Raw genomic sequence first — 141,982 nt, 5'->3', positions numbered from 1 at the left:
TTCTGTATAACCACTTTGTCCTCTCTCTGTGTTTGTTTCTCGTTCGTTGTTGTGTGTGTTTGTGTGCATTTGTCTCTTTCAAACAGGTGCCGGTCCTCACCTCTGCAGTGCTGCCGTCTCCTGTAGCGCTGCATGGTTCTAAGCTAAGTTTCCTTTCCTTTTTCTGTTCTCTCAGATTTGTCCTCAGGTTTGAAGTGTCTGTGTTGTGCAGCTGGTCTGGTCTGTCTCTAGACAGTTCAGGCTTCACCCCCTAGTTAAATGGTGGAGGCTCACAGCGACATACTCAACACACAAGTTTCTGAACTCTGCATGAGGGTTTCTCCGACGAAGTGAGGGCCGTGAGGCACAGCTCCCCGTCCCCCGGTGACCCTGCTAGGTCCACCTTCTTAGGGAAACCCTCTGCAGAGGAGCTGACAGAGCCAGGAACTTGTGAGTTGTGTGTGTCCACTCAGGCATCATTCATGCTCGTTCTGTAGGCAGTTCCTGTCAGAAGGAGGAGGCGCAGCAGGAGCGTCGGGGGGCGGAAGACGGTGCCTCAGTGCCTCTCTCCTTCTGACATTGTTAAAGAAAACACAACAAATTTATAATTATGTAGATAATTACATGTAGATAATGTCCTCAAGTTCTGTATAACCACTTTGTCCTCTCTCTGTGTTTGTTTCTCGTTCGTTGTTGTGTGTGTTTGTGTGCATTTGTCTCTTTCAAACAGGTGCCGGTCCTCACCTCTGCAGTGCTGCCGTCTCCTGTAGCGCTGCATGGTTCTAAGCTAAGTTTCCTTTCCTTTTTCTGTTCTCTCAGATTTGTCCTCAGGTTTGAAGTGTCTGTGTTGTGCAGCTGGTCTGGTCTGTCTCTAGACAGTTCAGGCTTCACCCACTAGTTAAATGGTGGAGGCTCACAGCGACATACTCAACACACAAGTTTCTGAACTCTGCATGAGGGTTTCTCCGACGAAGCGAGGGCCGTGAGGCACAGCTCCCCGTCCCCCGGTGACCCTGCTAGGTCCACCTTCTTAGGGAAACCCTCTGCAGAGGAGCTGACAGAGCCAGGAACTTGTGAGTTGTGTGTGTCCACTCAGGCATCATTCATGCTTGTTCTGTAGGCAGTTCCTGTCAGAAGGAGGAGGCGCAGCAGGAGCGTCGGGGGGCGGAAGACGGTGCCTCAGTGCCTCTCTCCTTCTGACATTGTTAAAGAAAACACAACAAATTTATAATTATGTAGATAATTACATGTAGATAATGTCCTCAAGTTCTGTATAACCACTTTGTCCTCTCTCTGTGTTTGTTTCTCGTTCGTTGTTGTGTGTGTTTGTGTGCATTTGTCTCTTTCAAACAGGTGCCGGTCCTCACCTCTGCAGTGCTGCCGTCTCCTGTAGCGCTGCATGGTTCTAAGCTAAGTTTCCTTTCCTTTTTCTGTTCTCTCAGATTTGTCCTCAGGTTTGAAGTGTCTGTGTTGTGCAGCTGGTCTGGTCTGTCTCTAGACAGTTCAGGCTTCACCCACTAGTTAAATGGTGGAGGCTCACAGCGACATACTCAACACACAAGTTTCTGAACTCTGCATGAGGGTTTCTCCGACGAAGTGAGGGCCGTGAGGCACAGCTCCCCGTCCCCCGGTGACCCTGCTAGGTCCACCTTCTTAGGGAAACCCTCTGCAGAGGAGCTGACAGAGCCAGGAACTTGTGAGTTGTGTGTGTCCACTCAGGCATCATTCATGCTTGTTCTGTAGGCAGTTCCTGTCAGAAGGAGGAGGCGCAGCAGGAGCGTCGGGGGGCGGAAGACGGTGCCTCAGTGCCTCTCTCCTTCTGACATTGTTAAAGAAAACACAACAAATTTATAATTATGTAGATAATTACATGTAGATAATGTCCTCAAGTTCTGTATAACCACTTTGTCCTCTCTCTGTGTTTGTTTCTCGTTCGTTGTTGTGTGTGTTTGTGTGCATTTGTCTCTTTCAAACAGGTGCCGGTCCTCACCTCTGCAGTGCTGCCGTCTCCTGTAGCGCTGCATGGTTCTAAGCTAAGTTTCCTTTCCTTTTTCTGTTCTCTCAGATTTGTCCTCAGGTTTGAAGTGTCTGTGTTGTGCAGCTGGTCTGCTCTGTCTCTAGACAGTTCAGGCTTCACCCACTAGTTAAATGGTGGAGGCTCACAGCGACATACTCAACACACAAGTTTCTGAACTCTGCATGAGGGTTTCTCCGACGAAGCGAGGGCCGTGAGGCACAGCTCCCCGTCCCCCGGTGACCCTGCTAGGTCCACCTTCTTAGGGAAACCCTCTGCAGAGGAGCTGACAGAGCCAGGAACTTGTGAGTTGTGTGTGTCCACTCAGGCATCATTCATGCTTGTTCTGTAGGCAGTTCCTGTCAGAAGGAGGAGGCGCAGCAGGAGCGTCGGGGGGCGGAAGACGGTGCCTCAGTGCCTCTCTCCTTCTGACATTGTTAAAGAAAACACAACAAATTTATAATTATGTAGATAATTACATGTAGATAATGTCCTCAAGTTCTGTATAACCACTTTGTCCTCTCTCTGTGTTTGTTTCTCGTTCGTTGTTGTGTGTGTTTGTGTGCATTTGTCTCTTTCAAACAGGTGCCGGTCCTCACCTCTGCAGTGCTGCCGTCTCCTGTAGCGCTGCATGGTTCTAAGCTAAGTTTCCTTTCCTTTTTCTGTTCTCTCAGATTTGTCCTCAGGTTTGAAGTGTCTGTGTTGTGCAGCTGGTCTGGTCTGTCTCTAGACAGTTCAGGCTTCACCCCCTAGTTAAATGGTGGAGGCTCACAGCGACATACTCAACACACAAGTTTCTGAACTCTGCATGAGGGTTTCTCCGACGAAGTGAGGGCCGTGAGGCACAGCTCCCCGTCCCCCGGTGACCCTGCTAGGTCCACCTTCTTAGGGAAACCCTCTGCAGAGGAGCTGACAGAGCCAGGAACTTGTGAGTTGTGTGTGTCCACTCAGGCATCATTCATGCTCGTTCTGTAGGCAGTTCCTGTCAGAAGGAGGAGGCGCAGCAGGAGCGTCGGGGGGCGGAAGACGGTGCCTCAGTGCCTCTCTCCTTCTGACATTGTTAAAGAAAACACAACAAATTTATAATTATGTAGATAATTACATGTAGATAATGTCCTCAAGTTCTGTATAACCACTTTGTCCTCTCTCTGTGTTTGTTTCTCGTTCGTTGTTGTGTGTGTTTGTGTGCATTTGTCTCTTTCAAACAGGTGCCGGTCCTCACCTCTGCAGTGCTGCCGTCTCCTGTAGCGCTGCATGGTTCTAAGCTAAGTTTCCTTTCCTTTTTCTGTTCTCTCAGATTTGTCCTCAGGTTTGAAGTGTCTGTGTTGTGCAGCTGGTCTGGTCTGTCTCTAGACAGTTCAGGCTTCACCCACTAGTTAAATGGTGGAGGCTCACAGCGACATACTCAACACACAAGTTTCTGAACTCTGCATGAGGGTTTCTCCGACGAAGCGAGGGCCGTGAGGCACAGCTCCCCGTCCCCCGGTGACCCTGCTAGGTCCACCTTCTTAGGGAAACCCTCTGCAGAGGAGCTGACAGAGCCAGGAACTTGTGAGTTGTGTGTGTCCACTCAGGCATCATTCATGCTTGTTCTGTAGGCAGTTCCTGTCAGAAGGAGGAGGCGCAGCAGGAGCGTCGGGGGGCGGAAGACGGTGCCTCAGTGCCTCTCTCCTTCTGACATTGTTAAAGAAAACACAACAAATTTATAATTATGTAGATAATTACATGTAGATAATGTCCTCAAGTTCTGTATAACCACTTTGTCCTCTCTCTGTGTTTGTTTCTCGTTCGTTGTTGTGTGTGTTTGTGTGCATTTGTCTCTTTCAAACAGGTGCCGGTCCTCACCTCTGCAGTGCTGCCGTCTCCTGTAGCGCTGCATGGTTCTAAGCTAAGTTTCCTTTCCTTTTTCTGTTCTCTCAGATTTGTCCTCAGGTTTGAAGTGTCTGTGTTGTGCAGCTGGTCTGGTCTGGTCTGTCTCTAGACAGTTCAGGCTTCACCCCCTAGTTAAATGGTGGAGGCTCACAGCGACATACTCAACACACAAGTTTCTGAACTCTGCATGAGGGTTTCGCCGACGAAGTGAGGGCCGTGAGGCACAGCTCCCCGTCCCCCGGTGACCCTGCTAGGTCCACCTTCTTAGGGAAACCCTCTGCAGAGGAGCTGACAGAGCCAGGAACTTGTGAGTTGTGTGTGTCCACTCAGGCATCATTCATGCTTGTTCTGTAGGCAGTTCCTGTCAGAAGGAGGAGGCGCAGCAGGAGCGTCGGGGGGCGGAAGACGGTGCCTCAGTGCCTCTCTCCTTCTGACATTGTTAAAGAAAACACAACAAATTTATAATTATGTAGATAATTACATGTAGATAATGTCCTCAAGTTCTGTATAACCACTTTGTCCTCTCTCTGTGTTTGTTTCTCGTTCGTTGTTGTGTGTGTTTGTGTGCATTTGTCTCTTTCAAACAGGTGCCGGTCCTCACCTCTGCAGTGCTGCCGTCTCCTGTAGCGCTGCATGGTTCTAAGCTAAGTTTCCTTTCCTTTTTCTGTTCTCTCAGATTTGTCCTCAGGTTTGAAGTGTCTGTGTTGTGCAGCTGGTCTGGTCTGTCTCTAGACAGTTCAGGCTTCACCCACTAGTTAAATGGTGGAGGCTCACAGCGACATACTCAACACACAAGTTTCTGAACTCTGCATGAGGGTTTCTCCGACGAAGTGAGGGCCGTGAGGCACAGCTCCCCATCCCCCGGTGACCCTGCTAGGTCCACCTTCTTAGGGAAACCCTCTGCAGAGGAGCTGACAGAGCCAGGAACTTGTGAGTTGTGTGTGTCCACTCAGGCATCATTCATGCTTGTTCTGTAGGCAGTTCCTGTCAGAAGGAGGAGGCGCAGCAGGAGCGTCGGGGGGCGGAAGACGGTGCCTCAGTGCCTCTCTCCTTCTGACATTGTTAAAGAAAACACAACAAATTTATAATTATGTAGATAATTACATGTAGATAATGTCCTCAAGTTCTGTATAACCACTTTGTCCTCTCTCTGTGTTTGTTTCTCGTTCGTTGTTGTGTGTGTTTGTGTGCATTTGTCTCTTTCAAACAGGTGCCGGTCCTCACCTCTGCAGTGCTGCCGTCTCCTGTAGCGCTGCATGGTTCTAAGCTAAGTTTCCTTTCCTTTTTCTGTTCTCTCAGATTTGTCCTCAGGTTTGAAGTGTCTGTGTTGTGCAGCTGGTCTGGTCTGTCTCTAGACAGTTCAGGCTTCACCCCCTAGTTAAATGGTGGAGGCTCACAGCGACATACTCAACACACAAGTTTCTGAACTCTGCATGAGGGTTTCTCCGACGAAGTGAGGGCCGTGAGGCACAGCTCCCCGTCCCCCGGTGACCCTGCTAGGTCCACCTTCTTAGGGAAACCCTCTGCAGAGGAGCTGACAGAGCCAGGAACTTGTGAGTTGTGTGTGTCCACTCAGGCATCATTCATGCTTGTTCTGTAGGCAGTTCCTGTCAGAAGGAGGAGGCGCAGCAGGAGCGTCGGGGGGCGGAAGACTGTGCCTCAGTGCCTCTCTCCTTCTGACATTGTTAAAGAAAACACAACAAATTTATAATTATGTAGATAATTACATGTAGATAATGTCCTCAAGTTCTGTATAACCACTTTGTCCTCTCTCTGTGTTTGTTTCTCGTTCGTTGTTGTGTGTGTTTGTGTGCATTTGTCTCTTTCAAACAGGTGCCGGTCCTCACCTCTGCAGTGCTGCCGTCTCCTGTAGCGCTGCATGGTTCTAAGCTAAGTTTCCTTTCCTTTTTCTGTTCTCTCAGATTTGTCCTCAGGTTTGAAGTGTCTGTGTTGTGCAGCTGGTCTGGTCTGTCTCTAGACAGTTCAGGCTTCACCCACTAGTTAAATGGTGGAGGCTCACAGCGACATACTCAACACACAAGTTTCTGAACTCTGCATGAGGGTTTCTCCGACGAAGTGAGGGCCGTGAGGCACAGCTCCCCGTCCCCCGGTGACCCTGCTAGGTCCACCTTCTTAGGGAAACCCTCTGCAGAGGAGCTGACAGAGCCAGGAACTTGTGAGTTGTGTGTGTCCACTCAGGCATCATTCATGCTTGTTCTGTAGGCAGTTCCTGTCAGAAGGAGGAGGCGCAGCAGGAGCGTCGGGGGGCGGAAGACGGTGCCTCAGTGCCTCTCTCCTTCTGACATTGTTAAAGAAAACACAACAAATTTATAATTATGTAGATAATTACATGTAGATAATGTCCTCAAGTTCTGTATAACCACTTTGTCCTCTCTCTGTGTTTGTTTCTCGTTCGTTGTTGTGTGTGTTTGTGTGCATTTGTCTCTTTCAAACAGGTGCCGGTCCTCACCTCTGCAGTGCTGCCGTCTCCTGTAGCGCTGCATGGTTCTAAGCTAAGTTTCCTTTCCTTTTTCTGTTCTCTCAGATTTGTCCTCAGGTTTGAAGTGTCTGTGTTGTGCAGCTGGTCTGGTCTGTCTCTAGACAGTTCAGGCTTCACCCCCTAGTTAAATGGTGGAGGCTCACAGCGACATACTCAACACACAAGTTTCTGAACTCTGCATGAGGGTTTCTCCGACGAAGTGAGGGCCGTGAGGCACAGCTCCCCGTCCCCCGGTGACCCTGCTAGGTCCACCTTCTTAGGGAAACCCTCTGCAGAGGAGCTGACAGAGCCAGGAACTTGTGAGTTGTGTGTGTCCACTCAGGCATCATTCATGCTTGTTCTGTAGGCAGTTCCTGTCAGAAGGAGGAGGCGCAGCAGGAGCGTCGGGGGGCGGAAGACGGTGCCTCAGTGCCTCTCTCCTTCTGACATTGTTAAAGAAAACACAACAAATTTATAATTATGTAGATAATTACATGTAGATAATGTCCTCAAGTTCTGTATAACCACTTTGTCCTCTCTCTGTGTTTGTTTCTCGTTCGTTGTTGTGTGTGTTTGTGTGCATTTGTCTCTTTCAAACAGGTGCCGGTCCTCACCTCTGCAGTGCTGCCGTCTCCTGTAGCGCTGCATGGTTCTAAGCTAAGTTTCCTTTCCTTTTTCTGTTCTCTCAGATTTGTCCTCAGGTTTGAAGTGTCTGTGTTGTGCAGCTGGTCTGCTCTGTCTCTAGACAGTTCAGGCTTCACCCACTAGTTAAATGGTGGAGGCTCACAGCGACATACTCAACACACAAGTTTCTGAACTCTGCATGAGGGTTTCTCCGACGAAGCGAGGGCCGTGAGGCACAGCTCCCCGTCCCCCGGTGACCCTGCTAGGTCCACCTTCTTAGGGAAACCCTCTGCAGAGGAGCTGACAGAGCCAGGAACTTGTGAGTTGTGTGTGTCCACTCAGGCATCATTCATGCTTGTTCTGTAGGCAGTTCCTGTCAGAAGGAGGAGGCGCAGCAGGAGCGTCGGGGGGCGGAAGACGGTGCCTCAGTGCCTCTCTCCTTCTGACATTGTTAAAGAAAACACAACAAATTTATAATTATGTAGATAATTACATGTAGATAATGTCCTCAAGTTCTGTATAACCACTTTGTCCTCTCTCTGTGTTTGTTTCTCGTTCGTTGTTGTGTGTGTTTGTGTGCATTTGTCTCTTTCAAACAGGTGCCGGTCCTCACCTCTGCAGTGCTGCCGTCTCCTGTAGCGCTGCATGGTTCTAAGCTAAGTTTCCTTTCCTTTTTCTGTTCTCTCAGATTTGTCCTCAGGTTTGAAGTGTCTGTGTTGTGCAGCTGGTCTGGTCTGTCTCTAGACAGTTCAGGCTTCACCCACTAGTTAAATGGTGGAGGCTCACAGCGACATACTCAACACACAAGTTTCTGAACTCTGCATGAGGGTTTCTCCGACGAAGTGAGGGCCGTGAGGCACAGCTCCCCGTCCCCCGGTGACCCTGCTAGGTCCACCTTCTTAGGGAAACCCTCTGCAGAGGAGCTGACAGAGCCAGGAACTTGTGAGTTGTGTGTGTCCACTCAGGCATCATTCATGCTTGTTCTGTAGGCAGTTCCTGTCAGAAGGAGGAGGCGCAGCAGGAGCGTCGGGGGGCGGAAGACGGTGCCTCAGTGCCTCTCTCCTTCTGACATTGTTAAAGAAAACACAACAAATTTATAATTATGTAGATAATTACATGTAGATAATGTCCTCAAGTTCTGTATAACCACTTTGTCCTCTCTCTGTGTTTGTTTCTCGTTCGTTGTTGTGTGTGTTTGTGTGCATTTGTCTCTTTCAAACAGGTGCCGGTCCTCACCTCTGCAGTGCTGCCGTCTCCTGTAGCGCTGCATGGTTCTAAGCTAAGTTTCCTTTCCTTTTTCTGTTCTCTCAGATTTGTCCTCAGGTTTGAAGTGTCTGTGTTGTGCAGCTGGTCTGCTCTGTCTCTAGACAGTTCAGGCTTCACCCACTAGTTAAATGGTGGAGGCTCACAGCGACATACTCAACACACAAGTTTCTGAACTCTGCATGAGGGTTTCTCCGACGAAGCGAGGGCCGTGAGGCACAGCTCCCCGTCCCCCGGTGACCCTGCTAGGTCCACCTTCTTAGGGAAACCCTCTGCAGAGGAGCTGACAGAGCCAGGAACTTGTGAGTTGTGTGTGTCCACTCAGGCATCATTCATGCTTGTTCTGTAGGCAGTTCCTGTCAGAAGGAGGAGGCGCAGCAGGAGCGTCGGGGGGCGGAAGACGGTGCCTCAGTGCCTCTCTCCTTCTGACATTGTTAAAGAAAACACAACAAATTTATAATTATGTAGATAATTACATGTAGATAATGTCCTCAAGTTCTGTATAACCACTTTGTCCTCTCTCTGTGTTTGTTTCTCGTTCGTTGTTGTGTGTGTTTGTGTGCATTTGTCTCTTTCAAACAGGTGCCGGTCCTCACCTCTGCAGTGCTGCCGTCTCCTGTAGCGCTGCATGGTTCTAAGCTAAGTTTCCTTTCCTTTTTCTGTTCTCTCAGATTTGTCCTCAGGTTTGAAGTGTCTGTGTTGTGCAGCTGGTCTGGTCTGTCTCTAGACAGTTCAGGCTTCACCCCCTAGTTAAATGGTGGAGGCTCACAGCGACATACTCAACACACAAGTTTCTGAACTCTGCATGAGGGTTTCTCCGACGAAGTGAGGGCCGTGAGGCACAGCTCCCCGTCCCCCGGTGACCCTGCTAGGTCCACCTTCTTAGGGAAACCCTCTGCAGAGGAGCTGACAGAGCCAGGAACTTGTGAGTTGTGTGTGTCCACTCAGGCATCATTCATGCTCGTTCTGTAGGCAGTTCCTGTCAGAAGGAGGAGGCGCAGCAGGAGCGTCGGGGGGCGGAAGACGGTGCCTCAGTGCCTCTCTCCTTCTGACATTGTTAAAGAAAACACAACAAATTTATAATTATGTAGATAATTACATGTAGATAATGTCCTCAAGTTCTGTATAACCACTTTGTCCTCTCTCTGTGTTTGTTTCTCGTTCGTTGTTGTGTGTGTTTGTGTGCATTTGTCTCTTTCAAACAGGTGCCGGTCCTCACCTCTGCAGTGCTGCCGTCTCCTGTAGCGCTGCATGGTTCTAAGCTAAGTTTCCTTTCCTTTTTCTGTTCTCTCAGATTTGTCCTCAGGTTTGAAGTGTCTGTGTTGTGCAGCTGGTCTGGTCTGTCTCTAGACAGTTCAGGCTTCACCCACTAGTTAAATGGTGGAGGCTCACAGCGACATACTCAACACACAAGTTTCTGAACTCTGCATGAGGGTTTCTCCGACGAAGCGAGGGCCGTGAGGCACAGCTCCCCGTCCCCCGGTGACCCTGCTAGGTCCACCTTCTTAGGGAAACCCTCTGCAGAGGAGCTGACAGAGCCAGGAACTTGTGAGTTGTGTGTGTCCACTCAGGCATCATTCATGCTTGTTCTGTAGGCAGTTCCTGTCAGAAGGAGGAGGCGCAGCAGGAGCGTCGGGGGGCGGAAGACGGTGCCTCAGTGCCTCTCTCCTTCTGACATTGTTAAAGAAAACACAACAAATTTATAATTATGTAGATAATTACATGTAGATAATGTCCTCAAGTTCTGTATAACCACTTTGTCCTCTCTCTGTGTTTGTTTCTCGTTCGTTGTTGTGTGTGTTTGTGTGCATTTGTCTCTTTCAAACAGGTGCCGGTCCTCACCTCTGCAGTGCTGCCGTCTCCTGTAGCGCTGCATGGTTCTAAGCTAAGTTTCCTTTCCTTTTTCTGTTCTCTCAGATTTGTCCTCAGGTTTGAAGTGTCTGTGTTGTGCAGCTGGTCTGGTCTGGTCTGTCTCTAGACAGTTCAGGCTTCACCCCCTAGTTAAATGGTGGAGGCTCACAGCGACATACTCAACACACAAGTTTCTGAACTCTGCATGAGGGTTTCGCCGACGAAGTGAGGGCCGTGAGGCACAGCTCCCCGTCCCCCGGTGACCCTGCTAGGTCCACCTTCTTAGGGAAACCCTCTGCAGAGGAGCTGACAGAGCCAGGAACTTGTGAGTTGTGTGTGTCCACTCAGGCATCATTCATGCTTGTTCTGTAGGCAGTTCCTGTCAGAAGGAGGAGGCGCAGCAGGAGCGTCGGGGGGCGGAAGACGGTGCCTCAGTGCCTCTCTCCTTCTGACATTGTTAAAGAAAACACAACAAATTTATAATTATGTAGATAATTACATGTAGATAATGTCCTCAAGTTCTGTATAACCACTTTGTCCTCTCTCTGTGTTTGTTTCTCGTTCGTTGTTGTGTGTGTTTGTGTGCATTTGTCTCTTTCAAACAGGTGCCGGTCCTCACCTCTGCAGTGCTGCCGTCTCCTGTAGCGCTGCATGGTTCTAAGCTAAGTTTCCTTTCCTTTTTCTGTTCTCTCAGATTTGTCCTCAGGTTTGAAGTGTCTGTGTTGTGCAGCTGGTCTGGTCTGTCTCTAGACAGTTCAGGCTTCACCCACTAGTTAAATGGTGGAGGCTCACAGCGACATACTCAACACACAAGTTTCTGAACTCTGCATGAGGGTTTCTCCGACGAAGTGAGGGCCGTGAGGCACAGCTCCCCATCCCCCGGTGACCCTGCTAGGTCCACCTTCTTAGGGAAACCCTCTGCAGAGGAGCTGACAGAGCCAGGAACTTGTGAGTTGTGTGTGTCCACTCAGGCATCATTCATGCTTGTTCTGTAGGCAGTTCCTGTCAGAAGGAGGAGGCGCAGCAGGAGCGTCGGGGGGCGGAAGACGGTGCCTCAGTGCCTCTCTCCTTCTGACATTGTTAAAGAAAACACAACAAATTTATAATTATGTAGATAATTACATGTAGATAATGTCCTCAAGTTCTGTATAACCACTTTGTCCTCTCTCTGTGTTTGTTTCTCGTTCGTTGTTGTGTGTGTTTGTGTGCATTTGTCTCTTTCAAACAGGTGCCGGTCCTCACCTCTGCAGTGCTGCCGTCTCCTGTAGCGCTGCATGGTTCTAAGCTAAGTTTCCTTTCCTTTTTCTGTTCTCTCAGATTTGTCCTCAGGTTTGAAGTGTCTGTGTTGTGCAGCTGGTCTGGTCTGTCTCTAGACAGTTCAGGCTTCACCCCCTAGTTAAATGGTGGAGGCTCACAGCGACATACTCAACACACAAGTTTCTGAACTCTGCATGAGGGTTTCTCCGACGAAGTGAGGGCCGTGAGGCACAGCTCCCCGTCCCCCGGTGACCCTGCTAGGTCCACCTTCTTAGGGAAACCCTCTGCAGAGGAGCTGACAGAGCCAGGAACTTGTGAGTTGTGTGTGTCCACTCAGGCATCATTCATGCTTGTTCTGTAGGCAGTTCCTGTCAGAAGGAGGAGGCGCAGCAGGAGCGTCGGGGGGCGGAAGACTGTGCCTCAGTGCCTCTCTCCTTCTGACATTGTTAAAGAAAACACAACAAATTTATAATTATGTAGATAATTACATGTAGATAATGTCCTCAAGTTCTGTATAACCACTTTGTCCTCTCTCTGTGTTTGTTTCTCGTTCGTTGTTGTGTGTGTTTGTGTGCATTTGTCTCTTTCAAACAGGTGCCGGTCCTCACCTCTGCAGTGCTGCCGTCTCCTGTAGCGCTGCATGGTTCTAAGCTAAGTTTCCTTTCCTTTTTCTGTTCTCTCAGATTTGTCCTCAGGTTTGAAGTGTCTGTGTTGTGCAGCTGGTCTGGTCTGTCTCTAGACAGTTCAGGCTTCACCCACTAGTTAAATGGTGGAGGCTCACAGCGACATACTCAACACACAAGTTTCTGAACTCTGCATGAGGGTTTCTCCGACGAAGTGAGGGCCGTGAGGCACAGCTCCCCGTCCCCCGGTGACCCTGCTAGGTCCACCTTCTTAGGGAAACCCTCTGCAGAGGAGCTGACAGAGCCAGGAACTTGTGAGTTGTGTGTGTCCACTCAGGCATCATTCATGCTTGTTCTGTAGGCAGTTCCTGTCAGAAGGAGGAGGCGCAGCAGGAGCGTCGGGGGGCGGAAGACGGTGCCTCAGTGCCTCTCTCCTTCTGACATTGTTAAAGAAAACACAACAAATTTATAATTATGTAGATAATTACATGTAGATAATGTCCTCAAGTTCTGTATAACCACTTTGTCCTCTCTCTGTGTTTGTTTCTCGTTCGTTGTTGTGTGTGTTTGTGTGCATTTGTCTCTTTCAAACAGGTGCCGGTCCTCACCTCTGCAGTGCTGCCGTCTCCTGTAGCGCTGCATGGTTCTAAGCTAAGTTTCCTTTCCTTTTTCTGTTCTCTCAGATTTGTCCTCAGGTTTGAAGTGTCTGTGTTGTGCAGCTGGTCTGGTCTGTCTCTAGACAGTTCAGGCTTCACCCCCTAGTTAAATGGTGGAGGCTCACAGCGACATACTCAACACACAAGTTTCTGAACTCTGCATGAGGGTTTCTCCGACGAAGTGAGGGCCGTGAGGCACAGCTCCCCGTCCCCCGGTGACCCTGCTAGGTCCACCTTCTTAGGGAAACCCTCTGCAGAGGAGCTGACAGAGCCAGGAACTTGTGAGTTGTGTGTGTCCACTCAGGCATCATTCATGCTTGTTCTGTAGGCAGTTCCTGTCAGAAGGAGGAGGCGCAGCAGGAGCGTCGGGGGGCGGAAGACGGTGCCTCAGTGCCTCTCTCCTTCTGACATTGTTAAAGAAAACACAACAAATTTATAATTATGTAGATAATTACATGTAGATAATGTCCTCAAGTTCTGTATAACCACTTTGTCCTCTCTCTGTGTTTGTTTCTCGTTCGTTGTTGTGTGTGTTTGTGTGCATTTGTCTCTTTCAAACAGGTGCCGGTCCTCACCTCTGCAGTGCTGCCGTCTCCTGTAGCGCTGCATGGTTCTAAGCTAAGTTTCCTTTCCTTTTTCTGTTCTCTCAGATTTGTCCTCAGGTTTGAAGTGTCTGTGTTGTGCAGCTGGTCTGCTCTGTCTCTAGACAGTTCAGGCTTCACCCACTAGTTAAATGGTGGAGGCTCACAGCGACATACTCAACACACAAGTTTCTGAACTCTGCATGAGGGTTTCTCCGACGAAGTGAGGGCCGTGAGGCACAGCTCCCCGTCCCCCGGTGACCCTGCTAGGTCCACCTTCTTAGGGAAACCCTCTGCAGAGGAGCTGACAGAGCCAGGAACTTGTGAGTTGTGTGTGTCCACTCAGGCATCATTCATGCTTGTTCTGTAGGCAGTTCCTGTCAGAAGGAGGAGGCGCAGCAGGAGCGTCGGGGGGCGGAAGACGGTGCCTCAGTGCCTCTCTCCTTCTGACATTGTTAAAGAAAACACAACAAATTTATAATTATGTAGATAATTACATGTAGATAATGTCCTCAAGTTCTGTATAACCACTTTGTCCTCTCTCTGTGTTTGTTTCTCGTTCGTTGTTGTGTGTGTTTGTGTGCATTTGTCTCTTTCAAACAGGTGCCGGTCCTCACCTCTGCAGTGCTGCCGTCTCCTGTAGCGCTGCATGGTTCTAAGCTAAGTTTCCTTTCCTTTTTCTGTTCTCTCAGATTTGTCCTCAGGTTTGAAGTGTCTGTGTTGTGCAGCTGGTCTGGTCTGTCTCTAGACAGTTCAGGCTTCACCCACTAGTTAAATGGTGGAGGCTCACAGCGACATACTCAACACACAAGTTTCTGAACTCTGCATGAGGGTTTCTCCGACGAAGTGAGGGCCGTGAGGCACAGCTCCCCGTCCCCCGGTGACCCTGCTAGGTCCACCTTCTTAGGGAAACCCTCTGCAGAGGAGCTGACAGAGCCAGGAACTTGTGAGTTGTGTGTGTCCACTCAGGCATCATTCATGCTTGTTCTGTAGGCAGTTCCTGTCAGAAGGAGGAGGCGCAGCAGGAGCGTCGGGGGGCGGAAGACGGTGCCTCAGTGCCTCTCTCCTTCTGACATTGTTAAAGAAAACACAACAAATTTATAATTATGTAGATAATTACATGTAGATAATGTCCTCAAGTTCTGTATAACCACTTTGTCCTCTCTCTGTGTTTGTTTCTCGTTCGTTGTTGTGTGTGTTTGTGTGCATTTGTCTCTTTCAAACAGGTGCCGGTCCTCACCTCTGCAGTGCTGCCGTCTCCTGTAGCGCTGCATGGTTCTAAGCTAAGTTTCCTTTCCTTTTTCTGTTCTCTCAGATTTGTCCTCAGGTTTGAAGTGTCTGTGTTGTGCAGCTGGTCTGGTCTGTCTCTAGACAGTTCAGGCTTCACCCACTAGTTAAATGGTGGAGGCTCACAGCGACATACTCAACACACAAGTTTCTGAACTCTGCATGAGGGTTTCTCCGACGAAGTGAGGGCCGTGAGGCACAGCTCCCCATCCCCCGGTGACCCTGCTAGGTCCACCTTCTTAGGGAAACCCTCTGCAGAGGAGCTGACAGAGCCAGGAACTTGTGAGTTGTGTGTGTCCACTCAGGCATCATTCATGCTTGTTCTGTAGGCAGTTCCTGTCAGAAGGAGGAGGCGCAGCAGGAGCGTCGGGGGGCGGAAGACGGTGCCTCAGTGCCTCTCTCCTTCTGACATTGTTAAAGAAAACACAACAAATTTATAATTATGTAGATAATTACATGTAGATAATGTCCTCAAGTTCTGTATAACCACTTTGTCCTCTCTCTGTGTTTGTTTCTCGTTCGTTGTTGTGTGTGTTTGTGTGCATTTGTCTCTTTCAAACAGGTGCCGGTCCTCACCTCTGCAGTGCTGCCGTCTCCTGTAGCGCTGCATGGTTCTAAGCTAAGTTTCCTTTCCTTTTTCTGTTCTCTCAGATTTGTCCTCAGGTTTGAAGTGTCTGTGTTGTGCAGCTGGTCTGGTCTGTCTCTAGACAGTTCAGGCTTCACCCCCTAGTTAAATGGTGGAGGCTCACAGCGACATACTCAACACACAAGTTTCTGAACTCTGCATGAGGGTTTCTCCGACGAAGTGAGGGCCGTGAGGCACAGCTCCCCGTCCCCCGGTGACCCTGCTAGGTCCACCTTCTTAGGGAAACCCTCTGCAGAGGAGCTGACAGAGCCAGGAACTTGTGAGTTGTGTGTGTCCACTCAGGCATCATTCATGCTTGTTCTGTAGGCAGTTCCTGTCAGAAGGAGGAGGCGCAGCAGGAGCGTCGGGGGGCGGAAGACTGTGCCTCAGTGCCTCTCTCCTTCTGACATTGTTAAAGAAAACACAACAAATTTATAATTATGTAGATAATTACATGTAGATAATGTCCTCAAGTTCTGTATAACCACTTTGTCCTCTCTCTGTGTTTGTTTCTCGTTCGTTGTTGTGTGTGTTTGTGTGCATTTGTCTCTTTCAAACAGGTGCCGGTCCTCACCTCTGCAGTGCTGCCGTCTCCTGTAGCGCTGCATGGTTCTAAGCTAAGTTTCCTTTCCTTTTTCTGTTCTCTCAGATTTGTCCTCAGGTTTGAAGTGTCTGTGTTGTGCAGCTGGTCTGGTCTGTCTCTAGACAGTTCAGGCTTCACCCACTAGTTAAATGGTGGAGGCTCACAGCGACATACTCAACACACAAGTTTCTGAACTCTGCATGAGGGTTTCTCCGACGAAGTGAGGGCCGTGAGGCACAGCTCCCCGTCCCCCGGTGACCCTGCTAGGTCCACCTTCTTAGGGAAACCCTCTGCAGAGGAGCTGACAGAGCCAGGAACTTGTGAGTTGTGTGTGTCCACTCAGGCATCATTCATGCTTGTTCTGTAGGCAGTTCCTGTCAGAAGGAGGAGGCGCAGCAGGAGCGTCGGGGGGCGGAAGACGGTGCCTCAGTGCCTCTCTCCTTCTGACATTGTTAAAGAAAACACAACAAATTTATAATTATGTAGATAATTACATGTAGATAATGTCCTCAAGTTCTGTATAACCACTTTGTCCTCTCTCTGTGTTTGTTTCTCGTTCGTTGTTGTGTGTGTTTGTGTGCATTTGTCTCTTTCAAACAGGTGCCGGTCCTCACCTCTGCAGTGCTGCCGTCTCCTGTAGCGCTGCATGGTTCTAAGCTAAGTTTCCTTTCCTTTTTCTGTTCTCTCAGATTTGTCCTCAGGTTTGAAGTGTCTGTGTTGTGCAGCTGGTCTGGTCTGTCTCTAGACAGTTCAGGCTTCACCCCCTAGTTAAATGGTGGAGGCTCACAGCGACATACTCAACACACAAGTTTCTGAACTCTGCATGAGGGTTTCTCCGACGAAGTGAGGGCCGTGAGGCACAGCTCCCCGTCCCCCGGTGACCCTGCTAGGTCCACCTTCTTAGGGAAACCCTCTGCAGAGGAGCTGACAGAGCCAGGAACTTGTGAGTTGTGTGTGTCCACTCAGGCATCATTCATGCTCGTTCTGTAGGCAGTTCCTGTCAGAAGGAGGAGGCGCAGCAGGAGCGTCGGGGGGCGGAAGACGGTGCCTCAGTGCCTCTCTCCTTCTGACATTGTTAAAGAAAACACAACAAATTTATAATTATGTAGATAATTACATGTAGATAATGTCCTCAAGTTCTGTATAACCACTTTGTCCTCTCTCTGTGTTTGTTTCTCGTTCGTTGTTGTGTGTGTTTGTGTGCATTTGTCTCTTTCAAACAGGTGCCGGTCCTCACCTCTGCAGTGCTGCCGTCTCCTGTAGCGCTGCATGGTTCTAAGCTAAGTTTCCTTTCCTTTTTCTGTTCTCTCAGATTTGTCCTCAGGTTTGAAGTGTCTGTGTTGTGCAGCTGGTCTGGTCTGTCTCTAGACAGTTCAGGCTTCACCCACTAGTTAAATGGTGGAGGCTCACAGCGACATACTCAACACACAAGTTTCTGAACTCTGCATGAGGGTTTCTCCGACGAAGCGAGGGCCGTGAGGCACAGCTCCCCGTCCCCCGGTGACCCTGCTAGGTCCACCTTCTTAGGGAAACCCTCTGCAGAGGAGCTGACAGAGCCAGGAACTTGTGAGTTGTGTGTGTCCACTCAGGCATCATTCATGCTTGTTCTGTAGGCAGTTCCTGTCAGAAGGAGGAGGCGCAGCAGGAGCGTCGGGGGGCGGAAGACGGTGCCTCAGTGCCTCTCTCCTTCTGACATTGTTAAAGAAAACACAACAAATTTATAATTATGTAGATAATTACATGTAGATAATGTCCTCAAGTTCTGTATAACCACTTTGTCCTCTCTCTGTGTTTGTTTCTCGTTCGTTGTTGTGTGTGTTTGTGTGCATTTGTCTCTTTCAAACAGGTGCCGGTCCTCACCTCTGCAGTGCTGCCGTCTCCTGTAGCGCTGCATGGTTCTAAGCTAAGTTTCCTTTCCTTTTTCTGTTCTCTCAGATTTGTCCTCAGGTTTGAAGTGTCTGTGTTGTGCAGCTGGTCTGGTCTGGTCTGTCTCTAGACAGTTCAGGCTTCACCCCCTAGTTAAATGGTGGAGGCTCACAGCGACATACTCAACACACAAGTTTCTGAACTCTGCATGAGGGTTTCGCCGACGAAGTGAGGGCCGTGAGGCACAGCTCCCCGTCCCCCGGTGACCCTGCTAGGTCCACCTTCTTAGGGAAACCCTCTGCAGAGGAGCTGACAGAGCCAGGAACTTGTGAGTTGTGTGTGTCCACTCAGGCATCATTCATGCTTGTTCTGTAGGCAGTTCCTGTCAGAAGGAGGAGGCGCAGCAGGAGCGTCGGGGGGCGGAAGACGGTGCCTCAGTCCCTCTCTCCTTCTGACATTGTTAAAGAAAACACAACAAATTTATAATTATGTAGATAATTACATGTAGATAATGTCCTCAAGTTCTGTATAACCACTTTGTCCTCTCTCTGTGTTTGTTTCTCGTTCGTTGTTGTGTGTGTTTGTGTGCATTTGTCTCTTTCAAACAGGTGCCGGTCCTCACCTCTGCAGTGCTGCCGTCTCCTGTAGCGCTGCATGGTTCTAAGCTAAGTTTCCTTTCCTTTTTCTGTTCTCTCAGATTTGTCCTCAGGTTTGAAGTGTCTGTGTTGTGCAGCTGGTCTGGTCTGGTCTGTCTCTAGACAGTTCAGGCTTCACCCCCTAGTTAAATGGTGGAGGCTCACAGCGACATACTCAACACACAAGTTTCTGAACTCTGCATGAGGGTTTCTCCGACGAAGTGAGGGCCGTGAGGCACAGCTCCCCGTCCCCCGGTGACCCTGCTAGGTCCACCTTCTTAGGGAAACCCTCTGCAGAGGAGCTGACAGAGCCAGGAACTTGTGAGTTGTGTGTGTCCACTCAGGCATCATTCATGCTTGTTCTGTAGGCAGTTCCTGTCAGAAGGAGAAGGCGCAGCAGGAGCGTCGGGGGGCGGAAGACGGTGCCTCAGTGCCTCTCTCCTTCTGACATTGTTAAAGAAAACACAACAAATTTATAATTATGTAGATAATTACATGTAGATAATGTCCTCAAGTTCTGTATAACCACTTTGTCCTCTCTCTGTGTTTGTTTCTCGTTCGTTGTTGTGTGTGTTTGTGTGCATTTGTCTCTTTCAAACAGGTGCCGGTCCTCACCTCTGCAGTGCTGCCGTCTCCTGTAGCGCTGCATGGTTCTAAGCTAAGTTTCCTTTCCTTTTTCTGTTCTCTCAGATTTGTCCTCAGGTTTGAAGTGTCTGTGTTGTGCAGCTGGTCTGGTCTGTCTCTAGACAGTTCAGGCTTCACCCACTAGTTAAATGGTGGAGGCTCACAGCGACATACTCAACACACAAGTTTCTGAACTCTGCATGAGGGTTTCTCCGACGAAGTGAGGGCCGTGAGGCACAGCTCCCCGTCCCCCGGTGACCCTGCTAGGTCCACCTTCTTAGGGAAACCCTCTGCAGAGGAGCTGACAGAGCCAGGAACTTGTGAGTTGTGTGTGTCCACTCAGGCATCATTCATGCTTGTTCTGTAGGCAGTTCCTGTCAGAAGGAGGAGGCGCAGCAGGAGCGTCGGGGGGCGGAAGACGGTGCCTCAGTGCCTCTCTCCTTCTGACATTGTTAAAGAAAACACAACAAATTTATAATTATGTAGATAATTACATGTAGATAATGTCCTCAAGTTCTGTATAACCACTTTGTCCTCTCTCTGTGTTTGTTTCTCGTTCGTTGTTGTGTGTGTTTGTGTGCATTTGTCTCTTTCAAACAGGTGCCGGTCCTCACCTCTGCAGTGCTGCCGTCTCCTGTAGCGCTGCATGGTTCTAAGCTAAGTTTCCTTTCCTTTTTCTGTTCTCTCAGATTTGTCCTCAGGTTTGAAGTGTCTGTGTTGTGCAGCTGGTCTGGTCTGGTCTGTCTCTAGACAGTTCAGGCTTCACCCCCTAGTTAAATGGTGGAGGCTCACAGCGACATACTCAACACACAAGTTTCTGAACTCTGCATGAGGGTTTCGCCGACGAAGTGAGGGCCGTGAGGCACAGCTCCCCGTCCCCCGGTGACCCTGCTAGGTCCACCTTCTTAGGGAAACCCTCTGCAGAGGAGCTGACAGAGCCAGGAACTTGTGAGTTGTGTGTGTCCACTCAGGCATCATTCATGCTTGTTCTGTAGGCAGTTCCTGTCAGAAGGAGAAGGCGCAGCAGGAGCGTCGGGGGGCGGAAGACGGTGCCTCAGTGCCTCTCTCCTTCTGACATTGTTAAAGAAAACACAACAAATTTATAATTATGTAGATAATTACATGTAGATAATGTCCTCAAGTTCTGTATAACCACTTTGTCCTCTCTCTGTGTTTGTTTCTCGTTCGTTGTTGTGTGTGTTTGTGTGCATTTGTCTCTTTCAAACAGGTGCCGGTCCTCACCTCTGCAGTGCTGCCGTCTCCTGTAGCGCTGCATGGTTCTAAGCTAAGTTTCCTTTCCTTTTTCTGTTCTCTCAGATTTGTCCTCAGGTTTGAAGTGTCTGTGTTGTGCAGCTGGTCTGGTCTGTCTCTAGACAGTTCAGGCTTCACCCACTAGTTAAATGGTGGAGGCTCACAGCGACATACTCAACACACAAGTTTCTGAACTCTGCATGAGGGTTTCTCCGACGAAGTGAGGGCCGTGAGGCACAGCTCCCCGTCCCCCGGTGACCCTGCTAGGTCCACCTTCTTAGGGAAACCCTCTGCAGAGGAGCTGACAGAGCCAGGAACTTGTGAGTTGTGTGTGTCCACTCAGGCATCATTCATGCTTGTTCTGTAGGCAGTTCCTGTCAGAAGGAGGAGGCGCAGCAGGAGCGTCGGGGGGCGGAAGACGGTGCCTCAGTGCCTCTCTCCTTCTGACATTGTTAAAGAAAACACAACAAATTTATAATTATGTAGATAATTACATGTAGATAATGTCCTCAAGTTCTGTATAACCACTTTGTCCTCTCTCTGTGTTTGTTTCTCGTTCGTTGTTGTGTGTGTTTGTGTGCATTTGTCTCTTTCAAACAGGTGCCGGTCCTCACCTCTGCAGTGCTGCCGTCTCCTGTAGCGCTGCATGGTTCTAAGCTAAGTTTCCTTTCCTTTTTCTGTTCTCTCAGATTTGTCCTCAGGTTTGAAGTGTCTGTGTTGTGCAGCTGGTCTGCTCTGTCTCTAGACAGTTCAGGCTTCACCCACTAGTTAAATGGTGGAGGCTCACAGCGACATACTCAACACACAAGTTTCTGAACTCTGCATGAGGGTTTCTCCGACGAAGTGAGGGCCGTGAGGCACAGCTCCCCGTCTCCCGGTGACCCTGCTAGGTCCACCTTCTTAGGGAAACCCTCTGCAGAGGAGCTGACAGAGCCAGGAACTTGTGAGTTGTGTGTGTCCACTCAGGCATCATTCATGCTTGTTCTGTAGGCAGTTCCTGTCAGAAGGAGGAGGCGCAGCAGGAGCGTCGGGGGGCGGAAGACGGTGCCTCAGTGCCTCTCTCCTTCTGACATTGTTAAAGAAAACACAACAAATTTATAATTATGTAGATAATTACATGTAGATAATGTCCTCAAGTTCTGTATAACCACTTTGTCCTCTCTCTGTGTTTGTTTCTCGTTCGTTGTTGTGTGTGTTTGTGTGCATTTGTCTCTTTCAAACAGGTGCCGGTCCTCACCTCTGCAGTGCTGCCGTCTCCTGTAGCGCTGCATGGTTCTAAGCTAAGTTTCCTTTCCTTTTTCTGTTCTCTCAGATTTGTCCTCAGGTTTGAAGTGTCTGTGTTGTGCAGCTGGTCTGGTCTGTCTCTAGACAGTTCAGGCTTCACCCACTAGTTAAATGGTGGAGGCTCACAGCGACATACTCAACACACAAGTTTCTGAACTCTGCATGAGGGTTTCTCCGACGAAGTGAGGGCCGTGAGGCACAGCTCCCCGTCCCCCGGTGACCCTGCTAGGTCCACCTTCTTAGGGAAACCCTCTGCAGAGGAGCTGACAGAGCCAGGAACTTGTGAGTTGTGTGTGTCCACTCAGGCATCATTCATGCTTGTTCTGTAGGCAGTTCCTGTCAGAAGGAGGAGGCGCAGCAGGAGCGTCGGGGGGCGGAAGACGGTGCCTCAGTGCCTCTCTCCTTCTGACATTGTTAAAGAAAACACAACAAATTTATAATTATGTAGATAATTACATGTAGATAATGTCCTCAAGTTCTGTATAACCACTTTGTCCTCTCTCTGTGTTTGTTTCTCGTTCGTTGTTGTGTGTGTTTGTGTGCATTTGTCTCTTTCAAACAGGTGCCGGTCCTCACCTCTGCAGTGCTGCCGTCTCCTGTAGCGCTGCATGGTTCTAAGCTAAGTTTCCTTTCCTTTTTCTGTTCTCTCAGATTTGTCCTCAGGTTTGAAGTGTCTGTGTTGTGCAGCTGGTCTGGTCTGTCTCTAGACAGTTCAGGCTTCACCCACTAGTTAAATGGTGGAGGCTCACAGCGACATACTCAACACACAAGTTTCTGAACTCTGCATGAGGGTTTCTCCGACGAAGTGAGGGCCGTGAGGCACAGCTCCCCATCCCCCGGTGACCCTGCTAGGTCCACCTTCTTAGGGAAACCCTCTGCAGAGGAGCTGACAGAGCCAGGAACTTGTGAGTTGTGTGTGTCCACTCAGGCATCATTCATGCTTGTTCTGTAGGCAGTTCCTGTCAGAAGGAGGAGGCGCAGCAGGAGCGTCGGGGGGCGGAAGACGGTGCCTCAGTGCCTCTCTCCTTCTGACATTGTTAAAGAAAACACAACAAATTTATAATTATGTAGATAATTACATGTAGATAATGTCCTCAAGTTCTGTATAACCACTTTGTCCTCTCTCTGTGTTTGTTTCTCGTTCGTTGTTGTGTGTGTTTGTGTGCATTTGTCTCTTTCAAACAGGTGCCGGTCCTCACCTCTGCAGTGCTGCCGTCTCCTGTAGCGCTGCATGGTTCTAAGCTAAGTTTCCTTTCCTTTTTCTGTTCTCTCAGATTTGTCCTCAGGTTTGAAGTGTCTGTGTTGTGCAGCTGGTCTGGTCTGTCTCTAGACAGTTCAGGCTTCACCCCCTAGTTAAATGGTGGAGGCTCACAGCGACATACTCAACACACAAGTTTCTGAACTCTGCATGAGGGTTTCTCCGACGAAGTGAGGGCCGTGAGGCACAGCTCCCCGTCCCCCGGTGACCCTGCTAGGTCCACCTTCTTAGGGAAACCCTCTGCAGAGGAGCTGACAGAGCCAGGAACTTGTGAGTTGTGTGTGTCCACTCAGGCATCATTCATGCTTGTTCTGTAGGCAGTTCCTGTCAGAAGGAGGAGGCGCAGCAGGAGCGTCGGGGGGCGGAAGACTGTGCCTCAGTGCCTCTCTCCTTCTGACATTGTTAAAGAAAACACAACAAATTTATAATTATGTAGATAATTACATGTAGATAATGTCCTCAAGTTCTGTATAACCACTTTGTCCTCTCTCTGTGTTTGTTTCTCGTTCGTTGTTGTGTGTGTTTGTGTGCATTTGTCTCTTTCAAACAGGTGCCGGTCCTCACCTCTGCAGTGCTGCCGTCTCCTGTAGCGCTGCATGGTTCTAAGCTAAGTTTCCTTTCCTTTTTCTGTTCTCTCAGATTTGTCCTCAGGTTTGAAGTGTCTGTGTTGTGCAGCTGGTCTGGTCTGTCTCTAGACAGTTCAGGCTTCACCCACTAGTTAAATGGTGGAGGCTCACAGCGACATACTCAACACACAAGTTTCTGAACTCTGCATGAGGGTTTCTCCGACGAAGTGAGGGCCGTGAGGCACAGCTCCCCGTCCCCCGGTGACCCTGCTAGGTCCACCTTCTTAGGGAAACCCTCTGCAGAGGAGCTGACAGAGCCAGGAACTTGTGAGTTGTGTGTGTCCACTCAGGCATCATTCATGCTTGTTCTGTAGGCAGTTCCTGTCAGAAGGAGGAGGCGCAGCAGGAGCGTCGGGGGGCGGAAGACGGTGCCTCAGTGCCTCTCTCCTTCTGACATTGTTAAAGAAAACACAACAAATTTATAATTATGTAGATAATTACATGTAGATAATGTCCTCAAGTTCTGTATAACCACTTTGTCCTCTCTCTGTGTTTGTTTCTCATTCGTTGTTGTGTGTGTTTGTGTGCATTTGTCTCTTTCAAACAGGTGCCGGTCCTCACCTCTGCAGTGCTGCCGTCTCCTGTAGCGCTGCATGGTTCTAAGCTAAGTTTCCTTTCCTTTTTCTGTTCTCTCAGATTTGTCCTCAGGTTTGAAGTGTCTGTGTTGTGCAGCTGGTCTGGTCTGTCTCTAGACAGTTCAGGCTTCACCCACTAGTTAAATGGTGGAGGCTCACAGCGACATACTCAACACACAAGTTTCTGAACTCTGCATGAGGGTTTCTCCGACGAAGTGAGGGCCGTGAGGCACAGCTCCCCGTCCCCCGGTGACCCTGCTAGGTCCACCTTCTTAGGGAAACCCTCTGCAGAGGAGCTGACAGAGCCAGGAACTTGTGAGTTGTGTGTGTCCACTCAGGCATCATTCATGCTTGTTCTGTAGGCAGTTCCTGTCAGAAGGAGGAGGCGCAGCAGGAGCGTCGGGGGGCGGAAGACGGTGCCTCAGTGCCTCTCTCCTTCTGACATTGTTAAAGAAAACACAACAAATTTATAATTATGTAGATAATTACATGTAGATAATGTCCTCAAGTTCTGTATAACCACTTTGTCCTCTCTCTGTGTTTGTTTCTCGTTCGTTGTTGTGTGTGTTTGTGTGCATTTGTCTCTTTCAAACAGGTGCCGGTCCTCACCTCTGCAGTGCTGCCGTCTCCTGTAGCGCTGCATGGTTCTAAGCTAAGTTTCCTTTCCTTTTTCTGTTCTCTCAGATTTGTCCTCAGGTTTGAAGTGTCTGTGTTGTGCAGCTGGTCTGGTCTGTCTCTAGACAGTTCAGGCTTCACCCACTAGTTAAATGGTGGAGGCTCACAGCGACATACTCAACACACAAGTTTCTGAACTCTGCATGAGGGTTTCTCCGACGAAGTGAGGGCCGTGAGGCACAGCTCCCCGTCCCCCGGTGACCCTGCTAGGTCCACCTTCTTAGGGAAACCCTCTGCAGAGGAGCTGACAGAGCCAGGAACTTGTGAGTTGTGTGTGTCCACTCAGGCATCATTCATGCTTGTTCTGTAGGCAGTTCCTGTCAGAAGGAGGAGGCGCAGCAGGAGCGTCGGGGGGCGGAAGACGGTGCCTCAGTGCCTCTCTCCTTCTGACATTGTTAAAGAAAACACAACAAATGTATAATTATGTAGATAATTACATGTAGATAATGTCCTCAAGTTCTGTATAACCACTTTGTCCTCTCTCTGTGTTTGTTTCTCGTTCGTTGTTGTGTGTGTTTGTGTGCATTTGTCTCTTTCAAACAGGTGCCGGTCCTCACCTCTGCAGTGCTGCCGTCTCCTGTAGCGCTGCATGGTTCTAAGCTAAGTTTCCTTTCCTTTTTCTGTTCTCTCAGATTTGTCCTCAGGTTTGAAGTGTCTGTGTTGTGCAGCTGGTCTGCTCTGTCTCTAGACAGTTCAGGCTTCACCCACTAGTTAAATGGTGGAGGCTCACAGCGACATACTCAACACACAAGTTTCTGAACTCTGCATGAGGGTTTCTCCGACGAAGTGAGGGCCGTGAGGCACAGCTCCCCGTCCCCCGGTGACCCTGCTAGGTCCACCTTCTTAGGGAAACCCTCTGCAGAGGAGCTGACAGAGCCAGGAACTTGTGAGTTGTGTGTGTCCACTCAGGCATCATTCATGCTTGTTCTGTAGGCAGTTCCTGTCAGAAGGAGGAGGCGCAGCAGGAGCGTCGGGGGGCGGAAGACGGTGCCTCAGTGCCTCTCTCCTTCTGACATTGTTAAAGAAAACACAACAAATTTATAATTATGTAGATAATTACATGTAGATAATGTCCTCAAGTTCTGTATAACCACTTTGTCCTCTCTCTGTGTTTGTTTCTCGTTCGTTGTTGTGTGTGTTTGTGTGCATTTGTCTCTTTCAAACAGGTGCCGGTCCTCACCTCTGCAGTGCTGCCGTCTCCTGTAGCGCTGCATGGTTCTAAGCTAAGTTTCCTTTCCTTTTTCTGTTCTCTCAGATTTGTCCTCAGGTTTGAAGTGTCTGTGTTGTGCAGCTGGTCTGGTCTGTCTCTAGACAGTTCAGGCTTCACCCACTAGTTAAATGGTGGAGGCTCACAGCGACATACTCAACACACAAGTTTCTGAACTCTGCATGAGGGTTTCTCCGACGAAGTGAGGGCCGTGAGGCACAGCTCCCCGTCCCCCGGTGACCCTGCTAGGTCCACCTTCTTAGGGAAACCCTCTGCAGAGGAGCTGACAGAGCCAGGAACTTGTGAGTTGTGTGTGTCCACTCAGGCATCATTCATGCTTGTTCTGTAGGCAGTTCCTGTCAGAAGGAGGAGGCGCAGCAGGAGCGTCGGGGGGCGGAAGACGGTGCCTCAGTGCCTCTCTCCTTCTGACATTGTTAAAGAAAACACAACAAATTTATAATTATGTAGATAATTACATGTAGATAATGTCCTCAAGTTCTGTATAACCACTTTGTCCTCTCTCTGTGTTTGTTTCTCGTTCGTTGTTGTGTGTGTTTGTGTGCATTTGTCTCTTTCAAACAGGTGCCGGTCCTCACCTCTGCAGTGCTGCCGTCTCCTGTAGCGCTGCATGGTTCTAAGCTAAGTTTCCTTTCCTTTTTCTGTTCTCTCAGATTTGTCCTCAGGTTTGAAGTGTCTGTGTTGTGCAGCTGGTCTGGTCTGTCTCTAGACAGTTCAGGCTTCACCCACTAGTTAAATGGTGGAGGCTCACAGCGACATACTCAACACACAAGTTTCTGAACTCTGCATGAGGGTTTCTCCGGCGAAGTGAGGGCCGTGAGGCACAGCTCCCCGTCCCCCGGTGACCCTGCTAGGTCCACCTTCTTAGGGAAACCCTCTGCAGAGGAGCTGACAGAGCCAGGAACTTGTGAGTTGCGTGTGTCCACTCAGGCATCATTCATGCTTGTTCTGTAGGCAGTTCCTGTCAGAAGGAGGAGGCGCAGCAGGAGCGTCGGGGGGCGGAAGACGGTGCCTCAGTGCCTCTCTCCTTCTGACATTGTTAAAGAAAACACAACAAATTTATAATTATGTAGATAATTACATGTAGATAATGTCCTCAAGTTCTGTATAACCACTTTGTCCTCTCTCTGTGTTTGTTTCTCGTTCGTTGTTGTGTGTGTTTGTGTGCATTTGTCTCTTTCAAACAGGTGCCGGTCCTCACCTCTGCAGTGCTGCCGTCTCCTGTAGCGCTGCATGGTTCTAAGCTAAGTTTCCTTTCCTTTTTCTGTTCTCTCAGATTTGTCCTCAGGTTTGAAGTGTCTGCGTTGTGCAGCTGGTCTGGTCTGTCTCTAGACAGTTCAGGCTTCACCCACTAGTTAAATGGTGGAGGCTCACAGCGACATACTCAACACACAAGTTTCTGAACTCTGCATGAGGGTTTCTCCGGCGAAGTGAGGGCCGTGAGGCACAGCTCCCCGTCCCCCGGTGACCCTGCTAGGTCCACCTTCTTAGGGAAACCCTCTGCAGAGGAGCTGACAGAGCCAGGAACTTGTGAGTTGCGTGTGTCCACTCAGGCATCATTCATGCTTGTTCTGTAGGCAGTTCCTGTCAGAAGGAGGAGGCGCAGCAGGAGCGTCGGGGGGCGGAAGACGGTGCCTCAGTGCCTCTCTCCTTCTGACATTGTTAAAGAAAACACAACAAATTTATAATTATGTAGATAATTACATGTAGATAATGTCCTCAAGTTCTGTATAACCACTTTGTCCTCTCTCTGTGTTTGTTTCTCGTTCGTTGTTGTGTGTGTTTGTGTGCATTTGTCTCTTTCAAACAGGTGCCGGTCCTCACCTCTGCAGTGCTGCCGTCTCCTGTAGCGCTGCATGGTTCTAAGCTAAGTTTCCTTTCCTTTTTCTGTTCTCTCAGATTTGTCCTCAGGTTTGAAGTGTCTGTGTTGTGCAGCTGGTCTGGTCTGTCTCTAGACAGTTCAGGCTTCACCCACTAGTTAAATGGTGGAGGCTCACAGCGACATACTCAACACACAAGTTTCTGAACTCTGCATGAGGGTTTCTCCGGCGAAGTGAGGGCCGTGAGGCACAGCTCCCCGTCCCCCGGTGACCCTGCTAGGTCCACCTTCTTAGGGAAACCCTCTGCAGAGGAGCTGACAGAGCCAGGAACTTGTGAGTTGCGTGTGTCCACTCAGGCATCATTCATGCTTGTTCTGTAGGCAGTTCCTGTCAGAAGGAGGAGGCGCAGCAGGAGCGTCGGGGGGCGGAAGACGGTGCCTCAGTGCCTCTCTCCTTCTGACATTGTTAAAGAAAACACAACAAATTTATAATTATGTAGATAATTACATGTAGATAATGTCCTCAAGTTCTGTATAACCACTTTGTCCTCTCTCTGTGTTTGTTTCTCGTTCGTTGTTGTGTGTGTTTGTGTGCATTTGTCTCTTTCAAACAGGTGCCGGTCCTCACCTCTGCAGTGCTGCCGTCTCCTGTAGCGCTGCATGGTTCTAAGCTAAGTTTCCTTTCCTTTTTCTGTTCTCTCAGATTTGTCCTCAGGTTTGAAGTGTCTGTGTTGTGCAGCTGGTCTGGTCTGTCTCTAGACAGTTCAGGCTTCACCCACTAGTTAAATGGTGGAGGCTCACAGCGACATACTCAACACACAAGTTTCTGAACTCTGCATGAGGGTTTCTCCGACGAAGTGAGGGCCGTGAGGCACAGCTCCCCGTCCCCCGGTGACCCTGCTAGGTCCACCTTCTTAGGGAAACCCTCTGCAGAGGAGCTGACAGAGCCAGGAACTTGTGAGTTGTGTGTGTCCACTCAGGCATCATTCATGCTTGTTCTGTAGGCAGTTCCTGTCAGAAGGAGGAGGCGCAGCAGGAGCGTCGGGGGGCGGAAGACGGTGCCTCAGTGCCTCTCTCCTTCTGACATTGTTAAAGAAAACACAACAAATTTATAATTATGTAGATAATTACATGTAGATAATGTCCTCAAGTTCTGTATAACCACTTTGTCCTCTCTCTGTGTTTGTTTCTCGTTCGTTGTTGTGTGTGTTTGTGTGCATTTGTCTCTTTCAAACAGGTGCCGGTCCTCACCTCTGCAGTGCTGCCGTCTCCTGTAGCGCTGCATGGTTCTAAGCTAAGTTTCCTTTCCTTTTTCTGTTCTCTCAGATTTGTCCTCAGGTTTGAAGTGTCTGTGTTGTGCAGCTGGTCTGGTCTGTCTCTAGACAGTTCAGGCTTCACCCACTAGTTAAATGGTGGAGGCTCACAGCGACATACTCAACACACAAGTTTCTGAACTCTGCATGAGGGTTTCTCCGACGAAGTGAGGGCCGTGAGGCACAGCTCCCCGTCCCCCGGTGACCCTGCTAGGTCCACCTTCTTAGGGAAACCCTCTGCAGAGGAGCTGACAGAGCCAGGAACTTGTGAGTTGTGTGTGTCCACTCAGGCATCATTCATGCTTGTTCTGTAGGCAGTTCCTGTCAGAAGGAGGAGGCGCAGCAGGAGCGTCGGGGGGCGGAAGACGGTGCAGTGCCTCTCTCCTTCTGACATTGTTAAAGAAAACACAACAAATTTATAATTATGTAGATAATTACATGTAGATAATGTCCTCAAGTTCTGTATAACCACTTTGTCCTCTCTCTGTGTTTGTTTCTCGTTCGTTGTTGTGTGTGTTTGTGTGCATTTGTCTCTTTCAAACAGGTGCCGGTCCTCACCTCTGCAGTGCTGCCGTCTCCTGTAGCGCTGCATGGTTCTAAGCTAAGTTTCCTTTCCTTTTTCTGTTCTCTCAGATTTGTCCTCAGGTTTGAAGTGTCTGTGTTGTGCAGCTGGTCTGGTCTGTCTCTAGACAGTTCAGGCTTCACCCACTAGTTAAATGGTGGAGGCTCACAGCGACATACTCAACACACAAGTTTCTGAACTCTGCATGAGGGTTTCTCCGACGAAGTGAGGGCCGTGAGGCACAGCTCCCCGTCCCCCGGTGACCCTGCTAGGTCCACCTTCTTAGGGAAACCCTCTGCAGAGGAGCTGACAGAGCCAGGAACTTGTGAGTTGTGTGTGTCCACTCAGGCATCATTCATGCTTGTTCTGTAGGCAGTTCCTGTCAGAAGGAGGAGGCGCAGCAGGAGCGTCGGGGGGCGGAAGACGGTGCCTCAGTGCCTCTCTCCTTCTGACATTGTTAAAGAAAACACAACAAATGTATAATTATGTAGATAATTACATGTAGATAATGTCCTCAAGTTCTGTATAACCACTTTGTCCTCTCTCTGTGTTTGTTTCTCGTTCGTTGTTGTGTGTGTTTGTGTGCATTTGTCTCTTTCAAACAGGTGCCGGTCCTCACCTCTGCAGTGCTGCCGTCTCCTGTAGCGCTGCATGGTTCTAAGCTAAGTTTCCTTTCCTTTTTCTGTTCTCTCAGATTTGTCCTCAGGTTTGAAGTGTCTGTGTTGTGCAGCTGGTCTGGTCTGTCTCTAGACAGTTCAGGCTTCACCCACTAGTTAAATGGTGGAGGCTCACAGCGACATACTCAACACACAAGTTTCTGAACTCTGCATGAGGGTTTCTCCGACGAAGTGAGGGCCGTGAGGCACAGCTCCCCGTCCCCCGGTGACCCTGCTAGGTCCACCTTCTTAGGGAAACCCTCTGCAGAGGAGCTGACAGAGCCAGGAACTTGTGAGTTGTGTGTGTCCACTCAGGCATCATTCATGCTTGTTCTGTAGGCAGTTCCTGTCAGAAGGAGGAGGCGCAGCAGGAGCGTCGGGGGGCGGAAGACGGTGCCTCAGTGCCTCTCTCCTTCTGACATTGTTAAAGAAAACACAACAAATTTATAATTATGTAGATAATTACATGTAGATAATGTCCTCAAGTTCTGTATAACCACTTTTTCCTCTCTCTGTGTTTGTTTCTCGTTCGTTGTTGTGTGTGTTTGTGTGCATTTGTCTCTTTCAAACAGGTGCTGGTCCTCACCTCTGCAGTGCTGCCGTCTCCTGTAGCGCTGCATGGTTCTAAGCTAAGTTTCCTTTCCTTTTTCTGTTCTCTCAGATTTGTCCTCAGGTTTGAAGTGTCTGTGTTGTGCAGCTGGTCTGGTCTGTCTCTAGACAGTTCAGGCTTCACCCACTAGTTAAATGGTGGAGGCTCACAGCGACATACTCAACACACAAGTTTCTGAACTCTGCATGAGGGTTTCTCCGACGAAGTGAGGGCCGTGAGGCACAGCTCCCCGTCCCCCGGTGACCCTGCTAGGTCCACCTTCTTAGGGAAACCCTCTGCAGAGGAGCTGACAGAGCCAGGAACTTGTGAGTTGTGTGTGTCCACTCAGGCATCATTCATGCTTGTTCTGTAGGCAGTTCCTGTCAGAAGGAGGAGGCGCAGCAGGAGCGTCGGGGGGCGGAAGACGGTGCCTCAGTGCCTCTCTCCTTCTGACATTGTTAAAGAAAACACAACAAATTTATAATTATGTAGATAATTACATGTAGATAATGTCCTCAAGTTCTGTATAACCACTTTGTCCTCTCTCTGTGTTTGTTTCTCGTTCGTTGTTGTGTGTGTTTGTGTGCATTTGTCTCTTTCAAACAGGTGCCGGTCCTCACCTCTGCAGTGCTGCCGTCTCCTGTAGCGCTGCATGGTTCTAAGCTAAGTTTCCTTTCCTTTTTCTGTTCTCTCAGATTTGTCCTCAGGTTTGAAGTGTCTGTGTTGTGCAGCTGGTCTGGTCTGTCTCTAGACAGTTCAGGCTTCACCCACTAGTTAAATGGTGGAGGCTCACAGCGACATACTCAACACACAAGTTTCTGAACTCTGCATGAGGGTTTCTCCGACGAAGTGAGGGCCGTGAGGCACAGCTCCCCGTCCCCCGGTGACCCTGCTAGGTCCACCTTCTTAGGGAAACCCTCTGCAGAGGAGCTGACAGAGCCAGGAACTTGTGAGTTGTGTGTGTCCACTCAGGCATCATTCATGCTTGTTCTGTAGGCAGTTCCTGTCAGAAGGAGGAGGCGCAGCAGGAGCGTCGGGGGGCGGAAGACGGTGCCTCAGTGCCTCTCTCCTTCTGACATTGTTAAAGAAAACGCAACAAATTTATAATTATGTAGATAATTACATGTAGATAATGTCCTCAAGTTCTGTATAACCACTTTGTCCTCTCTCTGTGTTTGTTTCTCGTTCGTTGTTGTGTGTGTTTGTGTGCATTTGTCTCTTTCAAACAGGTGCCGGTCCTCACCTCTGCAGTGCTGCCGTCTCCTGTAGCGCTGCATGGTTCTAAGCTAAGTTTCCTTTCCTTTTTCTGTTCTCTCAGATTTGTCCTCAGGTTTGAAGTGTCTGTGTTGTGCAGCTGGTCTGGTCTGTCTCTAGACAGTTCAGGCTTCACCCACTAGTTAAATGGTGGAGGCTCACAGCGACATACTCAACACACAAGTTTCTGAACTCTGCATGAGGGTTTCTCCGACGAAGTGAGGGCCGTGAGGCACAGCTCCCCGTCCCCCGGTGACCCTGCTAGGTCCACCTTCTTAGGGAAACCCTCTGCAGAGGAGCTGACAGAGCCAGGAACTTGTGAGTTGTGTGTGTCCACTCAGGCATCATTCATGCTTGTTCTGTAGGCAGTTCCTGTCAGAAGGAGGAGGCGCAGCAGGAGCGTCGGGGGGCGGAAGACGGTGCCTCAGTGCCTCTCTCCTTCTGACATTGTTAAAGAAAACACAACAAATTTATAATTATGTAGATAATTACATGTAGATAATGTCCTCAAGTTCTGTATAACCACTTTGTCCTCTCTCTGTGTTTGTTTCTCGTTCGTTGTTGTGTGTGTTTGTGTGCATTTGTCTCTTTCAAACAGGTGCCGGTCCTCACCTCTGCAGTGCTGCCGTCTCCTGTAGCGCTGCATGGTTCTAAGCTAAGTTTCCTTTCCTTTTTCTGTTCTCTCAGATTTGTCCTCAGGTTTGAAATACAAGGCAAAAAAAAAGGCTGCAGGGTAGCTTTTGAAAGCAAGAAAGTTTAACAGCTGGCCAAATGGCTGAGTCATCGGCATTGATTCATGACCCTTTCAGCACTCACAGGTACATTATGATCAATTTGTGCTCTGCAGCAGAAACACTTAAAAACAGTCACATCATCCCTTTTGACTAGCCAAAACAGAAGGGCTTCACTGACTCATCCTGAACAGGTAATACAGGTCAAAAAAAAAAAAAAAAAAAATAATTATATATATATGTCACACAGTGGAAATTTGTATTTATCTTGTATATTGTTTTTATCCTGATTTTTAGTGTTTATTTATGAGTGTCGTTTTATTTGCATGGTTTTATTCTGTTTCTATTGCATGGTTTTTAGTGTTTTATGTGACATGGTTTTTATCCACTGTGGACTGGCTGCACATGGGACAAATTAGCTGATAGGGACCACCTGCTGAGGCAGGGGTGTGTCCAGAGGTGGCCTATCAGCTGTGTAAAGATCTTTTAAAAACAGGCTAGCTGAGCACTGAAGGAGAGAGGCCCCAGACTGGAAGGTTAATGCGAGATGGCCAGCGTGATGCGGCGGCCTAGTCCTGACCTCATGGAATGGCAACAGTAAGAGAACGTGTGTGATTGGCAGCAGGGCAGAGGTTGTGAGTAGGGTCTGTACTGTTGTTTACTGGGTGCAGCTGGATTGGGAGAGGGTCGCCATGGCCATGAGCCAGGGCCGCTTCTGGGACCATTGTTCTGGCCCCTATTTGTTATTTTACAGGACACCGATGCAATGGGAGCTGTGGCGGTGGTCGCATGATGGATTTGGGAGCAGAACGCAAGCCGGGCTGGGAAGTGATGGGCCAGCGGAAGGACAAGAAGATGGGAGGCTCTTTCTTGTCTGCCGAAGATGAGGCTGGCGTGGACTCTGCTCTAAAGAAGGAATTCCTGGCCTGCTGATGGACCCATAATGAACATGTGGCATAATTATAGCAGGGTGGGTTTTAGTGAATGTAGAAAATGGTAGTTTTATGGGTTTTAGAATTGTTTTATTTAGTTTTAGTAGATTGACAACCTTTTATTACTTACACTTTAAGGGTGTTTTTATTTGTGCTCCCTGACCTAGTAATAAACTGTTTCTGATCAGACCTGCTTCCTCTCTGTGCCCGTGGTATCTGACTCGCTTGCTCCCCCTTGTATTTTAAAGAATCTTTCTTTTTAGCGTGACATTCTGGCGCGACCGCTTTAGTGTTGCCGTGTTATATCTATCTATCTCACTCATTTGGTTATTCCTGCGATTGTAAAACTGTAGTTTTAATAACACTTTATTAATAATTTTTTATTAATACTTTGTCTCTCAGTATATCTTTCCCTCATCAGTTCTTTTAAAAAAATTTGATTTATTGAAATTTTCTTTATTGATTTAGAGGTCAAATGCTGATAGTAATATGCAATCAATACTTAAGGAAACTCTAATTTTGTTGGCTAAGTTGTGAAAACTAACACATGTCACTGTAACACACAATTCCCACTCAGAAAGGGAAAACACAGCAGATCCAGGGGTGTAGGGTGCTTTGATGACACCCTACATTTGCAGACTTTAACAGCTCTAATACACAGGTGCTGAAAATCGGGCACAAAGATTTTTATTTTTTAAGTTAAAATGTACATATAGCAGTAACAGGTTATGAATTTTTAAAGCTACAAAACCAACATATTGTATAGAAAGTCAAAATCTCCAGGCTTCGTGTTTTCGTCGATTCCTGTATGTGTGAATGGGGCCTGCTGTAGGCTGTCATGATTCACAAACTTCTGGCAACGTACAGTAATTATTCATGACAAATGACACCTACTGTGCGTGGGTGAGAGTACATCGAGTCATGTCGACATGTTTCAGCACGCAAGCCGTCCGCTCGTCTGATTCTTTACACTGCTAATTTCGTGGTTTTTTAGCAGGTTTTTCAGTTATGTTTCCACACATGGATGGAGGTTTCATTTTTTTCTGATCAAACAGTCTTCTACAAAGCAACGCCTACATCAGGTTATGCTTGTACAGACTAACTAGTTGCTTGCAAACAGATGCCTCATACTGGTACTGAGGGCGCAGTGTAAAGGGCGTCAGAGGATTACACCGGAAGTTGGTTTTTGCTTTCAAAGTAAAGCTTCATTATAAACTATGATCAGATATAATAGTGTAAGATAAAAGTTGAGTCTTAAAAAGAACATTTAACAGTCTGGTTTATCGAGTAGATTGCTTGTATCACAATTAGCAGCCCTGCTGAATTCTTTCTGTTTTTTTTAATGAGCTCTATATAATATATTCAGTCCAGCTGCCTGTTTTATTCTTGCATCCCTCCCACGCAGCGACGGTTGGAAATTATTTTGAAAACTGTTAACGGAAGTGGGATGTGAGGCGTAATAGCTGGTACTTGAACAGTGAGTGTTTTGCTTTACCTTCTGAGCAAGTGACAGGCATACGGGAGGAGGGAGAAGTTTTTTGTAGCTTCGCTTGCTCCTCTTCATCATGGAGACTCGGGCACATTTCACCCGTGAGGAAATTAACAGCACGGTGTGGGAAGTCCAGGAGAAATACACGCACCTGAAACAGATAGGGACCGGGGCTTACGGCTCGGTATGGTGAGTGATTTATCATTTACTGTGCACTGCAAGAAGTGTGTGTCGCATTTGGGGCTCATTCACGTTAGCTACACTGGCTGCACACAGTGTGTAGTGGGCCTGCGTTATATCCTGTACAGTCTAACATAGAGTGGTCGCACAATCAGTCAACTCATGTAGCAAGTAAGCACCTAGTGTCATATTATAGCACGACGACCACACAGCCCGTTATGTGGACCTTACAGTCTTATGTTTACCTGCAGTAGGAGTAGGAGTTATGATTGAAAGTCTGTATTAAAGATGGCCACTTTCCATTTTCATGGCATCATACAGTTACATACAGGACACAGTTAAACACCAGAATAACTGTTTACGTAAAAACGTGCAGCAATTTAAATGTTTTGTTTTCTCTTTTTTTGTTTTGGGTTCTTTTTTTGTTGTTGTTGATTTTTTTTAGCAATACAATTATTTTTGCAGGCTTACATAAAAATGGGGGATCGGGTGTCAAACCATTAAGGAAACTAGATACAGCCAACATCACTTATCATTGCATTTTTACAACCTCCCTGGTTTTTATTTGGCTAACTGGATACATACAATCCCTGATTAGGGTTTCTAAAATAATTTCTGTTTGCACAGTTAGAATGCTTCAAGTTTAGTCATGTAGCTGCCTTCATAAAATGTTAATAACTGTAAAGAACCATTTGAGAAGAGCTATTCAGAAAGCTCTAAAGCCTATTATTATATTAATATGTCATGAGGGATAAAATGGCAAATGCTGGAACAGTGGCAGCTGTCAAACACACAAGGCCATTGCTACGTTTCATATTGCTGTCACGTAAGTGCTCTTAAGAATAACCAAAGGTCAATATATTTGAAGAAAAAAGCCAGCCTTTTGCCTTTTATCCATTATTGTGTACATTAACCCTTACATTATTGTTGAAATCACTGATTTTCTTCACTGTCAAATGTGCCTTCCTAATGAACTTTACCACACAGTTGTTCTAACTTATTTTGACTAAAAATATAAACTCATAAATTATGACAGCACTTAGTTTAAATTAGACTAAATTTAAAGGGCCTTGAGGTGACAGTTGTTGTGATTTGGCACTATATACATACAATTGAAATGAACTGAATTAACGGATAAAGCTTAGTAGGTAAAATTTTGAGAACCTAGATAAACGGCGAAAAAACTCTTTACTGACCTCAAAGCTCCTGTTGTCACAGCAGCAGTGTTCAGGCATGCTGACTAGGCTTTAAGCATAATAGTGTGGGAGTTATGATCTGTTAAAAAGCTCAGACTGGTCGACCTTTAAAAGAAGCAGCATCTCATGAACACCGTGAACATTATCTGAACCTACCTGTAAATGGAGGAGGGAAAGGAAATAACAAACAGAAGCACAGCCTGCAGTTTCGTGTTTTTTTAAATTATTTTTTATTGTAGCTATTTGCTTGGCATGCATTAGCTGTTTCATGTAAAGCCGGCTGCAATATTTGACATTACTGCATCAGTGTTGTTCACAGCACACAGTGAAGTGTGCAGTGTGTGTTGGTGGATGCGGCTCCAAATAGCCTAACAAGCCTGTCCTCCTACGATTTGGTGCCCTGTAAACATGCACGTCAAGAGCTGCCAAACATTCACATATTGATAACTCTGTAAACCACAGACCACCACACATTTAGAGAACGAGTCCCACATACAGTATCTCTGTCTCACATCATCTATGCTTTTGCTTTGTGTTTCATGCACAGCCTCTAAGTGTGACTGAAACCCCAAAAATAGACTATTCAGTCGTTTTCAAATGGTGAACATTATAGTGAGACTAAAAGGTCCAAGCAACAGCAGCCAGCTAATGACTTGTTACATTATCATTCCCAACAGCTCAGCACTAAATGAGAAGAATAAAGAAAAGGTGGCCATTAAAAAGCTCCACAGGCCTTTCCAGTCAGAGATCTTTGCTAAGAGGGCCTACCGAGAGCTCCGACTGCTCAAACACATGAAACATGAAAATGTGAGTAGACTATACACTATGCATACTCAGTCGCTTTTAGGAAGTTGTGTTTTTTGCATTGTAACAGCACTGTGATGCAGTAATATTCTGTAAATGAGCCATTGCTTGTATGTTTTAGTATTTGTCACCTGCTTCTTTCATTCCAACTAGGTGATAGGACTTATCGATGTGTTTACACCTGCCCTAAGCCTGGATGACTTCCAGGACTTGTGAGTATTCTTCATCTTATTAGCAAACCGCTCGGGGAAAGGCAGACAACACTTTAAATGATCTGCAGGTTCAAATGGTCTGGTGCTTATACAGCACTTTTCTAGTCTAATTAAGAATTCAAAGTACTTGTTACTACTAAAGCCTCAGTCACACACGCACACGCACACACACACACACACACACACACACACACACACACACACACACACACACACATTTATAAAAGCACTTTTTTCTATCCCTGAGCTCTTTTCTTTTTTATCATCAACAATTTTTATTTATTTCATTTTAAACTTCAATAACAGAACTTAAGGATAAATACATAAATAAATAGTTTAAAAAACAACAACAACAACAAAAACAAAAACCAAAACAAAGGGAAGTTATCCTATTCTTTCTTCACACACCAATCCCCACACCACCACTCTGTCATTACTCCTCTGTTCTTCAAGTTACAGAAAGCCAGCTTGTAAAGGGGGACCAAATACAATCATATTGATGCAATTTGTCTAATAAACCATAAGTCACTTTTTCGTAAGACGCCAACTTAGCCATTGTCATTAGCCACTCTTCATAGGGAGGGGGGGTTCTTTTTCCGCCAATGCCTTAGCAGGACCCGTTTGGCCGTAGTAAGAGCCAAAATAATCCATCTTTTTGTATAACTGCGAAAATCTCCATCAGAAAGTTCTGTGGTTATACCAAGTATGGACAGTTTTGGTGAGATACCAAATCTCCTTACCCTACCAAATTAGTTGTATTAAGATGATAACTGCACCCATGATATTTTATATTTTATCTAATATTCCATTACACATTCCAGATAAGTATTTCAAAGATCTAGACTTTTTGATCTGGCAGTTTCTTTGGGGTAGCTCACTGCATCGTTTAAGTATTAAGAAACTTCAAGCGAGTGCAAAACGAGGTTTTTCATTGCCTAATTTCCAATGGTAATATTGGGTGATGAACGTGAAACAACTTAGAGCTTGGTTACCTACTGCACCAGTTAAACCCATCTGGTCCCACATAGAGACGGAAGTTGATGGCGGTATTTCTCCTTGGATGGAGCTGTTTGATACCAGTCATATTCCTAAGCTCTTTTCTAACATTTCCGCACACACTCAAATTGCAGTGGCTCCATCAGGGGTAATTGGGGGTTCAGTATCTTGCCCAAGGATACATCAACATACAGACTGGAGAAGGCGGGAATCAAAACACCAACCTTCTAATTGGTGGATGCTCTACTCTGCCTCCTGCCACAGTCGCCACATTAACATGGTGCACATGCTGTCAGAGATCTGTTTTTTCTCTTTAAGCACTCGACACTAAAACTCTTGGAGGAATGCAGTACTTGCAGAAAAAATCTGTGGGGTTTTTCTAGTTTAGAGTGATTAGGGAAAGATTTTATAGTCAGGATCATATAAGATTACTCTGTGAGACATGTTGCGACATCTACTTGTAACGTTAAAGAAAAATATGACAACTTAATTTTTCTTTCACTTTCCAGGAAACATGTGAGCATGCCTGTGAAAGAGCCTTTCCCACACTGAAAGCACACTTTCTGTCTACCTTAAAGAGGACATATTGTCCTTTAATTGTCATGTATTATTCAGTGGGGGGTAATAATCATTTGATTCCCTGCTGAATTTGTAAGTTTGCTCATTTACCAAGAAATGAACAACCTATAATTGTTATGGTAGTTTAATTTTAATGGAGACATTTGCTTTCTCACATGCACAGCTAAGATTTAAGCTGCTGCTGCATCACATGAGGAGACTCTAAAAAAGGTGGAAGAATATTTTATTTGGAAGTTATGTAAACATACGCAAGTCCACCAAGCTCCTTGGTCAAAGGGAGACAGGACAGATTACAGCACAGACAGGGTGTGGAAGTTAAGAGTAGGATGACTTGCTAAGGCAGTGTCGTATATCATGTTTGGACTGTTAGGCTGAGGTAATTACTTTACTCTCTGCCTCAGGGTTGTCTCACTGCACCTCTCTTCCTCTTTTTTCCCCCCCAGCTACCTGGTAATGCCTTACATGTTTACTGACCTGTCAAAGGTGCGGGGTCAACTCTCAGAAGACAAAGTCCAGTTTCTTGTCTACCAGATGCTTTGTGGACTCAGGGTGAGCCAAAGATGATCTCTACCAAACTTCAGAAATGAACTATATTTATATTCCAATGTAACTGTTTAACAGAGTCATGTCAGAATAATACTGTTGTATATGTTGTTCCAAAATTTATTGGACAAAGACGCGTTTTTTTTGTAGTTAGCCTATGTACAACACCACTATGGCACCACCACCTCACCTTCATCTTCAGTTGCTAATTGGTTTATGGGGTCTTCCTATTTATATTCAATAACTTTAAAAAAAGCCTGCTGTGTTGGGTTGATATTAGGTGACTGAGTTAGATGTCTACATTCTTTGCCTTAAGAAACTCCCATTTGTCTGATTAGTTCAGCAGAGTTTGGCTGAATCAGAGCAGAGAACATAGCCCTGTACACTTCAGAATTCATCCTGTTGTTTCTATAAACAGCCACATCATCAATAATCACTAATGGTCCAGTTTCAGTGGCAGACAGACAGAAGGACAGACAGATTGATGCATACTCTGTCAATTTCACAAGGGAAATTGCTATGATACAGCTGCAGGATGAAGACTAAAAATATTATATTCTACAATTAAAAAAAAACAACATTGTTAAAAATAAAAGTACCACAGGCCCAGAGTGAATACCCTATAATTTGAGGTAGTGCCAAAAATATATATTTACAACAGTAATTTAAAAAAGGGAAATAAAAAGTTAAGATAAAGCAAAGTTAAATGACAAAAGATTGGGATTGTGCAAAAGTGGAAATGGCATTAATAATTCAGTTCAGTTCATTTTTATTTCAAACATTTCAAACATGTGCCTTCACAATCATTACAAAATATCATTCCATTATTGTTTGAAAAGGAGTAGGCAGAAGTATTTACTTATTTGTCCCTACCCCCTCAAGTTTTACCTCTCATTCATTTAATTTTTTTTATTTTTTTTTATTTTAGTCTTAAATTAAACAGACAACATGTGAAACAAAAGTAAAGCAAAACAAAACAAAACATACATAAATCAAAAACAAGAAAATTAGCAAGCCCCACCACAGTATAGTTTCTTTCATATGAAAAATACAGAATGTGTATATTTGCAGATACACAAGTTATGGAAAAACAAACAAACCAAAACAAAAAAACTAAAAAACAACCACAACACCATTTACCAGCAACATTACCGTCCTGGGTTAACCCCGTTTTCTTCATTCTTATACTTATTTAAAATTAGGTTTTTATATTTTACTTTAAACTGTTTTATGTTTTTACTGTCTTTTATTTCTTCTGTTAGACTGTTCCATAATTTAACTCCTGCAATTGAGATAGACATAGTTCTTAAAGTTGTTCTAGCACTTTGTATTTTTAAATTCCATTTCCCTCTTAAGTTATACCCACCTTCTCTTTCTATGAACAATTTGCAGATTTCTTTTGGAAGCAATTTATTTCTTACTTTATACATTATTTGCGCTGTTTTAAGCTTCACCAAGTCTTGGAATTTAATAGCTTGCATTTTGACAAAGAGTGCATTTGTATGGTCCCTGTACCCCACATTATTTATTAATCTAATGGCCCTTTTCTGTATTATAGTTATTGTTTGTGTGTTACTTTTGTATGTGTTTCCCCAGACCTCTACACAGTAGCTCATATATGGCAGTAGTAAAGCACAGTATAAAATGTGCAGTGCTTTTTGATCCAACATATGCTTTGCTTTCCCCAGGACGGCAATGCCCCGTGCCAATTTCCCCCGAACATAAGTAATGTGTGGCTTCCAACAGAGCTTGTGGTCAATGATCACCCCAAGAAATTTTATTTCATTTAATCTTTCTAAATATACATTGTCAACACATATTTCTACTTTGATGTTTTTCTTTTGGTTTCCAAACAACATAAATTTGGATTTATCTAGATTCAATGATAATTTATTTATATCAAACCACTTCTTTAATATCGTTAATTCCTGTGTGATCATCTCCAAAACCTGTGGCAATTCCACACCTGAACACAGTATATTTGTGTCATCTGCAAATATTACAAACTTTAAAATCTCCGATACTCTGCAGATATCATTTAAGTACATAATAAACATTTTTGGACCCAGTACTGAACCTTGAGGTACTCCACAAGCTATATCCATCAAATTAGATTTATATTCATTTATTTGTACATATTGTTGCCTATTCCCTACATAGCTTTTTAACCAGTCCAAAACCACTCCCCTAAACCTGTACTTTTCCAGTTTTTTTTAATAGAATTTCATGATTAACAGTATCAAATGCCTCTTATTATCCATACATTCCGTTATCTTTTCCATTAAATCTATCAGTGCCAAAGCTGTTGATCGGTTGCTTCTGAACCCATACTGACTATCTGTCATTAATTCATATTTTTCCACAAAACTGTCAAATCTTTTTATGAAGAGTTTTTCCAGTATCTTAGAGAACTGTAGTGTATACAATACAGAAATGTATGAGTGGAATCTGTCCTGATAGGTGTGTCATTCTGACCCAAAAAATGTTTGTCCAGAATTTTTACAGGCTCTAGATGTTTTCTGGCAAAGTCTAACCTGACACACATGTTCTTAAGTCTAGTGGCGTACAATTTGTTGCAAAATCTCTGTATTTCCAATCATGAGGGATTTTCTTGATTATCCACTTTTAAAAAATGATACAGCTGATTTCTCACAAGTTTTCTTGACTTGGCTCAATGTTGTGAAGCTGTTTTCAGCCTCATGTTGGCCTCTGTCACTTGGGCTATCGTGTTTAAAATGAGAGTGAAAAGCTGTGAAATACAAATTCAACTAAATCAATGTCACATGTTATTTCAAGCCTCACCTGGGATAAAGTTGCTTATGATTCAACTGTCAATTTGGTTTGAGCCTCAGAATATGGAGGACTGTGTATAAACAATGCTTTAATTCCTAAACAGTTAATGCAACACTTCTTTCAAACCCTTTGGATTAAAGCTGAAAGACTGCAATCACATGTTTTGCTATTTATTAATAATAAAAGATATAATAACAGATTATTAATAATTATCATAAATATTTCATGATTAGGATTTACATGACTGTATGTATCATGTAGCACATAACTTACAGAGAAATTACAGGAGAGTTAGCCTTTTTTGCTTTAAATGAGTCAATGAAACACACAATGCAATGGATATAATTATTAACAAGCCTAGTTATTATTTAAAAGGTATTTGCTGTGTGGCCAAACAGTTATTCATCAAACTCCTCTAATAAAACTTTACTTTGAATTTAGCCTAACTAGGCCTGGTAAAAACTGACAACGTAAACTAAAGTGTTCCTGCTCTGTTTATTCCTTTGCAGTACATTCATAAGGCTGGGATTATCCACAGGGTAAGTACAACTCATTGTCCCATTACAGGAAGCTGAGCTGTTTTGGGAGTACCTTTTTTCCTGTTTTATGATAAGTTGACTTTTTCAGGTTATTATCAATAATAATAATGATAACTTTATCTATATAGCACTTTTAAAAATCTGTATCACAATGTGCTTCACCAGTGTAACACAATAAACAAAGCACTGCACAAAATAAAAAAATGAAAAATTTCCGATCAATAATCTGTAGCGAGAAATAGGCGACTTCCTCAGGTCGGAGGAAGTGACTCACTTCTCCGACCTGATTTCCTCAGACTCAGACTGTAATCTGTGCAGGATTTTGTACCGCACAATGTTGTGACTCAGATTGCAGATTTGGTATTCCTCATGTTCTTTGGAAATATATTTTGTAATTCATTTGTTAAGCAGTCAGATGAAAGCGTGCCCAAACAAGTAGGATGACTTAACTCCTCTAATGCGTGTGCATGTCTGGAGCTGTTAGGTCACACCCTTTAACTCCAGTTCCAAGACGTCAAAGACCTGTCGGTAAAGTAAGAGCCACTTTTGGCTTCCTTATTCAGACTGGGTTGCTACAGTAAGTAGCTCCCCATGTTTGGTGCGGCAGATTTTTATGTTCTTCGTGACACAGCCCCAGAGGGATGTGTGTCCACTCCTGAGTTCAAACCAGGGATCTTTGGCTTGTTAGACAAATGTGCAAATCACTACACTGTGAAGTGTTACCCTGCTGTTACTCCTATAACGCTTAAAGCAGATAAATTTTTATCAACACCTACTGACAGTGATACACTTCTCACACCTTATGTTGCAGCACTAACTGCAGAGTTGAGGCAGTGTGTCTTATAGTCATCTTGTAGTTGAGTCACGATATTGAAGTCCTTGTTTTAAGTCCCCACAACATTCTTGTGTTTGAGTTCAGCTGAGCCATGTGAGACCACAAGAAGCACGTGCACTAAAGCTCTTACTGGCTCTAGTAAGCGCCTGTGGTCCAATCACTGTAATTTCTTCTTAATTACCATTTGGACTAAGTAACCGTCATTCGACTCATTTTCTCTAACAGGATCTTAAGCCTGGAAACTTGGCTGTTAATCAAGACTGTGAACTAAAGGTATGTACTTTCTGCATTACTGCATATGAGAAGCAGTGAGATGATAGGGCAGCACAGGCAGCAGACACAGTAGGACTCAGCAGTCGATGTAATTAACAATATACAGGAGGTAGAAGAAGAAGTTCATTTACATACAGTTGTGCAAACCTACTCGAAATAATCCTGAAACGATAGAATCATTTGTTATTGTTTATATGAGATTGCCATATATATGTATGCAATATTTTATGTGTTTCATTAAAAGTAAACAGCCTGTGAGACACTAAGTACATGTTTGAGATTGTCATCCGTTTCATTGCTGCTGATACAGATCCTGGACTTTGGGCTGGCTCGCAGTACTGATGCTGAAATGACAGGCTACGTGGTGACCCGTTGGTACCGGGCGCCTGAGGTCATTCTGAACTGGATGCACTACACTCAGACTGGCAAGACAATTGTAGCTGTTACATATTCTTTCCCACCGTTCTCTCTGTCGTCTAGAGTTGGCCTCTTGGTGCTGTGACCATTTGTTGTTTGTTACGTGAAAACGTCTCGACACTCCAGCTTTCATTGTTGCATGTATGGTTCTTCAAGGGTCAGCAACTTTTGTAATCCTGTTCCTAGTTCCTGACAAATATTTGAAGTTGCATGGATGTCATCTTGAGAAAAGAAATGTTTGGGTTTTTTTTTCTCCTCTTAATCTGTTGACACAGATGGTCTGACAGTGCTGAGACTCAATGACAGAACTGTCACTGCAAACCCAGGATTTATGTTCCTTTAGGAGATAGTGGTTTTTCATTTTGTACATAGCATCCACAGAGTGGAGTGTAGCTGCGAAAGCAGCTCTGACAAGTTTAGGATAGTATTACTCACTGAATATTCCCCCTTTCAAAGCACACAACATATTCAGCTCTCTGCTGTGAATAGGAACTGTGCTCTGGCATATAAATGCCACCTTCCTCATTCCTGCTGCACTCAGCTAAACTTATAACCCTCTTGGTGTTATGTATTCTTCATGATTTCTCACTAATGTTACTTTCCTTTGGTGTTTCTTGTAGTGGACATCTGGTCTGTGGGCTGCATAATGGCAGAAATGATCAATGGAAAGACCCTCTTCAAAGGAAAAGATTGTATCTTTTCTTCAGCTTGGTCCATTTACTAAACTTTACCAGCCTGTGTGATAAATAATAAGTTGAATAATGAATGTCAGTATGCAAAGAGAAAGGTATCAAGCACACTTTGTGAAATCCCTTTAAAGCTTTAATATCGCTTTATTAAACCACTGTAATAATATAGGAGATGGAAAGGTGCTTGATGACAAGCTCTATAAAGACACAAAATCAAGCACAAGAGGCAGTTACAGTATATTAATACAGAGCAAAAGCGGCATATTTCCCGAGTCAATTTTTTTCCCCCTACCTTGTTATAAATGCTCCTGCGTTTGTTATATTTCTCTTTTATGTTCTTATTTTGCTTCTGATGCAGCGAACTGATTTATAGATCTGCTAGGAAATAAAGACATCACAGGTCTTTCTGTGATGTCTTTTTCCTTTATTATTCTGTTTTGCATGCCTGCTTCATATCTCTATGTTCTGCTCACTGAACCACGAATGTAAGAGTAAAAATCCTTGATTCTAATCTGTTTGCTATAAGACATGGACCAGCTGACTCAGATCATGAAAGTAACTGGTGTGCCCGGGCCAGAGTTCATCCAAAAGCTGGACACTCCAGAGGTAGGAAGAACAGTCATAAATATGCAGTTATGCACTAGGAGTACTATCTGCACAGAAAATTTTTACAAATGTCCATTGCCTTTAATGTTAAACATTTTTTTATAAGTGATTTCTCTCAGAGTGAGCATTAAAAAAGCATCATATCTCAGAAAGCATTTGAGCTGTGGTGCACTAGATCCTAAACTGAAACCCATGAAATTAGCATACAAAGTGAAAGTTCCACCGACAGCCCTCTGAGGTAGAAATGTACAGCATACTGCAACCTACAGTGACATACGGGAAATTTTGCCAGACTCTCATGTCCTTTTTTTCTTTACCAGATGTGAGTAGTTAAAATCTAGAAATTGTCCTGAGGGTGGCACTAGAGGAACAGTCAGGGCATTAATAAAAGCCTGTAGTAGGATGCATTAATAGGAAGGAAGTTAAGGCTTTTGGAAAGTCCTGTTTTGCAACTCTATAGGATTTTATAAATGGCCTTAGACTTGTTTCAGCACAATGCTAACAAGATGGCTCACATGCACAAGTGACGAATTGAATATACAGTTCCATCTTTGGAAGTCATATTTGCACAAGGACTATGTAGCTGTATATGAGTATGAAATCAAATATAGTTCTATCTTTGGATTTATTTCATTTTTGCAAGGTGAATAACAAACTATTCAGTTTTACAAAATAACAACATGAAACAATCAGCCTGTCTTTGATAAATGAAGACCTTTTTTATTATTTCATTTTGTAATCACAGTTAAACTAAATCATTGTTGCCATACTTAAAGATTGAATAAAAAATATTCTGTGTCTGGGTATTTGTGTTTGATATCTTAAAACAGGCCAGAAATTATGTCAAGGGCCTTCCTCGATATCCCCGAAAAGACTTCTCAATGTTGTTTCCCAGAGCTAGTGCACATGGTGAGATGCACCTTTTTTCCCCCACATTTTTATTCTTTTTTTAAATCACACTTTTTGTTTCTTTCTTTGGTGTTTTTCTTCTTTGTATGGCTATAATTCGAAAAGTCATTCATGATACCCTGTTAATGAAAGCTTTTCCATTTTCTGGCCTGCTAAGTGATAAATATTCACTTACTTTTTCAGTTTCATGGTTTTTGTATCGTAGTAAACTGGTGCATTATTCCACACTGCTGACCTTTTGTAGGCGTTGATCTGCTGGAGAAGATGCTTGTTCTGGATGGAGATGAGAGGCCCACAGCGGAACTAGCTCTAGAGCACCCATATTTTGACAACTTGCGGGACCCCGATGATTTCCCCAAACCACTGCCATATGATGACAGTCATGACAACGACACATTGTCCCTAGATGAATGGAAGCGTAAGTGGAAATCTTACTATGATAATCATGTCTCTATGTCTTCTCCCTAACTCCTCCTACATGTGTTAAACAATCTGAATGAAACTTACTGTGTAGACTGCCTTGGGTACCAGGATTATCAACATCTATATAAAACTTTTGGGAATTATTTTCATAACACTCAAATCTTTACAAATCCGTGTGCTGATCTCAAAACGAATGGTGATATTACGTCTATGTTACGTATGTGTTTTTGTTTGTAACTCATTTTTGCTAACCAATTTTTAATGCAGTGGCTCTTGGGGGCCACAGGAATATAGTGCCTGGCAAAATAGTGCCTGTTGTTGGTTTTTGTCTTATACAATGAATACATGGCTTGCAAAGAATAATAATAATAAATATATGTATACATTATGGATTGGGGTTTTTTTTGTTTTCTAACTATACGCGGTGATAATAAAGATAAAAAGATTAATATTAATAAATGAACATAATGCCATCATATATTTTAAATAATGTACTTGATTTAAGTTGACACCCCGTTCCCTCTTTTTATTTTTCTATTTTTACACAGGATTGTGTTTCAGGGAGGTGAAAAGCTTTGTGCCATTCCCACGGCGGGACTCCAAGAGGAAAAACACTCTGACCATGTCTCCATGATCTGATGAATGTCATGTAATTACTGATGCCCCAAACAACAAGCATACAACCAATTGTGCCCTTGTATATTCTAAGCCTGGATTCATCATATATCTTTTACTCAGTTATATAAATATAAAGCGCTATATAAATCCAATCCATTATTATTATTAGTTAATATCCTGAATCAGTGTTCAAAAGAGTAAAACTGTATCATCCCCTTTTTTTACGTAATGTGCAACTGTTTCCTAAATGTAGCTTGTTCATAGTGTTACACATTTCCTGTCAGTGGATTTTGGTGTGGATTTATTGTAACTAAATGCTACAAGGTTTCTTGTAAGATTTACTGCAATGTTGTTTTCCAATTAAAAAATTCAACATGATGTGGCCTTTCTCATTTGCACAGGAGGCAGCTGAGTTGAATCATCTGTGACATTGCTTGAATATACACTGGACAGGGTTGGTACATTAAGAGACTGTATGTGTATTCATGTATTATGAATATTGTTTCACAATGCAAGATAAATATGTATTTTAATACACATTCTTGACAGTAATTAATGATGGTGCACCTCTGTGCACATGCTTTGTATATCCAAAGTGACTGGACACATGTACGTTAGTAAATCGTCCAAATATTGTTGATACTCGGGTTTAAATGAAAAACTACACTTTTCACTGACCCTGTGATCTCGCGCGCGAAAATCGTGGTCTAGTGACGTCAGGGGGGATGGCTAAACTTGTCTCGTTTGACTGTTGTCAAGGTAGCCCACAGGTTGCTCGAAAAAGGAAGTGAGACAGTTCTCTCTCAAAATAAATGAATGTAATCGCGTTGGAATGCGATATTCCGACTTTTATATCAGACAAGCTCTACAAATGGCATGTGGTACATCTAAATCAGATAACACATAAATAAAGCAATAAGCATTGTAAGTACAAGCATGAGAAAGAGTATCCCAACCCCAGATACTACTATTTTTCCTTAGATTGCAATGCAGTGAAATACTCTTAAAAGGACATGTTAGATGGGGAAAAGGGTAGATGACATAAGTAGGTGTTATTCAGAGTTGTGTTTGTGGCAGAAGAAAATGCACTCGTTCAATCTTGGACATTATTTTGAAATCTAACCGGAAGTCTTATTATGTTGGGTGATGTCGGTTTAGCTTACTCTGGGCTCCAAATTGCTAGCCAACTAGCCGAAGGAGGCTAGTATTCCTCCTTCTCTTAAAATTGGGCCGACAGTAGGGCTTTCTCATATTTTAATGTAGATATATTACTTTTGTTCTCAGTGAGCCGTTGGGATTGACTGCGTGCCTTCCAAGTGCCGTGCTGTGAAGAAACGGAAGCGCTGAAAAATAGCGAAATATACCGGCTATACCAGCAAACTGTGGATTGCTAACGGTAGCTATTAGCTTGGAGAGTATAGCAAGTAAGCCGCCTGGCTAGGCAACCATTACAGCAAAAGCGGCTTCAACCCACCGGGGTTGTCGAGTTACTCCTGTCAGTCAGTTGCCATAATTGGTAAGATGGCATACATTTGCCATTTTACTACCCTTTTGTGATCATTGACAGGCTTAAAAGTTTTAGCTAGTAAGGATTTTTTGTGTCATGCACCTTGTCAATGTTTAAAAATATCAGACAAGCTAACGTTAGTACTACCCAGCTTATAAAGTTAGCAGGCTAGCCTGCTTATAGACTCTCGGCACTTTCATGTTAGTGCCGTTACACTGTTGTTCTTATACCGACACGATGAAATGAAACCCACTGCATCAATCGTACAAAATCAACAACTGTTAAAAATTAAACAGTAGAGAATCTTTGGACAGTGTTTTTAAAACTGTAAATATGGCTGACATTTTTACTCCTGAAATAAGGACACCGCTCTGTTGAGGCTCTAGGATCCTTGAATCTGATTGGCTCTGAGTCGGATCATTTAAGCTTTCCCGAAAGCTGATTGGATTTGACCGCTGTGTTGGGTCAAGCCGTGATAGCAGATGCCAGCAGTTATTAACATATAGTCGAGAATAATCTACACAAGATTTTACTGGCCATGTGTGTTTTGTCAGTAAAGTCTGCTGCTCGGCAGCTAACGTAGTCATTACAGTGGTTTGTTCTGTTAGCTTTTGTTAGCTTTTGTAGGTGACTAAGAGTTTTGAGTTTAGATATGACAGACTGTTTTTACCACAGGTGCTACAGCCTAATATCACCACAGTATTATGTAATGTACGTCGAAGGACTATTTCAATGAGTTAATATGGAAAGAACTTTAGCCACTTGGGCATTAGTGAGGTATTGAGACAGCAGAACATAAGTATAGGTAGAAAATAAATGGGTAATGACAGCTAGTACAGCATAGACTCATAATAATAAGAAATGTTATGATTGGGATTGGCATTGGGAATTGAGCTTATGATATATATTTCTTCTGAGTGAGAACGCTGGTGTCGTATTTGAATGTTGCATCCCTAAATGCTAATAGAAATTTGTTTTTATGTTTATTATATTATTAATATTTTTATTTTATTTCCTTTTCTAACCAACAGGAGGAAAAGTGTGATTGGTGGCCTATGAGGAAGCCACGTCGAAAAGGCCAAGTGGCCGGAGGAGGTGGAGATGTGAGAAAGTCAAATGGGACATTTGGCGGGCGTGGGGGGGCCCGTCAACGATCACCATCCCCCTACAGCCTAAAAGCTTCTCCAAGCAGAGAAACGTTGACATATGCCCAGGCCCAGAAGGTGGTTGAAGTGGAACTAGAAGGTAGGCTTCACCGAATTTCTATTCTGGAGCCTTTGGAAGTCATTACTGAAGATGAGATGATGGCTCAGGACATTAGTGAGTGTAACAGCAACAAGGAGAACAGTGAGCAGTCATCGCCTCCCACCAGCAGTGCCCAAACAGCCCGCAAACCTGTCACACCACGAAGCCGCAGGAAAGACCCCAAATGTTCCTCTAATAAGTCGCCACCATCCTCCAAGAACAGTTGCCCCAATTCTCATCCGCCATCACCGGAAAAGCTAAACAAATCACAGTATCATCACATGACCCTTCCTGAACCTAAGTTTCGAGTGCTGGAAACCTTTACGCCAGTTGAGGCCCCTCCTCTGCCAGCAGCATATTATCGTTATATTGAAACCTCAGCTGAGGAGGAAACTGAGGCAGAATATGACATGGACGAAGAGGACACTGCCTGGCTGGAGATGGTCAACGCTGATCGGACATCAGAGGGTTGCTCAACTGTCTCAGCAGAAACGTTTGAGCGGCTGGTGGACCGATTGGAGGAGGAGGCATATCTGGAAGCCCGAAGCCGAGCGCCTTCTCAAAGCACTATTGATGATGATGCCTTCTGCTGCGTGTGCCTGGATGACGAGTGCCTCAACAGCAACGTCATCCTCTTCTGTGACTCCTGCAACCTGGCTGTGCACCAGGAATGTTACGGAGTGCCCTACATCCCTGAGGGTCAGTGGCTATGCCGCTGCTGCCTTCAGTCCCCTCAGAAACCTGTTGACTGTGTTCTGTGTCCAAACCGTGGCGGCGCATTCAAGCAAACGAGTGATGGCCGCTGGGCACATGTAGTCTGTGCTATATGGATCCCCGAGGTCTGCTTTGCTAACACAGTATTTCTGGAACCAGTGGAAGGAGTTAATAACATTCCCCCAGCACGATGGAAACTGACTTGCTGCCTGTGTAAGCAGAAGGGTCGTGGTGCATCTATTCAGTGTCATAAAGCCAACTGTTACACTGCATTTCATGTTACATGCGCTCAGCGTGCTGGGCTCTTTATGAAGATAGAACCTGTGCGAGAAACAAACATTAACGGGACTATGTTCTCGGTTAAGAAGACTGCTTTCTGTGAGGCCCATTCTCCGCCAGGACAAGAGACTGGGTCAGATGATGAGAGTGAGGGACGAGTGGTGGGCAGCAGAGGGAGGGCGAGCAGAGGACGGAGTGCCTACACTGAGGGTCCGACAACACCGAAAAAAGGCAGAAAGTCTGACGATGATGCCAAGACAGATAAAAAGAAGGGGAAAAAGAATTCAGACTCAACATCCCAACACACAGCATCACCACAAGTGACAGTGCCTCAGATACCCACGAGCAGGTTAGGTTGTTTGTTTTTTTTTGTTGTTGTTTTTTTCCTTTTTTCCCCAAAATAAGATTGTCTTCTGCAGTTAGCTTGAACATCTGATAAAACAAAGTTTATCAAAAGCAGCAAATTGTTGGAGATTTTTTGATCTAGTTGATATTTCAAATAACCATAATTCACACGTTCTACAGTGAGAAGCCTGAATTGATGTTTGCCATATTGATAGTAACATAATACTGCATTTCCTTCTGTTATATAGGCTGAATATCATCTGTAAAGGAATTATTCTGCAGAAGAAAAATCAGTTCATGCAGAGGCTTTATAAATACTGGTTATTAAAGCGACAGTCGAGGAACGGTGTGCCGCTGGTTCGGCGTTTGCACTCTAACATCCAGTCCCAAAGGAATACTGAACAGGTAAGAGCACAGAAATGAAGCCTTAACACTCTGTAGCTGTTTTTCTAAAATCATTGTTTGCCTTTAAATATGTTTTGATGTTTAATATGTTTAACTATAGTTTGTAGAAGCTTTAAAATGAATTGTACTTTATAGCCTGAAGTGGATGAGAAGATTTCTGCAGCAAGAGACGCACTGAGATATTGGCAGAAGCTTCGCCACGACCTTGAAAAAGCCAGACTTCTAGTGGAGCTCATCCGCAAGAGAGAGAAACTCAAACGAGAGCAGGTAACTTACAAAGATGAACCACCCTCACTGGTTTACATGCTTCATATTTAACGCTGTGAGTTCATCGTGTAAATTTTGAATTAAAAAAAAAAATGTTGGCAAAATGAAGATCTGAAGTACCTTCAAAATGCAGTTACCTAAATAGTTCTCCAGTGTAATCTTTAGTTCTGTTATGTTTGGGTAATCTGCTTTTTCTTGGCCTGTCCTATAGCGTGTATATTGTATGTTGGCATGTCTTTGCCACATGATAATAAACAGGTGGCTGCTATAAACTGATAGGGAGGCAGAGCCGGAAGGAAAGCTATTCATATGAGATACTGGTCACCCAGTTTTGTATGGATCATGAATTGATTGTTGGAAGATTTCTGTTTTGAAAAAAGGTTTATAATGTTTTTATATATAAAAACATTTTCTTGGTTGGTTAACATTAAATCAGATCACTCTGTTTGTCTAGCCTAACCTTTTTTAGATTTGCAATTTCTGCGTAAATATCACATACATGTCTTCTGTCAACTGCAGGTCAAAGTTCACCAGGCAGCTCTGGAAATGCAGTTGACCCCAGTGTTGGCTCTGCTACGCTCCACTCTGGACCAACTACAGGAGAAGGACACAGCCCAGATTTTTACACAGCCTGTGGACATCAAGGAGGTCAGACATTAATTATAACAGATGCGCATGCACACAGTTTACATTGTGTCAGAAAGTGAGAGGAAGTGTGTTCCTCATTCCCCATATAGTTCAATTCCTTGTATCATATTGTCTGAGAATTTAGTAGAATTATACAAAACAGTAACAGTACAGTTTACAAGAATTTACATGTTTTTGTTTGTTTGTTTTTTTGCACAGTGCAGATGTTGTTGTAGTTTAAAACATGCATCCATTCTGATGATAACGTTCGTGCTGTCTTGTCCTCAGGTCCCCGATTACCTTGAGTTTATTAGCCACCCTATGGACTTTTCCACTATGCGCTCTAAACTAGAAAGTCATTCCTACCGCTCAGTGGCTGACCTGGAGGCCGACTTCAACCTGATGGTGTCAAACTGCCTTCTTTACAATGCCAAGGACACTGTCTTTCACCGAGCAGCACTACGTCTTCGAGACCTTGGAGGGGCCATACTACGACATGCACAGCGACAAGCCACCAACACTGGGCTAGACCTAGATACTGGCATGCACTTTCCAGAGTCACCCCAGAAAAGAAACTTTTACAGTTGCACCTGGGAGGATGGTGAGTCAGAGGATCATACTGTGTCTGTCTTTAGTGATTTGGAAGCTGTTGTGTGTGTTCAGTCTGTTATTTCTTCTGTGCCAAAGGATTAGGTTGTTTTTTTGTCAGTATATTCAGATTTTCTAGTTTTGTAACATGTTAATGCTTAAATACCAGTAACACCTTACTAAGAGAACACTGTGTAGAGAGTACACACTATTCTGTGTATACAGTGTACACACTGTGGCTGTTAACCATTATATAACAGTAAATGCTACTGCTACAACAGCAATATTAATACGTACTGCATCTAAGTAATGAAGGTGTAGTTGACAACAGAAATGAGGAGTTATCAGGGTTTTAACCAAAGATTTTGTAATGCCCGAGAGCTGAAAACATCCCGGGTACAAATATATCTTTAGAGTCCATTAGTTGTTGTTTTTTCTCCTGCATTTTATAATAGGAAAATAAGTTAGTCAGAAAAGTATCCAATCAAAGTCGACTTTGATCACGTTGAAGATATGAATGGTTCAATCTACTTTAATACATGAAAAGTGGACAGATAACTGGCTAAACAACTGAAAGCAAAAAGGTTCGGTAATTGTTTTTTGTTTATTTTTTTTGTAAACATCTTTATAGTGTTATTAAATCTTGAACTGTTTTTATGTGCTAACTGGAATAGTAGGCTAATAAGATTCATTTGCTAAACTTATTGACTGAACTTTATTTCTTCCTAGGCTTAGTAAGTTGCTGGGCTTAAAATACATTTGCTGAAAACCTGGAAATATATTCGCAAAGCTTCATAGTACTTATAATTGCTGAGTAGTTGATGAAGTTCCAGGAAAATAGAGAGCTCTTGGGCTGAGTTTCTTAGAGAGAAAATGGCAGAAAGATGATTTTTTTATTTTTTATTTTTTATTCCTATTTATTCTATTTATCCCCTTTGTATATTTTATTTATATTTGTTTCTGTATTTATATATGTGTGTGTGTGTGTGTGTGTGTGTGTGTGTGTGTGTGTATATATATATATATATATATATATATATATATATAAAAAAAACAATTCTGTAACTGTAACTTCGGTCGTTGCTGTGCTTTTTTTGGAAATCGAATTTCCCAGAGGAACCCACCCGAGGGATTAATAAAGTTCTATCTTATCTTATCTCTTATCTTAAGTGTAGTGCTGGCAGTGGAAACTGAAACAACTCTTCATAGTAGGATATTTTGTATTTTTTACATTCTGGTTAGTTGGTCTGATTTTTAAGCTTTTGGACGTTTAATAATCCAGTCAATACTAAAATATATGACATGCAAGTGAGCCAAACACAAACTAAATGGTGTGTTTATTAATTTACATTATCAAATAATGGGTTTAGTAACATGCAGGAAAATATTTTCCTTTAAAAGCTGCCGGTACAGTCAGTTTATTCATTTTTTTCAACAGTTTATACATCGACTGATAGAGATGGATATGAGTTTGGAGGAAGAGATGGTTTAATTAGTATTTCTCACATTTTATACTCAGTTGTAGTTGACTCATGTTTAAGCAAATCATAGACCAGGGACTACAGATGAAAAGGAGTTTTGTATTCATTCTATCATGTACAATATATGTGGTGTCCATGCTAAATAATTATTCAGAATAAAATAGAAATAGCACTGCAAAGAGGGGAAATTTTTAACCTTTGAGATCTCTGAGAAAACAAGCCTGGCTGGTCATCTTTGTGAAATGTCAGCATTGAAGTATTATTATCATGTTGTACCTAAGTGTCTGTTTGGGCGCTAACCAAACTCCCTGCTGTGTTCAGTTGACAGCGTGTTGGATCCAGAGAACCGGCTGCATATGACAGTGGAAGAACAACTGAAGGAGCTGCTGGAAAAGCTGGACTTTGTCACATCGATGCGATGCAGCGGTGCTCGAACTCGACGAATCCGCCTGCTTCGTCGCGAAATCAACAGCATCAGGACGGGCAGGCAGGGCCAGTCCCACCGCCACATCCTACACAATGGACATCTCAAAGAAGAGGATGATGATGAGCAAGATGAGGAGGACAACGACAAAGACGCCAAGGCAGATAACGGCCTCACATCTTCAGACAAAGGTGGGCACTGAGAGAGACTTACAGCAATATTAAATTGCCAATTCATGAACCTTTAAAAAGCCACTTTTTTTCAATGAGACCAGTTGTGAACATGAGCTAACGGAACATTGTCCTCAGGTAATTGAGCCAGGGTCCCCCCCACGCACCAACCCCAACCACCCCACTGTCTCCAGTCTAGTAAGTAGGGGCCCACAGAGTCTCGTTAGCCATGGTTGCCTCACAAATCCTCTCTCCCAGTGAACTCTATGTCTGCACCTCTTCTATACATCACTCTCATGGACTCACCACTCTCCATGGCCACATGCAGTCATGCCATATCATCCCACTTTTGACTAAAGGCTAGTCTAGTCAAACAGTCTTGTGTCACCATAGAAGATGGCAGGAGAACTCCTGCTATTTGAGTAAAGAACGAAAGATACTACCATGTTACCATGTTGATGGTGTACAGTTGTGAGAGCAAAGTACTTTTTCACTTGTCTTGATAAGGTCCTCCATATCTAGAGAATCTGTCAATTCCCTCTGGACTGTGGTTAGAGTGTTGGAATGAAGTGTAAATCATTACAGAGTGACACCATTTTCCTGTGTGAATACTGCACCACCGCATCACACTACATACTAAATGGAGATTCATTTAAAACCAATGCTGAGTGAATTGGAATATCATTCGTTTCCTCTCCTTTCAGAGGACCTCAAACCCGCTTCGCCCCCGACACTGGAACCTACAGGGCCGGCTCCTCCTCCACGTCAGGGGGACACACCTCTTGAGCCTCCCACTCTGCGGCCAATCACAGGGGAGCCCCAGTCCCCCAGCTACTCCTGCAAACGCCTTAAGATGGACGGTGACCTCTCAAACGGCACCACAGAGAACATTCATTGCATTAGCGCACAAGAGCGGTCAACTTTGCCACGTCCCAGTTTGCACAGTGAAGGACAGACAGTGACCAACGGTCTGGCAGAGCTAGGCATCACCTCACGGCCCCCGACGGGGGGAGTCGGGCGACGGACCTCCGTGCTGTTTAAGAAGGCAAAAAATGGAGCTAAGTTGTTCAAAGTGCGAGACAATCCTGTGCTGAATGGGAATGGACCACAAGACGAGAATACAAGTAACAACTCTTCAGCACTCAATTCCATAGCCAGCACCCCATCTTCCACACCTTTGACCACTCCAAGCAGAACCCCACAGAAGAGCCCAGGACCCCCCAACCTTAATGAACTATGGACCTCCAGTCGAGACATGTGTTCAGATAGTGAGCCAGAGAAGACACCAAATCACACGCTGGAAAGTGGTGAGAAACTTTGCTTGATTACTGACGTTAAGTTTAAAGTGTTCTGCTCAGAGAGGAGAAGTGAAACCTAAAGACTCGCTTGGAAGGGATCACATTTTCTGGATTGGGCTGACTGTACATTTGTTATTAGCTACTAATGCACTGATCACAGCATAGGAATATGTTTTTTTTCCTAGGTCTACCTGATTGATCAGACAGTTAGCCCTGTATTGTCTAATGGATTTCAATATAACTGAGACAAGAGCAGACATAAGTGCTCCTTATATGTCATCTTTTCTGACTTCCCCTCCTGCTCCTTTGGCTCTTATCTGCTGCTGTTCTGATTGCTCTCGCTCTTACTTTCAGGATTGACCAACGGCTTTAACACGCACAAAGATAGCAGATCCGACTTGGAGTTTAGGTCTTGCCCAGTTCTCCACAAAGAAATGTAAGACATTGTGTGTCTGGTATTCTTTGTGGTTTGTTTTGCTAACAACTGATAATAAAATTACAATATAATGTATTGTATTACAGCAACTCACCACCCAAACGCAGCCTTGGGAAACCGGCTCTTTCTAAAGTCCCCTTTCTGGAGATCATCAACGGAGACTCGGATTACACCGGTACTTTTTTCCCTCCTGTATCCCAAGTTCTCTTGAAGCTAAGTTGCATTTATGTCCTGATTATTTATTTAGTCGCTGAACTAATTTGAGTGTCACTGTTGTTTGACAGGCAATAGTAGTCAAACATCAGAGGATGAGATGGAGCTGGAACCACTGGACCTGGTTTGGGCCAAGTGTCGGGGATATCCCTCATATCCTGCTCTGGTAATTGCTGATCTGACTTAATATCACTATTTAATATGAGCGTTCAGCTCAGGGTGTAGCTTAAATTCCCTGTTGGGCTGTGTTTGTTTCAGATCATTGACCCCGAGATGCCTGAGGAGGGCCTACTGCACAATGGGGTGCCGATCCCCGTCCCACCCAAAGATGTCCTGTGTCTGGGGGAGCAGCGGCAGGAGGAGATGAATGAGAAACTTTACCTGGTGCTTTTTTTTGACAACAAGCGGACATGGTGAGTTTAACATAAACATTGCTGTTATGCAATGCTCCATTTATCACATGGAGGTCAGAAGTGTTTGGTTAGTGAAACCTGATACATTTTCCACAGGTGTATCATGTGATGAAAAGACAAATGGTGGAAAGTTTGTTTGTCTTTACAAATAATTTGAAAATTGTTTGTAGATAATTCTTTAGATTTGAATTTTATTTTTAAGATTAAGATTTAAGATTTTATCACTCTTGATAAAAGGCTGTAATAATAATCCTAACCTCTGTCATGGGTGTTGTAGGCAGTGGCTTCCGCGTGACAAGGTGACACCCTTGGGCGTAGATGACACAGCTGACAAGCTGCGCATTATGGAAGGTCGCAAGTCCAGCATCCGCAAATCTGTCCAAGTGGCATACGACCGCGCCATGATTCACCAGAGCCGGGTGAGCCACAGCCACGGCTTTGTGGCTTCCGGGTACCTGTAGGGGGCCTCTGTGAGCACTGTGTACACCCACAGTTGGCCGATATGCATTTTCTCTTTGGTCTTAAAGCAGCAGGTGGAGCTGTTCCTGTTGCCGGTCGAATTCATATTCACACTGTGGTCCGAAAAGAGGTTGCCGTGGCACCGAGTCCTGGACTGTAGTTTATTACCAAACCACTAGTGTCTGACACACAGAGGACTGGTGTTTGCCTCTGTGTCATTGTTGAGGAGGTGGAACTCCTGACGTGAATGAAGTTACCTTTAGGTCCCGTGTTGCTGCAGTAAATTCCCCATTCAGGGTTGTATTGAGGTGTTGCTTACTCCTCCTGGATGTGCTGATGTAAAAGAATTCCCGTCTATTTTGTATAATGCTACTGCTGCCAAGGAATCAAGTAGTCAGAAGAGATTTGATATATTTATATGAGCTGCAGAAGACTAATGAATGCATCACTGCCATCTTTTATACAATAGCTTTTTACATTTAAATCTTTTACAGAGACAATTGTATATTATAAAGGCACACTTTGTGTACATATGTAAGTGTATTATCAAACTGAATTTAATTTAATGTTGCCGTTTTAAAATGCGTATTTCAATCAACCCACAAGGGACAAAGCCAGGCTGTGTATATTTGTGGAGATTTAATAATTCCTGACTTGCTGCAGTTTATTTAGCTTGTCTTTGATGTAATTTCAACTGTGTTGTGTGCGTGTATGTGTGCGTACGTTCTGGGCATACAACACAATGAGCCGTTGTTCTTTATACTTGTATTCTCTTTTTGATACAGAGAGAAATAATTTATTTATGGAAGACAGAACTATAGAAATAAAGCTATATTGGTTAAAGTTGACAAAAATCTTATTTAATGGCGTGAGGATTTAAAACCATGCAGCCAACATTTTTAAATGGATGACATCACATGTTTAGTTTCAGGATTTTACTTTAGACCAACATTTGCTGTCCCCACCTCCCAGAGGATTCTATTTATTACAGAGTGCCCTATTTTATCAAATGGACAAATACACCTTCATAAGCTTGTACTACCTGCATATTTTACCTGCTCACCAAATATTTTGTCTGTAACCAGTATTTCCTTATTTGGGGAAATAAATTCTATATTAAAAAAAGAAAAAAGCTTTTGGGATACTTACCTGGAGTTTTGTGTTCTTCTTATTTAATACTGATCGATAAAGCATTCATTGTTATGTACACCTGTTCAACTGCTTGTTATTGACACTATCTCATTGACCAATCACATGGCAGCCTGCTGAAGTTCAACCATCTCTAGGGTTTACAAAGAATGGCCCTCCAAAAAAAAGAAATCCTCTAGTTCTCTGCAAAAGAACTATAAATCAGAGGAGAAGGGTCAGATTGCTTCGTGCTGATTAGAAGGCAGCAGTTACTCAGATAACCACTTCTAGTGACCTGATATGCAAAAGAGCATCTCTGAACACACAACACGCCAAACTTTGAAGCCGTACAGCAGTAGAAGACCATACTTGGTCCCACTTGTGTCAGTTAAGTACAGAAAACAGAGGCTACAGTTCTCGCCCGGTGGCGCCAGTGTCCGGCAGCCTCGCCTCTGTCAGTGCGCCCCAGGGCGGCTGTGGCTACACTGTAGCTTGCCATCACCAGTGTGTGGATGTGTGTGTGAATGGGTGGATGATTGTGTATAGTGTAAAGCACTTTGGGGTCCTTAGGGCCAAGTAAAGCGCTATACAAATACAGACCATTTTATTTACCATTTACACAGGCTCACCAAAATTAAGAAAAGACCTGAAAAGCACCCCTTCTGATTTGGTGTAAACCCCACAAAAGCATGGATCCATCCTTTCTCCTCAACATGACAGTGAGGTCACTGTACTCGAATAATCTCCAGAGTCACCAGATCTCAGTCCAATAAGGCACCTTTGGGATGTGGTGGAACAGAAGATTCACATCATGGAATTATAGATAAGAAATCTACATGTATGCTGCTTATCATGTTAATACAGACAAGAAATCTCTGAGGAATGTTTCCAGCACCTTCCTAAATCTTTGATACAAGAAATTAAGGCCGTTCTGAAAGTTGCAGCCTAGTACTAGTAATGTGTGCCTAATAAAGTGACCAGTGAGTGTACGTTCATTACAACTGCATTATCATTACAGCTTTCCTTTTATGCTTTATTTTAACATTGTTCAGCAAAGTGAAAAGTACTGTAAGTGTGAATGTTAAATGTATACAAATATAAAAAAACACCTATAAAAGTTTCTTTGATGAAACAAACTGCAGCAGCTCACAAGTGCATCTCAGTCCTGTTATAGAGGCTAAAATTCCTAAATGACTCAGGACTGGGGAGAAAACAAAGACAGCTGAGTAACTGTCTCCTACACTGTCCCATTTATACCCAATTAGAACCATTCTAAGACAGTGTTTGTACAAATAAGTCTTTGAATTGAAGTGAAGACATAAAAGACTGAAGATTTTCAGAATTTCTTGCACATCTTCACTGTCAGTGTCCAGACTGCTGTCTTGTCAGGAGGAGGTAGTTGTGGCGGAGGGTTCGCAGCTCCGTCAGTCTGCCCAGCAGGCGGCCAAACCTCTGAGCTCCTCCTCGCGCTGCTCCAGCTTGGGCCCCGCACAACCTGGACAGCAGGTCCAGGATCAGTTCCTGCATTTTCTCAACACAGCTGGCTGCCTGCAGGGATGCGCGGTCTGCAGACAGGGACAGAAAGACAGAGACAGCTTTACAACAGCATCCCAGAAGCTTTGCTTTGCCAATTCTTAACTTGACAGCTGATTTTATTCCTGGTCTGACCTGAGCAGAGCAGCGCTGTGGCTGTAAGTAAGGTGTACTCAGCCTCCGTCACCCGCAGCGCAACCATGCTGTGGAAGAAGTTGAGCACTGGTGCAAAGAGATCCTCACTGCTCTCTGTTCACGCCAGCAAATGTGGAAAAAAAACATCTAATTCATTCATTGTCTGAGCAATTTTTCCACAGCTTGTCAGACTAAGGAGTGTATCTCTCTCTCTGTGTGTGTGTGTGTGTGTGTGTGTGTGTGTGTGTGTGTGTGTGTGTGTGTGTGTGTGTGCACCCACCTGAACCAATGAGTCCCCTGCTGTGGATGTTTTCCTTTGATTCTACGTCTCTGAGAAAGCTGTGTGTTGACATACTGAAAAGCTGCAGTGCTGATTAATGGAGAGAAAAAAAGAAAGAATGGTTATTTCATACAGTTATCTACTTGTGTCTCATCATCTTCCTCTCTCCTGGTGTTTTTTCACCTGGACTGGGGCTTGTTGGGTTGTGGGAAAACTGCTGGGCAGAGAGCAGGAACATGACGTCCAATGAAGAGATGGATAGCAGAGAAATCTGGTCTGAGAAATCCAGGAGGTCAAAACCTGTGAGAAGATAATTCTTTGTTGCTATTGTTGTTTTAATTCTTTAAATACAGAATCATTTTATATAACTTTGAACTGATATCAAAGTTCCTCCCTGGAGACACTGGCTATAATAATTCAGTAAAAGGACTAGATGTTGTAGTCCCTGATAATGCATTGCTTTAAATGGCGAGAATCTTGAGGGATGGCTGTTATGAGGAAAGGCAGCCCAGAAACTTTACCAGCAGCACACATCGTTGTGTGCCTCAACTTTCAGTCTTTTACCCAAGCTAATCTGCCATTTTTTGGGATTAGAGATTTGATCTAGATTATCATATTAAGATTTGGGACACATCATCAGTAGTGGACCTTGGATTCATCGGGTGTTTCAGCCATTATCACTAGACACCCTCATCCAAGGAGGCCCTGCCAGGGTTGATCAGGCCCCGGAGTGTGTCACTGGTTTATGCTAAATTGTTATTTCTCTTCTTCTTTCTTCTGTTTAGTTTTCTACAGTTTATTTTCTCCTATCTATTCACTGCAACTGAGAAATAATACTTACCTCTTTAGGTAAGTATTATTTATGGAGCCTAACTTCTTCAAAGGGATAGAAAAGGTGATAGAGAGAAGTAAGACAAAAGGGACAAGATAGGAGAGAGCAGAGAGGAGAGCCGGAAGGGGGGCGCCCGATCTGGCTTCCCACACCTTCCCGCCTGTACGCTCTACCTCCCCACTGCCTCCCAGAAAAGGGAAGAAGAGCAGAGGGGAGAAGAGCGGAATATTTTATTTTCTCTCGCGGTTAGCTGACTGCCTTAGCTGCCCAAGTGATGTCAGCTCTTTTTAACCATAGCCAGTGACTGGTCCTCTCAGCAGTGTTAGCTAGTTCTCTTATAACCTGCTGTTGCGCCTGTCCTCTGATCCCAATCTCTCTAAGTAGTTTTGCTGTTGTACTGGCAACAAAGCCCCTGCACCCCACTTCCACTGACGCATCTTGATCTTCCAGCCTCTGTCCTCTGCCTCAAGTTGGCATACTGCAGCTTCTTACGCTCAAATGCTTCCTCAATTGCTTCCTCCCATGGTACCGTCAGCTCAATGACGTACGCAAGTTTTTGGGAGTTCGACCAAAGGACGAGGTCTGGTCGCAGAGTAGTTGTTACGATCTCTGTGGGAAAAATTAGCCTCTGATCCAAGTCCACTTGCATCTGCCAATCCGTGGCAACCTTTAGTGGGCCCAGGTCCGGGGTTGAGGGGCTTGTCCTCGACTTGGCTCCCGGACAAATGTTGATGACAGCTGACACTCCTCTTGGTTCGTTAAAGGTTGAGCGTTGATGGATTTTCTTTTGCACTCAACTTTCTCGGCTAGACACCTGAGGACCTGGTTGTGTCTCCATGTGTCTGCCCTGAGTAAGGCTAGTCCTAGAACCAACCAAGATGTACTTCAGTGTGGCTGGGACTGTACACAGGGATCAGGATGGGTCCTTTCCAAACCACAGCTGCAGATTTATTGGGGAAGGTAACACATCATATCGGATGATGAAACTTAGTCTATTAGACTCCATTCCCCAGAATTCACTCCATGAGAGTTTCCTCTTTTCCACACTCTACCAATTCATCCAGCGACCCTGCTTGGCCAGCGCTACGGCTGTGGCATGTCTGGCTGTTTCCTCCTGTCGGCGCACCTCTTCCACCACCATTTTTTGATGTTCGGTTACAGATGCCTGTTGCCACCGAGGTGTTACTGCTCTAAGTCCAAATCCTCCTCTGCCCTGTTGGACATGACCCTCCACGTCACGATGCTGAAGAGCAGATTTGGCCTGTAGCACAGATGTGGCTGGGGTCCACTTCCTCCCCTTCGCTAGTGGGAGCAGTGCTTCTCACTATTGGGTCCCGGGAGTCCGTGAGTGACATCATAAGCCTCACTTTTGCACATTTTAACTCCTCTATCAGACTAGGCATAGGCAATGACAGTATCCCGTCGCGTAGAGTCCAACGCTGCTTAGGCATTTGGGAAGTCCGAGCCACTTCTTAACGTAGAAGCTCACTAGCCTCTCTAGTCGATTGGCATGATTGAGTGAGACCTCGTACATTGTCAAGAGCCACAGTAGTCTGGGTAATAACCCAAACTGGGTTCAGAGCTTCAGTTTCCCTGGGAGTGCAGTGTTGTTAATCCGCTTGAGGTCATTAGCCAAGTTCTGCCTTAGTTGTTCTAGTTGCCACGTATCATTGAGGTCTGCGTTATACTACCGTCCCAGGCTCTTTATGGGCTTCTCTAGGATGGTTGGAATTTGTTCTCCACTGATATAGAATTGCTCGGCTGTTTCCCTGGAGCTTCTGTAGCAATCGCCTAGTACATGGTTTTGTTGTTGTAATGATGGTCATGTCATCCATGTAGGCTCTAATGGGAGGAAGACAAAGGCCACTCATGAGTGTCTCACCTCCCACTACCCACTGAGATGCCCGCATGACCAGCTCCATTGCCATGATAAATGCCAGAGGGGAAAAAATGCAGCTTCTGCACTGATGTGTCAATGTAGTTGTTTCTTTGCAGGAAAGTAGATATTTTTGGGGCAAAGACACTGAAGAAGATCTTTCCCTCTACGTTCAGCAGGCTGATCTGGCGAAATTGGCTGATGGATGAGGAGTTCTTCTCCTTAGGGATCAGAATACCTCCTGCTCTTCGCCAAGCCTTTGGAATAACTCCTTTCTGCCACACTACCTTCATCAGCTTCCACAGGTATTTGAGGACTCATGGGGTGTTTTTATAGAGCCTATATGAGATGCAATTAGGTCGTGGAGCAAGCATGTAGATGCAAACAATAATCCCCATCCTTCTTTCAACTGAGCTGTGAGATTAGCGCGCTATGGGTTTCGTTTGGTTGGCGGATGTAGATAGTATAAAGAAAATAGATCCAACACGAAACCACTAACAATAAGCTCTATGGATTTTTATTTATTTATTTTTTTAAGAAACTGGATCATGATTTCTGGAAAGCCATACTGCTGCAAAGCACCAGCAGGAAAGTTTCATTTACTTCTATTATATTCAAGAGAAAGCAGAGATTTCTTCAACCAGTATCTCTTGTGCCAGCAGAAACATACTGATTCAATTTTGAGGACTGAGAAGAGACTGTAGGTAATAAGATTCTGGAAACTTTCTTGAAGCTTGTATTTTTTTTGTCTCATTTGAATGGGAGAACATCTCCCCTCTGATCCTCTTATCCTGCTTCTTTTTCAAGCAAATACATTATAAAGCTGAAACCTTCCCTCTTTCATCTCACCTGGCACTGTCCTGGCAAACTGCAGCAGCCTTTGTAGGCGGGGTGATACTACATCAGACAGGCCTTCCACTTCTTCTGGACACAGCCACTCAAATGCCTGAAGGCACACACAACAAAAGCAAGATGAGAACAAGAAAACTATTTTTGCACTGTATGTTTCTGGACTGGAACCTACCCTAAAATTGTTACTGTCCTGACCTCTGTAGAGCCTATGGGCCTCCACCATCCTGTCCACGATGTATTTCTGTTCTCGGGTTAAACTGGCAGACAAAGCCTGGTGCAGATGGAAATGAGCACAGCACACAGATTTGCAAAGAAGCACTCATGATTACAGAGTGAGAGACTAGACACGGTTTAGATTAATAATGAGGGGAGCCTAAGACTTTTAAAGCTGATACTGAGAGCTGTGTGAATAGCTGGAACACGTTTTATTTCAGTCCGTCTAATGCCTGTTTGAACCTCCTGGTGGCAGCAGAGGAAGAGTCTGTGATATTTCAGCCTTTCTGGGTTTGAAAAAAATATTGAAATAGCAATGCAACCAGAAATCATTGACTAAATAACCGAATAAATACAAGTAAATGCGATTATATTTATTATATCCTATATATACTATTTCAGTATGAACCAAAGTGGTGCGACTGACCATCAGGCTGATGCTTGAACACCAGCAGTTGCCATGGCAACAGTTTGCTATGATTCGTTCATTAGAAGGCCTTCGGCAGCTGCTGGGCTGGTGGTGGTTGAATTTGAGGATCATGTTTTAAGTCACCTAAATATAAAGGCAGCACTTTATAATGTGGCCTGTGACTAAGGGTGTAATTACCAAAGAATTCAGGAGCGTTTCAATGTGTTTTACCTGAAATTACAATGTAACAATGTGTATCTACAAATGCTTCCCAGTAGATACATCAGAATGAGGAGGTAACAATTCAAGTTTTCACAAGAAAGAAGAACATTTTAACTCTCAGGGAACTGCACCCTTAGTCGCTGGCTGTATTATAAAGTGTTACCAATACCAAAAAATCCAGCACTAGTCCCCCCAAAATTATGCTTTGTTAATGAGCACCATGTTAATGCTTTACTGAAAAGGTCCAGCAAATCATCTTTTTCCACTAAGCATAGTGAAATCTGAGCAGGTTTATTTCACTGAGACAGTGCCTCTTTTTTTAGTTTCACATGACCATTTTGCATTGCTGCTTGTTTCAGAAGCTTTAAAAACATCAGGTGGACTTGGAAGTCTTGTCAGAACAGCCAGTAAGATGTTCAACAGGAATCAGAGCAACCTTTTTGTTATTTACAAAAAGGCTGGATGGCCTTTTTGTAAATAGCAACCGGTTCACTCCCATTGGCTCCTTGGCGGGGTCTGGTGCCCTGGGAGCCCCTTCCAGGGGGTTGGGGGCCCTCAGGCCTCTGGCATCTGGGCCTGTGGCTCGGTTAACTCTGGCGCAGCTGGGTGCCGGCAGAGCCCGCAGGCACATCACTGCAGCCCCCTCTGGCTTCTGCTCCGTGGCTGCTTCACCCAATCACACACTTTCTCTAAACTGAGTGCATCCTAACTACATTCATACACATTCACATTCACACTCTTGACATGCAGACTGGAGGAGCCAGGGATGGAGGGACCACTAACCTTCCGATCAGCAGGTGGCCTGCTCTACCTCCTGAGCTACAGCCACCCACTGGCAAAGATGAGTAAACCGTCACTAGGTTTTGGATAAAGTGTACACTCACAAACCTGTCAAACATGCATTTGAAACATTAGCTACCATAGCAGTATAGTATTGCAACATGGCATTTGGGTCTTCTAACTAAAATAGGAAAATAGAAACATAAATAGTGCCATCATTGCCAGACCTGGCCCACATCTGGTTGACATACACCCTGCCATGACACCGGTCAATCAGAAGTGCCAGCTTGATGCCGGATCCAGGGAAGACCTATTTTCTATGGGCCTTTTTTTTTCTTTTTTCTTCTCTCAACAGGTGATCCAGGAGATTTTTTCTTTTTAAGTGCCCTTTCTCACACTCCCTCTTCCCCTCTGTTTTTCTTTCCTTCCCTCTCTTTCTTTCTTTCTCCTTTTCCTATCCCCCATGTCTGTCCCATGTGTAACAACTGAAAATAAAATGAAATAAAATAAATAATAATAATAACAAAAGTCGATCAAATGGACCAATACGGCAAGGCCGTGATGATCCACTTGGTAAAGTAAATCCATTGGGTATTTTTCTTGGCCTTCAGACAATAATTCTGATGGCTAAAGGACAAACGGGACAGGCAGAAAAAAAAAAGGCTAGCAGGTCCTCAGGAGAGCTAATGGCATAGAAAGTTGAGTTAGCATAGAAGGACACCGAAGGATTGCACCACTACACAATCTGAGCCTTAGCAAAATTAACTTATGGTTTAATTCTGGGTTTTCAGGTCTTGTACTACATGCAGGAGGTTAGAATAGCTGGGGAGAATAGTGTCACCCTTCCTGGGTGATCCCTCAGATCTCAGGATGCAGATAGCAAGACATACTATAGATTTAGAGACTGTGCCTGGTGAGCAAAAGTAAGAATTATAGATTCTTAGGAGCAATTTTAGGTTGTTCTTTGTTTTGTTTTGTTTACCACTGGCAGCATGCAATTTCAAGGCAATTTGATGCTTCTATAAGCCTTAATCGAGCAATATATTCCTAGAACAAGTCTCCTTACAGATCTAAATTATGTTTTTAATTTGGTCTGTTTTGTTCTTGGGCACTTAAACAGCATTTAAGACATTTTCCAACGAGCATAAGAGCACCTACTCTGCAATTCATGGGTTTAACAAAATGCTGTAGTTGGAGTCTGAGCTAGTGCCTTAATCAGGAGACAGTTATACTGATAAGTCTATTAAGATTTTGCCAGCTTTCCTTCCAGGCTTTAAATAAACTTTATTATCACTGTGCACTACTCTGGCACTTTCATTTCCTTATGAATTAGCATACCATGTAATCATTTGTATAATTCACCCATATTGGTGCTGTTAAAGTTGTTCCTGTATATTGTGTTTTATGTGAACTCTTGCTGCTATGCTGAATTTGTTTAGCCCATGTGGCACAATAATCTTGAACCTCGAACTCTGAAGTTAGGAAAGTATCCAATCGAGCACAGGTGTGCCGCACCTGTCCGGGTAGCCTGCTGGTAGAGCTGACTCTCCTGGTGTCTGTGTTCTCCTCTTCCTCTTGCCCTCTGCTTTTACCTCCTTTCCTCAGGCGTTTGGATTGGCACTGCACCTCAGTCAACAGACCTGAAGAGAGGGTAAAAAGTATTATTTTCTGCACAACCACAAAGTGACATATTTGTTTTTTGGAATCTCACTAATCATTTCTCTGATTACATTACAACCTCAGTCAATCAGTTTCTTGTATTTGAGCCTTACATTCAGCCAGCATTCCCACAGCTCGGCACTTCCTCAGACGGCAGTCTTGACACTTCCTCCTCATGTACATATCCATCTCACAGCTACCGCCACTCTTACAGTGATACACAGCTTTCTTGGTGACACTGCGTCTGAAGAATCCTGTAGCGAAAGGTAAAACATGACGCGCTGATGCTAAGAAGTAGAAAAATATGAAGATCAGAAAGCAATCAAATAAATACCTTTGCATCCCTCGCAGGTAAGAGCATTGTAGTGGTATCCTGATGCTTTATCACCACACACCACACACAGCTCATCCTGACCTCTGCTCTTTCCACCCGAGCCCATCCGGGACCTCCGCCCCATTGGCAGTCCTACAGATCCGAGGCCCTGAGCAAAGAGGCCCCCACAGTGGGGCTCGGGGCTCGGATCGCAAGGGGCCTCCAGGCAGTGAGGGCTGTAATGGTATGGTGGGTTGCAGAGCTGAGAGGAAGAGGAGGAGGAGGAGGGAGAGGGGGCAGAGGAGGGTGGAGAACCATAGTGGGAGAAGGGCAGGTTGGCAGGACTATACTGTTGTTGGCTGTATGGGAGGAGCTGGAGGTCAGGGTCCTGCAGGGGATAGCCCAGGGGGTCAGCCAGCATATCTGAAATCAAAGTCCAGGGTCAAAAGTTTTAACTGGCTCTGTATGTTGATGAGAGATGACACTGATGTAGGATCACATAAGTCATAGGTCCACGTGTGAACAGAGCAGCTCTGCTTTCTGTTTGTCAAGGTTGGCCAGTTAGAAGAAAGCTGACTGGAGGAAGGGTGGCTTGTTTCAGACAGTATAAGTAAGTATAAGGCAAGTGTGATTCAAAGCTTCTCTAATAGAGTCCAATAACGGAAATATGGAGCTTGAAATGAACACAATGAGGTTTCCTTGAAATACATTACTCGGACAGCTGACTTTTTGATGTGGCCTTGCAGTTTAAACCCACCCTGTCTCCATACATACAAAATTTGTATTCAGATTTTCATTCCCTTGGTTGTGCTAAACTGTGAGAAACGATTCAAGTATAAAACATGACATTTAATGGAAATGGTCACTGGAGTAAAACCTCTATTAATCCACAGTTAAAGAATTATCCACCAGGAGATGAACCATTTATTCCAGTTGGAGTAGCATTTGCTAAAAGCTGCAGTGCTCAGCAGCTGTGACAAATCACTGAACCTTTTGTAAGAATCCCAAATCCAATAAAAGTTGGACACTGTGTAAAATGGAGATAAAAACAGAATGCATTGATCTGCAAAACTCATACACTACTGTTGTATTCACAGCAGAACACAGAAAACATCAAAAGTAAAGAAAAGAATAAAATCTTTTTGAATGGCACCAACACGTCTTAAAACAAGTTGGGACAGAGCCTCATTTACGCCTATGTTGTTGTGTTTTTTTTTTCATTATGCAAATTTCCAGAAAAGGAGTTTTGCTCTTTGCCTCAGTTCACTTTAAACGAGCTTCAACCCAAAGAAGACGGCAGACTCTCTGAATCCCGTTCACATGTTGCTTCTGCTTCGCATCACAGAGCTTTAACCTCCATTTGTGGATGGCACAGTAAGTTTTCTTCACAGGCATTGCGCCTGTTATGGCCGAAGACCATAACCACCCAACGCTGACTGTCCCTTGTGCTCAGAGATTTCTCCAAATTCTGTGAATCCTTTGATGATAACATGTACTGAAGATGATTAGATATTCAGAGTTTTTACCAGTTTTATGTTGCTGGTACATATAGATTTATAGATGCAGTTTTTTGTACAACTCTCCCACTCTGAGATTCACGTTTTATACGCAGTCATGTTACTGACTTGTTGCCAGTTAACCAAATTAGCCTCCAGCCGTTTCATTTTAGTACCACATACTAGGGCTGTTCGATATAACGATATATATCGGATGACGATATAAAAACGTCTATCGTTTCATTTTACGCTATCTTTTGTTTCGTGGTGTCGCAAATTAAACTCTTTACGGCAATATTTTTTCATCGTATTGATGGTCACTGTAGTGCCTACATTAATTTATTAAAGTTCTCTCTTTCTCTTATATTTAATATAACCACGCCGGTTTTTATGCATTTGGTTTTATGCGTTTTGGTTAGCAACAACCACGGTAACACCATCGCGTGTCCGCTTGTTTATGTTCCACATAAACTTTTCACATTAAAGCTCAAGATCCTGTTGTGACTTTTCAAAATAAACTGAATCACGTGAAAGAGCAGATTATTTACGGATGAGAATTAAAAAAGAGCCACCAGGTGCTAAAAAATAAACCTTAGACTCAAACGTTAGAACAGGCTTTTCCTGTATTTATTACACGCCGTGTAATAAATACTCACAAAGAAAACGGCGGCTGTTACAACTTATGTCTAAAAATGTATCGTTTCATGCATCGGTTAAAACACTCGACTCAAGACGAGCTGCCCAAGATTCACAGAATTTACAGAAAATGTTACATTTTTGTGATTTATATCGTTATCGGGACGATACAATTCTTATATCGGGATATGAAATTTTGGTCATATGGCACAGCCCTACCACATACTTTTGTTGACCCAATCCCACTGACACATGTTGCTGCCATCATTTTCAAAATGAGATCATATTTTCCCTAAAATGGTTATTTTTCTCAGTTTAAACTTTGAATATGTTTTCTGTGTTCTACTGTAAATAGAATAACAGTTTATGAGATTTTCAAAGGATTGCATTCCATTTTTATTGATTTCTAACTTTTTTGGAATTGGCGTTATACAAACTGAGCTAACATAGATCACCCATTTTAAAGATCGCTATCTTTAACCAGGAGCAAATGAACTTTTATCTGGAGTCACGATGATAAAATTATGAGAGACAAACAGCTGGTTTTAAGTGAAATACAGGATCATGCTTAAGGTAATCTTATAGTATCACACACCTGTGCTGCAACCTGTCCTCACAATTCATAACACTCCATCATTTTTTTTCCTTCTTCTTCTTCTTTCCTTCCTGCGTCACCACATTGGACCATCCCTAGCATCTCCTTATGTCACTACAGCCTCCTGACTGTATGTAGGATATTGTTATGATTACATCAGGCTGTGATCCACTTAAATAGCGCTCAAGTGCCATGGTGTAAGATTTATGACTTTAGGTGTAGCAAATATTCTTTCCAAATTGAAAATCTTGTCAGTATTGTAAATCTTTCACACACATACAGCATCTAACCTACAGGGAATAAGTGATTACACTAGCGTGACTGAAACATGAATGAACGTTTAAGGAAACTCTGTGACGCTGGTCGAAGTCAAAAAGCGTTCAGAGGAATGTGAATTTACGTGAGTCGTGACTGCTTTAATGGCTCTTATGGGATACAATAAAAAGCTGAGAGTGAGACCCTGTGAACTTGTTCAGACTGCTGAAACAGGATGCAGCTGAGAACTCCCAGTGCCATTTAGGATTTTTCTTTTTATTATTATTTTTCTTTTATTTTTTTATCCCCTTTTTCTGGATTCTTCATTTAGTCCATCATTCATTCAGTTCGTTGTTGGGATGACCTAAAACATGTCAGAGTGTGGGTCAGCTGCTTGTGTTTTGCAAGCACTGACTCCACTGAGAAAACATGTGTGACCACTGGCAGCCTCTTAAAGTACAGCTGGACTGTTCGACTGGGACTGCTGTGGGATCTGTTATGCACTGATTAAACAGAGAGCCCACCCAACCTTCAGGAGTTTCAGGAAATGGGAACTTTCGGGCTAAAACATGTTGGATGAAGATTAGGAAGGACTAGTTCATTGATTTTAATGTGTGTAAACCGTGTATATGTACACATGATAGTAAAATGAGTATATGTATATATAGTAATTTTACTACTATATGAACATATGTCTGTGAAGGTTCTCAGTCATCCAGGTCATCGTAGTCTAAGGAGCTTGGAAAGAAAAGCGTCTGGACTTCTTTAAGTTGCTTGAAGACCATTTTACCTCTCATCTGAGAAGCTTCTTCAGTTCTAAGATCAAATAGTGAAGAGCCCTGTGGGAGTGTCCCCCTAAGAGGGACAATGGACCCCCCTAATGATCCTCTACCTAATCACGTGAGCCAAGGTGTGAAAACAGGTGTAGGTCACATTCAGCCAAAGTTTTGGGTGAACTCATTGTGAAACCTAGCCCCACCCTATCATGTGATTTCCTGAGGTCAGAAGGCCCAGGATGTGAGTGGGCGTTAAGGCGTCTGAAGAAGCTTCTCGGATGAGAGGTGAAACGTCTTCAAGCAACTTAAAGAAGTCCAGACGCTTTTCTTTCCAAGCTCCTTAGACTACGATGACCTAGATGACTGAGAACCTTCACAGACATGTGTATACAGTATATAGTAGTAAAATGTGTATCACTATATACAGTACTGTGCAGAAGTCTTGAGCCACACCTCATTTCTCTACATTTTGCTTGTAATTGTATTAAAGTGGCCTTAGCCAATAGCTCTAAAGGCTTTCTAAGTCTTTCAAAGTGCTTTGGATATTGGCTGCTTTTTCACTCATTTTCAGTCCAGTAACTGCATTGTTTTTTCTTCAATTGCAAAGCCAAATACACTGACTTATAAACCATTCAAGCATAAAAAAGCACCTTCCTCAAGGAATGAACCAGACTTGTTTCTACACATAACAGACAATTTAGCAAATAACCGATTTTTAAGAGCAGCCTTTCACAAAAATCTACAAAATCTACAATAACTGTCCAACAAGGTGATTCCCAAAGAGCTGTTAGCTGAAAAAGTAGCATATTATGGCATGATGCATGCAGGGTGCCCTTAAAAATATGGAACTGGCCAAGTGGAGCAGAAAAAAAAAGAGTATACCTCAGAGGTCAGAAGGGAGGTACAACAGTGAGTATGTACAGCCATCTGTGAAACATGGTGGAGGCTGGGTCATGGTTTGGGGTGGCATTTCAGCCAGTTGTGTTGGATATCTTCTCAAAATGAATGGAATTATGAAAGCAAAAATGATCGTCAGACTTTCGTCCAAATCAAGTAAATGCATATTGGGGATTTTTTTTTTAAACATAAAATGGGACATTATAAGTCACGGTGTCCCCAAAGTCCGGACATCTCTATTATTGAAGCAGTGTGGGAATCACCTTAACAGAGAACAGAACAAAAGGCAGCTAACATCCAACAAAGCACTTTGAACGTCCCCAAAGAAGCTTGGAGAACTATTACTGACGTCTACTTAAAGAAAGCTGCCTAAGAGAGTTCAGGCTGCATCAAAGAACAAAAGATGATCATACTAAATATTAACTTTAGAGGTACGCAAAATTGTACAAACTCTATTTTTGCCTTATATACTGCATTACATACTGTATTTAAATGTGTCTGCAAATGTTTTCTTCCCCTTTTCTGACCAAAATATAAACAAATGAAGAATGGCTTGAGACTTGCACAGTACTGTGCAGAGAGTGAGGTACGTCTTCGAGCTCTGACAGAAAATCGGGCATCCTGCAGTGGTGCTGTAGCACATGCACATAAAGAGGAATTTCCAGGAGACAATATTCAAAAAATAAATAAATAAATCAAAGCAGCAAAGGTCGCCATATCCTGCCTTTTAACACTCAGTGTGGTTTGACAAGTGTTAAACCCTTTCACAATGCATGGAGTGAGCAACAGATTAAGTTAGTTTAGAACAAAGACAGGATGAAAGGAAACAGAGAGTGACTGTAGAGCCGCATGAATGAGAGCCTTTTCTGTGCGTGTCAGATAACAACCGAGCAGTCCCAACCATGCTGGCGACTCCACTTGAGTCACATTTTCAGAGTTGACTTCCCATTTTGAGTAAATTGATCATCACACATAAAATTGTTAGAGCTACCTTTGTTTCAGGAAGTAATTCAACTTATATCTTTGGCAAATAGACAAATCTGAATAGTTATATCATGGTTATGTGAAATCCATTCCTATTCCCAACTCTCTCTTTTAGTAACCTCAAAAATAAGCAACATAAAAACGCCACCCTGCGTGTGGTCAGTTTCTCCTCAGAGACCCCATGCGTGTCATCAATCATCAGTTGTGACTGAGGCTTCCTCAAAAGCATCCCGAGGAGTTCTGAGCCTAAATTACAAGCGTGTTTGATGATAAATGACAGAACATGTTGAGAGCTGCTGCAGCTCACATTTAGTGGACTAATGTCCCTGCTCTGATCAGCTGAAAGCCTACTAATGAACTCTTCTCTGTGCTTAATTTCCCCTCCTCGCTTTCATTCTCCCTGCAGATGTTTCCTGTCTTTACCCGACTAGGCGATGGGTTGGCTTGGTGGGGGGTGGAGGGGGAACTGGGGAGTTGGTGGGGGGGTGGTCCTTGCTTTCTCACTGTGTGACTGAGCTGCTGTTTGCAGTGTTTGTAAACCATTTGAACGCTGTCTAAACACTCCTCAGCCTCCCTTCCATCCCACGCACGCTAGGGAGCCAAACAACACCAGCAAAGCACCTCCCGCAGCTCCCCCTCCTCCTCCCTTTCTCCTCCTTCTTCTCCAAAGGGCAGGAGGGGAGACAACAGGGAGACTTTGTTGATGATACATGTCAGTATAAATAGATCCTCCGATGCACGCTCAGCCTCTCTGCATGTCGCGAACGCGGTGAGCCGGCTGATCCCCCTCAAGAACTGTTTTTTCCATGTCACTGAGTTCTCAAACGCCGTAAATAAAGGCTTAGCGTTCATTCATCAGCTGTCAGAGTGAATGAGGCTGCACTGCACACAGAAGGCAGTCGTATATCAGCGTGTAACAATATAAGCTATTTATGACCCACTTACTTAATGTCAATCTGTGTGACCAGTACACAGTGTCAAATCTGTAGACATAATAAAGCAGCAGAAGAGTCATCAAGTCTCGAGTGTCTTATGCAGCATGGATGCTCATTTTGCTGCCTAGAAATTGTGAAATTCTGCTCTCTCTTTGATTTAAATGTTCATTTCAAGCCAGCGAGGTTTAGATCAGCAGATTGAAAAATGCTAAAGTGTCCAAAACCTTCAAGGAAGTTCAGAACCTCTCAAAGTACAAATGGAAATTTATACAAAGGGGGATTTGGTTAGAGCAGAAGTGACAGCAGAAACCACATTTTCTTTCTTAATACTTGTCGCACTAAATTTTGTACTTTGTTTGGATTTCATCTGCTCAGGTGAGAAGAAAATCCTGTGAACAGTGTCCATAGTAACTGCTTTCTCCTGAAGAAATAATCCCATTTATTCTGTGGATTACAGGTTGATATGGAGACTGGCTCTGAAAAACGATGTCTCCCATTGAGCTCTTTACAGTAGCACTGACTGATCATTTAGAGAGTTTTTTGTAAAGCAAATGTCTGCACACATTCAAGTTGCATAAGGTATTAAATGCTTAAAGTCAGTTTTTCCTTTTTCCAGTGTCAATTTAGATATATTAATGCCCCACGAATGAGATTTAGCTTAGAATAAGAATCAAAAATCCCATCAGGCAGTGTTTAATATTTCAATTTCGTGGTTCTTTTAAGAGAAGCTGGAGAGAAAACAGAAGTAAAAGTAGATGAAGACACCAAAGAGAAAGAAGCAGGAGCACGAGCATGACTGTGGACTCACCGTAGTACTGGAGCTGCTCAGCGGAGCAGTAACCATCTGAGGTGCTGAGAAACCCCCCTGCAGTGAAGCTCATCTCCAGCTCGGTCCACTCTCTCATCTGGACAGAAAATCCTCTCTCTTTAACTAGTAATACAGGATCTATCTTCATACACACACACACACACATACACCCAGAAACACACAGAGACAATTACTCAGAGAATTCTCGCAGATATCAAGGCTCTGGGAAGTGTGGAGACATTCCTCAATCCCCAGGATGCGTCCAGGTCTCTTAGCTGATATCCCAGCCTATTTTTAAAAAGCAGAGAGCAGCAGTGCAGCTGATCCTCTTGGTCGGTGGTGGATGATGTGCTGGAGGAGGGATTACACATCCCAGGGGGATAGACAAAAGGGAAAGTGGGGGGACACCGAGGAGGGACAGGGATGGGACTGTGTGTCCAAACAGCTGGACCTGACTGGGACGTCATAGATCAGAAAACGCTGGGGAAAGATGATGGCTTTATTCCTTGCATGTTGAGGTTTGTGTAACAAGAGTGCAACAGCTGGACTGGGCGAAAGAAACATTTTCCATTAATCTCACGTTTCAAATAAAAGAAATCTTCCTTAAAGTTTCCCTTCAGAATAAACAAACCTTGCTTCTTTTATTTAAGTTGTACCTAACTGTGCGCTGTGAACGTAACTGTCCATATTTGTCCTAAAGGCCTTGGGGAGTGTGTTTACTCTTCCTTTTGTTTACCACTGTTCTGTTTGTGCTGTGGTTAATATTGGACAACAGATTAGATTTAAGGCTCTCGGGGTCCTCCGCCTCCCCACAAATAGTTAACCAGACCAGGGCAGAGCAAAAGAAGTCGAGGCCTGCACCACCCGGAGAAGACGGAAGAGTGACCCCCATTACAGGCCTGTAAATCTCCAAGCAGGGCCGGTTGACACGCAACATGCTTACTGAGGATTAATAGTGTCCTCCCACCCGCCTATCATCTCTTTCGCTGGCTCATTATGGGAATCAGGACTGACTTATGCACAGCAGAGGGCTAAGGGAGAGCCAATCATTCTCAATGAAACTGTAGCCTTCACTGGTGCAATCACGATCAGTCTCACTGACAAATGAAACAGGAATGTAGCTGCTGGCTACACAGTGTGGTTTTTTTGTAAGTGGATGTATAAAGGGTAAATTGATACATATGTGGTCACAACACTGTGGAAAAGTACAAACTAAGGCCTAAAGAAAAAGTACATAAAACAAAAGATGTGTCACACTTTTGAAAACTCTGACTTACCCTGATTAACTATAAATAAGGACAAACCGATTAACCCGCTGTGAGATTTGTCACAAAACTTTCCAGGGGGTCAAAGTGTGTTTCAACAGGGCAAGGGATTTTCATTGGAGCATTTCTAAGCATATTAGTTTTCTTTAGAAAGCAGCCTGGAGATTTTTGTTTAGAAACAAAAATGACCAGGATCAATAAAAAAACTGACCTTTATACCGAGCCATTGCACAAACCGCTGCTGTGCAATGTGTTATAACGCTGTGATGCTCAAAGTTTGTAAAATCAAATTAAAACTGAGGGTTATCTTCTAATTTACACACAGTATAATAACTTCAGCGAGTGCTTGAGCCGTCGCTTGAGAAATCAAGTGCCAAAAACGAAAGAAATCGCTTTAGACTTGAGAAAAAGAATCGCTGTTGCTCACAGAGCAGGAGATGGATATACAAAGTTACCCAAGCATTTCCAAAGTGTCAAGAACTGGAGAGAGAAGTATCATCAAGAAATTCAAAGACAGCCACAAAACACAGAACAAACCTGGGAAGGTAGGAAGAGAAAGAAGGGAAAGACTCTAGAAATAAAACTACCGGGAGATGTTTCTAAAAACTAACAGTAATAATTACATTCAAATTGACTTTTTCCGATAGATTTAAACAAGCAAGTAGCTGTTTAAAGCTGTTGGAGAAGTGTTTACTCACATAAATACACGTGTCAGTGATTCGCTCTTGCTTACAGGAAGTCTTGTTTTTTAACTCTCTGATATCCAGGGTCTGGTGTCATTCAACCAGGATCTAAAGAGCTCTACAAGGGCTTCAGAGTAAAGTTTGTGAATGCCTATGAGGCTGGTAATGGATTTTAAAAACTGTCAAAATATCCTAGAATTCATACTAGTACTTGAAAAAAAAAATCCACAATTTATGTAAAAGATTTGCATGTGTACTTTGTGAAAAGAAAAATCTATAAGGCACCAAATTTCATAACAGGATCTCCGGGTAACTCAACCCCCTGCTGCTATCAAAGTGCAAGAAACAGAGGCTACACAAATCTGACCATGCTTGGCCAAAGGCTTTTCCTATGAAAATGATGATCCGAGCAAACCAGCTTTTCAGGAAAAGAACCTGATACCAGCTGTGAAACTTGGTGGTTGAAATGTTACACTGTGGTTTTGTTGTACCTCTTCTCAAGGACTAGGTAGCCTCATCTATGAATCCCATATCACAGTAGAGAGCGCAAAAAAAGAAAAAGGCCAGTTGAAGAGCCATACCTGAACCTACGCACGTTAGCAAATCCTCGGTGGAATGACTCAGTCAAAGTCTGAGAGATTTGAAATGGACATCATGAAAAGCCACAAACATCTTGCAGTAGAAGAGTGCACGTTGATGTCTAGTGAGTCTGTGGACACTTTTTTCACACTTTCTATTTTTCTTCCTTAAATTTCCTTGTGTTGTTGTTAATGTATATGACTTTTATCGGCATTGTTCCAAATTAAATCCAGTGTGATTTAATCAATATTGTTATTTTGGTTCATTTAAAAATCAGACTTACACAGAGCGCAAAAGGTAGTTCTGTGACCATGCTAGCTGTTCTCTGAAAATGTACTTCACAGTGTGAATATCGTGTCACCAATCGCTGTTTAGAATCAAAGTTTACATGATGCCGATGAGGATTGTTTTGCAGGGTTTCGGCTGTATACAGAAGAAATGTATAAACTAAAAGGTGGAGACGATGAATCATGGAGGGAACATGAATGTCTGCAACCGATGTAACTTGCACATGGTGTTAAAACTATCCATTAAAAAGCCAGACAACTCCCAGGGTCAATGGGCTTCAATTATATCTTGATGTCATACATGCAGTGCTGTGCAAAAGTCTCATTACTTTGGAACTGAGTGGGCTTACATCGATCAGAGAGTTAGAAGTAAAAGGAACTTAGATTAACCTGAAAGGAACTAATACGGGCTAACTGGTAGTCGATACAATTCAGGAATTAAAACCAAAACTGACCTGGGGGAAAAAAAAGAAATATATTTTCGTTTTATTTTTTTATTTGTCTTATTCTTTTTCCTTCAGGGATTTGGATACAACAAGTATAGCATGCATATTATACACAAAAACACACTATTACCCGTTTCTTTTTTTATCATTAAGATGAATTATTCTTGAATGAAGACATTGATCTGACACGTCAAATGTAGCCAATTGTGTTTATTGTTCCACCCCCATCTCTCTACCATGTGTTCTCAAAAGTGAACACAAGGTCAGGAGATGATGGAGGAAATCAAAGGTGGGGGGGAGTTGTAAAGAAGTGATTAAAGGACAGGTAGAAGGGGGAAAAGAAGGAATAGATAGAAAGGAGGAAAGAGACAGGGCAGAGAAAACCCCAGCAATCCCCTCTGAGCAAGCACCAGTGGGAAGGAAGAACTGCCTTTAAACGGGCAAAAACCTGCAGAACCAGGCTCAGGAGGCGGCAGTCAACCGCTGGGACTGGTAGGGGGGTGAGGAAGGGAGAGAGGGGAGAAAGAGGGCAGAGGAGAGGTGAAAATTAAGATGGAACAGAGGTGGAGGAAGAAGGTGTTACGACCTGGCTCAAAGGCCGCAACATAAAAAAGGAGACGAACACCAGGGCCCGTATCCCTAAAGAATCTTTGTGCGAAAAGTGGCTCCTAGCGGCCAAATTCTAAGAAAATTCTCAGAGTCATGACGTTTTCTTAGAATTTCCCCTAAAAGTGACACGACAATCCCAGTTAATATAAAAGCTATTCCTCAAGATTCCTAACGCTTAAAAGGGCTCCTAAGGCGAGATCTGCTAAGAGCAGGGAAGAGGACTTTTAGTGGCTTAGGAGTTCCGCTAAGCAGCTGCACAAAATGGCCAACAGAAGAGGCAGGAGAGATGTCCTGCAAACACTGGATGACAGGGAATTATTGAGATGCTACAGATTGGATCGTGCAGGAATCATGTTTGTGGTGGATCTCCTTAGAGATGCAATTACTTCACCAACTCGACGCCACAACGCTATTACACCGGAGACGAAAGTAATCACAACCCCGAGGTATTTGGCAACCGGGAAAATGCAACAATGCAGCAGTGATGACTTGGGTCTGCAATCACAGACATTGCTAAAAGCTGAGCCGTGTTACCCTCGTTAAGACCACACTGGACTTGTAACGTTGTGATTTCTACTTCATTAAGGACAACCTCTTGAGATAGGCCATCTTGTTTTCAACGGGGTCCATATGGGAGTGAAAGTACAAAATATGCCAGCTAGGATATTAATATGAGCAAATAAGACACGAATCATTATTTGAACAGGGTGTAATGAGTTTAAGTTTTCACATATTTTAGATTCTAATGTTAGGCTATAACCCCTACAGATTACTATTCATTTTCCAGATATTTTCTTGAATGTGAAATATTATTTACAATTACAGTCAGCATAAGATTAGAGTATATAATATGTTTATTGATTTGAGGGTACATCCTTTGCTCATTATCACCAAAAGCTCATTTCCATCAAACTTGTAGGATCAACCAATCACGGCTTTTGAAATGATGACTCATACCTAGCAACGGGGTCAACCACACCTCCTCACTAAGATAGGATTTTCCATCCATTCCTTGCTCAGAGTTCACTGAAAATGTTCTGGAATCACTTCTAAGCTAAAACTCCTGGCAAGGAATTTTTAGGTTAAGTTAGGAGCTCTCTGAGAGGATTCTCAGAATCTTTAGGGATACGGGCCCAGATTGTTAGTGAGAAGAGGTTTTATCTTAAAATGGAATACCAGGTTGGCTAAAATAGCTAGTGCCACCAAGGCAAAGACAAGTGAGCCTCAGGTATGCTTTTATCCACACCTGACTAGGTGTGGCCAATTAGCACCAGCTGAACACATTGAGATGATTAGGGGCTGCAGAGGGACGTAACACAAGGCTACAGCAGGTGGGGAAGCATGCCTTCCAACTGCTCATTTCTTCTCTGGATTTCTTGAAGCGTATGCTGCAGGTCTTCATGTATTTTCTCTTGTTGTTGCTTTTGCGCCTGCATTTCAGTGTTTTCGTGCTTCAAGTTGCTGAAGTTCAACATAATCCCCTTAATGAGCTCTGAGTTGTTTTTCGCCATTCCATTGATCCTATGCTGCATCTCCGAGCTTCGCTTTTCCACTTTTTCCTTTTCTCATTCTAGTTCGGTTGTTTTGTCCTTCAAAGTCACCGTTCCATCCATTCATGATGATGAATGGAGGGAACATGAATGTCTGCTAAAATAAAGAACACACTGTTTCTTTAAGAACAAAAAAGACAGCATAAACCGAATACTGTCAGTGTAGAGCACAGGTGTCCTGCAGGTTTTAGATGTGTCCTTGAACCAACACAGCTGATGTAAATGGCTAAATTACCTCCTCAACATGTCTTGAAGTTCTCCAGAGGCTGGTAATGAACTGATCATTGATTCAGGTGTGTTGACGCCCTCGAGGCCTGGAGTTCGACACCCCTGGTGTAGAGGATCGACATAAAGGACAACTCATGGCCATCTGCTGACATCTTCTTGAATTCAGTTGTGTACATCCACACAGAGCAGCAGGTCAGCTGATCACAGCCTGCACATTAATAAAATCTACTGAGTTCTCAATAGAAATTATTTTTGCGTTGTCATTCTTTTCCCCACGCTGAGCCATTGCAACCCATTTTAGGATTTCCCCACCTGCTCCATCCTACTTTAGCCCCTGACTGTGCACATTTTCCCGTTTAGAGGCAAACTCACTCTATGCAATGTAGGCAACAGAAAATAAAGAGATTGTTTTTCATTTTCATTTTTCTTTAGATTCAAGCTAAGTATAATCAGAATAATAAAATACTATACTAAAGTTTGTATTCCCATCTGCTGATTTTATTTTATCATTAGGTAATATAGCACAAGGTTCAGTTAGCTCTGGACAAAAATAGAAACGTCCTTCAAAGAGCTATTTTCACTTTCTTACTTTAAGTATATTTCACTGTACTTTTTTTTTTTAAATTTGAGTAGAGAAGTAGACTATTACTGGAGTATTTTTTAACAGTAGTATCTGTTCTTGTACCTAAGTACCAAATGTTTGCCATCTCTCTGACCAGAATCAACTTTTTGGGATTTCTTTACCTGGATGATTGAGCATGCATCGGGACAGCGTTTCACAGTGTTTTTCTATCTACAGTGGAACACTGCTGTGGAGGATGCTTTTACTGCATTGGCAGTGTCTTTGCAATCACCCTCATAATGAAAAATAAAGTTGTTGCCAATCAGCTTCTTTCCAGTTGATATGTACGGTGCATCAATTTTAAAATTCTTTTCTACATAAAACATGTTGCTGCTGATTTTTGGTCCAGTTCTTGTGTAACTTGGCATCTTTCATCCTTTGCTCCTTGTTTTCTGTTCTTACGAATGGCTTCTTGACAGCTGTCCTTCCACTGAGACCATTTCCGTAGAGGCTTCAGTGAACAGTGGATGGATCAACTGAAGGCCAGATGCATATCTCAGGTCCTGTATCGGATCTTTCCTGTTTCTTAAGGACACAACTTTAAGATGCTGTTCACTTGCTGTAAATATTTTATGCAGCCCTGTCACTTTTTCCTTTGTCTTCCACTTAGCCAGTTTCCAAACACTTTTGTTACTTTTCATATATTCAGCTAAAGAAATGAGAGTAAGTGATGTTTTTTTCTGCCTTTTCAAAATACTTTTTAGCCAGTTTGCAATTTGCACTAAAACAACTAAAAAGCATCTCAGTGGTGGGTTGCTGATGGATTCTGGCGTGAGAAGAAGTGAGTTACAGCTATTTCATTGTCAAAGGCAGTGTGTCGCATCTCAACATGCTAGTGTATGTCGAAATAAAAACCATGATAACAAACCATCCCTCTGACTCCCTCTGACCCCTGAAGAACGGAAGAGGAACAGGGAGCAGGCAGCGGCACTGAGAGTGACTCTAAATGATGGGGACAATATCTGAGAGCGTGTAAATGTCACCATGGATCTTCTGGAGGTGTCAGACTGTTGAACACAGGCCCCCACGGGAGTATCATAAAAAAATAAAATGAAAATAGGAAAATGGCAGGGTAAGGAGGGAAAGAGTTTTAGGTCACATTCACATCAAGTGTGGTTAGTTCAGTTGGATTCTGGAGTGAACTTTTTTGGGGGGGATTTTGTGCAGCAACATGGCTCCAACCACATGAGAAGGGAGTAAACGGTTGTCTGGCATGTCTAAATAAGCACGAGCACAGCAAACTACAATTAACGCAGCGTTCCCTCCAGACCAACAACTCATTAGTCCTGAATCACTCACACAGTATAAGCCCAGAGATAAATTCAGCACATAATAAATCGTGTTCGGCACGTACTCTCCGTGCGATCGGCTCCCGTCTCTATCAGACAGCTGCTGGCTGGTAGCTGCAGCTCGATAACAGCCCGGACTGTTTACTGATCCTCGCAGGAAGCTGACACTCATACAAGAGTGGCCTCTGGATTTTGTGAGTAAAGTCCATAGCTTACGCCTCAGCATATGTAAGTGAGAGTGGCTGGGGGAGATTTAGCTATCACAAGGAGGAATGTAAATTGTCAAACATTAGTTATGTCTGCTCGGAGCATTTGTTTGAAACCGTATTCTCTACTCTGTGAAAGCTGCTGGTCCTCTAGTGTGTTCTATTTGCATTATTTTTCAATTCAGTTCACTTTTAATTTTTTATGGCGAAAATTCCCAACAGCAGTCGCCTCAAGGTGCTTTATATTGTCAAGTCAAACGACCCCATTTGAGCAAGCATTTGGTGACAGTGGGAAGGAAAAACACAAGGGTCAGGGAGGGGCAGCCATCTGCCTCAACCGGTTAGGGGTCCCCATTATAATTTTTCCTTATGTTCCACCTCTGAAATAAAAAACCACTAAAACAGTCAAAGTTTTCTATCCATCCTCTTCTTCTCTTCGGGGGGTGATGGAGCCGATCCTAGCCACAAACAAAATTTTATTTAAAAAAAGAAAAAAAAAATAGGCCAGTATCCATAAAAGTCAAAAGATCGGGGTACAGACTGCCCGAAATGGTCCGCTTTACATTGTTGTTTTTTCCCTCCTGACTCTGTCTGACGTCAGTGAGAGTAGAAACGAGGCCCCCCTCGCCCACTGCTCAAACCTATTGCCAAACCTGCTTAAAGGGAGAGTGCAGTGAGCTGAAACGTCTTGTTTTAGACAGTGGATGAACTGAGAGGGTACACCCGGGTGCTAACTAAGGTAAATAGCTTAATAGTGAAGCATGCAAAACCATTTTAGCAGAGCCCAAGAATAAAAATGCAGCTAGAATTGCACATGATAGCTCACCTTTTCATGCAGCACTTTAAAATATAGTTGCTGGATACAGGCAATGAGCAATAATCTGTTGCAGCAACTCGTAGCCCTACACTTGGAAAAATGTTTTTCCTTTTGTTTCCAGATTTTTACAAGATCCAAAAGACAATTTAGTGCACGACAGCATCCACATTTGATCACTTATTTCATTGTTCAAGTTTCCTCTTTTACACGAACCCACAAAATCCATATTGGCTCTAATGAAACAATGAGGTATGAAATCTAGATTTGCTACATGAAAACACTGCTGTAGTTGGGAAGCTCTTTGTTAGGGTTTAGTTTGGTTACTTTTGCAGATAGTTAGAGGTTGGGGACTCACCACTGAGTTTTCCTGCTGTGCCAACTGTTTCACCGTCCTGTCACTTTGTCCAGCTTTTCCCATTTGTAATGTTGACAGCAGCCCAGCCTCTCTCTCCCTCACACACAGAGTAAACAGAACCTTTCACGTGAGATGTTTTTTCTGCACATGCTGATCAAAGATCTTTAGTGTCAAGCAGGATTCATAAGCTTTATTTTTTTCTTCGAGGAACACCAGGATAAATAAATGCATTTTTAAAAAGGGGCAACGTTTCAATTTAAACCTAATGTTTTAGTTATTGTAGTGTGACAGATGAAAAAAAACTAACTTTGCTTAATATTTCCCATAAGTGGCCTTTTTTTTGGTTGCACTCGGGACTTGAACTGGAAACAAAAAGCCACAAAGCTCCCTCCCCACTCGTCTCCCCTGCTCATACGAACTGGAATCGTCTCATTAAGAAATTCCCAGTATGTCGTGTTTATAAACAGCCTCTTGTTCGTGTCTGGTGATGGATGGATGCGCCCTATCACTGACTCTTCCTGCTAACTCCCCAACATGTTTAACAATCTCTCTGCCACTGTTTCACAATCGCACACTATTCACCCCCCCCCCACACACACACACACACACTTACTGAACCCTTGATATGTTTTGTTCTGACCTTACTTCCTCTGTGGGTGGGCCCTTAGTGTTTTCAGTGGATTATATATGTTTAATAGTAAGAGAAAATGTGTGGGTACGCGTGGGTGTGCAACTCAGGGGTCAGTGTGAATCTGCTAATGAAGAAAAACAACAAAGCTGTCGAGGCCTCCCAGAAGCAGGTCAAACGCGGTCGCACTGGGGGTTCAGGTCAGCAGAGGCAAAGGCCGAAAGGTCATAATTAAAGCCAAGTGCAGACCTTGCCCTCTACTGGGTGGAAAAAAAAGAAAGAAAAAAGAAAATGTGCGTTGTCAAGAAAGTAAACTGTTAGAGACGGAGAACCCCAGAGAGTTTTTTTTTTCTCCTTTCTCATCCTAAATGACTCAATAAAAAACAGAGACTTTACTCAAAGTGAAAGCAGCAGAGCAAATATGGTCTGGATGAGTTTAATCTTTTCAGTACTCTATCCCAAAGTTACATTTACCAGACCTGCAGGTACATACTTTTGTGCAAAACACTGAAGATGAAAATGTAAAACATGAAGGTACTGAAAATCTGTGCTAAGCGATGTGACTTCATCACCAGTGCAATAAAAACTGATCCAGACAAACAAATAAGCATGGCACTTGGTGCGACCACCAATTAAAACTGACCAAATACAGTGACTCTTTTGTTCAGTTAGACATCACTACAGTCATGTGTACCCTCCCCGGAAAACACCGGATTCAAGTTACAGGAGGTATCAATTACAGAGATCAGGGCTTCATGCAGTGGTTAGCTAGCTGACAAATGGTTTGGCAACTTAAAGCACCAGAATAAAAGAGAAACCTCTCAGTGACATCATCACTCCAGGCAGCAAGTTTATAATATCACATGAGCGTTGGCATCATATTGAGAGCTCAGGGGCCATGTTCACCTAACTTCTTAGTAAACAAGTGGCTCCTGCTGACAAAAGACATCTGGGCTTGTTATAATCCTTAGATTTATCACGTTTTAAAAATTTAAAGTGACTGAAGTTCTTTCCACGGTATCGTTATGAAAGCACCGGGGCACACAAAGGCTCACAAAAGGCCATTAGTAAAACAGGCGTCCCTGCTGTTGTTGGGAAGCCAATTACAGGAAGTTGAAAAATGTCCCCCCCGTTATAATAAAACTGATTAAACAGTAAAATTGTCATAATGGTAATCAAAGCAAATACAGGCTGATCACCTTTTCTGAAAGGATGTGTTATACTTTGCTACAGGTCCACCAAGCCTGCTTGATAGGAGATGGGTTTCAGTCCCTTGCTTGCTCACATGCAGCCGAGATGTTTTTACTAGAAATTTCAAGTCTGAGCTTGGAGACTTCAGTCTCAGGATGACGGGGATATTTTCATCCACGTCTGACACCCGAAACCTTTAACCGTCCCTTTAACGCTAAAAGTAAAACTCACTAAAAGTGAAGAACTTCAATTGCTGCTGTACTAATCACATACAAAACTTGATTGTAAACATTAAAGAGGCTGACAGCATAATAAATACATCTATAACACCAAGTCTCCAGTTCAGATCCTGATGGCGTCAGAAAGATGATTGTAAGGATCCGACTGACAGCGAGCATTCGGTCGATCGCCACCGATGAGCTCTGGCTGTTCTGGTTTAGCTCCTGATAAGAGGTGCTGTCTCATCGTGGTTGACTTCCACCCGTGGCCGAGCGTTACGGTACATCAGGAACTGGACAGAGATCTGGATCACAGCGTTAAAGAACATAAAAATGTTTCGGTTTTGTTTGTTTTTAAATGCAAAAGCAGACAGTACCAGAGGATTTCACTCAGAAGAGTACAGACTCCAGCTGCTTCCTTAATTACTCATTTCAGTGAATATTTGACCGCAAAGTAATGAAAGACAAACACCATAATTCATAGTACAAAAAAATACAGTCTACTATTCAGCAAACACTGACTCCAAACTGGGCTGAAGCGATCAACCAGCGTTCACAGAAACACGTCCACTATACCTTCCCATGTCCCAGTGCCGATTATGGGCTAGCTTTAAATAAGCTGCATAAGACAGTGACAGCAGAGATGTACCCCAAGATAAATATTTACACGCACTACCCACAATTAGGGAACCACACTGATCTGATGTTTGCTAAATGTCAGTCATCATCAGGCTGCTCCCTTCTGCACTGTCACTGTTAACTAAAAACAAAACAGCTTGTGGCTTCATTTCAACGCAGTGCAAAGAAAGAAGTAGCCTACAGGCTTCACTGAGGCAGCTTTAACTGACTTGTTTCTTTCCTAACCATGAACCCGTTTCCCTGCAACTATTAATATGCCATATTGTGTTCAATACACAATCAACTAATCCCCACTAAAGAGCTCTGCTGCCCTTCCGGTCAGAATTTCATAAATATGTGCCACATACATGCAGCAGAGGCATGAGGCCCAGCCTCCCCGTACATGTTTTCGCTTCTCTTAAAAGGATACAATAAGGTCTAAACTGAGGGTGCCGAGGCTGCCGATGAGCCAGGGAACGTGGTGGATCATGTAGCTGCTCTCACCCTGGCCCAGGTCAGGGTTCTTCAAAAGGACGCTTAGACCATATGTAGTGTTTCCCAGGATGACCAGCGCGAACAGGAAGTAAGAAACTCCCTGTGTCGACTTCCTCTTGAACTGCAGGGGAAAACGAGACAGCAGAAAAAGGAAGTGAGGAAAATGTTGTGTTAATTTATTCACTTTTATTTACAAAGGAATGGATGACATTTCAACAGCCAATAAGTACACGGTTAGATGGATAAAGTCGAAACACTTATAGATTTTCTTTTTAGTTTTTGAGCTATCTACCAAAACATGCAAGTTACAGTCTCAGTTTAAGTGGGTGAGCAAGACTATGTGGGTTTACCAACTAAAATGCAACTGAATCAGGCTGACATCAGGTAAGAGACGAAGCAGTAGTAGTATAGCGCTTTTTAGTTTCGTTTTTAGCAAGGGAAACGGGCCGTTTCACTTGCATTTTCTCTTGTTCAGGTACAGCAAATTTCTTCTTTCACTTTAGTAAACATTTGCGAGCATGCTTTAGCTTACATATTGAACTTAACTGGATAATATTCTTTATTTAAAAGATAATTTAAAACTTGGAGCAGTACGTGGTCATGGAAATACTACTCTTGCTTGCCACTAGGACTTAAATAACCTTGAGACAAATTAAAGTAATTTTTCCCTCTTTATAACATTGGATTACTGACTACTGCCTACACTTTGCAGGATGTCGGGCAGAATCCTTTACACATTTATACCAGACCGTACTTTGTCATACTCACATTAGTGTATATCTGTGGACCTCTGGAACAGAGGTAGAGGACTGATGACACTGACCCAATGCAGAAACCAATAATCTCTTTAGTGGTAAAAGGCTGAAGAAACAGAGGGGGAGATGCTACTTTACACACACATACAAAAAAAAGTTTTCTTCAAATCAGTTTAGCAAATAAACAGGACTCACTGTGATAGAGCTAGTGCTAGAGGTTGAGAGCAAGGAGCGACTTCTGAACCCAGAAGAAATGATTTCCTTGTGGGGGCCTACATCTGGGAGTTGGGTGAGGCTTGTGGCAAAGCATAAGAAGCAGGATACGCCAACCACGAGCAAACGTGTCCTGCCTGGTGAAAGGACAACATATAAGTTACTCAATCAATTGACCAGACGACACCTCATCAGATAAATACAGGGTACACAGATTAACCTCTCGTCACGTCGATAGCACACAGGTCTAAAGAGGCTACAACATTCTAGGAGAGGTATTGGTTCTTCTATTGAAAACTGCTGGCAAACCCCCCCCCCAAAAAAAAGCTCACCTTGAGAAGCTTTGTTCTTCAGCTTGTAGTACGTGTACATACTCAGCATGATCAAGTCAGCTGCAACGTAATAAATAGCTGTGTATTGCTGAATGAAAAGAAGAGAGACAAACAAAACGACACAGATCAATGGAAAAAAACGACTTTCTTAACACAGATTTAGCTGTTGTCATGGAATTTGCTTTAAAAAAAACAAAACAACAACAACCAAAAAGCAGTCTACAAATGCTGTATGGATCAGTATTTCTATGCAGCCCATTGCGAAACTAAAACAACATGACACAAATTTTACTGATCAAGAAATAGTTAGCTGACATAAACTTGAAAAGATAAGATAACCTTTATTAGTCCCACACGTGGGAAATTTGTTTTGTCACAGCAGGAAGTGGACAGTGCAAACGTTATGAAGCAAAAATTAGAATACTATAAGAATAAAATACTGTACACAGCTGTACAGAATAGAATAAAATACTATATACAGTAGAATAAACAGAATAAAATATACAATAGGATAAAAATAGAATACAAATGCTTAATACAACTGAGTAAAAGTACAACTTTGTCAGATAAAGAGTATCGCACTTAGTGTTATTGCACATGTGTGGATGTGTGTGTTTGATCAGTTTGAGTCTTTGTTGTGGAGTCTGACAGCAGTGGGGAGGAAAGAACTGCGAAATCTCTCCATCAATGACACAAAAATGACACATTTTCGACATTACACTGCAAACCACACAAAGTTGTTTTTTTTTTTGTTTGTTTTTTTTTTTTGTTTTTTTTGGGGGGGGGGGGGGGGGGGGGATTAAATAAAAGAAAAAACCAGTGACACATAATTTCTGATGTTTTACAAACACCACTGAGCATCCACCACTGCTTTTGATATTTTCTACATTAAACTCCACTTAAGGATCACATCCCTACAACTTACCTGAAGCGGAAGCTGATCTGCCAAAAATGACCCAATCAGATTACAAGAGTCACCTCCCAACCACAACAGCAAAAACCAAATGGAGAGCGCTTGATCCATATTCCCACTTTTCCACGAGTTGTAATACTGCCTGTAATCAGAGGCAGTATTACAATCAGCATTACTGATCTGACTATTCAGAGAGAGATGAGATGGAAATATACAGGTCACTTAGTTCAGTTAAGGTTTGCTCAGAGTCACAGACACCAACATAAAAACTTACGGAAATGAAGACACCAGGAAGCAGAGGATGGACAGGAGGCCCAGGTAGACGCTGGCCATATCTCTGGCATCTTGGGCACATTCCCCAAGGCCCTCCCAAACCCATTTGGACCCATTAGGACACAGAGAAGTGAAGTTTTCTGAAGTAGTCCATCCAAGGGTGGCGCGTGTGAGGACTCCGTCTGTGGACATTGTTCTTCAAGCTGACCGACGCCTCTGTAAAAACAACACCTTCAGCTTATGAAACCAGATCTTCACTACACAGTCACTATGATAGCACAAGCGCGGAGGACACTACCGACAACATCACATAAGGACCTCAAACTACATGCCGTTCGAAACAAAAATGAAAACAGCCGCTTCACTTCCACATTCAGCTAGCATCGCCCTAAAACTATTTTCAGACGTAATACAAAAACAGATAACAAGAAACGGTCTGTTAGCTTAAGCTGCTAAGCGGCAGCTACCTGATAACCGTTTACTGGATCACGTGCGCGGCTTTTACGTGGATAACATCACCAAACGACCCCACTCATAGTAAACAAAGTGCTAAATTTATCTTGCCTGGGAGGTGTCGGCGGAGTCCTCAGAAGAACAAGTCAGAAATGGCAGGTAAAAACGAAGCAAGCGAGAAACAAACAGGTTCAGTGTGAGCTGATTGGTGGAGCGTCAGAGCCGTGAGTCACGAGTCACGTGATTACATACTCGTCATATGACCTGCGGTGCAAATTAAATGAGCTGGTCCTTTAAAAAACAAATTCAGTTTGACCCAGACGCGTTAACGCATTGATTTTAAACCAATATAATTTATCTGTATTTTGGTTATTTATAATGTCGACAAATTATTATATAATAAATAATTTTCTGATTCACACAATTTAGTTGTGAAAAGTGTATTTAGACGAAGGGACATGCTTACAGTACGTTTTCCCGTTATTGTCACATACCTGCAGAAGTGAGGCTCACACATTTCACATACTCCCATCACATATTGCCAAGTCCTGTTAAAGTGGTTCATTTGCTTACATTAGTTATTCTAGCCTTTGTAGTAGACCACGTCACCAATATTTACTGTATTTGAGTAAGCAGCATACACACGATAATTACATCAATACAAGTTAATCCTGCTGTATGTTAGAAAATAAAATAAAAGGAACTTTAAACTTCGACAGGACAACTAAGGCAATTTTATTAGAGGTGGCAAAATAACCTAATATTATAATAAAAATATTTCTGATCATTTGCATATTCCGCAACTAAATCCTACCTGAAAAGCACGATGAACTCCAACGTCAGATGTTGAACGGGAAAGCAGAGAGAGGACTCATTTCCTATTTTTTTTTTTTTTTTTTTTTTTTTTAAACACTCCACGATAGCGTCAGCTGACTGTCAGATTGGCGACTCAGCATCTAAAGTCTCTGTTGTCAGCTCGCGTGGCTTTTATTAACAGGCTTCCTAAGTTTCCGATGTCACGTGGTCCTCGGAGACCAGTTTAAGCCATGAGGAGACGCTCAAGTTTTATGTGTCAGAGTCATTACAACACGAAGAAACGCTGAGGTCGGTGTCGGACTTCCTCTAAAGGAACAGTGCATCAACTCAAAAGAATCTATGAGGAAATTATTCCTTTTTACTGACTGAAGTCTGTTTAATGCCTTTCAGATACTTTAATGTAGACCTGGAATGATGAAGGTTTTAGGTTAATAGAATAGTTACTCACTCCTTTAGTTAATGAGCCTGCAGCTTTAGTAAGCCTGATGATGTGCCAGAGTAAATTATTGACTGCTGATGTTACAAATGTATCAAATATTGTCTGTATAGTCGCTATTGTTGCCGGTAAACGTCAGGCTTTCCTTGTGACAGGTGTGTAACTGGACTGGAGGCTTTCTATAAAGAAATGTAGCCGTGACTGCTGTGAGCGGCACCATTCTGGACAAAGGAATATCCTGAAATCCAACCCGTAACAGGTCTAAACTAGAATTATCCGTCATCATAATGACAATACAGCAAACTCTGATAACCTCAAATCTATTCCACACAACACATTCTCTTTGTTATATTTCAAGAACAGGTTTTATTGATGACGCACCCAAACATTAATACGGCAGGAACACCTTCAGTGAGCTAGATTCTCTTATTTACACAACGTTTCCACAAAGTCATACAAATACTTGGTAGGCTTCTTGTCAAAGTATATATTTAATACATTAAACAGAACAGGGGGTTTCTTTGTTTTTATAAAGCAATTGTCACAACAAATCTACATATGAAAACGGATGATAGAAAAGAAACAACCTTTTCCTAACTACTGCAAAACAAGTTCTACTTCAAAAGCTTTCCAAGCGAATCTGAATGTCCATGAAATAATAAGGGAATGCAGCTCTTCCATCTTTCAGTCCGTAAAGAGTTCTCAGAAAAGCAGATCTCTAGTGTAGTTGAGAGTAATTCTTTCAAAAGCCAAGGATGAAATAAACCAAGCTTCTTTTACAGAATCTCTCATCTGTTTTTTGTGTTTCCTTTCTCCAAAGAGAAGTGTGGGATATGAGGAAGGCAGTTTTTCACTTCTCTCATTTCCTTCGTGATGAGGGTCTCACTTGATGTGGACCACTTTCTCATCCGTTTTCAACCGTTTGCGTCGGGGCTGTATGAAGTCATCCTCGGAGTCGTCTGTATTGTCGTCCTCCTTTTCTTTTTCTTGCGGAGATTCGGGTTCAGCTGTTTCAGGAAAGCTTTGGCCTGGGAAGATCTCCTGCAACTTCTCCTCAAAGTACAGGCTCACTGCCTTGCCGGATATCGCCATCTCTGATCCCACCTGTCAGAGGAGGAAGAGGAGGAGGTGGGAAAAGGAGTGACATGAAGGAAGATTGTGTGAGAATGCCATTGGGCAGAAAGAATGAATAGGTTGAAGCGGGAAGGGGAAGAGGAGAATGAGGAGACAAATTAGATCTGGTTAAGACTCCTGATGGCGGGGTAACCCCGGCTCAACCTTGATGTACAGAGCAAGGATTTCCTGCCTCCCTGTCCCACTGTGGCTCCCTGAAGCATTTCCACAATAAATGGAAGTTGCAAAGTTTTAGTGATCTAATCAGCCAGTAGGGTCAAATATAGTATCTGACTATTTAAAGGTTGTTGAAATCCTCAGACGCTCACTATATGCACAAGGCACACACGTGCATGTCAAATAGAAACAAAAAAGCCGAAATGTAACAGCCTCCACCCTTTCCAAACAAACAAACAAACAATAAAAAAAAGTAGTAGATAGGCACTGGATGCTCTATGGCTTACACGATAAAACTAAACAGACTTAAAGCCATCAACAGTCAAACAGAAACACTTTTAAACAGATTTATTTTGATTCTCCAAACACCCTCTCATCGGACATACTTTTCTAAACAGTGCGCAGTCAAAATGACACTTTAATCTTCATACATCATCTAAGGAAATTCTCTTCTCTTTAATAAAGGGGTACAACTTTTCTTGGAGCCTCAGTGGGAGGGGGCAGGAGATCTGCACTCCATTTGAAACGGCTTACCTGTGTATTAATCTGTTTCTCCTCATCATAAACCTGGATTATTCGAGACATCTAAAAAGGGGCAATAACATTACAACAAAGACAGTGAAGCAGCAGGGGGAAAGAAAAGAGTTCACAGCATAGGCAGGTAACATAATAACAGATCAGAAATCTGTTCGGGCCTTCTGTGCTCGAATACAAAAGTGCGTATCCCCATTACTGCAGAAATTAACAGCAGGTAAAGATCGCACAGGATACAGGAAGCCACACGCAGCTAGTGATAACTTTAGTGAATACAAGTTTAGCTCTCTGGCATCTTTTTTCCTGTATCAACAACAGTCACATTTCTTGTTTTAAAGCCCCAATTTCAATGTAAGTTTACATTAAAATGTAAATCGTACAGAATGCAATGAGAGTTATTTGTAAATCTCATAAACACAAACAGTGAAACACAGAAAACATCAAATGTTCAAACTGAGGCATTTTACTGTTCCACAAAACAATATTAGCTCAATTTGAATTTGATGGTAGCAACACATCTTTTTTTTTTTTTTAAAAAGAAAAAAGAAAAAAAGAAAGTTAGGACAGGACCATGTTTACCACTGTCTAGCATCCCCTCGTGTTTCAACAATAATCTGCAAACATATGAGAACTGAGGAGAGCTGCTGCTGGATGTTGGGGAGAGGAATAAGCAGTCCCATTCTTATCTCACGGAGGACTGTAGCCTGCTCAACAGTTCTCGAATTTCATTGTCATTTTCATTTCCACTTTGTCTCACTCCATTTTAAATGAGCGTTGGCCCTGAGGAGACAGAGTTTCTGGATCACGTTCATATGATTTTTTTTTCCATATGTGTCAATTTCAATGTCATCACCATTTTTAGTACCACTTTCTCTTCCAGACCTTTATTGGCCCCATCCAAGCTGTTTTGAGACCTGTTGCTGACACCAAATTGAAAATGAGAAAATAAGTCCCAGTTTAAACATTTTATGTTTTCTATGTTCCATTGTGAATGAAACATGGGTTTATGAGATTTACAAATAAATGCATTTTGTTTTGGTTTTTTTGTTACACAGCATCCCATACATTTTTTAAACTGGTGTTCTTTCTCTAACAGAAGCGCATCTCTGATGTCTCAACCACTGGTATGTAATAAATGTATCTTTGGAAGCGACCACAGCATTTAACATGGGCACATATGCCATCAAGCAGCAGTGAATTCCTAGCTGGTCACACCTTTACCATTTTCCTCTTTCCTGACTCTCCCCGTTTCCCAGCTATACTCACTTCTATCCAAATGAAGACAAAAAAAAATGCCAAAAACGATAAACTATAAATGAATGACCTAACTTTATATTTTGCGACTATCATAATCACTGGAATGACTCACTGATATTTGGCAACTCTCACTGAAAACCAGAAAGTATTACATTCCAGCTAATCACATGATGTTTTGACCAACATCCTTCACAGATGAGAACCATACTTGCTGTTAATTTCAGTCACATTATATTACACTGCATCTATATAGTGAAGCCATGCTACAAGGCTCAGTGTTCACAGTCAATATTAGCCAGAACTGTAGTCCAGACTTCCTGATAAACCACCAGCATTTCAGTGCCACGAAACAACAAAAATAAATACATCCATGTGTAAAAATGCATTATTTCTCCTAAGGAGAATGTAGATGAACATTATGTGAACTGTATTAAAAATAAACAGGTAATCACAGCCATCCATTAAAAAACAAAAATGTGGGGTTTCATTATAACGCAGACGGTGTTAACAGTCACACGGTGTTCTTGCAGCCAGTGTAAAAAGAGCACAGTGACACTCACTCCATCCTTCAACAGCCAGTGTAAAAAGAGCACAGTGACACTCACTCCATCCTTCAACAGCCAGTGTTAGTGTACGAAACTGAACACACTCTACCTAAACACCCAATTTCCCCTCGAAATACCAGGCAGTGTTCATAATCAGGTTAGACAAATATGACGGTTTGCCTTTTATTGTTTGACCATGAAAATGGTCAAATAATTCAATTTTTTGAATCGGCAGGCAATTCAAATATCAAACCATATCAGTCTAACCCACGTCTGCATGCACACACAAGCAGATGCCATTCCCTGAAGCAGTCTCAAGACTCATGCTGCTCACCTCGTTGTATTTCGCACAGTTTTTGAAGACCAGGCGCATATTGGACACAAACTCCTGGACAGACTGGTAGTACTGGGAATTCCGCAGCTGCAGCTTCTTCTTCACCTTCTTTAGGTCCATGGGCTGCTTGATTATCTTGTAATAGTTGGGTACCTAAAAAAGCAGGTCAGATAACATCTCAAATTATTTCACATGACTCCAAATATTTTTCTTTTGGTGAGACGTAAACAACGTTTTTAGATTGTAAAGATTTTAGAATTTAGAGATTTCCCCAAACCCCAACAGCAGATCAGACGTTTAGAAACAAAGATGCATTTAAACACTGTCATAACCCACAACTGTGGTAGCAGTAAATTGCAGCCATGCTATAGTGCAGTCCAATATAAATGGGCATACAGCAAAATGAAACCCATTATTAGCACAGCATGTTTGAGTAACTTATACCGAATACATGCCAAAGAACTAGGGCTGAACGATATATCGCATTTGCGATAATATCGCGACATGATCAAGTGCAATTTTCTAACCGCAAAGGCTGCGATTATACTCTGGACATGTCCAAATTCATGGGCTGCATCCTCCTGAGGCCGCATTTGTAGACCGATTACGTCACAGCGACGCGCCGAAGGCTGTCCAAATTACTACCATATCCCAGAATTCATAGCGCGGCCCAGCCAAACTCCAGTTTCCAGCAATGGCGGCCGCTACTAAGTTTTAAAATTACTCATACTAATCTTTCTGGGTCACAAAATAAACTTTTAACATATTTTCAGGCGAGAAAGTAGTTGTGTAAACATCAAATATCTGCTCGGTTTATCAAGATATCCCATATTTGCAAAAGTGCTTCGACGTTTTCAGAGGCGTCTGCTACCCACCAGCTCGACAGCTAGCCGGGAGCTCGAGGGTTACTGATGCGGCCGAGAACGGCACAACTCCCGGCACATCATTTTCAGATCACCGCGGAGTTTCGCTGCTCGGGTTAAACGTAATATATAAGTCACTTAGACAACCTAAAAATGTTATTGTTGGGCTTTTTTCAGTGTTTTGTTTGTTCGTGAGTAAATCGGTTTGGCTGAGATTAAAGTTATTAGATTAGATAAAATAAAACTTTATTAATCCCCCGGGTGGGTTCCTCCTTGGTTTTCACACAGCTGACTAAACGTCAAACAGAAAACTTATTAAACAGAAGTATGAGACAGTCGAGAATTTACACCAGTGTCTGGTTATATTTTAGATAGCAAGAAGCAGACGGCCGAGTTTATTAAACTCCACCGAGACAGCGGTGACGCTAATCAGAACTAGCCTTCTGATTCAGAAGGCTAGACCGTCCAATTTCACGCCTTTAAACTTTAAAGGCGTGTTTGTGTGTGTGTTTATACAATTGCTATTATGTTTGCACTTTATGTGTAATGTTACTGACTGCAGAGATCAGTAAGATGTGTGTATTTTTTATTTATTAGTTTTATTTATTTAATATTATTTTTTAATTGAATGACTGTCTAGTAGTTCACAGATGTCGAAAAACTGAGTGTGGTAAAGCCACTGATTTTGTTTATGTATATTTCTGCAATCTGCACATTGTACTGACTTTCATTTTAATGTTTACACCAGGGTTCCTTGTCAGCACTTTATGCTCAGATGTTTGTAAGCTAAAAATAAACTATTGTGTATGTTCAAATATACTGTTGTGATTGAAGAAGTTAAATAAAAATGTCAGTCATCAATTCATGCATCACCTCATGTCATCATAACAGAGGTCTGTCTTCCATGAAAGAACAGTTTAAAATTAATGTAATATAGTATTGGCCATACTATATGATGTATTGCTTGTCTTTGTTTAATAATACAGAAGACAAAGACCTTAAAAAATAATCGCATATCGCATCGCAATCGCAATATTGGGGCAAAAAAATCGCAATTAGATTATTTTCCATAATCGTTCAGCCCTACAAAGAACATGTGAAATAATACGGTACAAATACATTACTTTACACAAACTTGTGTGGATTTTGATATCTGTCACAGGAGATCCTACCCTTTGGACCTAGTGTCGTAACTTCTAAATTTCTAAATTTCTAAGGACAAGAAAGAGCAATGAGAGGACAACCTCAGTTTTTAGATGGCCTCTGGCCATGAAAATCAAAATACCACTTCACTTTTAAAATGTTAAACTTTTTCTTTCAGCATTTCTGCCTGTATTTGCAGCTTGACAGTAAGGACAGGTAAGAAATGTGAGGCGAAAGCAAAGAGGAAGACCTGCAAAAGGCAGGTGGCTGGGACATATAAATGCTGTGGTCACATTGGCATGTGCTGCAAACCACCAGAACACAGGAAGATCCCTCCCGAAGAATCAGTTAAAAATATAAAAGGTGGTTCTATATGTGGTAATAAGAGCCTGACAAGAACAGAAATTTTTCAATACATCAGAAAAAAATTGTAAGAAAAAAAAATTTTAAGCAAAAAAGTGGGGTAAGTGTATCCACTGAGACCACAAGCTACCGTCAGTTCTACAGTAATCGTATGGGCTCAAAATGTGGTCATAAATATTTTGTACTTGTAAATCGGTTTTGTACTTGTAAAAAAGATTTGTATGTGTAAAAAAAAAAAAAATTGTGCGTGCGTAAAAAAAGATTTGTATTTGTAAAAAAAATTTGTGCGTGCGTAAAAAAGATTTGTGCGTGCGTAAAAAAGATTTGTGCGTGCGTAAAAAAGATTTGTGCGTGCGTAAAAAAGATTTGTGCGTGCGTAAAAAAGATTTGTATGTGTAAAAAAGATTTGTATGTGTAAAAAAGATTTGTGTGTGGACTTAGCCCAAAAAAACCCTGCAAGTTACAACTACGAATTTTGACCCTATTTTTCTTCCTTTAAGCTGATTGGTCAATGTCATGTCAATCACAAATTAAACAATCCAATCAGAGAACAGATGGGTTTGGCTGTCGGAGGGGCACTTTTTTGAACTGCAGGTCCTTGAAGGGTAATCTCTATATAAATATCCGATAGCAGTTAGGTCCCCTTACTTTCAGCAGCTGTTGAAAGGAAAAAGTTGTGGTATATCAGTGGTTAGAAATACATTATTACTTTAGGATTAGTTTAACACAACGCCAGGGCTGACCCGGGACCATTGCTGTGAGTCACAGCGCGCAGCATAAAAGTCCTTTCACATCGGACGCAGGATGTGCTGCTAATGCTAACTGCTAACTAAAGGCAAAGGATCCAGAATTTGCTGCTGGCTGCTGAGCTCTGTGAGTTTTTGCAGCAGCTCTACCTGTGCTAGATGCACCTGCTCCTTGTCGTTTTTATCTCTGACTTTATGTGAACTACAATAGTTTGTGGTGTTTTTTTGCTAGTTCTTTAAATGTTCAATAAAAACATGTATGCTAATTCATAACGAAGAAAGCTTTGTAATGAAGACTGTCATTTCCAAAACACTGCCCGCCCCCACCCCGCGGTCCGCAGCGCTGTTGAAAAGGCTGTGGAAGTCCCTGTATTAAACACGTAGTCCTGTGACACAAAAATCACCAAACTCGGACGACCACACTTTTTTCCTTCGTGGTGATGAAGGAAAACGCTGGGTTGGCATGTAAAAGGGCATTTATTCCCTTCAAAGACCTGCAGTTCAAAAAAAGCGCCCCTCCGACAGCCAAACCCATCTGTTCTCTGATTGGATTGTTACATTTGTGATTGACATGACATTCACCAATCAGATGAAAGGAAGAAAAATAGGGTCAAAATTCGTAGTTGTAACTTGCAGGGTTTTTTTGGCTAAGTCCACACACAAATCTTTTTTACACATACAAATCTTTTTTACACACACACAAATTTTTTTTTCACATACAAATCTTTTTTACAAGTACAAAACCGATTTACAAGTACAAAATATTTATGACCACATTTTGAGCCCATATAATTGGACATTTATTAATTTTGGAAGAAAAACAGAAAATACAGGAGTTAATGTCAAACAACACACGAAATGAGGAACAATTAAATTTTGCTAACAACACAAGGAAGTAGAATCTTCACAGCAGCAATGGTGGTGCAGCACAGCTGACACAGTGCTACTTACAGAGCTAGGAACAGGTTCCCTAAAGCCCACGCTGAGCTCATGACAGAAGATGTACAGCAGGAGGCGTTCACATTTCTGAGGACGTAAGAAGAGAGAATTAGTTGCCTTGTATCAGTCACATCAATGTGGATTACTGTGGTTGTTTTACTGACCCTTTGGTCCTCAGCACTCAGGCCCGGCTCTCCTTTGCCCTTCCTGCTATCATCACAGTACTCTATTTCAGGGTTGGTTATACTCCGACAAAACGTGCAGAGAAAGTCGCCCCTGTGACACACAAATAACACACAGCACATTCAGAATCGCATGGAAGTGTGTTTGGGGGTTTAAAGAGATCAACGCGTCTGCTGGTATCACAGCCTGTGACTATTATTCGGCTATTATATTACTAATGTCTTTCTTTTTTCTGTTGCATCTGTGACTTCCTGAAATCCACCCAACTACTTTTTATTTTAATTTATTGTGCTTTTGAAGTTTTATTGCATCTATGTTTCACAGAGTGACCTTGTAAAAATAAGATTTTAATCTAAAGCATTTGGGAGATCTGTAATCTTTTTTTAGGGGACGTCCAATCAATAAAATAAAATAAAACTCCATTGTAATCACTTACTTTGGAAATATTTTTATGGTGGGTACATGGCATTTCATGTGAAACACTTTGGGGCACCGGTCACAGCACAGCAGATCACCGCCATTGATACAAACAGCACACCAGTCTTCATTTGGGTCATCCTCTTTCCCTTCAACATTCCCGGTTCCAGTAGAAGCCTCACTCCTTTTGGTTTCTCCCCCCTTATTTGAGTTTCCATTAGTGAGTGGAGCGACTGTCGTGGTGCTGCTGCTCTCTGTGGCTGACGAGGTAGTGGAGGTCATTGTGGTTGTGGAAGAAGATGACGCGGCTGTACTGGAGTCATTGAGTCCAGAACAAGGTGTCTCAGACTGAGGTTCCGTTTTGATGCGCTCGCCTAGAGCCTTGAGAGCGTCTTGGCCTGCAGATACAGCTCCCACTACAGGATGGGGGCTGTTCTCTGGACTGCTCATCTTCAGGGGAAAAGCACACACAAAGCAGTGTTTTAATGCAAAACGACAATATTTGACAAAATAAAGACACTACTCTAACTAAATACAGCTTTGTCAACAGTGTTATCATATCACTTTTCTGTTGAATTTGCAGTGCTGTACTGCAATATGATATTATCACATTACAACTGTATATATCATACCATGCAGGCACTCCTTCCAGCATCTTTCCCCCGCTCTGTCTTCAGAGAAGAAGCTGGACAGCTATAGCTGTCATCTGTACCAGGCTCCTGCTTCACCGTCACCTGCTCCACTGCTGCTCCACCTCCTGGCCCTCCCCTTCCTGCAGAACTACAGCTGAAACAGATAAAAACAAACCAAATTTTATCATGCTTCCTCATTTATATATATAATTGACTTATTATGAATAAACCTGCATAACTGGAAAAGAACATGAATTTTGTTCTGACCCAGTCGTTTTTGTAAAGCATTATTTTTAAATAGATAGGCTAGAGAGGGTTATTTCATTTGAAATAACTTTTATTTGTTCTGCACTCTTATTTTCTCTGTCCAAACAAACCTTTCTATTAATAAATGCAGAACAAAAACGCACGATTTCTGAATCAGAAGAATGGAGATACAAGAAGGAAAATGCAAAGTTGTCTGACTCCCGTTCCAGACCACATACAGTTCTCATGTTAAGATGTAAATAACATAGCAAAGATTAAAATTACAGTTGCCAAATTTAACATCACATTTAACAGTGAAAACACTGTGAAATAGAGCACCTTTAATACATCTTGCCTAGGAGAAGCAAAGACTTCCTGAAAGGAGACACTATTTGTTTTCTGGTGATGCTCTGATAGGAGCATCATCTTATATCAAGTTGAGTGCAGCTCAGACTTTCAACAGGTGACTAAATCAGCCAGTAAGATGTATTTGTTTTAATGTGGTTGTGTTGTCAGCATTTCAAAGATGCTAAAGAGTCCTTCAATTAGTTTTAATACATTTGTCTGAATCTCAGCACACAGCAGACTCCTGTACACTCATCCTGTGCATTCATCCTGTTGCCTCCATCGGCACTAAAATCATCAGTGTGCGAGCATTTCCACTGATTGCCCAAACTATAACAGAAACACCGCTTATCTTGAAAGATGAGATGGTACAAAGAGTAGTTGCTATTTATCCTCCACAGTTTTCTTTGTCCATCATTTTTACAGAGGTAGCTTTTTTATTGCATCAGCCAAAATCCACAATTCTACTTCACATCTTTGTACAAACAACAACTCATCAAGCATTGTTGACTGTTCTGTTCAGTCATTTTCTTTACAATGCAATTTATCACACCCATTTTATCAGGACATTTTCTCCTGAGTGAATGATGTTGCCATAAAACAGAAACAATAGTCAATACATCCACAGCAGATTTTTACTTAAGCTCCTCACAGCATCAGGATTCAATCTTAATCTAAACGACCCCTTTTTGTACCTAAGCTGGACCGGTTTAGTGTCGATTAGTCCAATTACTTTTGAGCTGATTACTGCACATATAAAAAGCATTTTCCCACACAGTTCTTTCAATATTAAAATAATACCACAATATATTCATATTGTAGATCTTATATGATTATATTATCGCTACAGATGTAAATGATATAAATGAAAAATTTTACATTATTATGGACCCAACACTATGCTAAAGGTCATGGAAACACTTGTAAATCCTTTCTCCTTGCTAATAAAATTTTGACTTATGTTGTCTTACCTGCCCCTGCTGCCTGTGCTGGAGTTGCTGGAAGGCCGTGCTGGCGTATGGGAATTAGACACACCTGCAGACATAAATGAAACAAGGAACAAAACATCCATGATCACCTCTTTCTCTGGGTACACATTAAAGCTCTTCAACATGTACACAGCACTTAAGCAGGGAAAGAAAAGAAAGAAGAAGAAGAAAAAAAAAATCAGTGTCATTTAGATCAAAGGCTAAAAATCCAAAGCTATTAATGCCGCCCGAATATCCCATAGACTGTATGTGATTTAAAACTGCAACAACGTTACAAATAAAACATTAAATGATATTTTAAAAAGACATGCGGATACCTGAAGATCCAGGAGAGTGTGTGGATAGTCCGGGTGAGGGGTTCATGTCCACTGAACCCAGCTGAAGCTTGCTGGCTGTGATCCCGCGATACATAAGGTCTCCAAGGTAGTTGGTACCTGCATCCTCCAACTACAAAAAAAGTAGAGCGATAGAGAAAAGTTAGTGAAGAGGCCAAAAATAAAAATAAACAAATAATGAAATAGTGATATCCAACCAAGGTAAACACCACCAGCTACAGACACATGTAATCGCAACTAACTTTACCATTCCTGGTCACATGACACATTTTATGTAACTATACAAATTCACACATTGCTCATCATGTTTTCAAATATCTAATTTATGAGTTTTTTTAATCTAAGCTTCACAGATATTAAACATCTTTCAGTGCTAGTGATTATTGTTGGGTCTGTGTTTCCACAAGCCCCGCTGGTTTAGAGACTTATTCATCATGAAGAAAACAAAACAGTCAGCGATCGATCGATGTACTTGCAAGGGAGGCCTCGTTGGCGTCTACCACAAAATGACCCCAACGATGGCCTCCGCTTGCTGCCTTTTATTGGGAAAACAGTTCACACAATACACATCACAGCAAAAGCACCACCCACGTAAAACCCCCAAATGGTTACAAAGACAAGGCACTATGCGTGTGTATGTGTAAACATCTGTGTGCGTGTGTGTGTGTGTGATACCTCCTGCTGACCAAAAGGGTCATAAAAGCAGGAAGCAACATCACAAGAAACAGATCTTCCAGATAGGATGTGCCTGTGATAAAACACTACAGCCCCCGCCCAGAACCTCGAGAATCTGGGTGAATGAATTCCTTTCATCACAGAGTTAAAACAATGTAGAGATGGTAAGCATAAAAATGACAACATTTAACAATTCACTCTAACAATTATACAACCAGAAAACAACATATACAAACTTTATACATTTTAATATTTATTGCGCAACTATTTGCGTTTTTTTTAGTGCTGCGATACACAATTTCCTAACAAAGAGTTAACACACACTCCTCAGCCTCCCTGGGAAAGTCTATGCCAGGGTGCTGGAAAGGAGAGTTCGTCCGTTAGTCGAACCTCGGATACAGGAGGAACAATGCGGTTTTCGTCCTGGTCGTGGAACACTGGACCAGCTCTTTATCCTCTCGAGGATACTCGAGGGTGCATGGGAGTTTGCCCAACCAGTCTACATGTGTTTTGTGGGCTTGGAGAAGGCATTCGACCGTGTCCCTCGGGGTGTCCTGTGGGAGGTGTTGCGGGAGTATGGGGTGTCTGGCCCATTGCTACGGGCCATTCGATCCCTATACGACCGTTGCAAGAGCTTGGTTCGCATTGCCGGCAATAAGTCGGACTCGTTCCCGTTCCTGGGCTCCGCCAGGGCTGCCCTTTGTCTCCGGTTCTGTTTATAATTTTTATGGACAGGATTTCTAGGCGCAGCCAAGTGGCGGAGGGCTTTCGCTTCGGTGGCCTCAGAATCTCATCTCTGATTTTTGCGGATGATGTGGTTCTGTTGGCTTCATCGGGTGAGGGCCTCCAGCTCGCACTGGAACGGTTCGCAGCAGAGTGTGAAGCAGCGGGAATGAGGATCAGCACCTCCAAATCTGAGGCCATGGTTCTCAGCCGGAAAAGGGTGGAGTGCCCACTCCGGGTCGGGGATGAGTTCCTGCCCCAAGTGGAGGAGTTCAAGTATCTCGGGGTCTTGTTCACGAGTGATGGGAGAAGGGAGCCGGAGATCGACAGACGGATTGGGGCTGCAGCTGCAGTAATGCGGATGCTGCACCGGTCCGTCGTGGTGAAGAGAGAGCTGAGTGTAAAAGCGAAGCTCTCAATTTACCGGTCGATCTACGTCCCTACCCTCACCTATGGCCACGAGCTGTGGGTAGTGACCGAAAGAACGAGATCGCGGATACAAGCGGCAGAAATGAGCTTCCTCCGAAGGGTGGCTGGCCTCTCCCTTAGAGATAGGGTGAGAAGTTCGGCCATCCGGGAGGGGCTCGGAGTAGAGCAGCTGCTGCTCCACATCGAAAGGAGCCAGCTGAGGTGGTTCGGGCATCTGACAAGGATGCCCCCTGGGCGCCTCCTGGGTGAGGTGTTCCAGGCATGTCCCACCGGGAGGAGGCCCCGGGGCAGACCCAGGACACGCTGGAGAGATTATATCTCTCGGCTGGCCTGGGAACGCCTTGGTATTCCCCCGGATAAGCTGGAGGAGGTGGCTGGGGAGAGAGCGGTCTGGGCCTCTTTGCTTAGGCTGCTGCCCCCGCGACCCGGCCTCGGATAAAGCGGATGAAGATGGATGGATGGATGGATGGATGGATGGATGGATGGAGTTAACACATTTTATATAATTTATACTGATTAAAAAAAAAAAAACAATGTAATGAAATGTAATGTAAAGAAATGTTGATTGTTAATCAACTTTATTTTGAAAACTGAACAACAATAAAATGTGCTTACCTGAATGGGAGGGATCTCAGGTACGCAGGGCAGGTTCTCGGGATTGGTGACGGATGGGATGAGCTCAATAGGACCCATGGCAGGGTTTACAGGGCTACGGTGTGCGTGGGCGCCGGCCATACTAGCACTGGTGGGACTCGTGGGATTGGCATTATGCAGGGATGCAACCGGAAAAGGTCCTGCATGCCCTGGATTAGAATGCTACATGGAAAAAGAGAAGGGAAAGTATAGAGGAAAAGGAGGGAGGAGAGGAGGGAAGCAGGTCACTCACTGAGGTTTAAATAAGAAAAAAAGAAATCTTTGTTGTGCAAACAACATTGCTGCATCATCATGCATTTGAATGACCACACATGCTGCACAAGACAAATTAATGACAAAGTAAGAAAAAAGTGCCAAACCCCTGATTGTAGTAAGAAACGAAACCTTTGGTGGCTCATCTCAGATTCTATAGACATCTGGACACAAAGAAAAAGGGGCTGGATATAGTGGAGCTTCTCTTACCTAGTCGTGCATGCAGGCAGCAAATGTACATTTTTATATTGTAAATGGTATTTTATACAGTAAATGGTATTCAAGAAAATTAATGTGTACAGATACACTGGAGAGGTAGTGTTAAGCAGAGCTGAGGAAGTCCTTTGCAGCCTTCTCTGGAACAACAGTTTCAGATTTCCTTTTCAAGGAATCATTAATGGTGTGTTTGGATGTTATACTTCATCAAATTTAATTATCATTTGTGTGTAGAAAATTGAATTTAAAAATTCATTTTTCCATAATAGCACAGCTAAATTTGAAATTAAAACCTGAATGACAAACAGTTTTAAATGGACTTTATATAATAACCCTGGCTTAATTATTCTAAAAATCAATTAACTGCATTCATTTCAGGACAAAAAAAATGTTTCGCTGCTTTTCTGAATGAATAAGACTGTTAAATTTACAAGAAAAGGTTTTTACATGTGTATCTGTTAAAAATCTAACGTGTTCCTTTCCTTTAACAGTGGCTTTTCAACCTTCTTTAAAAACCCAGTTATACCCTGCAATGCATGCATCATATAGAATTCAATTTACAGGCTTTGAGTTTTATTATTTATATTTTTATATTCAATTTTATTTTCAGTTCAAGGAAATCTACTGTTAAAGAGCAGTTCATTGCTCATTGTTCATTGCAGGGAGGCTGCAGGTAGAGAGGCAGGGTACACGCTGGACAGGTCTGTGACAAGCTAATACAGAGGGACAGGTGATCTTTTACTCACATCACACCTACTGCAATTTAGAATCGCCAATTAACCTAATATGCATGTGGGAGGAAGCATGAGTGCGCAGAGGAAACCCAAATTGACACAAGGAGAACATGAAAACTCAAAGTGCTAACCACAATGCTACACTAGTAGCATCTCTTAAAGCCAAAGTCAAAGAAGAGACTCAATAATTGCCTTACTTATTCATGGTCTTAACATCGACCACAATAACCACGATTTTGGTCACAATCCAGCATCTCTACTCACAACTAAATAAGTATTTATGTAGGGCTTTATATCCAACAGCAGATTTCTTATTTTTAGGAGACAATAATCTTTTAATTAACGAAAATTGACGAAAATAAATGTCAATTTTCTCCTGAAGGTGAATTCCTTGTGCTTCTATAAAATACGTTATGCATTTTAGCAAAAAAAGAAAATAAATATTACATTTAATAGTGCACACATATATACACAACACTTGCTTTTGAATTTTGCTAAAACCTTAACATTTACAGAGTTTACATTTCTTAAATTAACGCCACTATTCACCCAGATAAGCTTTAGTGATTCTGTTACAGTCATACATGAAAGCAGATGGCAGAAAATACACATCTAACAGCCCGTTTCCCTCACAGGAACCTTTGCTGAGACTTCAATCTTGTTTCCAGTGTTAACTGCATGACTAAAAGGTGTCATCACATCACAAATCGGCCAAGTACACAATATATCAAGTCTGGTGTCTGAAACCATTGAAGTAGGAATGCAAGAAAGGGATGAAGTGAATTTGGATTCAAAAAGAGAAAAGGAAAAAGTGGTCCGCTCTCTTTGGGCTCATCTGGTTAAATGATGATTATACAAAAAATAAAAATAAAAATCTGACATTCACAGATATTATCCTTATTTTCTATATGGCTTGCATATAATTTGATAGATTACAGAAACTTTTGTTTGCCCCACAATAAAAAAAAAGAAGTAGCATCTGTGAAATTATGTCCATTTTTATATTAGTGGGTGACATAAAAATGAAGAGATTTCTATGTAATGTGATCAGTGGATATTGCAGTGTAATTAGATTATTAATATTTTATATTCTTACATGAAAATGGTAGTTACATTTTTCTAATTCAGTTTCTTCTTGCACATACTGCAAATTGAACTTCAGCTTTGATTAAATGATGTAATTTAACCATGCTACTATTAGAAGAGTGAAGATAGACGGCTGCACCATCGGCTGTTAATTTAAAATGAATATCCATCTATGAATCAATGACTTTTACAAAAATACTGGCGGTTGCCAGTGGTACCCCTCAGACTTCTATGAACTTCAAAATCTTACGTCATCTTGTTCTCAAGTTATTGCATTCATGAGATTTGGTGACTCGCTGATCTAGAGGCCCAGGTCAATGATATTCAAACTAGTCAGAGATTTTTAGTAGATACACCTTTGGCATCAATTTGAAACTCATATGTCATTTCGTTCTGGAGTTATCACATTAACTAACTTGGGAGTTCATGAGGCAGACCCGCCAGGGTGACAACAATAACCCATTAGCTTAACGAATCAGAGGTACAAAGACACCCATCAAGATCAGTCTAAACTCAGACTGATAAAGGTGGGGCTGATGTTTTCTTTGGTAAAAGGTTGAATCTGGACAAACACCCATAATTGTATTGTTTAGGAAGTCCTGATAGTGTCTTGTAGAAAAAACGGTGAGGTTAATAATGTTTGAGAATATTAAAAATTATTAACCTCAAAAATGCCTTTATTTCTTTAATACTAGACTTTCTTACTTGCACTCCTACACTACATACACACACTCCAATTTATTAGATGCTCAGGCAAGCAGACCTGACCACCTGGTAGATAGGTTGCAACAGCAGAGCACACTGGATGCCACTCCTGTCATGTCCTTGCAGGGGCTCCCCCCCAAATAATATACTGGATATTGTTCAAACTACTTTCTTAAGTCAGCTATCAGGCTGCTTAATATCAGCCTTGCTCTATCTATACACGAACGGTATTAAGAATGGCATTTTTGGTCAAACAGCTGTTTACCAGTCACATTTAATAAATTAATCTAAATGTGCCTTACATAATAAAATTACACCTGTTCAGCTATTTCCATGTAGTGAAACTAGAGTGTGTTTTGTACTGACCTGTCTCTGTAGCTGCGGCTGCATCATCGTAGGATACTGCTGTCCATTATGTCTCGGCTGACTGGTGGGCATTCGACCCGGCGATGGGCCAGGTAGACGCATATGGTGTGAGGAAGGGTACAATGGGGGGCCCGGCCCCCCATTCATACCCCCAGGCCCTCGTGGTATCTGCTGCATACTGATGAGTCTTGGGGGCTGGTGGAAAACAAAAACAGAAACCATACAGACATATTCGACTCCTGTTCTAGCAAACATGGTCGCCAGAGACATGTCAATGATGATGATTAATGCTCATATGGCAATCACTTCAATCATTTATTCTACGGAGACACTTCAACTACTACAGCTTCTCAAACTTCTAGAATTCTACTTATTCCCAACAGGAAACATGTTTTTAAATTAAGTCTCACTGAACTTTTTTGTCTAAGTAAATGTTTTTTGCCAGATTTGAAGCCAATAAAAGTATTTAAGAGGTATTGCAGCATCCATCCACACTGCTGACACAGAGGTTTAGTAACACATTATTTTTTGCTACACTAGATTTACAGTTTATTCCAAAATGGCCCCTTAGCTGGGAATGATTTCATACCTGCTGCTGAACCATGGATGGGCCAGCCTGCCTGGATGCAATGCGCATCTGTTGCTGTATTTGCTGCTGGTGTTGCTGCTGTTGTTGTTGGTGCTGCTGCTTCTGGTGTGCATAAGCTGCCTGCTGCATGTGTTGCAGTCTGAGTTGTGCCAGGTTGATCTGTCCTGGGTGTTTGCTGGGGAGACCTTGAACTGGGGATATAGGTGGTCCGCTTACCATCACGGCGCCGGGCGGCTGTGCAGGTGGAGGTGGTTTCTCAATAACCAAATTACCTAAAACAAGAGGATGGAGGCCAGTGAGCTGAATTTAAAGAAGCACACGGAATAAACGATCCCTTTATTTACTTAGAGCAGTGTCTGTCACGTAGAAATAAACAGCTTGTAAGAACATTAGACGAAATATTCACTAGAACAAATCAATACTTAATGCACTGACATGGTAGTTGATGAGGTATAATTTGGGTATACATTTCTCTCACCTAGATTAACCACATTTTTGGCCCAGAAGGTGGGGTCACAGAAGAAGCGCACAACTCCGTTGGCCTGGGGTGCTGGCTCCAGTCTAACTTTGAAGAGCTGGCGTAGCTGATACAGGATCTGCATGCATTCATGCACACACAGAGAATAATGTTCTTCAGTTACAGAGCCTGGCTAAGCAAGCAACAAATATTATGTTTATCAGCAGGCCCTTTGGGAGCATTACTCAACAATCCCACAACAAATTTATCTCAATTATCACATTTGCTGGCTATCTTGTGGTAGGCGGTTAAATTCACATGGCAGAGCCATCCATCCACATACAAGGGGATTAATTTTGCAACTATATCAATATAGCTTGGCCAGCAGGGTACAACAGGGACAAAAATACTCTTCTTAAATTGCTCCATTACATAGAACCACAGGCAATAAAAACACTAACATACAAGCTACCATACCTCCTTATATTAATTGCAATTCACACGTGATCACGATCATTAGGTCATGTGACTAAAATATTCATTAAAAGAAGATCAAACACTTTATATAGTATGATTCTTTGGATGTACGGGGCTTTGGCATCCGCTTAAAGCCAAATCCAATGCTTTTTCAAGTCTGCTTTGTTCAGGCCATACAGTTAGCTCCACCATCTCCACTGCTGATCATCTGGAGCCCTTGAGAAACATACCAGCCTCTTGCTGTAGAGCAGTGCTGTGCTGCTGCCAGTAGTGATGGCCCAGTGGCAGAAGTTGAGCACATGATGAATCTGTTGTGCCAGTTGGGTAGTGTCTTTATGCTGAGCCACAAGCCTCATACTGCGTTCTTTGGTCACACTCTAAGACAAAAAGAGAGATTATATTGGTTAAGAAATTGCTACTCAAAGAGTCTAAACACTCCAGCTGAATGAATAAGTCATGATCAAGCCAAATCTCCCTCAAGGCAAAAATAAAGCACATGCATGGAAAAGGATTAGATCCTTAGATTTGATTAGATTAAAATCTAACAATCCCTGCAGGTTGCCTGGGTTACTGCGGTAGAGTTTAACAGAAAATAGCAAAAAAAAATAAATAAGAAAATAGGCACAATACATGAAGTGTAGAAACACAATGTGAAAAAGGTTCCGCTAACAAAATGCTTGCATCTATGAGCCGGGCTCCAGACATAAAAACTCTCGAAAAGCCTTTTGCCAACCACACGTCTTTAACTGTGCAATTTCAGTGAAATTACTATGTTTCAGCGCTGTTACAGTGAGTCGCCTGGCACAGCCTGAGCTCTCATAAATTCGTTCAAGTACTGCTGCTGTAATTTCAATCCATTCCACCAAACCAATTATGAATTTGCAGCAAATTATTAAGTTCTGATCCAGACTAGCTTCCACTAATATTCTCTTACCTCCAACTGCTGCAGCAGAGACTTGCCCTTTTTGTTGATTTCATTTATAAGAGTAAAAACTGCAATTTTGATCTCATGCTCCACCTTCCTGTGTGTCTCATTAAGTTCTTTTAACCTGGGTTAAGGTAAGCAAAAAGAGGACACAAATGATTTACATAGAAATACCAGCCAGAAGTATATACATCCCCCAACTGTGTCAACAGGTAGCACTGGTTATGAAAAAGTCGCACCTGCTTTGCACCTGAGAGACAGAATAATGGACAAAGTTCTTCTTTTCCTGTAATTTGGCCATAGTGGTCTCAATGATGCTTTTATGGTTCTGGAAAGCCTCTTCCAGAAACTGGTACCTGGGAGTTGAAAGATAACATCAGGAAAAAAAATATAAGAACAAATGACACAGTACTCAAAGAACACCAAATCATACACGCACAAAATAAGGGTTCATGGCAGGTTGAATCACCATGAACCATGTTTACTTGTCGTTCTTCTTGGCTTATTGCACCCTTAAAGTGAATTAGCAAGACATGTGCTCAGAGCTCATCAGAAGAAGCCAGAGACGCTGACTGTTTTATATTGTGGATTGTCATTTATGCTTAGAAATATATACTCATACATGCTTAGAGTTATATAATCAATTGCATATTGATAGGATGTCTGATCCTTAGTAGTCTGCAAAGACTGTGTGTGCCTTCCACAGGGTTCTGGCATGCACACACATCCTAAGGTCATGAGAGAGGTCGTACCTTCTCTTACTGATTTATGGTATAGGAGGGACACCTACTCTGTATATGTTTAAGTATAAGAGCCCTTTGTTTAGGTGGACTGCTGGACTCCTGGCACCAGCTTTGGGGAGCATGCTACACATGCTTGGATTTCCCCTTGTGGGGAAAATTAATTTATTAATTAAGTTATTCTATTCCTGTTTTCATGTCCTGTTTTATGACCACTGACATTAAAAGTATCGCTCCTCATTCATTTTCACAGTTGCTTCAAAATAAGTGTGTAGATAAATACCTGGGGGGTTGCTAAGATAGCTGCTGAGTGGGAACGGTTGTTCTAGATAGACTTTGATACCATCAAGTTGCAAACAACTTTCAATTAGAGGGCAGACGATTTATTAGTTTTGTGCAGATAATGGAAAAAAGGGTTGATGTTCCTAAAGGTGAGTCTCTCTTTGGAATAATTGAAACTGATAAGCATAATTTGATACAAAAACAATATTCTCATTATATTACTACTGAATCCTAACCTGCTAACCTGTAAACAAAACATTTTAAAGCCTCATGGCAGTATGTACATTAAATTTGGTGTGTCAATATGAAAGAGGTGCAAAATGCCCAGACACCAGTGGCTGCCAGCAAAGTAGGCAATCATTCTTAAACCTTAGTGTGCTGGGTTACTGCAGTAGCCCAATGTTAGGATTATTGGGGTAAAAACAAAAACACACTGTGCAATTAGTCACACAAGATAGAGACACTTTACCACATAAGAAAGCTGAAAGACAAGCAGCTGACAGATGAAAAAGGCATGTGCATGCTGAGCTACCTGTGCTCCTTGTGCTCCAGCAGCTGGCAGTCCCTACAGGTTAAAGTGTCACATGTCTCACAGAAAAGCTTCAGTGGCTCCTGCTTGTGGATGGGGCAAAAAACGGGCCTCTGTTCTGAGGTGCTGACAGACTCTGTAAATACACACCAGAAGAAGACATCATGAACACTCAGGAAAATAGTGATACTGGCAAGGAGTGAAAATGACCACAAGGAAAAAAAACAAACAAAACAACACAAGTCAATGGAAGATCAAACAAGACTGCAAAGAAAGAGAAAATAAGACAGAAGCTATAAGAAAACTAGAGATTGGATCCTCTCTCCAGCCTGAGGGGTTCCATCGAATCCATGAGATCTGCAGCACTATTACCATGGCAACAACCAATCAGCTTTACCACAGACACTGCATGTCAACTACTGTTTGCCTTGTTCAGTCTTTTGTAATGTTAGCCTCACTAAGTAGCAGCCAAAACTTCACTGTAAGAGTCGGAGTCTTACCAGACGCAGCATCAGCATCCTCCTTTGTACGAATTTTGTGGTCCTTTGTGATTTTCACCCTCTGGTGGGCCTCCACACAGGTTTTACACAGCCACTCTCCACACTCCACACAAAACCCTATAGTTCCTGCATTGTCCTCACAACTTGTGCACACCTTGGAAAGACAACACCAATTAGCACCTAAAACAAAGTATCAAAATGTGGTGATATCATACCAACATCATAATCTAGTCTTCTTTTTTTTTTTTTAAACACCATTTTTGGGACAATGTAACATTTTGTGCTACCAAAAAAAAAAGGAAAAAAAAGTAATAATCCACCATTATAAAACATATTTTGACAAAGCATGAACTATCAAATTCTCGCTCTATGGCGCAAATACACCAAAGATATATTAATACAGAATTATTCTCACAGTAACTCTGTTTTGTAGGTAACTTGTTAAAACTGACAATAGTTTACAATTTATTTTTCTAACACTAACATTAAAAATAAGTGAAGGTTTAATCTTGGAAAAGTGTGAATTATACACAACTCTAAAAGGTGTTGGGGTATTTAATTCTGAAATGTTGTGGGTCATTTTAGTGGGTCACGAGGTGCAGGAGTGTGGTTTTACTTGCAGCAGTAAAAGAAAACCAATGAATTCAAACAATATTCAGCTTCTTCACTGCAACATAAATCTGCATTTTTAAGTTTTAAGGATGATCTGGTAGTCAATTTTGTGTCATCACTGAAAGATACTCATTTGTTTTGACAAATAACTGAAAATTAAAATAATATGATTACAACTAACTAAGTCTTCCACATTAAGATACTGGCAAAATTCCTGTTTGAAGAATCTAAATGACTCTTCAAGACTTGTTTTGGGAGACTGAACTAATGCCATTTTCATATGTTTTTAACGGCACGAGGATGGAAAGCCGGAGTGAAATTAGAACCTGAAAAGGTATAATCCAGATAAAAATTACCTCGTTTTGGTAAGCTGTTTGCACTTCCACAGATCATGTAATGCGCCTCAGTTTTGTCACTTGCCAGTTTTAAACAAGAACTAAATAGGATCATTCTGATTCATGTACGGACTTTTAAATATTACCAAACCCAGATTACAAGTACTTTAACTTGAACGCATCTACTTTGAATTATTGTATTTATATCATGACAAGTTGAAAATATTGAGGAGAACAACATGTAGCATGGTGTAATATTGCTAAAAGAAATTTTATGTAAAAAAAAAATTATTATTTTTTGGGGGGGGGGGCTGTGTAGGTGTCCTTTAAATTTTGCATTTAAAGGACATGTATCAGTTTGACAGTCTTGTAACACTGTTTAAGAGTTCTAGTTTTCTTTCTTGACAACCTTTTGATTTTGACTTTGGTTTATTTTTTCCATTGTAATCCAGTCTGAATCAGGGATTATGGTAATCCTTGATATTCTGGATCACAATAATCATTATCCTGTTCAAACTAGAGATTTGATATGGATTAAAAAAAATTAGCTGGGTCACCTGATCCTATCTGATTACATGATCCTGTTGTTCCTTTGAACTAGATTTCAGGATTTGATCCTGTCTGATTGGATTAATACTACCAGATTACTTTTGAAAAACTGGACCCTGGTAGGGGAAATTTAAAATCCAGCTGATATTTACAACTTCCCTAACATCTAAAGATAAAGCTTCTGAAAGGAGCCTTGGTGTTTTTACTTGGCTTTTATCATGTCACAGGTCACAGTGTGGAGTTTGCATGTTCTCCCTGTGCCTGCTTGGCTTTCCTCGAATTTCTTGCCACCGTCCAAAAACACGTGTGTTAAGTTAACTGGAGATTCTGAAATGGTTGCAAGTGTGAATGTGAGCATGGATGATTGAATGATCTCTCTCTATTAGTGATGTGATAGACTGATAACCTCTCTAGGGTAAATCCCGCCTCACACCCAGTGCCAGCTGGGACAAGTTCAAGCTCCCCCACTTACAACCCCAAATTGGATAAGTGCTAAAGCAGATGAACATTCACAAAGGATTTAAAATAAAAGCATACTAGAAGGTACCATCGCAGCCCACAGTTCTTCAGGAACAGGTTTACTGTCTCACAAAAACTGGTTTGAAAAACAAAAACAAAAAAGAAAAGAAAAAAAAAAATCACCATAGTGGGTAACAGACGGTTGAACATTAACTAGAACCAGAAGAACAGGTGTCAATTAGGGCTGTGCAATATGACCAAAATCTCATATCCCCATATAAACATTTCTTATCCCGATAATGATATATATCATAAAGATTTCACATTTTCTGTAAATTCAGTGAATCTTCGGCATCTTGACTTGTGTTTTCAGCTGGGTGTCATGTTCCTGGAGTTGAGTGTTTTGACCGATGCATGAAACTATATATTTTTAGACGTAAGTTCTAACGGCCGCCATTTTCTTTGTGAGAATTTATTACACGGCGTGTTGCGGGGAAAAGCTTGTTCTAACATTTGAGTCTAAGGTTTATTTTTTTACCACCTGATAGCTCTTTTTTGCTTCTCATTCGTAAACTCTCTCCATGCTCTTTCAACTGATACTTTCGTAGGTGGTTGAAGAAGTTTGCCGTGTTTGAGTCTGTGGTGGGGACCGGTTTGTGGCATCATTTGCATAGTACAGTTTTCTGGTCCGTGTCAGACTTTTCATTACCAAACCATGTCCATGCTACAGAGGTAGCCCCTCATTTGGAAATAAGGTTCTCGATTTGTTTTGACTGGTCCTTCTGTTTGGAGCTACCCGGTTCTTCCTCATCATTACTGGCCATGCTGGTATTCTCATGGTGACTATAAGTGCCATTTATAGTTACTTCATGTTTTTATTTGAGGTAATTTGTCCTGAAATTTGATGTTTGAGAATATTGTATTTTGTCATCATTTCAGTTTATTTGGAAAAATCTCAACAGGATCATGAGCTTTATTGTGAAAACAGACGCATAAAACAGTCACGTATCTGTCCATAGTGTGGTTATTTTAAATATAAGAGAAAGAGAGAACTTTGATAAATTAATATAGCCACTACAGTGACCATCAAAATGATGAAAAAATATTGCTGTAAACAGTGAATTTTGCGACACCACAAAATAAACAATAGCGTATAATATGAAACAATAGATGTTTAATATTGTCATATCGAACAGCCCTAGTGTCAATGTATACAACTTGAATGAACCTTAACTATCCTTCTAGTCACAAGAATTTTTTAAAGCCATGCCATTTACTGCACAACAGCAATCAGATGAACTCATCTGATTTTGGTAAATGACAGCAACCTGAAGTGGATATGCTAGCCTGGAGATTTAAAGTTGCAACTCTTAAACAGTGCACGTCTTGATCTGTGTGACTGTTGCTTGGCAGCCACCTCAGGACTGTTTACAGCTACTTATGTGACATTTCCAACTATTTATTGATAAACATCAATGAGCAACTGTGTTTAGAAACTGCAGCTTAGAAAAAGATCGAACATTTTCATACACGAAAAACTGAATATGTGCATCCAGTATAGTGCGTGAAGGAGGACTGTACTTGGGACAGTGAGGGGCATGACGTGCGACTGTGACAACATGGGTAATAGGTCGGATAGGAGGGACCTGCAAAAGGAAGAAATCTGTAACTAGTTGGCCCAAATTATTGCTGCAGTGGCAAATGGCTGCCTATGGATAACTTTTGAATCACGATTCATAGGCAATGGGACAGTGGAACCTGTGGTGGATGTGAAAATGGTTGAACGATACTGAGTTATTTCTGTTATTTTGTTTATCCAAATGCAGACAACAGGAATGAGTTGGTGTAACAAAGGCAACTCTGCATAATCAGATGAAAGTTTTTAACTAGTTGTTGAATATGTATTCTTACTCAGACGAACTTGTGGCACAGAATGAGCAAAATATAACATGTTGAATATGGGTCTGAGATACAACCCATTAATGAGTAATGTGTAATGAGTCTATATTATCCATGTTTACCAACTCACTTGAGTTAGTGTTACTGTATGTGCGTGATGTAATTTTCAGTTTTTATATGTTCACAACAAAAAGGACTGGATCCTTTTTGAGATTATTTTAAAGAAATTAAAAATTTCAACCTCAGTTGAGATCTTGCCAAACAGCAGACAAAAGTCTTCAAGCACTGGTCCAAATACAAACAAACCAACCATGTCTACATACCTGTGCAGCTTTTTCATCTGATGTGCTGGTGGCCTCTGTAGTATCTTTGACAAAGTAGTTGTCAATAATATCACTTTGCTTGTAGTCCTGGTGGCAAACCGAACACCGCATGACATTAACTAAAGACAGAAGAGAGAAAACAAGGAGAGACTGGGGTCAAAGAAAGTCAAACGTTCAAACACTGGACTGCAGATCAGGTCTTAAGCAAAACAAGTGATACTGGCTGATATTTAGGAAAAAAAAATGGAAACAAGCCAAAGCAGCAGTCACCATCAAGGACAGGCCCATATCCAATTTATGACCTGGCTTATTAAGCTAAGAAAAGTCCTGTTTCAAATAAAAGGGAATAATAACCGTCCTTCAGCAGACTGTCTTATAATTTCTTTTAGGTGAATTCCTGTTGTTATTATGAATTCTTGGCACACTGGAACATCCATGCCTATTCATGGAAGCTAATTGATTTAGTGCTTGTCTGCAGAAGATTCAATCTCATCATTCTTGGCATTTTATTAGCATATTAAATCACATGGCCAGAAAACAACGACTGTTCCACTTAATCATTTTATCTGGTTTTGTTAATGGAATTACTGCTATAATCAGATGCCAACAAATAATTAGTTCAGCACTTTCCCACACAATTTCTAAATCTAATATTAGTCACAAAATGAAACTTAAAATTAATTGGTGTAACAGAATACCCCTCCTCTACCTCATAAACCTATAAATCCCCCCACCCTCCCTCAAGCCAGCTGAGGTATAACCAGTGTAAACCGGTTTGAGCTGGTCTACACTGACTTGAACAGCATACGGCCGGTTTGTGTGAGCTCCAGCTGCATGAGTTGTTGTGTGATTGGTTGTGAGAACAGATGGACTAGAACTGTGTTGAGAAACCCACACAACCATACACAAAAGTACACACACAAAAACAAATGCACCACACTGATGTCACTTTGAACTGGACCTCAGCTCCACAACTCTATATATGCATAAACAAGTAGAAGCTTATTTTAAACTGGACAGGGCTCTCTGTCAAAAAAAAAAAAGAAAAGAAAAAGAAAAAGAAAATGCGAGGGGAAAATAAAGCTACAGCATGCTAAAACACACACAGGTTGATTCAACTAATTAAATTAATTATCCAAATCCAAAATTATCCTGCAGAAGTAACTTGCATTAGTAGACAACAACAGGTTAACCACAAGTGATCCAGGCAAAACAGATCCATACCAAGAAGATTAAGTCTGGGTATGAAGCAAAGCTGAGCTTAAAAGTCCACATCTAACTTTGTACATCAGATAAAGCATTACTCAGTAACACCGTCAGCTACTTTTGGATATTTCAGTAATTACATCTGCAAGAACCACTACAGCACAGTTCACAACTGTACTGCAGCCCTGACCCTCTGTCAGACTGCAGGTGCTAGCATGTTTTGGCAATGGTGCCATGCAGAGAGCATCGTCTACATGTGCACTGTCAGCAGGGGGCAGTGTTAAAAAAAATATTTTGGAACAACTTTTAATGTTGGCTCGTCTTGTGGTTTTGCTCAGAAGAGCAACAGAGAAGTCATAATGCACCAAGAACTTCTTTGCAGTGAAATGAAACCGAGCAAGAAAAAACACAGTCCACTGTAACCACTTTCTGATATGTGACTTTTGGCATTTTGGACCTCTTTAATATGAACTTTGCCATCATCGTTTTTCCTGGTTGTTTATTTTGTGTTATTTATTTTGAAGACTGCACTCAAGCACATTTGCATTGGCTGCATCCATCACTCTGGAGAGCCAAACACCTACAGACACAAATATAGTTCAGGTCAATTTACCCAACAAGGGTCTGAAATGCAAATGTCTGAAATTATTGGGTCTCATTACTGGGTTTGCCAGCTAACTAGTACATAGTCTGTATTGATATGAGACAACACTCCAGCACAGCCACCATCCTGTGTCCTGCCTCTTTAAAGCTGTATCCAGGCAGCTCACTCACCTAAACCGAGTATTTCCAGTAATGTGTGACCACATTTGAAACAGACCAGACTTTCTTGCTTTGTGCTGGATATGAGAGAGGAAAACTGTGGATACTATCCCAATCTGATTCTCCCAAACTTGTCTTATGTTCATGTGTGAAAAAAATTCATAATAAATTACAACAGCTATTACAGCCAACATTATAAATAAGAAGTATAAAGGTTCAGACACAAGAATGAATGAATGAATTCATCAGCATACTTATCTATTAACTTTCCCCACATTAGTGAATGTGACTTCGGAAATAAAATAAGAAGAAGACATGCCAAACCAATTACTCTTTTCTTTTACCCATTGCTTTGAATGAAACCAACCTCACCATTAAGCAAACTGGTGTTGACACTTATTACTATTGTTATTATAATAACAAATTCATAATAGATTTTGAAACTTTATGTTTAGGTTAACTGTATCAGACTGGAAGCATCTGTTTTCTTCCTGTATGCGTAATTTACTACAGCTACAGTTAAACTTGTAAAAACAAGGTGATCTGTTTTAAGCAAGTTTTGTCATTTAACAATATCTTGTACCACCGATTCTGAACTTTTAAAATCTCTACCCCTGCATATACTGTAACCTCTACATACAAGAGTGTTTGGACAGCATAACTACCCCTAAAAAGCAATGCCTAAATTAAAACTTTGATGTTTTATGACGTTTTTATAACAACACGCTTTTATTACAATACACTGATGTCAGCCTGCTAAATGTAAAAATAGTCATATTCATGAATCAGGCCCTATGGGTAACCCTGCGCACAAAAAGAGCAGATCTTAACAAATCACTGTGATAACAATAGACAACTGATTCATACAGATTCTGCATGACCTTTCATATGAGATAGTTTACTGATTACTTAATATGGTTTCTTGAAATTTTCTTTCAAGTTCAACTTTGACCTTCTGCGCAGACAATTAAGGTCAAATCCTTAGCTAACCTAGATACTCATGTCCCCCAAGGCTTAGTATATTCTTGTGAAGTTTGAAGGCGATCCATCAAGAACACTGGGTAAGAAATTTAACCAATTTTCACATTTGGTGTGATCTTGACCCAATTTAAATTAGCTCACGCTCTTATTGGCATCTACCATCAGACAAAATTTGAAAGTGAGTGGAAAAAAGAGGAAAACTGTATTCTTGACGGACTCACAGATGAACACTAAAAAAATAAAAATAAAAATAAAACTAAAAATCAATAAAAATCAATAAATAAAAAAAACCACTACAACAACAAAAAACCCTCTTCAGCTTTGATCTCTTTAAAAAACTGTTTTGATGCAATGTAATAACCTCAAAGTTTATAAAATATTTGGTTGTAGTAGTAAGAATTTTCCCTGTAACCACTGAGAGCAGAGAGTTTATTATCCATCACTGAACCTGGCTCAGTGCTGTAACTGGGGCTGAGGGGACATTTGTAATGTTTTATATATTAATATCACATGAATCAATGATTAAAATCTGGTTACTAAGAAACTTTTTACAGGATGCACCTCTTAAAGTGACAGTCGTCACTCTGAGACGTGCCTATACTGCACCACTGAACATGCACTTAAATCTCTCAATAGTTCCTCCTGTTCCTCCAGCAGAAAGACAGCAGAAGGAGCTAAAATAGGACCTCCCCCTAACAAAAAGGGTTCTAAGAACTGTAACCATTCCTAGTTCCTCCAATGCACAGACACAGAAATTTGTGTGTGTGTGTGTGTGTGTGTGTGTGTGTGTGTGTGTGTGTGTGTGTGGGGGGGGGGGGGGGGGGGGCACTTCCTCCACATGCTATAAAACCTTTTCTTAACACAAGGTCTAAAAGGCACCATATGTTAACAAGGGGAAGCAACCCTGCTTTGTTTTCCTAAACACCAGCCCAGGTATGACTGAGTGTGGCAGCTAGAGTCACAAAAGGAACATTCAAGACTGAAAATATAGAAGTCCCACTGAACAACAGTATATTCCCTGATGAGTGAGAGGCCATGTGATACAGAAGGCAATATTAGGGTCACTCCTAAAAACAGAACTTAGACAATGTGATATTAAAAATGACTCAAGAAAAAAAAAAAAAAAAAGAGCTTGGTGACAGGTATTGTAAGAGATAAAACTGTGCTCACATAGCTAAAGATAAATGAAGAATTATATGAGTATAACTTGTAAGGTCTTTTGGATGAAGCAAGAAATACAACACTTGTCTAGCGTAGACTGACAGGAAAGTGATTGGTTTAGTTATACACTCTATGGACAAAGGTATTGGACAACACTGTCGCCATAGGTTTGAATTTAGGTGTTTCAATCCCATTACCATGTATGTGTAAACTCATGGACCTAGCCAAGCAGTCTGGCTTTACAAGCATTTGTAAAAGAATGGGTCATTAAAAACATCACAGTGAGTTAAAGTGTGGTACTGTGTAGGGCTGCCACGATTAGTCGACTAGTCACGATTACGTCGACTATCAAAATCGTGACGACTGATTTAATAGTCGACGCGTCGTTTGAAGCTTTGTAAGATCACAAAAGACGCAGGAATGAGTAGTAGGATTTAAGAGTGTAATAACGGACTGAAACAGAAGAGGGCAGCACTGCATGTACAAGGATGCCAGCTGCCGTTAAACCCTGAAGAAGAAGTAGAAGAAGAAGAAGAAGAAGAAGAAGAAGAAGCAGCTGTGTCCAAGAATTCATAGCGCAGCCCAGCTCAGTTTCCAACGACGGCGGCAGCTAGTTAGTTTTAAAATTACTCTTATTATTCTTTCTGGGTCACAAAATAAACGTTGAACATATTTCCAGGCGAGAATGTAACTGTATAAACCTCAAATATCTGCTCAGTTTATCAAGACACCACATATTTTCAAAAACGCGCCGACGTTTTCGGAGACGTCAGTTACCCACTAGCTCGATAGCGAGCCGGGGGCTAGGCTCACTAGAGCCCGTGAGAACACCGGACTCCCGGCAAATCGTTTTCAAACCCACCGCCTCTTTCGCTACTGAGGTTAAACATACATAAGTCACTTAGATAACTTAAACATGTTATTGTTTGGCTTTTTTTTGTATTTTATTTGTTCCTGAGTAAATCGGTTTGGCTGAGATTAAAGTTATAGTTTTTACACAGCTGAATAAACGTCAAGCAGACAACTGATTATCAGAAGTGTGAGATGTTCGAGAATATACTCCAGTGTCCCGTTATATTTTAGATAACAAGGAGTTTATTAAACTTCATCGAAACAATCTGTAAATTTCATTAAAATTTAATAAACTATCATCTTGTCTTTATTTTTAGTTAAGACATACCTTAAACACATAAAGCTGTAAGCTAATGATAGTTATATAAGAGCAGATGCATGCTGGTGCAATATGCTGTACGTTTTACGTCCAATGGATGCATGATCTGATTAGTCGACTAATCGCAAAAATAATCGGTGACTAGTAGACTATCAAAATAATCGTTTGTGGCAGCCCTAGTACTGTGTGTTGATACTACCACTGCAACAGGTCAGTTTGTGACATTTCTTCCCTCCTAGACATTCCACAATCAGCTGTAAATGATATTATTGCAGAGTGGCAGGTTTTAGGAACCATGTTAACTTAACCAAAAAGAGAAAGGGGAAGACTGTAAAGTTACAGAGCAGGGTCATACAGTGCTGTGGTGCAAAGAAATCGCTACTCCTAAAGATTTGAACTGGCAGACTTTTAAACCTTGTCAGGCATTAACATCAGTACAAAAACTCTGCACTGGAGCTTCACAGCAAGGGCTTCCATGGCTGAGCAGCACTGGAGCTTCACAGCAAGGGATTCCATGGCTGAGCAGCACTGTGGGTGGCTCAATATTTTTTTTCCACACAGTGTATTTTGTTGCACAGTAAACTTCGGTAATTAGAGTAACTCATGGATGACCTTCAAATTCATATAAAAATCAGTCCAATCCAATAGGGTACCAGATAATCCATCCAACAAAATGTCATACAATGACAGAAAAGTCACACAGTTGTTAAATTCTTGACAGCCTGTGTATAGTTTGCTGTAGTAGCATGTTTACAGCTGTATACCAGCATATGGTGAGTTGTTAAAGTGTTAGTCTGGGAAGACCAGCCAACCCAGAGCCCTTGACAAGCTATAACATTTTTGCACCAAGGAAACTGTGTCTGAAGATTATTTCACTGCCATCCTCACATGCTGATTCGTGATTTTGGATAAAACCCAGCAGATGAAAAGCGAGTCTTGTCCATCAAGGTATCATTAGCCAGAGTCTACCAACACAAAGCCTGGTCTGCTTTCCTGTTTTCACTAAGCAGACATGGCACAGCTGCAGTTTTGATCAAAAGTCTAACTCTGCTCTCAGGATAAAGCTTTTGGTACACCAGCTGAAACGATCAGCCCAGGGGTGCTCTTGCTAAGCATCTGACAATCAGGCTTACCAAAAATCTATCAGAACCCAGGAGCCTACATTAGTCAGACTTTAGGATGCGTCCACTCTTACAGCTACAAAGGTAGCAAATATGGTGACAAGAAACACCTTCACTGCATCATTATGTTGCACCGCATTTACAGGACCTTATCTTGGAATTATGATTTTTACATCACATACTAAGTGAGCTAATCAGGGAAGATAAGGGAAAATAGCATTATCAAGAGAGCTAAATACATGAAAAGATAAATTCCACTTTGTAGCAGTCCCTGCAGTTGCATTTCAATGACAACTTAGCACTCACATGTCTATTGAGTGCTGTACACACGACAAACATTTGGGTTTCTAGAAATCAGAATACACGCGTATAAACATTTTCAACTCAATCTCTCTGCAGATGAATGCTTCTTTGTTACAAGTTGTAACCGAAGCCTCGATTATACTCGGATGCGGACACAGACACGGACATATGAAGACACCACGGTAGAGTAGTCATTCCTGTTATGCTTCTTATGCACAGAGTATGCAGTGGTGCATGAGAAGCAGCAGCCCACAGTATTGTGATCAGCATCCATCCTATGTTTTAGCTGCTGTCTACTGATAAGTATAGAAAGGAGCCTGCTGAAAGGAAGCGAGACCCCTGCATAGCCGCCGCCTTCTTGTAATTCAAGCGGTTTTAATTCGTGTTGCTTACTGCTGTTTCCCATGTTTGTTACGGTGGACATTATTAATTCGTGGCACTTAGGATTCTCACCACGGACAGACTGACTACCTACCCAACAACAAGCTCGTCGTTTTGAAAGGTCAAGAGTCAAAATAAGCAAACAGGTGCCACATGGTCCACTTCAATCGCGATCGTTTACCCTTCCAGGTGCTGAATCCCAAACTTCCGATGAACAGCGTTAACTGAGAACAGATGAGCGACCCAAAAAGCGGCGAGGCCTGCTTACTTGGGGATAAACTCACCTATGTGCGTGTCCGTTTGTCCGTGTGGTCCAGGAACCTGTACGCTTATCTGTCTGTCTGGTTGCGGGATACATTTCAGGCAAAAGGAATGCAGACAAGGAAGAAGTTTTGGTTCACAGTCTCGGCTCTGAAGACTTTGTTTACACACTGCGCACGTATCCAGTAAATTAATAGGAGTGGATACCGGCGTGGCCGCAGAAGCCGCGGGAGGGGGGGACATTTTAGCGGCGAGTCCACCGACAGGAGCATCCCCGACAGCTTCAGCCGCAGTCGGCTCTGCATTAGTGCTACTGGTCCCAGCCGGGCTAGCGCTACCGTTGGTTTCTCCTCCCGCACCAGCAGCCCCGCTGCTGCCGCTGCTACTGCTGCTGCTAACGTCTCCACCTTCACTGCTGGGTGTAGGAGCCTCGTTTGCGTTCTCACGGGGCTCGCCTTCTTCGTCCCCCTTTGTATTTGTTTCTATGACTATTACTGCATTATCGGTTTTCGTCTCTGGCGGCTCAGTATCTTGAAGTGAAGGCACGGAGTCCGACTTAGCAGACGTTTCCATATCCTCTTCGCCTTTGTTATCCGCCATCTTCCTTCCTCTTAGAACCGCTGCACATCCTGCGTAACTTCTCGAATCAGGAGTACGTGTGGACGTCATGACGTCGACGCCCCTTTGATTTTCTGCACACGTGATGCAATCTGGGATCTGTGCATGGGCTGAAACACTTTCCGAAAGAACTAAAAAGGCGTTAGTAGAGAAATACTATAAAGTAAATTAACAAACAAATGTAACAAATGTAAGTTTGTTGACAGCCGATATATATATATATATATCTATATCTATATATCTATATATATATATATATATATATATATATATATATATATATATATATATTCAATTCAATTCAATCTTTATTGGCAGACTACATGTCCATAAAAACAAGACAAGAAACACACACACACAACTCCCCCCCCCCCCCCCAACACACACACACAACACAAGGTATACCATTAAATATATGTATATAAATAAGTATATAAAGCATTTGTAAAAATATAAAACCATAATATACATAAAACACAATTACTTAAAATAAATCAATAAATACACAAACACTTTAACCAGTGCTTTCTGAGACTGGATGAGTAACGGGAACCACTCACTGTCGGATCTGTAAGTGCTAAAATTATACTGTTACTCGAACCATCCAGTCGTTCTCTAAAACTGAACATTAACTTTCTTAAAAGTGCTTTAAAAGTCCAGACACCCACAGCTACAAACATCTGACTGGCACTACCACTTCTAGGTATCCTGCAAAGGATTCTCATCGCATCATTATATGCAACATGCAGCTTCTGCATGCTACATTGTTTGTAGGATGACCACAAGGGGGCAGTATATAGCGGTGTGCAATACGCTTTAAACAAAGCCACTTTAACTGGAAGTATATATATAAAACACCCAGCACGCCCCTGCGGGCGGTTTATCCTTCAAGCTCGGGTCCTCTACCAGAGGCCTGGGAGCTTGAGGGTCCTGCGCAGTATCTTAGCTGTTCCCAGGACTGCGCTCTTCTGGACAGAGATCTCCGATGTTATTCCCGGGATCTGCTGGAGCCACTCGCCTAGCTTGGGAGTCACCGCACCTAGTGCTCCGATTACCACGGGGACCACCATTACCTTCACCCTCCACATCCTCTCGAGCTCATCTCTGAGCCCTTGGTATTTCTCCAGCTTCTCGTGTTCCTTCTTCCTGATATTGCTGTCATTCGGAATCACTACATCGATCACTACGGCCGTCTTCTTCTGTTTGTCTACCACCACTATGTCCGGTTGGTTAGCCACCACCATTTTGTCCGTCTGTATCTGGAAGTCCCACAGGATCTTAGCTCGGTCATTCTCCACCACCCTTGGGGGCATCTCCCATTTTGACCTCGGGACTTCTAGGTTATACTCGGCACAGATGTTCCTGTACACTATGCCGGCCACTTGGTTATGGCGTTCCATGTATGCCTTGCCTGCTAGCATCTTGCACCCTGCTGTTATGTGCTGGATTGTCTCTGGGGCATCTTTACACAGCCTGCACCTGGGGTCTTGCCTGGTGTGATAGACCCCAGCCTCTATGGATCTTGTACTCAGAGCTTGTTCTTGTGCTGCCATGATTAGTGCCTCTGTGCTGTCTTTCAGTCCAACTTTGTCCAGCCACTGGTAGGATTTCTGGATATCAGCCACCTCTATCTGCCGGTGGTACATACCGTGCAGGGGCCTGTCCTTCCATGATGGTTCCTCGTCTTCCTCCTCTTTCTTGGGTTTCTGCTGCCTGAGGTATTCACTGAGCACTCGGTCAGTTGGGGCCATCTTCCCAATGTATTCTTGGATGTTCGTTGTCTCATCCTGGACTGTGGTGCTGACACTCACCAGTCCCCGGCCCCCTTCCTTCCGCTTAGCGTACAGCCTCAGGGTGCTGGACTTGGGGTGAAACCCTCCATGCATGGTAAGGAGCTTTCTTGTCTTTATGTCAGTGGCTTCTATCTCCTCCTTTGGCCAGCCTATTACCCCAGCAGGGTACCTGATCACGGGCAGGGCGTACGTGTTGATGGCCCGGATCTTGTTCTTACCATTCAGCTGACTCCTCAGGACTTGCCTGACCCTCTGCAGGTACTTGGTGGTTGCAGCCTTTCTAGCGGCCTCTTCATGGTTCCCATTTGCCTGCGGGATCCCCAGGTACTTGTAACTGTCCTCTATGTCTGCAATGTTGCCTTCTGGTAGTTCAATCCCCTCAGTTCTGACTACCTTCCCTCTCTTTGTTACCATCCGACTACACTTCTCCAGTCCGAACGACATTCCAATGTCATTGCTGTATAGCCTGGTAGTGTGGATCAGTGAATCGATGTCTCGTTCACTCTTGGCATACAGCTTGATGTCATCCATGTACAGGAGGTGGCTGACAACTGCTCCATTCCGTAGTCGGTATCCGTAGCCAGTCTTGTTAATGATCTCACTGAGGGGGTTCAGGCCTATGCAGAACAGCAGTGGGGACAGAGCATCTCCTTGGTAGATCCCGCACTTGATGGTGACTTGTGTTATGGGCTTGGAGTTGGCCTCTAGTGTTGTACGCCACATCCCCATTGAGTTCCTGATGAAGGCTCTTAGGGTCCCATTGATCTTGTACAATTCTAGGCATTCCAGTATCCAGCTGTGGGGCATTGAGTCATAGGCCTTCTTGTAATCAATCCAGGCAGTGCACAGGTTGGTCAGTCTGGTCTTGCAGTCTCGGCTGACTGTTCTGTCTACCAGTAGCTGGTGTTTTGCACCTCTGGTATTCTTGCCAATTCCTTTCTGTGTCCCACTCATGTATTGACCCATGTGCCTGTTCATCTTAGCCGATATGATGCCTGACAGGAGCTTCCATGTAGTACTGAGGCAGGTTATTGGTCGGTAGTTGGAGGGGACCGGTCCCTTCTTGGGGTCCTTGGGGATCAGGACCGTCCGACCTTCGGTTAGCCATTCCGGGTGTCTCTCGTTAACTAGCAGCTGGTTCATTTGTGCTGCCAGACGCTCGTGGAGTGCAGTCAGCTTCTTTAGCCAGTAGGCGTGAACCATGTCGGGCCCTGGTGCTGTCCAACTCTTCATACTGGAGACCCTTTCTTGGATATCTGCCACTGTGATGGTTACTGGACCCTGTTCAGGGAGGTCGCTGTGGTCTGCCCTCAGATCCACTAGCCACTGAGCATTGCCATTATGGGTTGCGTCCTTCTCCCATATGCTCTTCCAGTATTGCTCCGTCTCCAGCCTTGGTGGTGCTGTTCTCTTATTATTGTTCCCTTGCCACTGAGAGTACACCTTTGCTGGTTCTGTGGAGAACAGCTGGTTTATTTTCCTGCCTTCTATCTCTCTGGTGTACCTCCTCAAGCGGCTGGCCAAGGCTGTGAGTCTTTGCTTGGCAGTTTCCAAGGCCTCAGGTATGGACAGCTTGCTGTATTTCTTATGCACCTTCTTTGTCGCACCTTTCTGCAACTCTGTTAGTTGGCTAACCTCCCTCCGTGCTACTTTGATCTTGCCCTCTAGCCTTCTTCTCCATGGAGGGTACTGCCCCTTGTGGCTGTTCAACTTGTAGCCAAGCATCTCACTGATCACTGCTGCCGTATTGTAGATCAGCCTGTGTCGGTAATAGTGGTTGTAGGTATTGTCCGTAATGCTGCATTAACATCATCTAGCAGACCTTCTGAGGGTACTTCACGTAATCTTGGTAACCGGCTACGGGAGATCCAGGTTTCAAGCTTGGCCATTATCCTATTTTTCAGGTCAGTTCCTCTCGCACTCAACGATCCTTCTCCTATCGCACTTGGGGCTATGTACACATATATATATATATATATATATGGACGATCTGATTTCCTCGTGTCAGCATTGTTCCCACATCATCATAATTAATGTTGTTCCAGGTTCAACATTGCAAGTGACCAATCACCTTCTTGTGACGTCATTCCTTTGCGACTTCGAAATACCCGCCTTCGAGTATTTCGCAATACAAGTGAAGAAGCGAAAAACCGCCGCCTGTCCGCCGAATTTGAAGTCAATTTAGGATACTTTCCTTTAATAAACGGTAAGCATTATACATATGTTCCTCACTTGGCTTGCTGTTTGTTTGCTAGCGATAGGCTACTTGACGACAGCATTAGCTAACCAGTGTTCTCTAGACCAGCGTTCCCCAACTTTTTGGGTGTTTCGTGGCCCGGGGGTTGGGTCAGGCAAAATTGCAGTAGCTTCCCTGATCATTTTACAAACATAAGTGAAGAGAATCTGGACTAAAAGGCCTAGACTTATGGTTGTGTGCTGAATCTATGAATCAAACTATCACCTGGAAACATAATTAACTGGTCCATAGCTGTGAAACTGGACATGAGTTCTTGATTCTATGGAGATTAACAGTAATCCAGAAATTTACAAATTTGTCCCAGGGACATCGCGTAGATGTTGTCCCTGGGACATCGCGTAGATGTTGTCCCTGGGACATCGCGTAAATGTTGTCCCTGGGACATCGCGTAAATGTTGTCCCTGGAACATCATGTAGAAGTTGCCCTGGGACATCGTGTAGATGTTGTCCCTGGGACATCATGTTAAAGTTGCCAGAGACATACCATATGAAAGTTTAGCTTCTTTTAGCCCCTGTTTGTTTTATATTATTTTATATATATATATTTTTTTAATATTATATTTAATATTTACATTGTATTGCAAAAAACCCCACAACAAGTTAAAATGAATTAATGAATATTGACTAATTAAACCTTCGTTATTTTTCCACCAGAAATGGACGACATAATTAGAAGAAGTGTTCTGAATGACGAAAAAAAAAGAACTGGAAAAGAGACACAACTTTGTGTGCATGTGTCACAATGCCAGGAGGACCCATTCAGTGTTGTGTTAGAAAAATTGAACTCATTAACCCTTCATGGACATTATAAATGTTTAAATGTTGCCTCAGGTAAAGACAGGAAAAGAGACTATTACAAATTCAACTGCATCAGAGCTGGGGGAAAAAGTCGAAACAGCTACAGAGCAGTGGGCTGTAAGGCCTATGTTTCATTTAAAGTACTCAAATGTTGGAAAGACCACACAGTCATCGTGCAGCGTACATATGATAAGCATGATGGGCATGATCCTTCGGACCCAAAAGACGCACATTTCAACAATATTTCCAGTGATTTGAGGAGGAAGATTGAGGAACTGCTTTCCCTTGGAACTAAGCCAGCCATCATACTAACCGAATGTCATAAATGGGCCAAAGAACATGGACACAGAGATCTTCACAACAGAGAGCATTTTGTCACACCACGTGACATTGACAGTGTTAGAACCTGCATGATGAGGAAGAAGCACTTTAACTGTGGAGACAGTCAAAGTGTACATACCTTACTTAATGGAAAACATCAAGAACATGTTCTCTTCTATCAACCATACACATCTGACCAAGAACTAATGATTGTTTTGCAGACACCTGTAATGAAATCAAACATGGAGAACTATGCAAAACAGTTAGTATTTGTTGACACCACGCACTGCGTTAACCAGTATTCATTTCCCTTATTCACACTTGTTGTAAGAGATGATCATGGGCATGGAGTCCCTGTGGCCTATGCTATTGTCAGCAACGAAAGTCAGAAAACCCTGGAAACTGTTCTTGGAATAGTTTGTGAGCATTTCCCAACTTCCCCGAGGTAAATAATACATTGACAGCTATTGATTTTGAAATAATTCCTTTTCAAAAAAGTTATAACATGCCAGAATCTAATGCTATAGCTGCAGCATGGGCTGCAAAAAACTTTCCTTTCCAGTTGTTAAAGTTATTCCTATAGGCTGTATGCAGTATTTTATATATCTACTTGTGAGTTGAAATGTTTAATTTGGCATTGAAGTGGTGCTTTGAGATAGCAAAAACATTTTCATACTGTTTAATCTCATTTAGTGTTTTCTTTTTTTCTGTAGAGCATTTATGGTTGACAAAGACTTTGCGGAAATAAATGCTTTGCAGAAGGTTTTTCCAGAGTCAGCTATCCTTCTATGCTGGTACCATGTCTTGCAGGTAAACCACATTGTTTTCTTTTCACGTTGTCTAAGATGCACCTGAAACACATTTTTACAACAGGGTCCTGTTGTAATGATTTGCCTCATTGTGATATTCACCTACTCAGGTTAATGAATATAAAGGGATAAAATGTTGAGTGACTATGTCCATCCATTTAAGACCACAGTGCACTCATCTTCTGGTGGCTGCTTCCCAAAGCTCTTTTTGACATTTAAAAATATGTTTGCCTGGTTGATTTCTGTAATGCACAGGTCCTCTTGTCCAGTGAGTGACAAAGTTATTTTTGGACGTCAGCTTTCTTTTATGCTTTTTGTACAGCTGCTCCTCTGTCTCTCTCTCCAGATTAACTTTTTTTCTCTTACATTCACAGGCTGTTAATCGATGGCTTTCAAAATCAGAGTCCGGGGTCCATGGGCTTTCTAACACCCAAAAGAGAAATGAAATCATTTCTTTCTTTTGTAAGCTGAAAGCTTGCACATCTGTAAGTGTAATTTGTCTATTTCACATTTTGATTTCTTGATTACACTAAGAGCATAATAACTTTCAGTTGCTAAAAAAAGTTACAGAGAGATACAAAATAGATTTTTGAAACAATTTCTAAAACTGGCTTCTTATCTTGCTTATCAAAACAAGTACTTAAGCTGTGCAGACCATCATTGTGTCACCCACTGTGCAGTAGAACTTGTGAGTGGGATTCTTTCACAGACAGATGCTGAAACCAAATATGCTTATAGGTTTAGTGTTCCTTCTTAGCCATTGTAAGGGAAGAAATAATTGCTTCTTAATACAAAAACACGACATATTATTAATAACTTAAAATTCTTAATGTTATTCAATAAAAGGAAAAGGGCTTCAATACATAATATTAAAGATTTCAATAGGTCTGTTAAATGGATTGAAATATATTCTGTTGCATCCAATTCTCTTAGGAGGACGACTTTAAAGCCACATCAGCAGAGTTCTGCCAGACATTTAAGCAATACCCTTTGGTGTGCCAGTATTTTCAGAAGCACTGGGAAGGCATTGGCCACATGTGGTGTGACTACGGCCGTCGCTTCAGTCATGCTCGTTCTGAAACAAACAATGTGATTGAAAGGTATGATTTATTATTTTGACCTCATTCAATTGTATTGCTGAAAAAAAGATATTATGCTTTAATCCAAGAGGCTAAACTGAGTAGGTTTGTCATGTCATTGCCAGAACAGGTTTTAGGCAAATCCTTTAAATTCTAGCAGCGTTTTTTATGTTATCACAACAAAAAACAGAGTAGGTGGATTTGCCTAAATCAGCTAAACCGGCACAGAGCATTCCTTTATAAAAGACGTGTGCAATAGGTATTCCAATTTTTAAAAAAATAATACAGTCTTGATTAAAACTTTAAATTCCTTCAATTACAGTTACTAATCATTTCAAATAACTGTTTTTCAGATTTTTCCACCGCCTGAAATACCAGTTTTTATCTGGCTACAAGAATAGGCGTCTGGATGATCTGATTGAAGTGCTCCTAGGGAAGGCCGACGACTACTTGTCAGTCATAAAAACCCTGCAAGATGTGGGCCGCATGAAAAACAGGTTTGCTGACACCTTGTCTCAAGTTTCAGACTCTGCTTCAAGACTGATGGAAAGTGGTTGGGCTCTTAAAATTACAGTCAAGAACAGCCATGGAGTTAATGCATATCAAGTCCCATCTGAGTCAAGAGAAGACATGGTGTATGACGTCTGCCCTGTTGAGTCCTACTGCAACTGTACATATGGCTTACGAGGACTTCTTTGCAAGCATCTAGTGTTACTTGCAAAATTAGCAGAGGCTGACAATGACATCTATCCAAACATGGAAACAGACATTTCTACCTTGGCAAGAATTGCAGTGAAAGAAAGGCATTACTTTGTACACTGTGAGGACTTGAAAGTGATAAAAATGCCAAGTTTGTTTGGAAATCTGTGTTTTTTTGCATCGGCTGCAACACTTCAGTGCACTTGTTGTACGTTCTCTCACTATAACACATGTGCTTGCCTGAAGGTGGCTTGTAGCCATTTTAAAAAAATGAAAAACTCTCTGAAAAGTCCTCTATCAACTTTGAATGACACTCCTGTAGTTGAAAGCACAGACAAAAAATGCACAGAAGATGCAGTTGGAAAACTAAATGCTGTTTTAGACACAGTTAAACAGTGGGCATTCATTCCAGAGGGTATTACTCCAATGATAGATGAACTGCATACAAATGTCTTAAAAACAAAACAAGTAGGCAAAAGTATATGCCAGTACGAAATAAAGACGACAGAGAATGCACGCAAAATTAGGCCATTGTATTCTAGCAAGAAACGTTCGGCCAGCATCGACATTCCAACAGTCTGTGAAAATGAATGTGAACAGTCGATAACCACTGAAAGAGAGACATCCTCTGGAGAAAATGAAAACCTTTTGGAATACAAAACAAAAAAGAGAAGAGTTAAAGCTAAGTATATGCACAAGTAGACTTTTGTGTGACATTTCAAAGGGACTGCATCCATTACTTCTGTTTATTGAAACCTAAAGCTGAATAGCTGTCTTAACTTTCTGCCAAGGAACAGTTGAAAAGAAATTGTTTGGTCTCTCAAGCAGTTGTTATTTATGTGTGTTATTCATTACTTTGGCTTGGTTGCTGTTTTTGATACAAATTCATCTGTGCCCATTGTAATATTTTCATATGTTACTATTTTTATATTGCTATGCATTATAAATAAAGGATTACTTATTACTATTAAAGGTCTGCATTTGTAATTGTTGGTATTATTTATAAAATATGCGCTCTTAAGTTTTTTGCTCCATAAAACGATACCTGTCACTTTTTGGACATAGAGTATCAGCTGTTGAGAATCCTGGCTCATACAAAATAGAAGTAAAAGGTTTCAACATCCAGCCTTTTTATGATTAAATACAAAGTGTAATAACAGAGTTATTGGGGTGTGATTTTGTTAATAGTTAGTCTTAAGTATAAGTTTAATAGTAATGAGTAAGAAAATATAGCCAGAATAATGGAATGAGACTAACACCTGACCTCACACTGAGATTTGGTATGAAGTGGCATGTTTGTGCTAATGCTGACATTGGGGCTCAGAGTTCCTCTGTGTGTATATATTTGTGAACGTTAACTTGGCTAATGTCCAAGGGTTTGACTGCTTTCCTGTTGGATTGTATCACAAAGAACAGGGATAAGAGCACCAGTGGCCGTGCACACCCTCATCTCTCTCCTTCACCCGATCATTAGTGTTGGAAACCGGCATTAGCTCAGAGTAGATTAGACTTCAGTATAGTGCAAGTGATTTGATTTTATGATTATTTGATTCAGTTTTTTCTGTGTTCAAGCTCAATTACTTTAATAAAATATGTTGAATTCAAACAAATAAATAAACAAATAAACTGTGGACATTACCCTTTTAAACCTTTCTGAAACAAGACAGGTAAAAACCAGTGTATAAAAGTTTACATAGGTATAAATAGCTCTAACACTTTACTCCAGCCTGGCGTCCACACATGTGGACATCACATTTTGGGTTATTTAGACCAAAATACTAAATCTTGATCAACAAGTGCCTGATATACAGTTATGAGGACATTATACTGCAACTGTTCTATCGAAATTTCAAATTAATGTCCTCATATGTGGCTCTCATTTTTCTCAGAAACAAAAATTAGGTAAAAAAAACAAAACCTGGTAATTCTTTCTTTTTACATTCATCGGGTTCCAATCGGCCCAAATATCAAAGAGAAATTAAAAATGCATGCCATGGAAGATTTCGGGTCTTAGGGGGTTAAAATGACCAGACCCCTCCGGCCTGTTTTCCAGGCCACTAAATTAAACCCAGTCAATTACCAATTGAACAGAATAAAAACCTACGAGGTCCACTAATAGTCCAAAAGTCCAAATCTTTAATAGAAAAGACAGGCAGAACTCAAACAAACAATAATCCAAACGAGGAGCATATATACACACTGGAAAGTAAATAATTATAAGTTATTAAATCAGACTAATTAAATACAGTAAAACTAATAAGGGAAGATGAACACACGGGAAATAAAAATAACAGTGTAAACATACCAAAACTCAAAATAAAACAGGAAAGCTACTACAAACCGAGTGTGACACAATTACATTCATATTGAAACATATGTGATAATTTTCTTTCTTTGTAGCATTTTTAAGATATGTGTTAGAACAGTCATTATGCTGTTTGGATTAGGAACCAATCATTTTTGCCAAATAGTTAACACAAACTTAGAACAACAATGAACAATTTTCAAGATTCTGATTTACAGAACAAACAAAAGTCACAAAAGGTTTCATTATTTAAGAAACAAGATCAAGTTTTTCACACAGGAATGAAATGACAGAATCCAGTGCAGCGGGGCCAAAGGTGTGTGTCAGCAAACTGAAGGTTGAGGAATCAGTCAGCTCATGTTTAAGATTGTGTTGGATTTTGAGAAGAGTCTGTCTGTTATTAGAAAGTAAGATTAACAATGTTACACCAATAACCCAAATACGGGGAAATGACAAATAATACCAAAAAAGATACAACTTTCATATTGTTTTACTAACTTACTTTGTCATATCAGCACTTGAATGGTCGATGCCTTTACAGACCATGTCTGTTGTGACATCGCAGGCCAATCTTCCGGCAAACCCGAGGGCTAGCTCCCCAGCCTCCTCTTCACTCAGAACACTAAACACTGTTACTTTAGTTTTGGCCTTCTTAGGCCTGTCAAGAATCATTGCGGGCAGTTTGGCTTTACGGCCCTAAAAAAGAAAAAGTGCAAACACCAAAAGAGCAGAGAGAGACACACACACGCGCACAAAGTTAAATGCTTTTGTTTACATGGTGTAATTGTGTATATGTTGCAGCAAATGCACAATTTCCAGCCACATTGTCACTTCATTGATACGAGTAACCCGGATTTATTTCAGGTGACATCAAAATCACGAAATGTATACCTACCCCAATCAAACCTCTGAAAACATGAACTGACATGTTCTCTGCGTTGATTCTGCGCTTGATCTCGTCTTCTGTTATTGTGTAGGTTTTCTTTTTTGAGCTTGGTACAGATAAGCGACCATGCACTCTGTAAACTGTACTAGTTCCTTCTGAATCAGTTTGGAATTCTGTATCTGCATCGATCCTGTCAACATCATCAGCAGCAGCATTATCTGTACTCAGACTTGTGCCGTATACTTCTGTTTCTTTTTCTTTGTCTTCAGTCTGTGTACCTTCATCTCTGACTGTCAGTCTTCCTATCTCACTGTTACTTGTCGATTTGCTGCAGATGTTCTCTCCCTTAGGAACTTTTCCTTTGTCATTCGCTGCCTGATGCTTTCCCTGATGACATTCTTCACTGGCTACTTCTATTGCTCCTCCTGTATAGCCACCCACTATGCTGCACAACTCCTTTCCCTCTGCTGTGCTGCACTGTGCTGTTACATAAAGAAGAATGATATAAACAGCACTATATCAATTTAATTGTGAAGAGAAATCCCCACAATACGACACAGTTATGTCTAAAATAGTTTTGTGTAAAAACTGGATCTTGAAACGTCCACTTTAATTACACAGTCCTGGTGTGCAAAGGCAAAATTACGAAAAAAAAATTCACTTTAAACATTTTTGGACATTGTTTAGTTATATTGTGACTTACTCTCACAGAAGATACAGATGCCACAAACAGACTTTGAACAACGCATGTGCTTGTATGCACCACATTTCTGGCACTGCACCTGTGAATTAAAAAAAAAAAAAAGAAGAAGAAATAAACAAACAAAAAACAAATGAACAAAGTCCATTAAATAAACAATCTATATGGCTAAGGACATGTCATAGTGTACCCGGTCTTTGGCTGCAATCACACACCAGCACTGACTGCACTTCCTAGTTCGATCTGCAAAATATAATTTGTTTAAGTACAAGTTACATTTTCCAATGTTAGAGAAAAAGAAGGCAGCTAATTTTATCTTTACCTATTGAGGAAAATAAGTAGTGGCAAAGTCGGGACCTGAGCTTTGTGATTTCAGTGTTGTACTCCTCCACTTGTGTTTTACCGTCAATGAGAGATTGGGCAAACTAATAATTGACGAAGAAAAAAAAAAAAAAAAAAGAACAAAAAGAATTAGATTAACAAAGAAATGTTTGTTTGTTTTTAACCCCCCCCCCCTCCCCCCCGAGAAAAAAAAAAACAGAGCAACCAAAGCAAAGCATTACTGCTGAAATGGTTCAATCTACAAAAAAAATTGAGATTTTACCATCCTGCCTCTAAGGCTTTAAAAACTGAATAGGCAAAAATGTAAACATTACTTATATAGGTTAAAGCTATAGTTTTCAGTACCATTATGACATGCACTCCACATGAGTTCCCATCCTGTTGATGTGGGTGGCTCACATGTGACAAGGTCCACTCTCCAGCGCAGCCTCTTGCTGAAGCAAATGAGCTGAGAGATCGCAGTTATTACAAATAAAAAGCATATAGAGAAATCAATAACCACGTTCGGTAATGCTTTCAATTAAATTAAATATGTTATGTTAAATATGTTAATTAATTACCTCCAGTTTTTCAACACCGCACTTTTTCTGACCTCCGACTCGCCAAATGAATTCATATAGACTATGGTCCTCTTGGGTATGTCACAAAACTGTTTTGTAAAAAGATGGATATGGTAGGCTTGGGCCTTGAGAATTCCTAATGAGGGACACTGAAAAGTATCATGCACTAGAGAGAGTGCAAAATCTGTGCAACTTACAAACAAGGTCCAGTGGCTGCCGTTTTCCAGACAGGCTCCAATCAATTTCTCATACATCTGAAAGATGTTTTTCTGGAAATAAAAATAATGTGACAAGTATGTTTTTCTGTCAAGAATGACACTGCAAAACTGCAAAAGCTTGTCAGGTGAGACTTGTAATTAATTCTGCAGATACACAAACATATAGAAAGTGTCATTTTTGGTTTACATTAATTAATTTCTATAGTGTGTACAAAACAAATCAAGACCACAGACTCAACACGCACCACTCAATTTTTGGTGTTCTTTATCAGTTGGCCAAGACAGAAATGTTTTAATCTGTGTGCATTGCTTTTGAACAAGTCTTTACACAGAAAAGGTTTCAGAAAGGTATTTTTCAGGTTCTTCTGACAAGGCTTCAATTTTGGAAAATGCTGTTTGTTTATAGTGGCAACTTATAAACCCTTTGTGATAAGAACATAGTTACCACAGTCCAAGTCATACCTTCAAAAAGTATGCACTTTGTGCTCTTGTGGACCCATCCAAAATTTTTCCAGTGATTTGGCTTGGTATTGGATAAATGTGAGGGAAATTCTATAAAAATAACATAAATACACCTATGTTTTCAAATACATTACAAAAAACGTAAACATGCTATGTCATTATGATCAAACAAGCTTTTCAACATACCTCACACTGCAAATAGATTAGGCCATCTATTACCTTATAAAACAAATAAATAAATACATATAAATAAAAACAGAACTAAGGAACACGATTCATTAAGTAAATTGTACAATAAAGTGTATTTAAAGCAGAATTTAACATTAGTTTTATGACAACATAAAAGGATTTTTATGTCAAGAGGTACCTCATCTGAAATGTTAGTCTGGTCAAACAGGGATTTCAAACTTGAAATACCAATAGAGTTTGGTCCAGCTACTCCCACAAGGTAATCTGTGAGAAAGCATATGCTGTAGTCAACAGATATCATTTTCTTTTTGCATGCTGCAACCATCATCCATTTCAGTCTTCTAGGAGCTTTGTCTGGTTGTAGTTCTTTTTTCTCCTCCTCTCCCCTCATCTATTAATTAAATTGTTTTCTGACCTTCCTAACTGTTTCCGACCTGTCTTCCCAATGTGATGTTTAAGCAATATATGTATGGTCAGAAGGGGGTGAAATTTTCATTGCAGTTGTACGTGTAACATTGCATGTGATAATAAAAGGCTTGATTGGTTGATTATTCAACATGAGTTGACATTTACCTGACATTGTGAAGGAGTCACAGTTTCTGTAAGGGTGTAAGAACATAACATGTGGATTTGTTACACTTCTTTTTCACAAGTTAATAACAATCAATAATTTTCATTCCATTATTTACAAGCTATCACACGATGTCCCTGGGACAACATTTACACGATGTCCCAGGGACAACATCTACACGATGTCCCAGGGACAACATTTACACGATGTCCCAGGGACAACAATTACACGATGTCCCAGGGACAACATCTACACGATGTCCCAGGGACAACATTTACACGATGTCCCAGGGACAACATTTACACGATGTCCCAGGGACAACATCTACACGATGTCCCAGGGACAACATTTACACGATGTCCCAGGGACAACAATTACACGATGTCCCAGGGACAACATTTACACAATGTCCCAGGGACAACATTTACGCGATGTCCCTGGGACAACATTTACGCGATGTACCAGGACAAATTTGTAAATTTCTGGATTACTGTTAATCTCCATAGAATCAAGAACTCATGTCCAGTTTCACAGCTATGGACCAGTTAATTATGTTTCCAGGTGATAGTTTGATTCATAGATTCAGCACACACTTCTTCACTTGTATTTCGAAATAATCGAAGGCGGGTATTTCGAAGTCGCAAAGGAATGACGTCACAAGAAGGTGATTGGTCACTTGCAATGTTGAACCTGGAACAACATTAATTATGATGATGTGGGAACAATGCTGACACGAGGAAATCAGATCGTCCCTTTCCGAAAGAACTAAAAAGGCGTTAGTAGAGAAATACTATAAAGTAAATTAACAAACAAATGTAAGTTTGTTGACAGCCGATATATATATATATATATATATATATATGTATATATAAAAAAAACAAAACACCCAGCACGCCCCTGCGGGCGGTTTATCCTTCAAGCTCGGGTCCTCTACCAGAGGCCTGGGAGCTTGAGGGTCCTGCGCAGTATCTTAGCTGTTCCCAGGACTGCGCTCTTCTGGACAGAGATCTCCGATGTTATTCCCGGGATCTGCTGGAGCCACTCGCCTAGCTTGGGAGTCACCGCACCTAGTGCTCCGATTACCACGGGGACCACCGTTACCTTCACCCTCCACATCCTCTCGAGCTCTTCTCTGAGCCCTTGGTATTTCTCCAGCTTCTCGTGTTCCTTCTTCCTGATATTGCTGTCATTCGGAATCACTACATCGATCACTACGGCCGTCTTCTTCTGTTTGTCTACCACCACTATGTCCGGTTGGTTAGCCACCACCATTTTGTCCGTCTGTATCTGGAAGTCCCACAGGATCTTAGCTCGGTCATTCTCCACCACCCTTGGGGGCATCTCCCATTTTGACCTCGGGACTTCTAGGTTATACTCGGCACAGATGTTCCTGTACACTATGCCGGCCACTTGGTTATGGCGTTCCATGTATGCCTTGCCTGCTAGCATCTTGCACCCTGCTGTTATGTGCTGGATTGTCTCTGGGGCATCTTTACACAGCCTGCACCTGGGGTCTTGCCTGGTGTGATAGACCCCAGCCTCTATGGATCTTGTGCTCAGAGCTTGTTCTTGTGCTGCCATGATTAGTGCTTCTGTGCTGTCTTTCAGTCCAGCTTTGTCCAGCCACTGGTAGGATTTCTGGATATCAGCCACCTCCTCTATCTGCCGGTGGTACATACCGTGCAGGGGCCTGTCCTTCCATGATGGTTCCTCGTCTCCCTCCTCTTTCTTGGGTTTCTGCTGCCTGAGGTATTCACTGAGCACTCGGTCAGTTGGGGCCATCTTCCCAATGTATTCTTGGATGTTCGTTGTCTCATCCTGGACTGTGGTGCTGACACTCACCAGTCCCCGGCCCCCTTCCTTCCGCTTAGCGTACAGCCTCAGGGTGCTGGATTTGGGGTGAAACCCTCCATGCATGG

General features: G+C 42.5%; 7 protein-coding genes across 13 annotated transcripts; 3 read left to right on the top strand and 4 right to left on the bottom strand.

The window, feature by feature from the left end:
• The first annotated feature begins 35,074 nt into the window (after positions 1–35,074).
• On the top strand, positions 35,075–47,896 carry mapk13 (mitogen-activated protein kinase 13). The gene is made up of 12 exons (XM_085344893.1): positions 35,075–35,247; positions 37,112–37,241; positions 37,392–37,450; positions 39,469–39,574; positions 42,871–42,900; positions 43,961–44,008; positions 44,319–44,433; positions 45,046–45,117; positions 45,641–45,720; positions 46,551–46,629; positions 46,874–47,047; positions 47,601–47,896. Exons 1-12 carry the CDS (start codon positions 35,135–35,137, stop codon positions 47,684–47,686), a joined length of 1,092 nt encoding a protein of 363 aa, XP_085201019.1. The 5' UTR covers positions 35,075–35,134; the 3' UTR covers positions 47,687–47,896.
• Positions 47,897–48,890: 994 nt separating this feature from the next.
• On the top strand, positions 48,891–59,648 carry brpf3b (bromodomain and PHD finger containing, 3b). Its single transcript, XM_085344892.1, has 13 exons — positions 48,891–49,186; positions 50,209–51,764; positions 52,009–52,165; positions 52,301–52,432; positions 52,952–53,080; positions 53,348–53,660; positions 55,450–55,743; positions 56,427–57,029; positions 57,375–57,456; positions 57,543–57,631; positions 57,741–57,835; positions 57,928–58,082; positions 58,360–59,648. Exons 2-13 carry the CDS (start codon positions 50,233–50,235, stop codon positions 58,541–58,543), a joined length of 3,765 nt encoding a protein of 1,254 aa, XP_085201018.1. The 5' UTR covers positions 48,891–49,186; positions 50,209–50,232; the 3' UTR covers positions 58,544–59,648.
• Positions 59,649–59,744: 96 nt separating this feature from the next.
• nr1h5 (nuclear receptor subfamily 1, group H, member 5) lies at positions 59,745–85,154 on the bottom strand. Of its 5 annotated transcripts, XM_085343778.1 has the most exons (12): positions 85,092–85,146; positions 81,810–82,010; positions 76,156–76,252; positions 68,795–69,196; positions 68,574–68,714; positions 68,317–68,441; positions 65,350–65,448; positions 65,175–65,271; positions 61,801–61,917; positions 61,618–61,707; positions 61,338–61,451; positions 59,745–61,234 (listed from the first exon to the last, which is right to left on the bottom strand). In XM_085343778.1, the coding sequence occupies exons 3-12, from the start codon at positions 76,250–76,252 to the stop codon at positions 61,032–61,034; spliced, it is 1,485 nt and encodes a 494-aa protein (XP_085199904.1). In that variant the 5' UTR covers positions 81,810–82,010; positions 85,092–85,146; the 3' UTR covers positions 59,745–61,031. The 5 variants fall into 5 exon arrangements, with proteins under 5 accessions (XP_085199904.1, XP_085199901.1, XP_085199903.1 ...); XM_085343775.1 differs by lacking the exon at positions 81,810–82,010 and having other exon boundaries at positions 85,092–85,154; XM_085343777.1 differs by lacking the exon at positions 81,810–82,010 and having other exon boundaries at positions 76,156–76,293; positions 85,092–85,150.
• Positions 85,155–86,148: 994 nt separating this feature from the next.
• Positions 86,149–91,380, bottom strand: slc66a1 (solute carrier family 66 member 1). Its single transcript, XM_085344656.1, has 8 exons — positions 91,292–91,380; positions 90,729–90,943; positions 90,467–90,596; positions 89,542–89,629; positions 89,192–89,346; positions 89,010–89,102; positions 88,177–88,362; positions 86,149–87,433 (listed from the first exon to the last, which is right to left on the bottom strand). Exons 2-8 carry the CDS (start codon positions 90,917–90,919, stop codon positions 87,347–87,349), a joined length of 930 nt encoding a protein of 309 aa, XP_085200782.1. The 5' UTR covers positions 90,920–90,943; positions 91,292–91,380; the 3' UTR covers positions 86,149–87,346.
• A 1,656-nt stretch (positions 91,381–93,036) lies between these two features.
• Positions 93,037–126,125, bottom strand: trim33 (tripartite motif containing 33). Of its 2 annotated transcripts, XM_085344281.1 has the most exons (21): positions 125,480–126,125; positions 118,110–118,228; positions 113,933–114,086; positions 113,436–113,568; positions 112,121–112,237; positions 111,891–112,005; positions 111,187–111,333; positions 110,501–110,618; positions 110,023–110,294; positions 109,434–109,628; positions 106,434–106,490; positions 106,036–106,236; positions 103,576–103,705; positions 103,241–103,304; positions 101,679–101,832; positions 101,066–101,496; positions 100,611–100,722; positions 100,459–100,533; positions 96,393–96,545; positions 94,257–94,307; positions 93,037–93,536 (listed from the first exon to the last, which is right to left on the bottom strand). In XM_085344281.1, the coding sequence occupies exons 1-21, from the start codon at positions 126,123–126,125 to the stop codon at positions 93,315–93,317; spliced, it is 3,666 nt and encodes a 1,221-aa protein (XP_085200407.1). In that variant the 3' UTR covers positions 93,037–93,314. The 2 variants fall into 2 exon arrangements, with proteins under 2 accessions (XP_085200407.1, XP_085200408.1); XM_085344282.1 differs by lacking the exon at positions 106,434–106,490 and having other exon boundaries at positions 125,480–126,071.
• A 4,655-nt stretch (positions 126,126–130,780) lies between these two features.
• Positions 130,781–134,649, top strand: LOC146610698 (uncharacterized). 2 transcript variants are annotated; one of them, XM_085345221.1, is made up of 5 exons: positions 130,781–131,688; positions 131,957–132,053; positions 132,427–132,537; positions 132,986–133,152; positions 133,485–134,649. In XM_085345221.1, the coding sequence occupies exons 1-5, from the start codon at positions 130,781–130,783 to the stop codon at positions 134,530–134,532; spliced, it is 2,331 nt and encodes a 776-aa protein (XP_085201347.1). In that variant the 3' UTR covers positions 134,533–134,649. The 2 variants fall into 2 exon arrangements, with proteins under 2 accessions (XP_085201347.1, XP_085201348.1); XM_085345222.1 differs by lacking the exon at positions 130,781–131,688 and having other exon boundaries at positions 131,737–132,053.
• Positions 134,650–136,384: 1,735 nt separating this feature from the next.
• On the bottom strand, positions 136,385–140,036 carry LOC146610697 (uncharacterized). Its single transcript, XM_085344091.1, has 12 exons — positions 139,671–140,036; positions 139,490–139,522; positions 139,304–139,393; positions 138,821–138,892; positions 138,624–138,712; positions 138,409–138,511; positions 138,044–138,146; positions 137,912–137,964; positions 137,725–137,803; positions 137,031–137,503; positions 136,638–136,831; positions 136,385–136,529 (listed from the first exon to the last, which is right to left on the bottom strand). Exons 1-12 carry the CDS (start codon positions 139,881–139,883, stop codon positions 136,385–136,387), a joined length of 1,647 nt encoding a protein of 548 aa, XP_085200217.1. The 5' UTR covers positions 139,884–140,036.
• Between the last annotated feature and the right edge of the window lie 1,946 nt (positions 140,037–141,982).

The sequence above is a fragment of the Diplotaxodon limnothrissa genome, linkage group LG20 (assembly GCF_057381915.1).
Source record: "Diplotaxodon limnothrissa isolate DT_005_m linkage group LG20, D_limnothrissa_male_GT1.1, whole genome shotgun sequence".
NCBI lineage: Eukaryota > Metazoa > Chordata > Actinopteri > Cichliformes > Cichlidae > Diplotaxodon > Diplotaxodon limnothrissa.
The sequence above is the reverse complement of the archived record's forward strand: the minus strand, read 5'-3'. Positions and strand labels throughout refer to the sequence as shown.

Coding starts and splice junctions, on each gene's coding strand:
- brpf3b (XM_085344892.1), top strand. CDS start 50,233: ATGAGGAAGCCACGTCGAAAAGGCCAAGTGGCCGGAGGAGGTGGAGAT. Junction 53,081..53,347: donor AGCCTGTGGACATCAAGGAG/GTCAGACATTAA, acceptor TCTTGTCCTCAG/GTCCCCGATTACCTTGAGTT. Junction 57,457..57,542: donor CCAGTTCTCCACAAAGAAAT/GTAAGACATTGT, acceptor ATTGTATTACAG/CAACTCACCACCCAAACGCA.
- LOC146610697 (XM_085344091.1), bottom strand. CDS start 139,883: ATGAGGGGAGAGGAGGAGAAAAAAGAACTACAACCAGACAAAGCTCCT. Junction 137,965..138,043: donor CTACTTATTTTCCTCAATAG/GTAAAGATAAAA, acceptor TATATTTTGCAG/ATCGAACTAGGAAGTGCAGT. Junction 137,504..137,724: donor CATCTGTATCTTCTGTGAGA/GTAAGTCACAAT, acceptor TTTATGTAACAG/CACAGTGCAGCACAGCAGAG.
- mapk13 (XM_085344893.1), top strand. CDS start 35,135: ATGGAGACTCGGGCACATTTCACCCGTGAGGAAATTAACAGCACGGTG. Junction 45,721..46,550: donor AAAAGCTGGACACTCCAGAG/GTAGGAAGAACA, acceptor ATCTTAAAACAG/GCCAGAAATTATGTCAAGGG. Junction 47,048..47,600: donor GTCCCTAGATGAATGGAAGC/GTAAGTGGAAAT, acceptor ATTTTTACACAG/GATTGTGTTTCAGGGAGGTG.
- LOC146610698 (XM_085345221.1), top strand. CDS start 130,781: ATGGACGACATAATTAGAAGAAGTGTTCTGAATGACGAAAAAAAAAGA. Junction 132,054..132,426: donor GCTGGTACCATGTCTTGCAG/GTAAACCACATT, acceptor TTACATTCACAG/GCTGTTAATCGATGGCTTTC. Junction 133,153..133,484: donor ACAAACAATGTGATTGAAAG/GTATGATTTATT, acceptor ACTGTTTTTCAG/ATTTTTCCACCGCCTGAAAT.
- trim33 (XM_085344281.1), bottom strand. CDS start 126,125: ATGACGTCCACACGTACTCCTGATTCGAGAAGTTACGCAGGATGTGCA. Junction 110,619..111,186: donor TGCTCTACAGCAAGAGGCTG/GTATGTTTCTCA, acceptor GAATGCATGCAG/ATCCTGTATCAGCTACGCCA. Junction 93,537..94,256: donor AGAAACAGATTAATACACAG/GTAAGCCGTTTC, acceptor CTCCTCTGACAG/GTGGGATCAGAGATGGCGAT.
- nr1h5 (XM_085343774.1), bottom strand. CDS start 76,321: ATGTGTGTGTGTGTGTGTATGAAGATAGATCCTGTATTACTAGTTAAA. Junction 68,442..68,573: donor TGTGGGAATGCTGGCTGAAT/GTAAGGCTCAAA, acceptor CCCTCTCTTCAG/GTCTGTTGACTGAGGTGCAG. Junction 61,452..61,617: donor CAGGGGACTCATTGGTTCAG/GTGGGTGCACAC, acceptor TGGCGTGAACAG/AGAGCAGTGAGGATCTCTTT.
- slc66a1 (XM_085344656.1), bottom strand. CDS start 90,919: ATGTCCACAGACGGAGTCCTCACACGCGCCACCCTTGGATGGACTACT. Junction 89,630..90,466: donor CAGATCAGCTTCCGCTTCAG/GTAAGTTGTAGG, acceptor CTTTTCATTCAG/CAATACACAGCTATTTATTA. Junction 88,363..89,009: donor GTCCACAGATATACACTAAT/GTGAGTATGACA, acceptor TTTCCCCTGCAG/TTCAAGAGGAAGTCGACACA.